The sequence below is a fragment of the Ochlerotatus camptorhynchus genome, unplaced genomic scaffold (assembly GCF_037179485.1).
Source record: "Ochlerotatus camptorhynchus isolate MF236.1 unplaced genomic scaffold, CSIRO-AGI_Acam_v1.1 ptg000467l, whole genome shotgun sequence".
NCBI lineage: Eukaryota > Metazoa > Arthropoda > Insecta > Diptera > Culicidae > Ochlerotatus > Ochlerotatus camptorhynchus.
The window spans coordinates 541543-685721 of NW_027040953.1; the positions used below are offsets into that span (position 1 = coordinate 541543).

The 144179-nt window shown below is 42.1% G+C and overlaps 2 protein-coding genes across 4 annotated transcripts; one reads left to right on the top strand and one right to left on the bottom strand.

The window, feature by feature from the left end:
* The first annotated feature begins 15360 nt into the window (after window positions 1–15360).
* Window positions 15361–15753, top strand: LOC135712241 (uncharacterized). Its single transcript, XM_065235200.1, has one exon. It carries the CDS (start codon window positions 15361–15363, stop codon window positions 15751–15753), a length of 393 nt encoding a protein of 130 aa, XP_065091272.1.
* A 6761-nt stretch (window positions 15754–22514) lies between these two features.
* OtopLc (Otopetrin-like c) lies at window positions 22515–85355 on the bottom strand. 3 transcript variants are annotated; one of them, XM_065235240.1, is made up of 9 exons: window positions 84603–85355; window positions 82768–83348; window positions 38500–39069; window positions 38320–38437; window positions 24939–25044; window positions 24682–24876; window positions 24451–24611; window positions 24207–24372; window positions 22515–24144 (listed from the first exon to the last, which is right to left on the bottom strand). In XM_065235240.1, exons 2-9 carry the CDS (start codon window positions 83181–83183, stop codon window positions 23180–23182), a joined length of 2697 nt encoding a protein of 898 aa, XP_065091312.1. In that variant the 5' UTR covers window positions 83184–83348; window positions 84603–85355; the 3' UTR covers window positions 22515–23179. The 3 variants fall into 3 exon arrangements, with proteins under 3 accessions (XP_065091312.1, XP_065091311.1, XP_065091313.1); XM_065235239.1 differs by having other exon boundaries at window positions 84596–85355; XM_065235241.1 differs by lacking the exon at window positions 84603–85355 and having other exon boundaries at window positions 82768–83400.
* Window positions 85356–144179: the final 58824 nt, after the last annotated feature.

Here is a 144179-nt window from a genome sequence, read left to right on the forward strand (position 1 = left end):
TGTTTATCGATTCATGAGTAGCCAAAAACGGTGGGGAAATTGAAACATTAATCGAAAGGGTATCCATAAGACATTTTTGAAGTTGATTTTTTTTTTCAGAATTTAAGGGACTCAAAAAATTTTAGATATTCAAAAAGATACAAGTTTCACACAAAAATGTTGATGATGATTATTTAAAAAATCGGTATAAATCAGTATAACACCTCAAAAATCGGTATTCTGAGGAACCTTATCTGTATATCGGTATCTAGTTCGGAAATCGGTATAAATACCGATAAATCGGTATATATGGCAACGCTGACTATCCGTACCTACCGGAATGAGACAGACAGAGAGCTAAACATTTGCATAGAAGTAAGTAGGGATACTTTTTTTTTTGAAAAATGTAAATTTTAATAAATGGTGCCGTCCTTGAATAGCTTGGGGGATAGTTTGGGACTTGAAGAAAACCCTAGATTAAATTTCGGGGCCTTCGTGGCTTGCATCGTGGTGCCTTTAGTTCGCATATGTCATTCATACACAAATGTAAATAAACACGGCACGATTAGTTAAAAGAACGTAAAAATGCGAGTAGATATTTTTCATTGCACGTTTAGTGCATATTCTATAAATAAATAATCGTCATTACATAAAATACTAATTATTACACATAAGAGCATCAATGCATTTCAATTCATCAATACGCATGAATGCGTATGCCCAATACGTTTGGATGAAACGAAAATGCATGAGTGGTCTGCTCCTCGGTTTCATCAAGGAGTTGGTAACTCCGCACAGTGTGCAAAAAAAAAGCTTGGGAACACCTGGGCACAGTCTGGCACTGTGTTGGCACCCATGGTTACAATTTTTCTGATCTTTAAAATTACTGGCAACACTGAACTTTTTCTGCGCCTGCGCAATGTGCATGTGTCAAAATTTGTTATTGATGTTGCCACAATATAAAAAAAATTCAAAACACAACCGTGAACCAAGTCTCGCCATGGCTTCTCCTAAATCGAATTGTCAGCGTACATCCTTATGCCTGTCCGAAGAACTAGGTACATCATTTCGCGCCAGTCATTCCGATCAATCGCTTGCACCGAGGTTTCCGGTTACGGCTACACGAATTAGCGAAGCAGATCCAATGCTGCTGCTGCTCTTGCGACTGCTGCCTTTGTTGCTGGTGGTCCGTCTCCTACAACATTCTTTTGACGAATTTTAGAGAAGACGAACTATCAGTAGAAGGAACGGCAGCAGCAGTCACGAAAGCAGCAGTAGCATTGGAAGCAGCATCGTCAATTCGTGTAGCCGTGAATGAGACTGGAAATCTCATTCCGGTCCCAAGCGGTGCTTGAGTTTTAATCGGAAAGTCAACAACCAAACAAAAACTTTACCATTCGACCATTCCACAGTGGTACAGAATGCAGATTTAGGTGGAATGATATGTTTTGAGCCTGAAATTGGAACTTTAGACTAAAAGTCTCTTCTACAAAGTTGTTCCTTATAGTTAGGCCCTCATTTTTATAACAATGAATTTTAGGGTGGTTCCTATTATCATTAAAATCAAAAATCTAACTTTTTTGTTTGAATAAATTAAGGTATACATTTTTGGGCAAAGTTATAGCTGAGCTAATTTCAAGCAACTTTGTTCAAAATTACTTTTTTGTATCTCTTAAATTGGCCGATTTAGAGCTATTTTCTTGAATTGAGTTAGGGTGGCTCTTAAAAAAACAGTTTTTTTGCTCTATTTTTCTTATTTCGAATTTCTCAGCAAAGGTGTCTTGAGATAACTTTTAGATCTTAAGAAGGCGCAAATTTTTGCTTTACAAAGCTTGTCAATATCTTTCGCCAATCAAGAGTTATTGACGTTTGTATACTAAAAATATGCACTTTTCAAATGTTAATATCTCTGGTTGGGGCAAACAAAAAAAAAGTTTTTTTGCAGCATTTGAAAGGGCGTATGTTATTCTCAATAATATGAATAAATTGGAGGTATGTTATTTTTTAAACTCGTATAAAATCAATTTGAATTTATTCATATTATTTACTATATTTGGATATATCTTTTTTATTAGAAGACATACAGGCAACAAATTCAGGTATAAAACATTCGTCTTACAGAGTTTTAAAAGTCTTTTGAAGATAACTTTCATGAGAATTTTCAAATAAAAAAGTTATTGCTAAAAAACTATTTTTTCCAGGAACACCCTAAGTCAACTTCGAAAAATTACTCTAAAATGAGAACGTTAAGAGATAGAAAAAAAATTTCTTAGACAAAGTTGCTTGCAAGTAACTTAACTACAACTTTTTTGAACAACACATGTTTATATTTTGTAAAACAAAAAAGATAGTTTTAAAAATTCCCTAATTTGAGGACCACCCTGACATTTGCAAACACCAAAAGAAGGGAATTTTCAAGAACAAAAACTTCTTCGAAGACACTAAATGTCCAAATATTGAAACAAATGTACTAACACATTTTATATAAATTTGTCATTAGAGTGGTCCTATGAAATCCATATTTTGCCAATAACTTTTTTATTTGAAATTTATCATGAAAGTCATCTTCTAGAGACTTTTAAAACTCTTAGAAGACGAATGTTTATAGCTGGATTTGTTGCCTGTATCTCTTATAATTAAAAAGTTATACTCAAATATAGTAAAAAATATGAATAAAATCAAATTGATTTTATACGAGTTTAAAAATAACATACCTCCAATTTTTTCATATTATTGAGAATAATATACGTTCTTTCAAATGCCGTAAAAAAACTTTTTTTTTGTTTGCCCCAACCAGATATATTATCATTTGAAAAGTGCATATTTTTAGTATACAAACGTCAATAACTCTTGATTGGCGAAAGATATTGACAAGCTTTGCAAAGCAAAAATTTGCGCCTTCTTAAGATCTAAAAGTTATCTCAAGACACCTTTGCTGATAAATTCGAAATAAGAAAAATAGAGCAAAAAAACTGTTTTTTTAAGAGCCACCCTAACTCAATTCAAGAAAATAGCTCTAAATCGGCCAATTTAAGAGATACAAAAAAGTAATTTTATTCAAAGTTTCTTGAAATTAGCTCAGCTATAACTTTGCCGAAGAATGTATACCTTAATTTATTCAAACAAAAAAGTTAGATTTTTGATTTTAATGATAATATGAACCACCCTAGAATTCATTGTTATAAAAATGAGGGCCTAACTATAAGGAACAACTTTGTAGAAAAGACTTTTAGTCTAAAGTTCCAATGTCAGGCTCAAAACATATCATTCCACCTAAATCTGCATTCTGGACCACTGTGCATTCGAACTGCTCAAAGACATCCATGGCGGCGGCTGCTACTACCATAGAGGTAACTCTAACACTAGAAGGAACCGAAATAACGTACTCAACTTTTTGGCTCAGCTCTGGTACTCTCTTCGGTCCCAAGCTAATCGAGTCACCCCTCGAAACATAGGAAAAACCAATAACCCCTCATTTTATCTGTCAAACTTTCATAGAGAATCAAAACAAACATAGTGTAGTACTAGAATTTCGACTGGAATTGGCTCACTACTTGACTAGCCTATTAGTCCCGAGCAAACGATTAACGTATCCCATTCTAGTCGAAATTCTAGTAATACGCAATGTTTGTTTTGATTCGCTATGAAAGTTTGACAGATAAAATAAGGGGTTATTGGTTTTCCCTATTTTCCGAGGGGTGAATCGATTAGCTTGGGACCGAAGATAGTACCAGAGCTGAGCCAAAAAGTTGAGTACGTTATTTCGGTTCCTTCTAGTGTTAGAGTTACCTCTATGCTACTACTGCTGCTGATTGGCAGAATCTACCCGCAAGGTTCGTACGGATATGTTGTTCCTACTTCCGGGTCAGCTCAGGTTTTGAAAAACCAAACATAAACAAGAGAGCTGTTAAAATTCCGGGTTGCCACGCAAGGCATTATTCACAAGCAAACAAACGTCAGATCAATGAATTCTCGGCACTGCCTGCACAGCTGTGGCACACTGAGGCACACTGAGAAAAAAGTTTGCGCAAAATAAGTGTGTAGAGTGACCACCCCTTATGTTTCATGCAAATCCAGGGGAAACGACACTCATTTGAATGTATTTTTTCAGTCTAGTAATTACTTGGGATTTTCGGGGAAAAACATAATTGATGGGATTTTTTTGAGTGTGTCGTGTTGACGAAAATAGAGCAGGGATAGAAAAAATAGATGGGAATAGATCAGGCAATTGATGTGATGTGAGGGATGTTAAAAAAATTCAGAGAGATACGAGTCTGGTCGCGAAGAGGATAGGTGTAAAAAGAAGAAAAATTTGCTGCAATGAAGCGTCCATGAATTACGTAACGCTTATAGGGGGAGAGGGGGTCACCTAAATTATTACGAATTATACATAGGGGAGGAGTAGTAAAGCTTTGCGTTGCGTAAAAAAGAGAACATTTTGTTTTTTTTTCGTTTCTTGATGTAAAGTTTGAAAAAACAGGTCTTTTTTGACGTTTTTGGCAACGACAACGAAGGCTATCATCACTAAATCTTGCTTTACAAAATGGATCTGTTTTAATTTTATAAATTGAGATTTTTGCTATCTTGAACTTTTGAAAAGGAGGTACTCGATGGTACGCTGATCTTGTGTTTTTGTTTTGAAAATTAATAATATAATTAATTACCTAAAAAATAAAAAAAATACAAAACGAAATCAAACATTAATTAAATGAAAAGGCGGGGGAGGGGGGTTTATAGAGCGTTGCGTAATAAATAGAGGGGGGTCATTTTCAGTGTAACGTTTTGTTCCAAAGGGGGGGGGGTCAAACATATTAATTTTTAGCGAAACGGAATTAATGGACACCGCTCGGGACACCGCCCAACTATAATAATCAAAGCTCACAGCTCAAGTGCAGAAAACGGTTGCGCACCGAAAAGGTCGAAACTGCACAGTAGGATGAACGGGTGATGGCGATGGATTACAAGGTTCCAGTTAATATTCCCAGCTGTATTTGGACGGGAATTTGATCCGCAATATTCTCGCACAGAAATACATCAGCCGGTGGGTGTCTTACTTCACCATTAGCGAGTAAAACTTGGGCCGAGTGGAAAAAACGACCTGAATTCCTTTTCCACCTGCTTGTCGTAGGGGGTTTCATTGGTAAGGCTTTTCCCGGGGCTAGAATCAGCAGTTCGAACGAAATCAACAGTTGCTTCGCGCCTGTTCGGTAACTTCCATGCTACAACACACAGAGACGCGGGCACTTATCCGTCGAATTCGATCGGTTTGAGTCCGGGAAATGGATGTGCGTTGCCGTCTCCTCCGTGATGCACTTGATATTTTTTGCCCCCGAGACCGATTATAGACGAATGGTCCGTCATCTTTTTTTAGTTTTCGCACCGATTTTTTACCGGCATGGTCAGCTGACATACGCGATGTTTGTTGTGGAGAGTGTTGTAAACTGACAGTGAGTATGGCAGAGTGCTTCGCGGTCGACCTGAAAACTTCGAGAAACCGCACGGCTTGCTTGACAATTTGTGTGCATGCAGAAGGGATAAGTTGGGAATAGAAAGAATAGATAGGGTGGATTGAAATTTTGTGCACGTTGGAAATTATATGAGAGGTTTGGGTAAAAATGGGATAATCCTGAAGTGTCGTTCCCCCTGAGAAGATAGAGTTTTTCCAATTCGTCATTTGGCGCGAGAGAAGATTTTTCGAAGATTGATTCGCTAGTGTGAGATATTTTGAGCATCTACAAATGAGATTTTGATATGTTGCCGCCTCGGTGGAACTGCTTATTACTTATTACAGCGCTCCTAGTGGATGTTTTCGGAAACTTTTGACAAGCTATTTGTTGACAAAAAAATAACAATAACAGTGTATTTTTCCAGTTCATAAAACGCTCTTGTTTTGGAGACAGTCGCCATGCAAGAGGAGCGTAGAAAAAAACTGGCAACCCATGGAATGGTCGCGAGGTCCGTGAGAAGCAACCCAGGTATGTCCGATCGCGATTTGAGTTAAAAAATATGCCGCCAATAGTACAGTGCAGCGCCAGTAGGCAACCAAATCGATTACTCAAGCAGAGTACCGTAGCTAGAACCCGTGCTCGAAAGCTGTATGACAATTTGCTGACCAAGTCAGGTGGGTGCATACTTATGGATGGTGAAACCTATGTAAAGGCTAACTTCGGACAGCTTACAGGACCAAAATTTGACAAGGCGAAGACTCGAGGAGGTGTCCCTGGCAGATTCAAATTTGATTTTGCGGATAATTTCGCTGGAAAATATATGATCTGGCAGGGAATTTGCAGTTGCGGCTAGAAGAGAAAGGTTTTCGTCACTGAGAAAATGATGAACTTGGAGGTTTACAAACCCGAAAAAAATCGAATTCTGCCCTTCATTCAGTCACATGATGATCCGGTGACATTTTGGCCGAATCTGGTAAGTTGTTACTATGAGATGGATAATAACTAGGTAGGTCATGACTTTTCATACAGATTTCCTGACAGTTGGTGAAAGGTCATTTGGATTCAAGCTGCTGCACGGGTAAGTTGGACATTGATAAGCTGCGTCGTGGGTGATTTGCCCATAATTAATATCGGCAGATTTTCACAGTCACTACAGCCGGTAAGTGGTACAATGAAAACGGAGGCCAGTTTGTTCCGAAAACCGTCAATCCGCCCAATTGTCTCCAGTTCAGGCCCATTGAAAACTTCTGGGCAATTATGAAGAGGAAACTGAAGGTAAAAGGTACAGTCATCAAAACAGCAGCTCAGATGAAATTTTTTTGGGATAAAATCATTAAAACAGTGGACGAGATCGTTGAAACCACGACGAAGAATTCGTTTCGTTAATATCTTTTTAAATACAAGGAATAGTAGGTACTTGAGGTAAAACCGTTTTCAAATCCGTTAATTCAAATCCGAAATAGACCCAAATGAGTGAAGCATGGCCATGCGGTTTTAAAAGGGCTGTAAAACACTGCAGTTGTTCTACTGTGTTACCTGACTTATAACGAATATACGTTGTATACGAGTACCCCGAAAACAACGTATAGTTCGTCTAATTTTACATTGCAAATGCTATGCAAAATTAGACGAGTCATACGTTGTATTCGGGGTACTTGTATGTAACGTATATTCGTTATAAGTCAGGTAACACAGTAGTAGCAGGATTCACCCGGAATTTTCTCAAACTTCTTCAAAATAAATTCACACCTCAGCTCCGATTGTATAAATATGCGTTTATTTACCACTTTTTTTTCCTTCTTGTAATATATTTGCAATAATATCTTAATAAAAATGCAGTTTTACAGTTGTAGTGTTTTTAAAAAATTCAACCCCTATTCCCCCGTCATAATACTTGGTAAAATTTCAATTAAAAACGAACGTGTGGAAAATCAGCGTACTTAATTATCTAAAACCTTACTTTACATACAGCTATTCCCGCACATCTAAACACCTAGGTTTTGGCTTGTCTAGTTTCCTTTACTGCCCGTATTGTTTTTGGTTTTTTTTTTCCTTCAAATTTATTTCGTCCTAACAATCCACTGACAACAATCGGAACTCTCATTCCACGAGATATATGTATGCATACGGAAATTCAATAGCGATAAAGGGAAGGGGGGCAATGACTTAAGCTTAAGCGTTACGCGAAAACGGATGAAAAACTTAATGTGTTTGATTAAAAGGTTTCGTTTGTGTTTTTGCTTGGGCAGATCATGCGAAGGAATCGATCTTATTTACACATTCGTTTGTATGTTTTGGTTTGTTTATGTTTCGGTTAATGCAAAAATGTCGGCGATAAAATTTAACTTGTATCCATTACATTTGATTACATTTTTTCCGTTTAAATAGTTGGAAATAACTTCTTTAGCTTCAATAATCGTTCGGGCGGTTGGCAGTTCCAATGAATGGTTGGCTTTTGTTGATTCGTACAATAAGAAAAAAAAAAACGTTATGTTCCCACAGTTTGTCATCATATTTGATTCGATTGTTATTCTACGTCGGCAGGTTCATCGTTCCACATTACATATACATGTACGCATTTTGATCTCGGTGATGTGGGGGCGGTGATTGGCGGAGCGGCGATTTGCACATGTTTAAATTTTACGATACAACTAAAATCCGTTCCGTGTGATGATTTAACTCGGCAAGAATGTCGGGGTTATTCGGCTAGCTAACAGCTGAGATGAGTTAAGCGTTCGCGGTTCAAACGCTTCGGCCGGCTACGACGAGCGATCACGGAGGCCAATTTGATTAATGACACAGTAGGCGTGTGCTCCTATGCTGAAGCTGCTTTGACACATGTTTATGTTTTCCCCTCTTCCACCGCCGTTCCAAGACGACCGCAATTTCCGGCGCTCTCCTACTGATTGTGTCTGTTTTGGTAGCGGGAAATTCCAAACAAACATCCACTAACTACGGTAAAGTCGATCAGATTCGAATCCGAAAATTGCGTGTGGAGTTAGAACATTTTTCGCTCGACGAGTGAGGAAGTATTAAACTACCGACCCGGCGCCATTGTTGTAAACAAATGTCATTTTTAAAACCGTTGTTGTTGGTCGGAGGAACTGACCTACTATGACTGGCGGCACCGTCGCCGTTGCCGTCGTGCTGCTCATCATCGTTTTAATATTTTGATGGCATCCGGTGGCGGTGTGGGGTACTTTATGGTCATGATCGCTCCGGAGATGGCACACGCGTGTGTGTTTGGCCTTGATTTTGGTAGGTACTTTGATACAGAACGGGAATGAGCGTTCTTTGTGTCGATGGTCGAACAATTTTTCGTGACTTGTGCTTGAGCGATCTCGTGCATTCGTTTGTTTGTTTACAAACATGATGTTGCGGACAATGAGCGATAATGGCCGTTTTGAAAATGTTAACCTTTTTTTTCGATTTGGAAGTCAATTTTGCTCTCGCGATGGGTTGTTTGTTTTTGAACACTTTTGAACACATGCGTTTTGAGACGGTAGGACTGCTGTGTTTTCCGGAACCATTTAGTATTTATGTGATGTGATTCGAAATTTCTACTCTGAATATCTAGTCTATTTTGGTCGATTGATCGGCAAACGGTTCCGTCTGGATACATTAGAGCTCTTCGGTAAAAATTTGAACGTCTGTCAAAATCCGTTTCAATTGAACTGTCAAAATGCACTGCATTGTTCGATTGGAACGGATTTTTAACGAAACATGGCGACAGCCGCTCATACTTTTTATTGAGGGCTTGTAGGTTACAGTGATGAACAAACGTGGATATTCGTATCGATAGAAAGGCAAGCGTTTGGCTCGAAACGCTTGGAAATTATCGAGCATTATTTTACATTAATAAATATGTTTAGTATATGAGACCACCGAAGGGTCCTTAGAAGAACTAATACTGAATTCTTGTCGTTTGTAGTGACGAATACGCCACTATAGCCAATTTTCACTTTTTTACATTTTACTTCAGTCCATTTCCGATGAAATGCCACAATCCCTATTTGTCTTACAGTCAACTTTCGCTCATTGGGCTAAGCCTATTGGCATTGACGGCTACCCTGTAGCTCTTCACTCCTATGGTAACATCCATAAGCAAACGTCAGACTGTGCGTGAAACATAACGGACTTCGTACTATCCTTTCACTCCATCGAAAATTCCCATAAGAAACTGTCAATCTTTGCTAGAAGAAGTGATTTTTCCACGGTGCTGTCAACGCCAATTGGGTTCTTTAATTATGAAAAATATATCAGTTTTTATATATCATCTGAAAGAGCTTCGTTTTTTTAGCACAGCGATATTTTTTTCGAACCCACACACTTTCATCTCGATTTTTAAATCAAGATTTAAAGCAAAATAATAACTTCACTGTGACACTAAACTGACAAACTGACAGCTCCCTCCCATACAAAGTGAGACCGAGGGGCGCTAATAAGGTGATTTTTGCAAATGTAATCGTACTTATTTAAAAAAATTCCAGTGTACCAAACAGTGTTTGCAAAATCAGAAATCAAATGATATTTTTCCGTTCTCATGCGATCGCAATATCACCAACAATCAATACAAAACTAACGATTTTAAATTGGCTCACTACTTGACTAGCCTATTGGTCCCAAGCAAACGATTAACGTACCCCATTCTAGTCGAAATTCTAGTACTACACTATGTTTGTTTTGATTCGCTATGAAAGTTTGACAGATAAAATGAGGGGTTATTGGTTTTTCCTATGTTTCGAGGGGTGAATCGATTAGCTTGGGACCGAAGATAGTACCAGAGCTGAGCCAAAAAGTTGAGCACGTTATTTCGGGACCTTCTAGTCTAAGAGTTACCTCTATGATATCACGCTTGATATTGATTTTACAAGCTCCTTTGATATTGCGATAAAATCAAGCTGAGAGTTGACTCGATACAAACATGATTCCATTGCACATCGTTTTCTTGGAAAGAGAAAGCATAGTTTGCTATCTCTTTTTAATCTTCACCGATGGCAGACGCGAAGGGACTGCTGCAAGCCATTGTGGAAGTTCCGGTTGCATTCGGGTGTAAAGCAAAAAATGATTAAACTCAATCTCACCACAGTTTGGTGAGATTTGTAGATGGTGAGTTTTGTTAGCTTGATATTCCGAGCTGCGATATCACAGCATGCAAAATCAACCGCAGTTGTTTGCTTGTTGATTTTTGTCTACGGCGTTGGTGAGGTTTGATTTTTTGATATTTTCCCAACACTGGTATCAAAATTGTTGAAATTTTGGGTTTGGGTTCCATTTTTAATGCAGATTACGAATATGCATTTACCTCAATACCCTTAAAGAACCCGATTGGAGTAACACTTAGTGATGTTGAAAAGTCAACAGATTTGGCCCCTAGTCGTTCTAAAAGAATTAGAAAAGCTAACATTGACGAAGAATTTGTAATCATTTTTTACGTTCTTATTTGCATTGTATGAAGCCTTGAAAAAGAAGATTATATGAAACTGTTGTAGTAGTGAATTGGATTGTAAATGCTTTCTGAAGAGGGAAGAGCTGATGTGTTCTGATTTAGAGTGCAAACGATAAATGTCGTTAAACGAAAACACCATATGATGTTACGTATGACAGTTGGACCAGGTCGACAAGGTCTGATCGTATGGAAAATAAAAAGGAAGATCATTCCAGTCTGAAACATCAAACGAAGTAGAGGTTCTTTTATTTTGCTCCGTAAAGTCACGGTTTCCACCATTGTATGTAGCATACAAAAAGTGAAAGGCTTTCGTCAGTTGGTCTTAGCTGTCAAAGCTGAACATTGCTTGGAGACACACGGATTGTCTATTATCATCAAATTCGTTTAGGAACTATCCAAATTGTTCTTCCATGCACCCCTCAAATAGGAATCAGCTTTGTCAGAAATGATGTTTGACTTTGATTTAGCTGGGCTATTTTGAAAATAATTTAAAGTGTTCTAAAAATGAATTCTAAAGAAAATTTGACGGAATTATGAGAGGAGAAACTGCAGAATTGAGGAGAATTTCAAAGGAACGACGAGAATTATTGGAACATTTGGTCTGTTATAAAGAATTACTCGACTGAAAGAAAATGTAAACGGAATCTCATAGAGATTCTCAAAATTATTAGAACTCTGTGAACGGTAATGATTTTACAGAAAATTCATGTCAATATTTCAACAAAATCCTGTGAAGAGTACTGTGTAAATGTCCAACTCATACAAATTTTGATGTTTCTGTAACTGTAACTGTAACAGCTTCCACTCACTTGCTATACAAACATGTTTTTCGGACTTATGAAATCACTAGTTTCTATTGGGAACGCACATGATATTGTTTCCCAATTACAAAATTAATGATTTTTATCTGAAATTCACATAACGTTCATATGATCACATGAATTCTATGTGATAAATCACATAAATTTCATTGGACATATGAGGCTCATGTGGTTTTTAGCTGCGATTCCCAATCATGAGATCACATGAAAGTTATGTGAAATTATAATGGATATTTTCCATTGGAAATTTGATTTATTTTTTGAGTGTAGCGAAAGGCATTTATTTGTCTAAAAAGCCACCCCAAGGTTCATGATACATATAGCCAAAACAGGGTTACTGTATTGCCTAGGCAGGAACAATGTAAACACACTTAGATACATAGTATCAATTAAGGCTGGCTAGTTACTGTAGTAGCTGGAGGTCCTATGTTAAAATAAAATGTAATTTATTTTGAAGGTGGAACAAATAGAGAGTTAAAAAAAATAAAATTTCACCATTTAGTTCTAGTGCATCTTAACAACCTTGAAAATGAAAATCAATCTGCTAGTTTAGATGCTTAAGTTACAGCAAGTAATTCGGAGTGAAATGTTACAACTTAAGGCTAACTAAAAGAAAATTGGTACGCCCTTCGCGCACCGCTAGCATGCCTCTAGTGTTGGGAATCGAAAATCTTTGACAGTTGTTTGTTAACACTGCTATAGAGAGCAACTGGTGCAAGTTTGATCAAAGTAGTCGATCGCGTTCAGAAATAACGTCAAATGGAACTCGAAAGAAGAAAAATATATTTTGGTGGGTCCGGTTCCAAGCTGGCAAAAGTGCTGAAGATGCCGAAAACAACAGTTTGTCAAGTGCTCAAAACCTACAAGGAAACCCTGAATGTGAAAAGGAATCAGCGGACTTACGAAAAAACTGGAACCAGGGATCGTCAGCTGCGCAGCAAGGTGTTGAGGTGCGTTAAAGCCAACCCCGGTCTTTCGAACCGAGATGTAGCCAGAAGGTAAAATGCCAACTTTCAAACCGTGCGGAACATCCTTGCCAGGGAAGGATACAAGTCGTACAAAGCCAGTAATCATTCGACCCGGCACATGAAGCACATGTATTCCGTGGCCAACAAGCGTGCATGGCTCTTGTACGACCGTGTTTTGACGAAACACAAGGGCTGCACTTTGATCGATGACGAAACATACGTGAAACTCGATTTTAAGCAGCCTCTTGGTCAAAAGTTTTACATCGCGACTGGACGTGGGGATGTGCCGGGAAGATTCAAGTTCGTGTTTGCCGACAAGTTCGCGAAGATCGCCATGTTTTGGCAAGCGATTTGCAGTTGCGGCCTGAAAACGGAACCATCCATCACATCCTCGACGATGACATCCCAAGTTTATATCGAAAAATGCCTGAAAAAGCGTGTATTGCCGTTCATCCGCAAGCATAGAGGCAAAGTCATCATTTAGCCCGATTTGACCAACTGCCACTACTCCACGGTGGTTCTGGAGTGGTATGCTGCCAACAAGATCGATTTTGTTCCCAAGCTAATGAATCCTCCGAATTTCCCGGAATATCGACCAATCGAAAAATACTGGGCAATTTCAAAGCAGCGACTTCGACGAAGCAGCGGGGCCAGTCAAGGACATCCAGCAAATGTGGGCAAAATGGAAGAAATGCGCTGATTGCGTGTCCGTTTCCACTGTGCGGGCGCTGATGGGTTCCAACAAGAGGAAGGTTCGAGATTTCGTTCGAACTGGAGAAATGTAACCATCTCATGCTGTAACTTTGAAGTTCCAATAAAAGTACTGTTAAGCAACCATTAATGGACTTTTTAAACTTATTGAATCGCGAATTACAGGTCTTTTTATTCGTACCAATTTACTTTTGCTCATATTCTGTGTTTTCAATGAAGGTACACTCGAGAGCGCTATTTTGAATTTTGATAGGGAGATTAATAGCACTAAACTATATTTTTTAAGATGGGTTTACTGAACATTCAATTGGATTTAACGTAAGCATTTTATATTAAAAAGTGATGAAAAAGTCCCAAAAGAACGATCCATCACTGCTCCTAAGAAGTCAATTGGAATCTTTTTAAGAATTTACGTTTAATTCACTCCAGATTTTCCTTTGACTTTCTCATAAGAATTAACTTGCAGATCATCTCACATTTTTAATAGATTTCTCCTCAAAATTCGATTGGACTTTAAGTCAGAACTTTCTTGGAATTCTTATGAATTTATCCTGAAATCCTTTTAATTTGTCGAACCTCTTAACGGAATTCCTTTACCAAGAGCTTTGAGTGGGTTGGTTTATTTCCTTTAAATTCCGTTATAATTGCTTATCTTTTGACAGATACGCGTATTTCGTCTACTACTTGCAGACTTCATCAGTGCCAAGTGAGTGGTGTTGAGTACTTGGCACTGATGAAGTCTGCAAGTAGTAGACGAAATACGCGTATCTGTCGAAAGATAAGCAATTATAACGGAATTTTAAGGAAATAAACCAACCCACTCAAAGCTCTTTATCCTGAAATGATTTGCTGATTGAATTGTTATAATTTTTTGAGCATACTCTCTAAGAATTTTCCGAAATTTACAGTGGAATTACACTCTCCCAGAGACTTCTTGAAATTATCATTATGATTCCCATTGTTTTTGTCTTTGAACTGTATTGTAGTTCTCCTCAGAATTATCGTACAAAAATCTTAGGAAAATTTTCTCAAATATCATAGAAATTATGCTCGGTATATTTTATTATTTTTCGGTAAAGTTTCCTTGGAAACTTATTCATAATTATCATGGAATTCGACTCAGAACTATCTTATTATTTACCTTAGGTTTCATATTGAGTTCCTCACGTCGATTCCGGTATCCCCGGACATGTTCAGGATGGTGCTGCAGAAATGCCTGGACGAGGGTCACTTCCCTGACAGGTGGAAGATACAGAAGCTAGTGTTACTGCCGAATCCAGGAAAACTGCCGGGGGATCCACCATCGTATAGGCCTGTATGCCTGCTGGATACACTGGGAAAACTCTTGGAGATGATCATCCTAAACAGGCTAACGGAATGCACGGAGATTGAGCACGGATTATCGGAGTGGCAGTTCAGATTCCAAACAAGGTGGATGCAGTGGTCGAAAGACCCGAGAAACCGTCTGAACAGAAGCGGAGAGGAGATCGATATTGTGCCGTGGTAACGATCGACATCAAGAATGCGTTCGAAAGCGCTAGCTGGGAGTCGATCGTCGAAGCGCTTGATAGAATGAGGATGCCTTACTACCTGTTCCTGAGGAGTTACTTCCAGAACCGAGTTCTGGTAAACGAGACAGACATGGAACAGAAATTGATTCGGATCACAGCGGGAGTTCCACAAGACTCCATTCCTGGTCCAACGCTCTGGAACGGAATGTACAACGGCGTGCTAACGCTGAAGCTGCCCAAACGAGTTGAGATCGTTGGCTTTGCGGACGACGTCGTCTTGGCGGTAACAGGCGAGACGCTAGAAGAAGTGGAAGTGTTGTCAACCGAGGCGATCGTCATGATTGGTAACTGGATGCAAGAAGCGAAGTTGCAGATAGCCCACCACAAAGCGGAAGTGCTATTGGTCAGTAGCTGTAAAGCGGTGCAGCGACAGAAATCACCGTCGGGGAGCAAGCCATATCCTCGAAGTGCGTGATGAAATACCTGAGAGTGGTGATTGATGACCGGCTAAACTTCAACAGCCCCGTCGATTATGCCTGTGAGAAGGATTCTAAGGCCATCAACGCGATAGCTAGAATCATGCCAAAGAACTCTGGTCCCAGTAGTAGCGAGAGCTGTGTTTTGGCCAGTGTGTCGTGGTCGAGGTATGGAGGTCCAGCCTGGAAACTGAGCAGTACGTTCCGGCTCATGGCCAGAACCATCTCGTTGGAAGCAGTTTGTTATCGCGTTATCGCCGGAATGGTCTCTATTGGCATCACCCTGGCGGAGGACAGCGAGTGCTACATGCGGAGAGAAGCAGGAAGAGTACGGAAAGTTGTGAAAGTGGGATCGTTGGCTATGTGGCAACAGGAATGGAACGCGGTGTAGAACGGTAGATGCACACACAGACTAATACCGATTCTATCGCCGTCAGTGAACAGAAAACACGGAGAAGTCAACTTCCACCTAATGCAGTTCCTGTATGGCTTCTTCATGGAGGACCTGCATCGGTTTGGACACGCAGCGGCACCCCTCTTTCCGGAGTGTGGCAACGTGGACGAAACGCCGTCCTTTACGTGGAGCATGTCGTCGATGAAATGTGTCGAGAGGAGACCACTTGGAATGCCGTCAACAGAGCAGTCACGCAGATTATGTCGGATCTGCAACGTAAATGGAGAGCAGTAGCGATCTAGCAATGCCGGCTAGTGGTGAGAGTATAGTGGATACCAGATCATGCCAACTTCAGTACAGGTCAAGCTTTTGAAGCTTTCTTAAACCTTACTACAAAAAACAAAACAAAAATGGAGTTCATCAGAACTACCTTGCTTGCAGATTCCACTGGATATTTTTCTCACGTTCTTCCCAGAACTCCCTAGGAAAGAGTTTAAAATATTTCATCTTGGGTTTTTTGAGAAAGAGTGTTTTGAAGTTTACAACACCGATTATTAAGGCGTATATGGACTATTTCCGATACCAAACTATTACGAATTGAACAAATGCAGCCAAGCAAGGTTCAAACGTTGATTGAATTAATCCAAATAGCATTGAAGAGTTCTCTTTGACTCGCAAGTACGATCCGTAATGATTATGACGACTTTGTACAAAATCAATTAATAGGGGAAAAGTTGACTTCGGCAATACCTGAACCTATTATCGTCAGGGGGTAAACAACGTCCTTGTTAGTTCAATTTTGGCATGTGGATATATTGTGTTTGCAACTATTGGCCAAATTTGAGTGCTCTAGGACTTTGTTTACCCCCTTGACGATAATAGGTTAAGGTATTGCCGAAGCCAACTTTTCCCCTATGTGTTGCTAGAATAACTTCTTGTTTAATTTCCTTTCCCTCATAAGAGTAAAAGAGAAAGGAACGAGCAGGACCATCCAAGACAGCGTAATCATAGTTGGCATCGAGTGTTTTTTTTTTGTAGATGTATCGTGTAGAAAATGTGGAAAAATTAAAAGAAAAATCTCACAAAGAAAATAGAAAATTCACTTGTTGTGCTTCGGAAAAGCGACTCCGCTTTAGTAGCGACGATCGTCGAAGGATTTTTATCGGAGCTCAATAAAGGAGATAGTATGTATCCGGAATTGTTGTATCCCGTAGCAAAGATAACGTTTGCAATCCTGAGGGGTGGAAAATTTGCTTGAATTTTTAAAAATAAATAGAGATGTTTGACTCAACTGCGAGATCGAAAATAAATTCTGGCAACCATGACAAATTTATTTTAAAATCATTTAACCGATAATGGCCATAATACAGGAATGAAACCCACACGAGGCTAGCTACTCTTGCCCAGTAAGTTTAGATACACACTTAGAAAAATTCATGTAAATTTAGGTGCTCTGAGACTGACATAGGGGAATTTACGTATGCTCGTCAATCTAAGCAGCGTCCGAACTTCTATTAGCGATTTCTCAGCGTCACATACATACATGACAGGTTTGTTTATTGACATTTATCTGTTGCTTGCTGTTTTACCAATTCCAATCGACAGAATTGATCAAAACGGGTTGAACATGTTTTTACAACGCTCCAAACTTCTCAAGTGAGAGTGACTATTGTCGGCAGTCTCTTTTTCTTCGGCACCCTTTCCATTTGAAATGCGTGTTAACCAGCTGTTCTATTATCGGCAACTCGAAATCAGCCGTATTTTGTAGCATGTATATTTCATTTAAAGAAAAATATGGTATAACAGGAATTCACAGTCGTAAAAATGTAATCAGATTGAAACTGAAAAGGTAAGGAATCGGCTTAATACATTCAGCGAAGAGTTTTGATGGGAAAATACAGTGAAATAAACGTTTCAATTTCGGTTGCCGAAAACAGTCAATGGGTGCCGAAGCCAAAATTTACCCTATACGATCGTCAATTTTGACATAAAATTGAGTCAAAATAGGCGCGAAATTCAGCTCAATCAAACGTACTTTTCGTCGAGTAACGAGCTTTTCAGTCTCGGAGCACTTAATGTTACATGACATGTTTGTTTACGTCTCATCCTTTATGTCAAAGGTGGATTCCATCACGTGTAAAATTAGGTATTACTAAGTGTGTAGCCCTCATCTTGAATTACTACAGAATTGCTAGAGCTTCTTGCAGTTCCCTTATTTTGTCTAAGAAAACTTTCAGGAAGATTCAGCGACTTTCTAGGAAATTCCGCGAACTATAGGGAACTGTAGTGTATTTTAGGAAAGTTCTGCAAACTTTAAAGACGTTCCTCCAAAGAATCAGAGCAACTTTTAGATAAGCTAATTGAACTTCAGGGAAGTTCTACAAATTTCAGGAAAATTATTCAAACTTTAGAGATGTGCTTCGATCTTCAGAGAAGTTCTATAAACCTCAAGAAAGTTCTGCCAACTTCAGAGACGTTTTGTGAGCTTCAGGCGAGTTTAATGTCCTCCTGGTAAGTTCTACGAAGATAAGAGTTTTTTTGTAAACTATAACAACATTGAATGAATGTTAATGATGCTCTGCAAAAGGTTCTTTAAACGTTAGATTTTTTTGCAAACTTTAGGATGGTCTGTGAGCCACAGGGAAAATTTACAAACATTAGGAAAGTTTAAAGAATTTCATCGCACTTCAACGAAATCAAGGGTTTAGCAGCGCCGGTGGTGTAGTGGTAAGCGTGATTACCTCTCACCCCAGGAGGCCTGGGTTCAATGCCAGTCGGCGCCGCCGGAATGTTCTGAGGCATAACATCTCTGATCACGCCTTCCTTCGGAAGGGGAGTAAAGCCGTTGGTCCCCGGTTCATGAGTTGATGGGTTGATAGGTAGGGTCCAGATGTGGGAGCTGCCTCCCTGGCGTCGGTAGCATAAGGTGATCCAAGAGACGTTTCTCAGTGAAACTGACAACTAGAAATCAAGAGTGTGTGAGTGATCTGGTGTTAGGGAACATGCATAAATGACGTAGCATTTGAGGGGGGAGGTGGGGGTTTCAGAATTTGTGACCGGCCATGTATTGGATATAGCCAAATACGCTACGAGGGGGGGAGGAGGGGTCTAAAATTGATCAAAAATATGCTACGTCATTTATGGATGCTCCCTTAATGGTTCTGAATGTAAACTTAAACAAAGCAGAAATTCATATGAGAATGAACTGTCAGTTCTACTGTGATCTGTCAAAAGTTCTTTGTAAACAAAAAAGTCAGCTGATCGCAACTGTCTCGTGCACAGCCTTATTGGTACTCAGCACGGAAAACATATCAAAGAGAAATCAAGGAAAAACTTCTGAACAGGGATTTGAATTTGAATGTAACTTCTATAAGCTGTCTCATCGGGTCGTTGGTGGAACAACTTCCACTCCATGTCTTAGAAAACAGGTATGATAGAGAGAATTTGTTGCGATGTATCTTTCTCTTTCACGCTTCCTTTATGAAATGTGATCAACTGCATGAGCAGGGTGGAAGGCGTAAAACAATGAGAGTTCGCCACCTAAACAAATACCGTGATAACGTATCACGCATGTTGCATTGCCGTTTACACCGTGTCCAATATATTCTCATACACCTTTCCATCTTGTCGTAGTGGTGTAGCTACAGTTCATACACTTTATATGGATTGGTGTAATCTTGCATTGTGTTTACACAAACCATTGACGGTTCTGTTTGCTTATTTTCATTCAGTATCCATTTTTTATCAACGATGAAAGAATTTCGTGCTGTGGTAATAAAAAAGTTTTTGGAAGGAGAGTGCCCTGGCGCTATTTTCAAGAGTTTGCAGAATCTGGGAGTAAAGCGGGATTTTGTGTATCGAACGAATTAGAAGGTACCGTGAGACTTCCTTGTTAGATGACCGGAAAAGATCCGGCCGAAGACGTTCAGACGAGTGATTAAGACCGTCAGGGAACGAGTTCGACGAAAATCACAACGCTCTGTACGTAAAATGGCCGCTGATCTCAATGTCTCGAAATCGACCATGCACAATGTACTCAAGCAGGACATGGGATGCCAAGCTTTCAAGAAACGTAAAGTTCACGGAGTTTCGGAACCTTCCAAGAAGAAACGGCTTGAAAGAGCAACTCTCCTACTATCGCGGCACGCTGGACGAGACTTTGTCTTTTCCGATGAAAAGTTATTTGTCCTGCAGCAGTCTCACAATTTCCAAAACGACAGGTTGTGGGCGTGTAGGTCCAGAGACATCCCAGATAGGGACAGAAACATTCCACGGTTCCAATGGGGAGGTATTTGCAAGCGCGGCAAGCTACTGCTTGTTTTTATCGAGAAAGGGGTTAAGATCAACGCTTTATATTATAAAATGGAAGTTTTGCAGAATGTCGTGAAGCCAAGCTTAGAAAGAATGTACGGGAAGGATGATTACGTGTTTCAGCAGGACGCGCCGCCTTCTCATACAGCAAACTTGGTCCAAAACTGGTGTCGAGCAAATTTGACCGACTTTTTGGCCAAGAATGAATGGCCTCCCAGTTCACCAGATCTAAACCCCTTGGATTATTGTGTGTGGTCATACATGCTGTCAAAAATAAACGAACACAAGATGTCCACTTTGGTTCAGTTTAAAGCCGTAATCCTTCGAATTTGGGACGAAATGCCGATGGAAGTCGTGCGTGCCACTTGCGATGGGTTTGAAAAACGTTTGAAGCTGGTCAAAAAGGTTAAAGGCGGTGTTATTCCGAAGCATATGCTGTAATTGGTCCATACTATATTACCTTTCAATAAGCACAATTACTAATAAAATCTGAATAACTGATGTGAAATAATCGAAATTTAAATTTGTATGAGAATATATTGGAGACGGTGTACAATCAGTTTATGAAAATTGAGGTTCACAAATACCCAGAAGAAAGATGGTAAACCAAACATTGAAAGAAGTTCAAACCAATTTGACTGTCGAGTAGTGCGGGTGTGTAGAAATTTGCATATCATGTCTGACGCAGGTTTCTGCTGGGAAACGTCATACATGTAGTGAAAACCGGAAACTTCAGAATCTCTTCGAATTGGATAACGAAATTAAGGATCACTTTGTTACCAAAGACAAGCAGCGTTTCTCAATCTATGGGTCGCAGGCTACCCTCAGGTGGGTCTCAGAAATTCAGATTGTTGATCATAGGTTTTTTAACTTGCATATAGAATACATCTGATTTTAAAATTATGCAGGGGTAATCAATTTAAAAGCCATTTTGGCATAATACAGCCAGTTTGGAAAGTCTACGCCATTTTGACTTATTTTGACCATTTTTTGGTATTTTAGGGCCATTTTAACGTGTCATGATTATTATAGGAGTTGTCATTTTTAGGCTGTTGATAAAATTTGTAGACCAATATAGCGTTTATGATTCAATTCTAGGTCGTTTTAATCTTGTTTAGCGATTGTGAGGCCTTGTTGGTGTTTTGGTGTTTCTTAGCAATTTCAGAGTTTTGAGGCTTTATTTTTTACTTTTTTAAATAATCATTCTGGTGTTAAAAGTAGGTCTTGATTCGGTTTTTTAACATCCTTATGAGCTGGTTTTCCAAATACATTGAACTTTCTACAGCTCGATATTTAAGGGACCATCGAGTTATAGAATATCAATCCCATACTAAATCTCTATTACAGTAGCCATGAAATTAATGTTTACTATGGTTCTATAACTCAAAATCGAGTTAATGGACATCGAATTGTGGAGAGTTGACTGTAGTTTTAATACTAGATTTTTTTGTGCTACTCATGCGCTTAGATAGCTCTTTTAGAGTCTTCAGATAATGTTTGAACGGTTTTATCGATTTACCACAAATTTGTCGATTCTAGCCATTCCATCTTGTTTTGCATTTTTGGGGTGTTTTGGCCTTTCAAGCTGTTAAAATATCATGGATTATTAACATCATTTTGGCCTAATAACATCTCGATCTAATATTGGTGGGTTGCGAGCTTATACAATTCCTAAAAGTGGATCGCAATCGAAAAAAGTCAAGAATGATTCCAATAACGCTTCAAATTGGTTGGCTGCCGCCAATGCGACTCGGTTTGTTTTGGAAAGCCATACACGTGTTGTTTTGGAAGGATGCAATTTCGATCATCAACTAAAGGTTTTGGACAATATGGATGCTATGATGAGACATTGTTTCGGTGATGAACTCATGGATGAGTGCATAGGTCTTTTTTGTGAAAGTTGGTCTACCGAAACCTCCGATAGCCAACAGCACCCATTTCTAAACAACAATAGCAGGCTTCTTAATTATTGTCATGACAACCATATGTAAAATATGTTCATCATTTGGACAACTACAACCAAAGCTAAAGCAAAACAAGTGAAGCTTAATAATTTCCCATAGTAAATCACCAACATCTCCATTTAAACTTCAATCCATTAGCGTGACCTCTCAACCTTCATCAATATCTACAATTTTTTGCAAAGACTCATATTTTGAATTTTAGTTCAAAATGAAGCACTCTGATGCTACAATTTCTTAGGTCAGAATTGATTTAAAGACTTCCGGCTCCGTACAGTTTTTTTGAACAGTGCATTCATACCAAATAAACAAATTGAAAAGATAATCTTCGGTAAGCCAAGTTCAGAAATTGTCCTATTTGCAAGAAAATCAAATTTTTAAGACTATCCACATTTCTTTCAGCTTTTCTGGGAACATTTTTCCGGATATTTTCCGGATATTTTCCGGAATTTTTTTGGCAACCCTGCTCTTGCCACTGAGCGCTCATATCCACCGATTGTTCATCGCCGTCGACCAATGTTCGTCCAATCCATTAAAACGGCGGCTTCTAAAATTCCTAGTCTACTTCTGCTGTGTGGTTTCCGATACTAAAATCCCTATCAAAAGATGTAAAATTCTTCGCCATTCTTGGCCTTCGTCGTGGATGTCCATGTTCTAAAAATCAGAATCAAAAAGTTCGCATCCGGTGGGCTATTGTTGTTGTTCGTTAAAAATTGGACAATCGTTTACACCGCGTTTATCGTGTCGCGATTTTGGCTATCGATTACAAGGTACAATTTTTGTTTTCTTGGAGTAGGTGTCTATATCGCTATATACGTTTGTTTGTCTATTTGTCGACAGATTTGATTTTAGATTTTTTTTTTGATTCAACGTGGTCTACAGTAATTTTTGTGTGATTCATCTAAAGAGTAAACATTGAATTACCATCAGTTTTGAGTTTTGAGGAATACAGTCTAACGTGTAGGTTGGCGGGGGTTACAGAGATACAGGTTCATAGTTGAGCTGTGTGTTGCCTTACGATTAATGGGAAACGAGAGAGAGATAGTGAACGAGAAAGTGAAATGGCAAAGGTATAACGAACGAGGATTTGGGTTTCCTTCTCGGTGCGCAGCACCACAACTAATCACATTCAACGGTACGACCGGATCGGATTACATGTAAGCCGGTTTCATTTTGTACGCTCGTTTCCAAATTTCGCACAGGCACACGGTGCTGTGGAATCGGTAGAAGATGGCCAGGGGCATCGAAACGTGAGTGATGATGGTCCACGCCCAGAGGCCATAGAAGTGCAGCTGGATCGGGTGTGACTCGGCACGGGACTTTTCCAGCGTGTTGATGGCCCACATGGCCAGGTTGCTAACCAGCAGGAAGGTTACGATTTCCCGACCTGGTTTCTTTCGCATGTGCTCCTGAGTTGCGGCGGATCGCCGACTGGCATTCAGAATGAACATGGTCTGGCAGGCGGTTTCCACCAGCGATGCTAGGGCAGTGATCAGCACCAGCACCGTGTCCCTTCGCATCATGAACTGACCTCCGATGATGGTGAAAGTGCTGTAGAGGAATGAACCAGTTTGGCCGCCGACCAGAAGGATATCATCAAGGCTGAAACTCCGGAATGCATCGTACTGCATGTGCCGGATCTGTATCATCCCGATTAACGTAGCAGCGGTCGTTGTCCCATACAATGTCAATTCGCAAATGTTAACCTCAGTGACAGCCAAGTTCACGAATTCGGGTCTTGAAATCAGCACGAAGAACAGAATCAGCGAGATGATGGTCAGCACCAGGATCAGAATGCCAATGAACAGTCCCTTGTGAGCTCCGGCACAGTCTACGGAGTAGTGGTGCGGCGATCGCTTCAACGGGTGTAGACTCTCCTGTCGTTGAGGTGGCTCCGATTGAGGTCGACTGATGCTACGCCACATGACGTACAAGATGGCTGCACAGATGAGCGAGTATTCGATCGTACATGGGAACAGAAATGGAGATGCATCCTGAACCAAGGTTCCGATGATGTTCGACCGTCGACACTCGAAGATATTGTGGGGACCTTTAAGGCCTCTGGCTACCCGCAAATGGGCAACCGTATCCACCGGGTGAGGAATAGTCTTGTGACCTAAAAAATAAATCCAAAATATAGATTCAATCCCTACCATCGATCCATTCAGCATAACCTACCCAGTCGATGCGATATCCGCAGTGTCCGGTTCTCCGGGTTGTAGAACGTCAGTATCTCGTGCTTGGTTTCCTGAATCAGCACCGAGAACCACACCGACAGATTGGTCCCGATCATGTGCATCAGTCCGAAGCGAGCCAAAATCTTGTGCCGATAGACTTTGATTTGCTACACGACGAATCAAACAAACCATTAATCATCACGCCCAATGCCATTAGATCATCGCATCAAACGAAACCGTCTTACCTCATTGTTCAGGAATATGAAATACATTTGGATAAAGATGAATGCCATCCGGGTGGCCGGAGTCAGCGCCAGCAGTACGTTGTGGCATTTGGTGTCCCGTTCCAGCTCAAAGTACTGTCCGAACTCCAGGCCGGAGTAGATCATGCTTCCGATTCCGAATGCTGCAATGAAGATTTACAGATCGTAAGTTCAATCATTTGTACGGTTAAATCAGTTTCGAAATTTACTCACCGACGGCTCCCATTCGGAGGTAGAAACTGCCAAAGTGCTGAATGCGGGAAGTGGCCGCCGAGAGGGACATCCGCCGGCTTGGAATCATGACCTTCGGTCCGGAGCTGACCGTGTCGTCGTCGCTGTCCGAGCGTTCACCACTGTCGGTGGAACAGGTCGTGCTGGTGCGGTGGATGATCTTTTTGTTGGGTGATTCTGGAAATTTGGAGATTTATTAAAATTTATGACCGCGGTAAGTGTGCGATGGCATGACTCACTATTGACGGGTGAAACGGTTGGCGTTTTGGGCCGGCCCCACAGCAGCGTCGTGTACATGAACAAAAGGAATACCATACTGCCTATGTAGAGATACAAGTAGAAGCCCTGGAAAGGAAAGTCGGATTTGGGTTGGATTTTGATTATTAATAAATTGAATGAAATCTGTTCTGTTGTTAAGTTTGAGCTAGTTAGTCGTCGACTAACCGAGATTTTACTCGAGTACAGCACTGATTAAGAATGACTTAATCAAATCCAAAAACTAGGTTCTTAGGAACATGGTTCACAAAAGCGGGATTTTCTCAAGCAACCAACTTACATACATCTCATATATTACTCATATAGGACAAAAGGTCGAAGGACATAAGGTTAAACTTAGGAGGACAAAAGGCTGAATACCAATACGAATTCGTTTGTCTCCCTTCTATTTATTCGAGATTGTGTCCTTTCGATCTTTTATCACCATTACACGTGAAGTCTATTCGACTTTTTGCTCCTCTCTAGGACATATAAACTTTTGTCCCTCTTTGGGCCATTCGACCTTTTGTTCGTTCGACCTTTTGTTCGTTCGACCTTTTTGTTCATTCGACCTTTTGTACATTCAACTTTTTGTCCATTCGACCTTTTTTCCCTTTTCATACCATTCGACCTTTTGTCCCTTTTTGAAACATTTGATCTTTTGTCTCTATTCTCATCATTCGATTTTTTGTCCGTACGACCTATTGACCCTCTTCAACATTTTGTCCATTCAATCTGTTGTACACTTGACCTTTTGTACCTTCGACTGTTTTTTCCTTTCTACCTTTTCTCCTTGCGACCTTTTTTCATTCGACCTTTTGACATTCGACGTATAGAGTTTATAGTTCCGTTATAGTCCGGCAGTGTGAAAATTGTGTACAGAGAGCGAGCAAAGGTCAATTTTGAGGTAGGTACGAATCGGATTGATCATCTCCTGATTGTCGAAATTGTTTTGACTGATTTCTACTGATAGTGCCTTCTTACTACTGCATACTTACTATTACTCATTTTTGAAGTTGTAATTACTCATAAATGGATAAAATTTTATTCATTTAGTGGGTAGTCCCACTTTCCTAGGATGGATGTGTTGGATATCTTGGAGTGAGGACCCCCCTGATCTTGACAATAGCTCTAGTGACCATATTATTTTAGTTAATCTAGTATATAGATTTTCAATATTTCATCACGTCTGCAATTTTAGCTTTTAGCTTAGCTAGGGAATTCTACGAAGTTTCCTGAACTTCTACGAAAGTTTTCGTGCTTCCATAAGGTTACTTGAACTTCAACTTAATTCCAAGAGCTTCCTTTTTTGAGAAGTTGTCTGATTTTTCCATAGTTTATTAAAATTTTCCTAAACTTCTAGGAAGCTCATTGATTTTCTACCAAGTTTGCTGAACTTATACAAAATTTGCTAAAACTCATTTAATACATATTGATATTGCTAAACAGCTGAACGTTCAAACTTTGAAACGGTTCTACAAAATTATCAAAACTTTTATAAATATTTGTTGAACTTTTACATAATTCCCTGCATTTTCAAGAAGCTCACTAAAACTTTAAAAAATTGCTGAACTTTTTCAAAATTCGCTGAACTTCTACAACGTCAGCTGAACTTCTACAATATGTTCTGCACTTTTAGAAAGTGTCTTGAGCTTCATACTAGTTTAGTTAATAGAAGTTCTACTATACTTCATGAATATTCAAAAAGTTCCCTGAAGTACTAAGTAGTTTTCGAGACTTCTACGATATTCTCTGAGCTTCTTAAGCTTCTGAACTACTTCGCAGTTTGTTGAGCTTCAAGCAAGTTTACCAAGCTTTTAGGAAGTGTCTTGAACTTAAATAAAATTTTCTGCAGTTCTATCTAGTTTATCGAATTGCTTCTTAATTCGCTAAAAATCTACAAATGTTGCTGAAGTAAAACGAAGTTCGGTGCAGTTCAACGAAGTTTCCTGTACTTTTATGAGTTGAGTTGATTTTCTACGAAGTTCCTTGATGTTCTACGAGGAAGTGTCCAATTCTCAACAAGAACCAAAACCCATCATGCGACATATCAAACTTCATGATTTTACAAATCTTGGCCGGTAATGATCTTATTGAGAGTCCACGGACATACAAGCCCTGACGGGCATATTCTAGCGCCCTCAGAAATGTTACGGTGCCTCCAAAAAGTGGCCATATCTCGACAAGAACCAAATAACGTCGTACGACATATCAAACTTCAATGGGTTTATTGAGATAACATGGTCACATTGGCCACCCCCGGTACCCACGGGGAAGTGGTCAATTTTCTACAAGAATTAAAACTGGTGTGCGACACAGCACAGTTCATAATTTAAAAAAACTCGGATGGTAATGGCAATATTGACAGTCAACAGTCACACCAGCTCCATCGGCCATGTGTGCCCCAAAGTAGTAGCCAATTTTCGCCCCGAAGAAGCAGCCAAAACCCGTCGTGTGACATATCAAACTTCATGGGTTTTCAGAACTCGGCCAGTAATTGCCTAATTGAGAGTTCACGGTCATATTCGCCATCCTAGGTATGTCCCAGTGCCCCAAAGAAATTATTAATTCTCGAATTGAACCAAAACCCGCCATACATCAAATTTCAAGATTTAACGTAGCTCTGTCAGTTTTGGCTTTATTAAGAGTCCACGATTACATTGGGGCTCTCGCGCATATTCCAGTGCCCCGATTAAGTGGACAATCACATTTAAGATAAGACATAATCAACAATAGTACGCCACAATACTCGGTTTGCGGCTGCCGCTCTTCATCCTCGGTCATTCCCAATGCTCGCTAGATCACGCTCTACCTGGTCCGCCCATCGTGCTCTCTGCGCTCCACGCCTTCTTGTGCCAACCGAATCAGTAGCGAACACCAACTTTGCAGGGTTGTTGTCCGGCATTCTTGCAACATGCCCACAGTGGTCGGAAATGCCAATTTGGTGAACTTAATTGTTTTGTGGTCAAACCGTTGACTTAATCCAACAACTATCTTCAAAAGAATTGTTCACAAAAACGTTGCGCATATTATGAAAATTTTCAATATTTGTCATGGCACACTATGAAAAAGTTAAGAAAAATAACTTTTTTTGCAAAAGAGATAGAAGGGTAATTTCTTGAGCAAAGTTGTAGTACTTACAAAAATATGAAACTTTGTTGAAGACATCAAATTTGTATGACGAATACTTGTGAAGATATGAAGCGTTTTTGATGGAAACCCCCTTAAATTCAGTTTTTCATGTATAACTTTTTTTATAACAGTTTTTTAAGTAAACAATGTTCTAAAAAAATGTAAGCTACATACAAATACATATTTTTGCTAAAGACAGTTTGTCGCTAAAAACATTCCTTTCAATGTTATAGTACATTTTACATTTATTTTTCCTTAATTTCAGCTGCATATAGGGGAGAAGGTGGCAAACCGGGACACAGCACCAAGTACTCTTTTTAAAGCTTAGACTCTTTACTACAAAGTAGTGAAGGTTTGGTTAGCGCCAATTCATAAGTGAGTGAATAGGGTCACGTTGAATGTTCACGTGTTTGGCCTTTTTCTATATAAAAATAACCCTGTCTCCTCATTTATGAACGGTAAGTTACGGATTATAGAAACAGATATTATCAAACTCATCCGTGAACAACAAGGAAATTTTCTGTATGTGTCCATTTAAGTGTGCATGTGAGGAAGAGTATGTAGGTTATTGTGGATTAAAAAAGGTTTTTGAATTTACTTTCACTTTCATTTATCCGCGCGAGTCAAGAAGAACATAATTATCTTGCTGTTAGGTAGTTTTATCTGTAGTTTAACAATAATAATTTTTCTGAGAAGTTAACATGATAACATGATTCACTTTTCATCTGTTTCCTCTTCGCTGTCTGGAAAATATAACAAAAATTGTGCATCTTCGGAAAACTCTCTGTCCTTCTTCTGAGATTTTACACGCAAACCAGCAATAAGTCGATCTGAAGAAACTAATATTCGCCGCATGAGATCACCGTTTATTGTAGCTCGTGATGATTTTCGAGTGTGATCTAGTCTGAACCTTTTCAGTACTTTATTTAGCGACTTTTGTGCCTCTTCAGACACAAAGACGTTTACTACCACTCGAACTTAGAAATAAAACAGAATTGAGTTGGTCCAGTTTTGTGAAATCGCTGTTATAAAGTCACGCCAAAACTGCTTGACAACGTGGTCTGTCCGATAGGGACATTGAAATGGAGAATTATGTCTGAACCGTGCATTAAAATCTTAGGGACCGTGGCGGGCAAGTAAAACCAAGGGTATAGGGTTACTAACAACTGAGCTTTTTCTAGACAATAGTTCTTGAACTTAGATGCATTGATTTCTCGTCCGGAAGACAATACCTGCGAAAAAGTTGAGCAACGTTCTATCACCTGCAGGTCGACACCCAAAATCTCTGCAGGAACTGCTGCATTCACAATTCCCAATTCTTGTTTGAAGCGTTGTCGGATAAGCTGCTTGCGGACTTTAACTTTTTCGGCATCAGGTCCAGTACATCTCCATTTTTTGACTTCTATTTTGTAGCTCAGGTGTAAAAATTATTCGAAAAATCTGTAACAATTTGTCAAATTTTGAATGGATTGAACAACGTTACATTACATTTTTATTATTTGATTTTTGCATGGAGAACTGATAATCCAAACTGTAATACTTCTCCATCGATTGGTCGCAAAAGAACGTTTTGAATATTATTCATTTGAGTGGGTGTATCCTTGCAGATATTACATCGCTGTGCTGATTTGGTGGTCGTAACAGCATTAACAACTTTGCCATCAATCATGGTCATATGTAGCCTATATTCGACTCGGATCCGACGACCATTGATTTCGAATTCTGTTGGCCGAAAATTTTGGAACTTATTATCCACATGCTCTTTTTCTATGAGGGTAGCTTCAGTTGTCTCACTAACCAACTGAATTCGCACGGGTCGGCAGTATCTTGTTGAGGATGGTATAGGGTTTTGCACCACCGCTTTAATTTCACTCTTTTCTAACCAAAATATATATTGACAAGTGGAGTACACTAAGCACACAAAGTGCTTGTCTTAGAAAATGTTTTGTTAATGCATACATACAGAAAATTTCCTTGTTGTTCACGGATGAGTTTGATAATATCTGTTTCTATAATCCGTAGCTTACCGTTCATAAATGAGGAGACAGGGTTATTTTCATATAGAAAAAGGCCAAACACGTGAACATTCAACGTGACCCTATTCACTCACTTATGAATTGGCGCTAACCAAACCTTCACTACTTTGTAGTAAAGAGTCTAAGCTTTAAAAAGAGTACTTGGTGCTGTGTCCCGGTTTGCCACCTTCTCCCCTATATGCAGCTGAAATTAAGGAAAAATAAATGTAAAAAGTACTATAACATTGAAAGGAATGTTTTTAGCGACAAACTGTCTTTAGCAAAAATATGTATTTGTATGTTGCTTACATTTTTTTAGAACATTGTTTACTTAAGAAACTGTTATAAAAAAAGTTATACATGAAAAACTGAATTTAAGGGGGTTTCCATCAAAAACGCTTCATATCTTCACAAGTATTCGTCATACAAATTTGATGCCTTCAACAAAGTTTCATATTTTTGTAAGTACTACAACTTTGCTCAAGAAATTACCCTTCTATCTCTTTTGCAAAAAAAGTTATTTTTCTTAACTTTTTCATAGTGTGCCATGACAAATATTGAAAATTTTCATAATATGCGCAATGTTTTTGTGAACAATTCTTTTGAAGATAGTTGTTGGATTAAGTCAACGGTTTGACCACAAAACAATTAAGTTCACCAAATTGGCATTTCCGACCACTGTGATGCCCTGCCCACCGCATCCTTCCGGCTTTGGCCACCTTCTGGATGCTGGGTTCGCCATAGAGTGCAGCGAGCTCGTGGTTCATTCTTCGCCGCCACTCACCGTTCTCCTGCACACCACCGAAGATCGTCCTTAGCACACGTCGCTCGAAAACTCCGAGTGCTTGCAGGTCCTCCTCGAGCATAGTCCGTGTCTCGTGTCCATAGAGGACCACCGGTCTTATTAGCGTTCTGTACATGGTACATTTGGTGCGGGGGGTGAATCTTTTTTGACCGTAGTTTCTTCTGGAGCCCGTAGTAGGCACGACTTCCACTGATGATGCGCCTTCGTATTTCACGACTCACATTGTTGTCAGCCGTCATTAAGGATCCAAGGTAAACGAATTCCTCCACTACCTCGAAAGTATCCCCGTCTATCGTGACATTACTTCCTAGACGAATCCTGTCATGTTCGGTTCCGCCTACTAGCATGTACTTTGTTTTTGACGCACTCACCACCAGTCCGACCTTTGCTGCTTCGTGTTTCAGGCGGTTGTATAGTTCTGCCACCGTTCCAAATTCTCTTGCGATAATGTCCATGTCGTCCGCAAAGCACACAAATTGACCGGATTTCGTGAAAATCGTACCCCGGCTCGTCGCATTACACCCAGTGCTGCAAAATCTCGACAGTACACGATGATATTGACAATTCTGCTTTGGTCACTCATTTGAGCTAACAGTCATAGTCAAGGCAAACCATGTCAATTGTCAATGACAATGGTGTCAGTGACGAACATGTGCAGATTTGTTTATTAGCTAAATTTGTAACGAAATTAAATGACTTGAGCAAAATAATTACATGGATCCATTTTAATGAACAAGTATCTACGTCCTGAGCTACTTGGATAACAATAATGTGACACAGAATGTACTAAATTACACTTTTTGTTACCAGGTGAATCTTTGTCATTGACGAAAAAATGAATGAGATTTTGACGAAGGTTTTTTTGAGGATCAAGTCTGTCAGTGACTATGTGACGAACAATTTTGTCAATATCGCGCGAAAGTCTGTCAATGACAATGACAAATCTCAGCACTGATTACACCTTCTAGAGCAATGTTGAAGAGTAGGCATGAGAGTTCGTCACCTTGTCGCAGTCCCCGGCGAGATTCGAATAAACTGGATAGTTCATCCGAAACCCTTACGCAGTTTTGCACACCGTCCATCGTTGCTTTGATCAGTCTGATCAGCTTCCCAGGAAAGCCGTTCTCGTCCATGATTTTCCATAGCTCTGTGCGGTCGATACTGTCGTATGCCGCCTTAAAGTCGATGAACAAATGATGCGTTGGGACCTGGTATTCACGGCATTTCTGAAGAACTCGTCCGTTGTCGATCGGCCGTCAATGAAGCCGGCTTGATAACTTCCAACGAACTCGGTCATTTTAGGTGATATACGACGGAAGATGATCTGGGATAGCACTTTGTAGGCGGCATTCAAAATGGTGATCGCTCTGAAGTTCTCACTCTCCAAATGGTCGCCTTTCTTGTGAATGGGGCAGATTACCCCCTCCTTCCACTCCTCCGGTAGCTGTTCTGTTTCCCAGATACTGACTATCATCCGGTGCAGGCAGGTGGCCAACTTTTCTGGGCCCATCTTGATGAAATCGCTCTGCACTCCTTGTCGAACCATTCATTCCGTCGACTTCATTCCACGTATCCGATGGTGCTCTCGGCTACGTCGGTGATGGCTGCTTTTACTGTACTCTCCAGCAGTCCTCTAGAGGGGACACATCGAGCTCGCTCTCCTCTGGCAACGCTGCTTCGAGATTCTGCGCGTATGCTGAGGCGACATCCGGTTGCTTCAGTCGCTCTAGGTTGTACCGTGGCGGGCGTCGGTACCGTATATTGTTGATGAATGAAAGTTTTGGGCGCAGTTTGACCATCACCAGGTCAGAGTCGCTGTTAGCGCCACGATAGGTCCTGACGTCGATAATGTCGAAGAAGTGCCGTCCATCAATCAGAACGTGGTCGACTTGCGATTCCGTCTGCTGTGGTGATCTCCAGGTGTAACGATAAGGGAGGTTGTGTTGGAAAAAGGTGCTAAGTAAGGCCATGTTCTTGGAGGCGGAGGCCGTTCCCGTTCGTCAGCTGGTGGGCGCTGAACTTTCCAATCGTCGGTCTGAATTCCTCCTCCTGGCCTACCTGAGCGTTTAGGTCTCCTGTGATGATCTTCACGTCGAGCTGCGCGGAAAACGCGTCCTTGTCCTCATCAGTGCTTCCGGAGTGAGGGCTGTGCACGTTGATTATGCTAAAGTTGAAGAATCGGCCCTTGATCCTCAACCTGCACATTCTTTCGTCGATCGGCCACCAACCGATCACGCGCTTCTGTATTTCGCCCATCACGATGAAAGCTGTGTCCAGCTCGCGTGTGTTGCTGCAACTCTGGTAGATGATGGTATAATTACCACTAAACGTTCGCACCATGGATCCTTTCCAACACACCTCCTGCAGCGCTACGATGCCGAATCCGCGGTCCTTAAGTAGATTGGCGACTATTCGGGTGCTCCCGATGAAATTGAGAGATCGACAGTTCCACGTGCCGAGTTTCCAATCGCAAATCCTATTTCGTCGCTGGGGTCGTTGCCGTTGGTCTCGGTTCGTATTCCTCTGTTGCTGATTTTCCGTTGCAATGCTTTTTTTTACGGCTGGCTCGCAGGACCTGACACCAACCCCCTAACTTTCCAAAGGACCAGGGTGCACAGTTGTGCTTAGAGTCCTTCACTGGCACTCGGACATAGATCATGTTGTGAGCCGCTCCTCCTGGAGAACAGACGCTCAGGTTTGCCCCCCTTCCCTGTCAGCCTATGACCAAAGTTCCCACCGGGGTTGGTTACCCGATCTTCCCTAAGGTTGCTCACAGTTCCCAGCCGGTACCACGGGGAGGTAGGGATAGGAGTTGCTGGGAAGAGGCTAGTGATCTCAATGAGATCTGTATTGCGCATTACCCAGCATTTACCGATCAGAATCACAACCCGCCGTGTGTCATATAAAATTTTATTATGGTAATGGTCTTATAGAGAGATTACGATCACATTGGCCCTCCCGGGCATGTTCTGGTGTCCCCGGGTTTCAATTCTCGACAAGAACCAAAATCCGTCATGCGACATATCAAACTTCATAATTTTGCACGGCCAGTAATGGTCTTAGACAGTCAACAGTCCCAATATCTTGGCCCTCTCAAGCATGTTCCACTGCCCTCAGGAATTACCAGACCATTACAGGCCGAGATCTGAAAAATTATGAAGCTTGATGTGTCGCACGACAGGTTTTAGTTCTATCTAAGAATTGGTCAAATCCTCGAGGGCACCGCAGCAATACTTGGAAAGTCAATATGACTGTGGGGTTTCAATAAGGTCATTACCGACCGAGTTTTGAAAAATCATGAAGGTTGATATATCGCACGACGGGTTTTGATTCTTGTCGAAAATTGGCTACTTCTTCGGGACACACATGGCCGAGGGAGCTAGTGTGACCGTTGACTGTCAAGAAGGCAATTACCATTACCAAATTCGCTAAACTTATTTAAAGATTGCATTTTTTTTTCAAAGTTTGATAGCGTTTTTAAACTTTGACAACATTCGCTGAACTAGCGGCACCGGTGGTGTAGTGGTAAGCGTGATTACCTCTGACCTCAGTAGTACTCTGTAGTTGAAGAAACGGTCCTTAATCCTCAACTTGCACATCCTCGCGTTGATCGGCTGCCAACCAATCACGCTCTGGTAGAAAGTAGCCGCTCGATGCCCGCTTTTCCATACCTTTTGTCCCGTCCAGCAAAGTTCCTGCAGTGCTACGACTTCGAAGTTGCGTGGCTGAAGTTCGTCATAGATTAACCTATCGCAGCCCCGGAAGCCGAGCGATTTGCAGTTCCATGTTCCGAGTTTCCAATCGTAGTCCTTTTATTTGTCCCGTATGTCTGTGCCGATTGTTCCGATCCGTCTTTCTCTCTTCGGAATTTGCGACTTTATATTTTTTTAGGGCGGCTTGTTGGGCTGTCCCAACCCCCTGTTTCGCCGGGGGGGGGGGGCATCATGTCAGCTGTATTTAGATTCCCACGCTGGCACTAAGACTGTGATCAACCGCTCCTAACAAGGAGAACAGCCGCTCGAGTTTGAGGAAGCATTTCCTCTATCACCGTACTATGGTTACCGCGTTAGTGTTCGCGTCGCACCTCTTCACTTTGCTATTGCCGGACTGGCAACATTATTCAGGCTACACCACCCAGCTGTGTCCATGTTTCAGCTGGTAGTCTTTTGCTATCATATGACTCGGGGAGGCGTGAGGTAGGAACTTGTGAGGACCAGAGCTAGGTATTCCGCTCCTTCCAGGTTGTCAACTCACCATTTTGTAGCATGCAGCAAGCCACAGCAGCCTCTAACTAGGGAAACCTCTTTCTGGGGTTTTCAGAGACGAACTAGCCCACGGCTGAAAGTCTCTTTAATCTCGTCTTTTATAAAGAAATCTAAGCTATAATTTTCCCTTTATTTTCATTTCATTATTATAAAGTCTGGAACGCGCAAAAATTGGTCAACTTCAAATTGATGAATTTCTGTTAAAAATGCATAAAAACCTGAAATGCATCATTTGGAAGTTGAGTGTATATACAATGGTTGCTATGATGAGTTTTCACCGTTTGCTCCCCAGTTTTCAAAATGACGTCCTAGCAAGAGAAGCAGCGTGTCAAAATTTTGCTCACGCAGCAAGAGAATCCGACGTTCTCACACGCCAAGTTGGCAAAATTGCTGGATGTGGCCAAACCGACCGTGACAAAAGTTTTAAAAGTATTCGGAGAGCGTTTGTCGACCGCCAGGAAGCCTGAAAGCGGTGGCAATCGTAATCCGGACGTCGCAGCGACGACGATGAAGGTGGCGGAGAAATATAAGCGGAATCCTAACCTCTCCATCCAGGACGTCGCTGGCAAGCTCAATGTCTCCCATAGTACTGTGCAGCGGGTTAAAAAAAACGAGCCGGGTTGTCGGCGTTTAAGAAGGTGAAGGTGGCGAACCAATATGACAAACAAAACACGTCTGCAGAATTTTGTACATATGTAAATAAACATCATCGTTCATGTTTTAAATAAAAGTTTTTTTCCCGTTCCAAATCTCCCTAGCTTTAATTATTTGAATGTGTTTGACATCACTCCGCGTTCGTGTTAGTTTCGTTGCCCGTCCTCTTGTTGAGTTTGAATGGTTGAAAGTACATTGCACTACCAGATTACGGAGACGTCTAGCGGCAGGTGACGAGACTGACCGATGATGAGAAGTTCTCTCTCGTACAGTTTTAGGGTATGCGTGAGCTCTACCGTTTCTCTGAACGACTTTCTTGAGTGTGAATTCATTTAAAATAGGGAATTCCGGTTTGGTCGTTTCGTTGGAAGCTGTCTGGAACGATCCGTAAATCCTTTCTAGGTATTAATGGACTCGCCCTTAGGAGAGTCTCATCCGGGCAAATTAACCTTGGTCGTGTGGTCTCCCTTGTGGAGTGGCGCTTAAGCCACGCGTATTTAAGCTGGATCTTCCGGGCTAGCTACAACCGTATCGGGTCGTGTTGGCCGTATCTACTACTGCGGGACTCCAGATACAGCAGATTACGTCGACCAAGGAGGTATTCAGGCACATAGACGTTTATATGCGCAAGAATATCAGGAGCATCAACTTCGTTTGTCAGGACCTTATCGACGGAAACTGCTTGCTGGTTAAACCTACGTTTCTCGATACCTAGCAGCAATACAGCTATGTTCTTATGGCGGCAAGTTAGAACGGTCACGCCAAGGTAGATGTCACAGAGTCTATGTTCGATCCGACCATACAGTTGAAAATGGACACCAAACCAATACAACGGACTCCAGAATGGAATCCAGGTTTTCTGCTCGAAAACACATCATTGTACCTGGAAATTGAGTTCAGAGTTCAAAATCACACCGAGGTGTCTGACCTGATTCAATCGTTCTAGAACGTGGCCAGCAAGAAGATACTGAGAGTGGATCGCATGACGCTTTCTTTTGAAGGAAATAGTATTGCACTTCGCTACGCACAGCTCAAGGGAATTTCAACAGCTCCAATCCTCGAATGAATCCAACAGTGTCTGCATGTAGATACAGTCCCGACCACCGGATGGTAGAACGAATACCACATAATTTATGAAAAGCCCAAGGGACCCAAGTTACTTTCTTGAGGTACTCCAGACGTAGCCGTATTTGTAGATGAGTGAGATAAGCCAATCTTAACTCTCATAGATCGATCTGACAGTTACGATTTGAACCAGCTAACCCAGGCGATACTCCGAGTTTTTCAAGTTTTCGAAGCAGATTCACTCGGTTGATACCAGTTTTGAAATCCGTGTATAGCATCTACTTGCAAACCACCGTCCATCGCTTGAATATACAATGAAATGAATTGCGCGAGAATTGTACTCACCGATGTTTTAGGGAAGAATCCATGCTGGGCAGTAGAGATGTAGTTCTTGCTTCACGACAATCTCAAACACTTTCGAGCAAGCACTTAACGAAGTTATTCCGCGAGAGTTGGCTCCTTTTTTGTGAATAACAGAACACTTCCACCCGGAGGGGAAAATCGATCGTTGCAATGAAGTATTAAACAACTTCACAAGCGGTGTCGACAGAGCCATAGAGCATTTCTTCAGTTTGTGTTTACGTATCGCATTTAGTACGTGCTCCTCGGTTATCTCGAAAACTCTGAAGTCGAAACTATTCGGGTGGCAGCTTCAGGATGCAAATGAGAAATCGGTAGATCAGAGAGGGCAGTGATCAGTAAACAAGTCACACTTGTAGCTAGCTGAGCGTGTATCGAGATACACGGACGAAGGTAATCCATTTCCGGACAAATTACCAAAAGCGTTTAAAGGTTGCAATTAAAGGTTATTAAACTTGATCAAGTATAACAGCGAGGACAGTTCACAGTCTACTGGCATACTGATGTCTTGCTACAGTGAGTGGTAGTTCCATATCATTATCATCATCATCATCATCATCATCATCATCATCATCATAAAAATGAGTGAACCCACCAATGTTGGTTCAAATCAAAGAGAGTCGATGCAATTGCTCTGTCACTTGAGATGGAATGACCTATAATTAGTTCAAAACCATTATGGTATGCAACTTCAGCTGCCCGTCTGAACCACGAATAATCGTTCAAATTAGTTTGTTTACGACTGCTCACTGACACTTAGTATGAAACACACAAATCTGGTCAATTTGAACTATTCCTTGAATGCTTTCATCAGTAGTTCCAAAAATACTTCCCTTCAGATGATCATCAGCCCATCAGCATGAAAGCATAAACAAATTGCCCATTCAGCAAACGCCTCCCATACAGCGAACCTTCCCTGCGTCAGGAAGTCTTCAATTGCCCAAGGTCACCACTTATTACCACCACACATTCACATCTCTGCCCATCACTCAAAGCACAAAGCCGTGTAAATCATTCTCACTAACGATGGTCGGGATAGCACTCAACCCCACCCGCACTGTGTTCTTACCTCATAAAACGAAGGCGGAATGTAGGTGGAGATAACCTCGGCCATCGGGAAAGCAATCCCCATCACAACTAGCAGCTTCCCGTAGAGCGCCGACAGGGTCGTCGCCAGTGCTTCACCCCTGCGGGTGAGAAAATAGATTATTGGATTAAATGAAATCGCTTTTTTCGAGTTTGAACTTACGGTTTAACCTCCCGCTGCTGCTGGTGGTGGTAGTAGATTGGTTCGGGGAGTCGCGACGGTCTCCGGGTGGTGTTCAGGATCGGGTGCAGATGATGGTGGTGGGAATGGTAGAGTACGGCCAGGTGCTGGGTGGTGGTCGTGGATCCTGGGGGAGGCTGCCTATGGATGGTGGTTGGCGAGGGTTGGAGTGGGATTGGAGTTGGTAGGGAGGGTGACGACGATCCGGGAAAGATGACCACCGGGTTTGTTTTGACGCTGAGAGTTGGTGTGTGAATCCGCTGGAAGGCAGATGAGGTGGATGATGAACCGAGTTGGGTTTTGCTCTGGGTGTCCAGCGAGGATCCTACGCGTGATTCGTCCCCGTGCAGGGGGTAGTCTTGCTGGGGAAGAAGTGGTGGATGTGATTGAGCTTCCAGCTGCTGCTGTTGGGGCGTTGGAGTTTCGGCCATTGCCAGATGCTGTGAAGACTGTCCCGGTGATGTGTGGTTGCTGAATGATTCCGGTGAGACGATGGCATTCTGCGGCACCGACGGCGATGGCATAAGCTGTTGCAGGGGAAGGTCAATGTCCCTGAAATTGAGGATTGGAAAATTGAAGCAAATGTTAGATTTCAAATTAGACAAACTGACCCATTGCTGTAAGTAACGTGGGGAACGGTTCCGTTTCGACGCACTGCTTTGAGCATGATTTACAGTCGTCGTCTTCAACAGACAAGAGCACGCCACTTACTGACCCGGTCGAATCCGGACAGCGATTCGTTCCATCATCGTCCCGATTACGATCATAAACTAACTGAGACATGAAATAAAAAAAAAACTCAGTTCACTCTCTGTTGCTGTGCTCTTATCACAGTCAGTGCATTGTTATCCAGATTGAACATTTGGTTGGATCCTAAATAGTCCCAAGGAGACGCCCGGTCTTTTTTTTAATATCCATTTACCATATTCCATGAGCAACGCGAGACAAGCCGATTGCCGTTAAATTATGCGACGTATTTCGAGTATCGACGGGTGCTCCAAGAGGATTTAAGTCGAAACATCGGAGATTTTTCATCATGCTTACCGGCTGATGCCTCGCGAATAGGATTGATACAAAACATAAACGACGACGGCGAAGACGACGTTTGATGGGGATGGTTTATTTTTATTGCATTCGTTGTGTCCGGTCGTTGCTGACCAGTCAGTGTGAGTGGGGGCAGAGGAGCTCATTATTATCGAATTTAGACCCCTTCGTCATCATCCCCCCTCGGACGGTCAAGCGAGATGAACGAGCTGATCACGTGGACCATTGCTGCTGGACTGTTGGATTCGCGAGAGACAGAGATTGCCTAGTTCCGGCTGAAGTTAATCGCTATAGTGAAGACTTCAAAATGATCAAAGCGGACTGGTTGAAGTAAGCGAATTTGTCTTTTGAGATTTAACTAGGTCTTCTGATAAAGTGACGTGAGAAATACAAAAAAAAAAAACGCACAGAGACGCGATAGATAAGTGGCAAACGTTTATCGGAGTCGTCGGTATTCTACTTAGATGCTACTCTTCTAGAGATATTACAGGTTAAATCGAAGTATTATGTACTTACTTTGGCTACCTCACGAGCTGTACTGTCATGGTATACTTAGACCTGGTAAGTCACTGATTTTAGATGTGCGCGCACTGCCCAGAAGAACAGGCAATTGACAGCATTAATTTAAGCAAGAATAGAAATCTCATATAGTCAGATAATTAGCTCTGAGGCAAAATCCATAGAGTTGCTGAACTGTTAATATTAATAGTACATCCTCAAAATTCCTGGAAATTTCGTGATTGATCTAGTGGTAAATCATTTGATCTGAACTCTCGGGCGATTTGGAGAACCTGAATCAACTTATATATGTAGAGAAATGAATCGATATTGATGCGCGTGGGCTGTATGAATCTGATTGGACATGTGTCATTGCTAACGACATCGTGCAAGTCCTGGTTGATCCAGTAGAACAAATAATCTGAACTCCACGATAATTTGGAGGACCAAGAATATATTGTGGTCAAGGAAACATATACTTATTTAAGAAACTTAATTAACACGGCAAGGCATGTATCGTTGCTAAGAGTATTGCACATCTCTACAAAAACGCACAAATCACGATTAAATTGATTTGACACTTTCAATCACGGAAAAATTGCGCTAACATGACATGAAGTCACTTAATATAACAGGTTGTCATATTAGAGAAGTTTTAAAAAAGCACAGTAAATCTGGCAACCATTCTGTATAAAAATCAAGCGACTCCATTTATTGACATCACGAGCATGTTTGACTCAATACAAATATATTATCAAGAAATGGAAGCCCCTGAAGGCACTCAAAACACCGAAAATGATTCGATGGCGCATTGATGGTGGAAACGAAGACTTCCAAAGCCATTGCATCGTCTAAAAAGGTGAGCGAGTGTTTTTTTAATGCATAACATTTATTTTTTTTATGTAATCACAAAATGTTTAGGTTAGAGGTAATTAACGCTTCTACGCTGAAATCAAGGATATGCCAGCAGGATTGAGCGAAAAGAAATTCAGATTCCGAGCAGCGATTAACCTGAAGAAGTTTAAAAATCATAAGTCGTACGAAAACTGCGGGACGATCAACGTTGATGGTGATTAGAGTGATGCAAAATTTAAAGTTTTCGCTCCACAATACTTAAACGATTCCAAATCGGATCCTGACTAACCTCTCAAAATTTGAACCCATTTGGTGAGAAACTGAGATGGCAAAAATCATTTGAAATTGGTATGGGAATTACTATGATAAAACCAAAATTTTTGTTCATGTCTATCTAATAATTCACCATTTCGGTCTGCTTCAAAAGCTTCCAACTGTACTTTCCCAGCTACAGCTTTGCTGAAGATCACTTTTTGATTAAATGCAAGGATCGAAAGTTATCAATGGTTCAATGCGCTGATTTCTTATGATCATGCTCAATCAACTGCTCAGCAGGCAACATTGGTGTTTCTGGGGCGTTGAATAGGACACAAAAATCAAAATACAGTGTTGCCTACAGAGCAGCTGCTTGATCATGTCATAAGTTTACCAATCTCTTAAATAATTAATAACTTTTTCCTATCTCGTTTTACACAGAAATGATCTCGAGCAAAGTTGTAGCTGAGAAAATTGTCTATACGGATGGCTATCGAACTGTTTCGCAGTTCAATATGAAAAAAGACTGTAGAGTTTAGCATTAGAGTGTTCAGAAGCTTGGATAGGATTTGAGAGAGCAACCAAGATATAGAGAGAGAAATAGAATGCGGGGTTGTAGGTAGCAGTTTCATCTAGCTAGAGGATTGAGGATTGGACAGTACAAGTGGTTGGTTGTGAAATACAAGTTTGATATTTTTACTCAAACAATAACTGGCGAACTCTTCACTCGAAAACGGAGGCCCATTGTCGCTGCGGATCTTTTCTGGATGCGTATGTTCCACAAATAATCCTTCCAGTGCCTCGATCGTTTTTGCTGCTGTGGTACACTTCATTTCGACGATTTGTATAAATCTACTGTAGTAATCGACGACCACTAAAAACGTTGTGCATTCCTTCGCTGAAAAGAAATCAATAGCGATCTCTTGTCGGGCACGTTCTGGCATGGCTTTCCTGTGCATAGGTTCTGGTGGTGTTTCATTTATAACAGCTGCACAACCAGAACACTCCTGATTTCTATCAACCACGTCCCGATCCATACACGGCCACCATACATTCTCTCGAAGTTTTCTTCGCATGGTTACTACTCCCGGGTGGCCCCTGTGAGCGATCTCCAATGCCCTCGAATGTAATTTATTTGGAAGAACGATTCTTTCATCCCGAATGACTATTCCATTTGTAACTCCTAGCTCTCTTGAAAATGCTTGGTAGCGAAAAAGAACTGCTGGCCAACTTTCCGACGCCAACGCTTCCACTACGCCCTGAAGGGTTTCATCACAGCTTGTTTCAGTTTGAATTTCCTCCAGTGTAATTGCCATAGGACCTTCCCCAACTGCACATAAATAGTGATCAGCATTATCGTCAAATGGTAAATCTTTTGGAGGACCAAGTTGCGAGAGAGTATCCGAAATGTTGGATGGTCCTGCAATATGCTTGATCTCAAAATCGAAAGGTTGTAGTCGAAGAGCCCAACCTTCAGCCCGAGAAAACGCACGTTTCCCTTCCTAGTGTTTGCCCCCGAAGATGTATTCGAGAGTTTTGTGGTCAGTGAAAATAGTGAAGTGCAGACCGAACAAATACAAATAAAATTTTTCGACCGCCCAAACCACCGCCAACGCCTCACGTTGGGTCTGAGGATACACTCGCTCGGTAGCCGTTAATCCTTTTGACGCAAAACTGATAATTCTCGGAGTGTCTTGATCTCCCTGGACGAGGACTGCCCCAAGGCCGACAGGAGACGCATCAACATATAGCTCTGTAGCATGTTTTGGATCAAAATACCCTAATGTCCGCACGTAGTTTCATAATTCCTTCCGGAGATCATCGAAAGCGTCGTTTTGTTCCTGACCGATAACCAAAACATCTCCCCGTAGGAACTGCCGAAGTGGTTCAGTTCTAGTTGATAGATGCGGTATGAAGTGGCCAACAAAATTAACGAGACCCAAGAAACTCCTAGCTTCCTCTTTTGATTCAGGCTTTCTGATATTCCTGATGGCTTTTACCTTTTCATCCGATGGCCTTATTTCCTTCGAGCTAACCTTAAAACCTAGAATCTCTAGTTCCGTGACATCGAATATACATTTTTCGTTGTTGAGTTGAGCGTTGTTCTCATTGAGAACTGCTAGAACCTGCTGCAATCTCTCGTCATGCTCCTCTTGAGTTTTACCATACACGACTATGTCATCAATGTAGACAATTACCCCATCAATTCCTGCCAGCATCTGCGTCATGATTCGTTGGAAGATCTCAGGAGCACAGTTGATCCCAAACATCAACCTTTTGAATCGCATAAGGCCCCGATCCGTCATAAACGTTGTAATACTACGAGAATCCGGGTGAAGCTCTAAGTGATGGAATGCCGAGTTTATATCGAGTTTCGAAAAATGCGTTGCACCTCTAAGCTAGTTCAAAAACGTTTCAATGACCGGTAGCGGGAAATGTTCTCGTTGATTTGTTTTGTTCGGATGTTTCAAATTGATACAGAGCTGAATGTCGTCCTTACCCTTAGGTACAACAACCATCGGCGTGATCCAATCTGCTGGACCATCCGCTAGCTCGATCACATCAGTGCGTAACATCTCCAAAATTTTCTGATCGATTTTATCTTTCATTGGTTCAGGTACCCTCAAATAAGCAAGCTTTCGTGGTACAACAGACTGGTCAATTGACAGTTTGACTTGAACATTAGGAAACTTGGGAAATTGTTCGATTCCAACTTCGATATTGTTAACACCGAGGCCTACTTGAAGAATTTTGAGGTATTCCGCGGTGGTTTTGCTCAATAGGGATTTGTTGGCCCCTTCTATAACAAAAACCTCAGCATAGCACCTTGGTTTAGAATCGTTCACCGAAATCCATGCTTCGAAAACCGTTAGTACTTGCTAAGGGGGTTTGGCTTGCATAAGCTGTGAATGTCCGATCACATTGGAATTTTCTCTTGAAAAGAGTTGCATTACTTTTACCGAGACGGTCCCAGACTTCTTCCGTTATTGTGTTAATTGATGCATCCGAATCAATCAAGAAAGCCACAGGTAGTTTATCAATCGGACATACTATCGTTCCATTATCTTGAGTATCAGCATCAACCTAAAGCAAAAGAAATAATATATGTTTTTTTTCCTTTGATTTGTTTTCCGTCGATCTTGTTTTCCGTGCTGAGCACCAATGCTACCGACGCCAGGGAGGCAGCTCCCACACCTGGTCCCTGCCTATCGACCCATCAACTCATGAACCGGGGACCAACGGCTTTACTTCCCATCCGAAGGAAGGCGTGATCAGAGATGTTATGCCTCAGAACATCCCGGCGGCGCCGACTGGGATTGCACCCAGGCCTGCTGGGGTGAGAGGTAATCACTCTTACCACTATACCACCGGCGCCGCTAATATATGTTTAACAGGCACCGAACAAGTAGATTTACAGACCATATGCGACATTTATTTTCTTTATCGAAAAACGTCACAAACGTAACTATTATAAAAAAAAAACAAGAAATTCCTTGTGGTATTATCGATACGCTACCTTCGCCAACTGTTCCGTATCCGGCTCGTCCTTCCATCTTTCATTTCCTCGTAGCACATTAGTTTCTCCACTTGCACGCTTACGATTGTATCGAGCATCATTTCGCTGTATGTTGCTGATATTCCTGCACCTCCTGGCGTAGTGACCGAGTTTTCCACATCCATTGCGTTCCGTGCGTAGCAGAATGTAGAGTTTAGGATTAGAGTGCTCAGAAGCTTGGATAGGATATGAGAGAGCAAGCAAGATGTAGAGAGAGAAATAGAATGCGGGGTTGTAGGTAGCAGTTTCATCTAGCTAGAGGATTGAGGATTGGACGGTACAAGTGGTTGGTTGTGAAATACAAGTGTTGTGGAAATAAACCAAACATAAAAGGAACTTATTAAAATATCAGAACCCATGTTATAGAGGTAAGATTCTACATTTTGGCGCACTGTCGGTAGGATTATTTATGGAAAAGAGATTTTTTTACCTTACCAGAAAGATAAACGGGAATAAGTTTTTTTGTGTGGGTTTTTCATTTTTTTTAAAAATGAGATAGTGTGTCTGTGAGATCGACGGATTGTATAAAAGGACCTGCTTCAAATTTTTTAGAGGGTTGCGGTGCTTTGATACTTTGTGGAGAGTTGAAATAGGGTTAAATACCCCATTTCCAGCCTATTAAGCACAACCCGCACTTAGTCTTTCTTAATCTAGCGCAGTTAAGCACCAAACGGAATGTTATTATTACTGATGGCTTCCAAATTTATTTACCTTTCCGTGTGTACCGTAAGATTTGATAAAGAGAAACCGATCGTTGAGATATTGTCAAAATTCTAACACTGCTTCTTGACGCCAAACTCGGCCTACGGATTCTAAGCTAGGCCTAACGCATTGAAACGCCATTGAAATGCCAATGAATTCACTTCGGCCTATCGGATGAAGATAAAATATGAGTCGGCCGGAGCGCTTCTTTTGTTTTTGGGAATAATGGGTGCAAAACTTCATATCACGCGTTCTCATTGACTTCGTTCCGTTGCTTATTAACTAAAGTATCGTACCAAACGTATAATTGACTTGTTAACTCTGAAATCATGGATTTATTTGAAGTTTTCTGCTCGATAGGCCCAAAATGGGCGATTAGGCCGAAGTAGTTCTCTACCCTACATCATCGTGTAACGAACGATGATTCCACGTTGGTGAGATGAAACTGCTACCTAGACTAGAAGGCAATGAACAAAAAGTTGAGATTTCCCATAGTAATTTACATGTAAACTTCAGATGGTTTGTGCGAAGTCTGTTTCTAACCAAATGAGTTGTAACTTTGGGAGGCTAATCAGGACCCGATTTGAAACCATTCAAGCACTGTGGAGCGAAAAAGTCAAATTTTGCATCAGTCTAATGGTGATACAACCGAAGAAGTCCCAATGAAGATTTGGGAGTTATGTTCCAAATTCACTTATCGTACCGTTGCTTTCTCAGAACCATCAAATTCACGAGTTGACGCTACGAGGACCGAATCGTTACCAAGTTACGTCGAACGCGATACATTTATTATGTTTCAAGACAAATCCAGTAACAAAAACATTGTTCCCTCCAAAGTGGACAGCAATGTCTTGGTCAGTTGACTGGCAAGGGAAATATTTTAAATCGTCTATAAGTATTCGGATTCGGTTACAAGTCTCGAGAGATGGCGTCAAGTTGAGACCCAGCTTATTCGTCCTTTGGAGACGGACCGTTCTAGTGCGGGATCTGTTGCTTCGATAAATCAGCTGAAAGAGGAGCTTACATACACACATGGAAAGTATCTTTCATGTGACGACGTCAACTGGGCATGCTGGAAGCTCTTAGAGCTCAATAAAAGAGCTCTTAGTATATACACTGGCCTAGTTACTGGGCACTGTATGTTACGTTTGTAAATATTATGTTATTAGAATCATTATTCGATATGCAAAAACACAACAACCAATCAATCTCGCTGCAAACTTTTCGCCACTCGCACTATGCTTCGACCATAAGAGCCGAACCCACTGTGAGAAAACGAGCTACCTCGCGACAACACCGTTTATGCTGTGCACCACACGCAAGCTGCCACGTCATCGCATTGGATTCTTCACACCGCACACAAAAAAACAAGGCACGCACAAAGCAGACCCTCGCCAGCAGCGAACGATGAGAACAAAGAGTGACATCGTTCGACTGACACGCAAACGGCGTGGTTCAGAGTGCCGGAAAAATCTTTTCATTCGGAGTGCGCTTTCTTACTGCCGCGAGAACAGCAGACTTCTTTTCCTGCTTGTCGGTTCGAGAACATCGTCGATCAGTTCGCGGGTTAGACAAAGTATACGGAGAAAAACCCACGCCATCCGGCGGATAGATCCGTGGTGAAGCTATAACAAAAGCGGCGCAAGCGATCCTGATTCCCGCCATTCGCTTGTCAGGTAAATCTCTCGGCATTGTTCGGTTCTACGTGAAACCAACCTTTCACTTTCGGTAGCATGCAGCAGACCCAGCGTACGGAAGAAAAGGCCATCCACTAGACGTTCGTAATTCACACTAGCGCAGTGCAACCGAACCACCTGGTCGTCCGGACTTCCATCGATCTACTGGATTGTGAGCATCTGTAAAACTGCACCGAGGAAGAACACCGGGCACCAATCGGTTCTATTTGAACGAACTGCGGGGAAAGGTGCAGGTAACTAGAGATAGCTTTTTAGGAAAGGATCCAACGTAGCCGGAAGCTAAGCTGGTCAGAGGCCAAACACGAAGCCGTAGTATCGATCGAGCAGGCAGGCTCGAAGCACAAAAGGGATCGAATAAAACCGTAAGTGCAATACGATTCTAAAATCGATCCCAAACTAAAATCGCTTCCCTAACACAGGATCCCTTTTTTTTATTGGAATTTTCTGTTTCGACGTTTTCGTTTGGACTTTTGCTCCGGCTTCGGATTCGTTTCGCCTTGAGCGATTTTGGCGTGGTGATAACTGGGCCTCGAGAAGCCTCGACGAATAACACAGTCGGCAAATGAAGTAGGCGATAGGCAAACTTGCGATCACGGCGTGTCACGAAGATTTGCGGTACGATGCACTGGTTTGGTGGGTCACTGGCAGGCAATGGCTGGTAGCCTGGAACCTTTCCCGCGCCGTCGAAGGACGCGTACGCAGTGGGGTCACGGCAGCAGCGAGCCAATGGCGAGCAGAAAGAGTGAAGAAGAGTGAGTACGTTCCGGAAAACTTTGTGGGCGGACGTCAAATGACGCTGAAGAACAACAATATGAAGGCAGTGGTATGTAGTTATTAGAGAGAGAAGAAGAGTAAGCATAAGAGGAAGAGTTAGGAGTAGATATAGAGGAATGTGGGGTGAAGAAAGGTGTTAAAAAATCCGTTCATAAAGAGAATCAACACCTGTTTCTGTGTTGGTCATGCTCTACCCAGTCGGGAAATCTGTAATATGTACTAGTAGATATCATATGAAGAACATTTGTCGGGTTCAGAGTGATATCTGTCGTTTCTGTAATTTGGATCGCGAAACCTGTAGATCTAAATTTCTTGGAAGTGTTAGCTTACAACCTAGTGAAATTTGACGGCGCCGGTGGTGTAGTGGTAAGCGTGATTACCTCTCACCCCAGCAGGCCTGGGTTCAATCCCAGTCGGCGCCGCCGGGATGTTCTGAGGCATAACATCTCTGATCACGCCTTCCTTCGGATGGGAAGTAAAGCCGTTGGTCCCCGGTTCATGAGTTGATGGGTCGATAGATAGGGTCCAGGTGTGGGAGCTGCCTTCCTGGAACGTCGGTAGCATTGGTGCTCAGCACGGTAGTTGGTTTTATAAACCAACTTAAACCGGACTGGGAAAAGATGTGTCCAGGCAATTAGCCGTGTCGTGTCGTGTGTCGTGAAATAGTGGTCGGTTTGTATGATACAAACAGCAAATAGGAGTAACACAAAAGTTCAAATAATTGACGCAGTGGTTTTACTCCCCTCCCCCTAAAAAAAAAGCTGGATATAGAGTAAACTGTACCAACGGCGTACACATCAGAAGAATATGTTGTCTGGTAGGCCATGATTTGTAGCCATGGTACGAAAGTAACAAACTGAAAATATTTTGTCAGTTTAGTTCCAACCACCGAAGAGACAAGTCAAAATATTATAAGCTCTTAAACCTAAAACTAGTTTCCTTCTCTTCGAGATTTTCCGAAAGTAACATCAAGCTATGTTCCTGTTTTACCGTTGAAGCCGTTTTTTCTCAGTTTACCTCAGTGTGCCGCAGCTGTACCGACAGTGCCAAGAAGTCATTGAACTGACTTTTGATTGCTTGTGAATAATGCCTTGTTTGGCAACCCGGTATTTTACTGTTCTTGTTCTTGTTTTGTTTTTTAATGTTTCCGTTGCTACACGATCCTTCCATCTTCGGCGGAAGGCCGACCCCGCACAACGAACGTCAATCATTAGTCAACCAACTCTTCTGGGAACTGGCGGAGGAAACGCACCGAATTTTTCACCGCCCGAGCATCATCTGTCGGAAAACTGGAAACCAACACCGGCCGGAACACACGTCGGACTGATGAAGGACGCACCGCTGACCCGAAACGGACGAGCCAATTTTCCAAGCAGAACTACTTGTCAGAGTCCACCCCCTGCCGGACAATTCGATCAGCTTCAACGACCACTGTAACAGCGCCTCCAAGAACAATCGCTCCCTTTCCCGAGCAAGATTCTCCACTTCTTCAATACCCCACCCGTATGCCGTCCGAGGATCTGCAGCTGACTGCATTCACCACCAAGGACTGCCACCCGTCGCAAGTGCGAATGTTCCCGCTGAAATCGGAAAGTTCCTCCTCCGGATTGGTCGAGTTCCCGAGCGTAACCCTGGCGGTGAACGCCATCATGAAGTGCAACCACAGCCAAGCACGATCGATCACAAATGCACAAAACTCCCGTTCATTATGAAGCTGTTAGTTGGAAGTGCAAAAAGGCAGGAGTAAAAATAATTTGTTGAACTAGGGTTTTTGATCTAATTTCCGTCCTACTAAGGACATCCCGCACTTTACCACGCTTTTTGTAAAGGGTTTGAACAAAATATGGAATGTTTTCATCAAAGATAACTTCTAAATTTATCCACCTTTCCATAGGTAACAATGATTTTCTTCGTCCTACGGATAAACGGAGAAAAAGGGGATGCGCTAGGAGCGCTTCTTTTGTTTTGAGAACAATGAGCGTAAATATGCATACAATGTGCTCTAATAGGATTTATGTTGTAGCTAATGAACTAACGCATCGGAACAAACGTTTTATTGTTTTGTGCATTGTGAAATCATTGATTTTATTGATGATTTCTGCTCGATAGAATGGAAATGGGCGATTACGACGAAGTAGCGCTCTTCCCTATTTGAGATTTTGCCACGACGGTCCTCCACCATTATATGTTGGACGGTGGAATGATTGGTGTAGCAGCCACCGCCATGGATGTATTCGTGTGGTTGTTGACTTTCCGATTAAAACTCAAGCACCGCTTGTCGTGACCGGCCCAAGATTTCCAGCGTCGGCCACGGCTACACGAATTAGCGATGCAGCTCCCACGGCTGCGGCTGCTGCCAATGCTGCTGTTCCTTCTGCTGGTCCGTTTCCTCTAAAATTCGAAAAAAATACGAACCAGCAACAGTTTTGGAAGCAGCCGCAGCCGTGGGAGCTGTATCGCTAGTTCGTGTAGCCATGGCCGGAAACCTCGGTCAGGTCAAGATACCGCTGTTAGCTGTTCTTCGTCTGGTAGGAAATGTGGATGCGACTGCCGTCACGGGTGTAACGATTTTGAGAATCCATGGCAAGACTTGGTGGAGATTCGCGGTTGTTTTGAAAATAATTTGACTAGGAGTGGCAACATCAATAACATTTTGACACATGCACACTGCGCAGGCGTAGACAAATTTCAGTGTTGCCAGTAGCTTTAAAGATTATAAAAATGGTAGCCATGGGTGCCAAACAACGCCAATGACTGCACCCGAGTGTGCCCAAGTTTGTTTTTGGCACACTGTGTAGAGTGACCAACCCCTTGGTTGAAGCCCTCAAATCACTACGAAATCAAGAATGTCCGACAACGATCTAAGCAAGCAATTCTCCGGCTGACGGAACTGATCGCCAACCAGCAGCAGCAGATTGGAGCCCTTCAACAGGTCAACGCCAATCAAGTTGGAAGCGAGGAGTCACTCTCCACCGGAATTGACGAGTTTCGTTATGATCCAGACGGTGGACTATTTTTCGAATCGTGGTACGCTCGATACGAGGAAGCATTCAAGAAGGACGGGAAGCACCTGGACGATAAAGCTAAGGTCAGGCTGCTTCTGAGGAAAATCGGCACGCAATTCCACGAACGCTACGTGAACAGTGTTTTGCCGAATCATCCACGGGATTTTGTATTCGAAAAAATTGTCAAGAAGCTTAAGAAACTCTTCGGACGCCAAAAGTCCCTCTTCAACTGACGTTATCAGTGTTTGCGGTACATCAAAAACGACGCTGATGATTTTTCATCGTATGCAGCGTCGGTGAACAAGCACTATGAAGCGTTCCAGATCGAAAAGCTCTCCAGCGACCAATTAAAGACGCTCAGGTTCGTATGCGGTCTCCAGTTACCGCGCGATTTGGAAATCCGGATCAGGCTGATTGGAAAGCTGGAAGCAGAAAAAACCGCACCGCCGGCTAATGGTGCAACGCTGAAGCTTGAAAACCTGGTTGAGGAGTGCAACCGCATTATCAACCTCAAGCAGGATACGAAGATGATCGAGAAAGGTCGATAAACCGAAACTTAAAGACTTCGTCAAGTCTAAGGGTATCTCGGTCAAGCGAATCGACCTAACGAAGAACCGGAAGTATGCCAAGATCGAAATCAACGGCTCAACAGCGACATATCAGCTTGATTGTGCTTCCTACATCACCATTATTTCCAAGCAGACTTGGATTCCCATGGGTAAGCCTGTCATCAATTCTACGGAAGTCATCGCCGTGAGTGCATAAGGTGACAAAGGAAGGCCGCATTTTCATCACAACAAACCCGGATCTCAACGTTCCCGGTATCGAAACAATCGATCAGTTCGATCTCTGGTCGGTTCCATTCAACTCGCTAGTGAACACCATACAGCACAACTCAAACGCAACCATGCAATCCTTGCAACTCAAGTTTCCTGAATTGTTCCAGACCTCGCTCGGATGCTGCACAAAAGCACAGGTAACGTTCTACTGGAAGCCAGATTTTCGTCCTGCGTATTGCCCTAAGAGACCGGTTGCCTACGCTGCACTTCCGAAGGTTGATGCTGAGCTCCAAAGGCTTCAAGACAACGGCATCATTTCACCAGTCAAGTTCTCCGATTGGGCTGCTCCCGTAGTTGTGGTTCGCAAGTCCGATGTCTCCGTACGCATTTGTAGTGACTACTTTACAGGTCTAAACGATGCCCTCGAGTCAGATCGCCATCCACTGCCACATCCAGACGACATCTACGCCGATCTAGCCGGATGCCGTTTCTTCTCCAACATCGATTTATCGGATGTCTACCTGCAGGCCGAGGTTGAAGAAGCATCTCGAAAGCTGCTCACTATAAACACTCATAAAGAACTGTTCCAGTACAATCGATTGCCACCAGGAGTTAAATATGCGCCTGGAGCGTTCCAGAGGATGATTGACAGTATGGTTGCTGGCATTCCAGGTGTCAAGCCATACCTGGACGACATCTTGATCACCGCTTCTCTCTTCGGCAGATCAAGTTTCTGGGTCACATAATCGATAAAGATGGTCTCCGCCCAGATCCTGCTAGAGCCTCCAGGTCACCCAAGACTGCGTCATGTTCGCTGACAGAGTTGTAGTTCCAGAACGATTCCGCAAGCGCATCATCCGACAACTCCACCGTGGACACCCCGGAATAGACCGAATGAAGTCACTCGCAAGAAGTTTCGTTTACTGGCCCATCATCGACGACGATGTTGAAACGTTTGGGCGCCAGTGTCGCCCCTGTGCTGTTGCAGCAAAATCACCCCGTAAGACTACCCTTGAATCGTGGCCGATAGCAACGAAACTACGCCTATTCGAAGTGGCCGGAAATCTTCAGGTCCCGCAGTACAACTACTACAGCGACATTGGAAATTCTGCAAGAAACTTTCGCAAGGTACGGCAACCCGCATACCCTCGTTCCCAAGCGTAAATAGCTTGATATGTTGTCTTTGCTATAAACTTATCCTTTCAAATTTATACTGTAAAGTTAACATCTTAAATTACAGCTTTGCCGAAGAAATTAAGGATCTAACTATCACTTTCGATTCTATATAGCCATGCTGGTTTGCATATATATTTGGACTTGGGCGCCTAGAAGGCCTCTCAGCTTAGACTCTCTTTGTCTCTTTTGTCAGCATCCCTGCCATCGTAAAAGCCACCTACTCAAGTTCTAGCTTTACCAAAGTTTTAAAGCTTTCTTTAAGCGTCAACCATGGTAGGACAAGGATATGATTGCATCAAAATCGTTACTTGGTTTCCAACGGCAGCCACAATTCCCAGTAAATTCCAATCGTTAGCAAATTTCTTCCGAACAACCATTGGTCCAAATCCGATTATGTTTACAGATTTCTTCACTCCGCACGACCATCATCATGTGGAGAAGCTTTTCCCAAGTCAGCCGGACACCCGCCTTGGCAGCAACGGGCAAACCAACTCAAATTGGCCTTTTTTTCTGAATTCGGTTTCCTATTTCTCGGAAACGGGAGCTTGTGGATGTAGGGAAAAATCAAACATCATTCTCTTTCCAGACAAATAGATATTGATATGGTTGCGAGCGTGTGTGTGTGTGTGTATCTGTGTTTGTGAATTTCTATGGTTCAATGTTGAGATGCCGGAGGCGGGGCTGGATCGAAGAAACAGAAACGGATCAGATTGGAATCTGATGGTATTTTGTTTGCCAAATCGTATTTCAATCTCACGTAGGAACCTACATTTGATTTGTGATCTGATGCTATGGACGATAGCGAAGAATGTTTGTTGATTGCAAAGAACTATTGCATTACATTAAAGGTCGCAAGCGATTCACTTGAATAAATGTCGATGGGAAAATGATTGTTGATTTAATCAATTTCTTGGAACCAAACCCGAGAGAAAAACGACACTGAGCGTTCATTCGGACCAATGTCGTAAACTTAAACAATGGCCTATTTCGTAAACTTTTCGTATTTCAAAGTCAATCCTGCCATTAATTCTATCTCTCTCTCTACACAGTCATTGTGCTTTGATTGTCGAGCAATTCCCAGAAAAAAGCAATTGTTTACATTGCCGGCTCATCTACCTATGAGGTATGGTCGGCATTATGTCAGAGGGGACTAAGTAGCAAATATTTAAAAAATATATATAATGATAACATTGGATCAAGAATTTCCTCAGCTACATTTGACTTTTGTCAGATTTTTTAAGAAGATGCGTGACTGCTTTCCAACACCCCGATGGGTCTGGGTTCAATCCCAGTCGAGGTCGGTGGGATTTTTCTGAGGCATAAAAATCTCTGGTCACGTCTTCCTTCGGAAGGGAAGTAAAGCCGTTGGTCCCGGCCCATGTGTGTTGAATGGGTGCGATGTCCTACGCAGGTGTGGAAGCTGCCTTCCTGCACATTCGATTGCCGTCAATGGACGGCAATCGATGTCCGTCGGTGACTGGCACTAGATTGCGGAACAGAGACCGACGTTAAATAAAGGAAAGAAGAAGATTTTTTTAAGAAACAATGCTACTAAGTAAACTTCAAATTAGTTTTTCTCGAAACCAAAAAAAATGTCACTTATTTCGTCCTGACCAATACTGACACCGACCATATGGAGTAAGTACTAGTTTTCTTTAGAAACTCCGTTCGCAACTGATACTGGCATTAACGAAAACGACTACGTCGACGACGAAAGGATAAGCTCTCTATTTTCCTTCTACCCATTCCACCCTCGAACACCTTTTCCCCAACTCTGTTAATCGTCGTCAGTCTGCCAGACCGCACAGGAGGAAAGTGAACAGCTTTTTCCCTTGATTGAAAAGGAAATTGCTGACGCCCGTGTTTTGACTCGTCATTCATTTCGCCCGGCAAAGCGGGAAACCGGCAGTGAGCAAATGAATCAACTGGTCCGATGAAAGAGAGCAACCGTCGCAACTGGCGGAAAACTTGGATGGGAGAAGGAAACGGTACTTTCGCTTTCGCACGGAACTGGCGAACATCATCGTTCTGTGGTTGTGTTTTTCCATCATCATCATCATCATCATCATCATCGAGCGCTTTGAAATATTCTTTTTACGTGCTCGGTGCTTGACTGCCATTGAACGTATTCGATGCCCGAAGGGGTGCTTTATGTGGAGGTGTTGCTTTCAAGTGGCTTTTCGAATGCAGACATCGAACAAAGGTGATTAACCAAGTTTATGGAAATGCTTATTAGCACTATTTTAAGTCATACTTAGTCAACTTTAAGTCCCTCAAGATCGGGTCCGCACCGCAGCACACGCTTTCAGTGGGTTGACACTTGCTCCTCTGCTGATAAAGGTTCGGGTTGTTGACCGTGGAGGGCCATCACCAGGATTAATGGTTTTCGCTTGCTTGCTCTATGATCTCTCCAGGGCGGGCGCGTCATAATTTGATGAAGCAGGCGCCAACAGCCTCGCAAAAAATATCGGTAGCCAAACGGTGTGGAAAATTGAATTTGGAGCGGGTACCGGGAATGGTGGCAAAAAAAAATGCAAGCGTGGACACGGACTCGGGGCCATGCGGCAGTCAATTCGGTGCTTTGACACTCTTGGGCTTGGCTTGGATTAAATGAAGATGTGGGTTGTAGAGATGTGCAAAAATTAAGATGAATCTAATTTGATCAGATTCTTGTGCCACAGAGAGTTTTCACGAACCCTTGCAACTCTGATTCCAAATGATGGTTTGTTTCTCCTGGATATCTTTCCCGTCGATCTTGTTTTCCGTACTGAGTACCAATGCTACCGACGCTAAGGAATTAGTTCCCATACGTGGACCCTACACTGAGGCAAATGGACTTAAACAATTTATAAGGCTCGACTTATTAACAACACATGTGATTTTCATAGGCGTGATTTATGAATGACTTTTGGGTAACAGGTAGCTCTTATACGCCTTTAACCATTTCATTTTGCCAAGCGTTGAAAGACGAGTGATCAACCACGGGCCCATTATCTCAACCTCCATGCTCCGATTTATTATTATTTTTTCGACATTATTTTTCACAAGGCAAATCAATGAAATTCATACCGATTTCTTGTGGCTTAAATTGATAAGTGCATCATATGGAATTATTACGTTGTTTTGCCTCAGAGTACCTATCGACCCATCAACTCATGCACCGCGGACTAACGGCGTTACATCCCTCACATCAAATTTGAAGTAGTTGAAATGCTGATTTTTCGCTGCGATATTTCAGTAATCATCTACTGTTGTAGAATGAACAAAGTGGAAATCAAGCCTAGCAGACAGAATCATCATCTTCGTCGAAGTTGCTGCTTTGAAATTGCCCAGTATTTTTTGATCTTGTTGGCAACATACCACTCCAGAACCACCTTGGAGTAATGGCAGCTAGCTAAATCGTTCCAAAAGATGACTTTGCCCCTATGCTTGCGGATGAACGGCAATACATGCTTTTTCAGGCATTCTTCGATGTTAATTTGGGATGTCAAATCACGGCCTTCTTCGCGAACTTGTCGGCAAACACGAACTTCAATCTACCCGGCACATCCCCACGTCCAGTTGCGATGTAAAACTTTTGATCGGGAAGCTGCTTAAAATCGAGTTTGACGTATGTTTCGTCATCGATCAAAGAGTAGCGCTTGTGTTTCGTCAAAACACGGTCGTACAAAAGCCTTGCACGCTTTTTGGCCACTGAATTCTGCTTCATGTGCCGGTTTGGATTTTTACTGGCTTTTTACGACTTGTATCCTTCCCTGGCAAGGATGTTCCGCACCGTTTGAAAGTTTGCGTTGTACCCAGATATGGGAATTGTCGCGTTTGTCATTGACGCACGACAAGATACATCGAAAAATGGTCATCCTGGAAAATTCTCGTCAAACAACAATTTCTTGCCGCACGACAAGATCACCAAGACAAAATCAAAAATCCATCCAGTCGCGACTATCTATTCTAGTCATATGTAACTCATTCTGTTCTCTGAGACAAAGTCTATAGGTCGTTTAAAAAGGAGGATCACGACAAGAAACCATCCCTTCTAAAACGGAGGTCTGCCGGAAATAATGTTAATTTTCTTAAATATTGCTATTTCCTACCGCCATCTTGAAACCCAAGATGGTGGCTTCCGGTTTCAGAAAAAGTGGGAAATACTGCCAAATTCCCTTCAATATGTATATTTTTGGAATAGGGATGACGTCTAAAAACCATAAATCGATTTCCGATGCCATTTTGAAATCCAAGATGGCGGCTTCTGGTTTCCGAAAAAGTGGGCAATACAGCAAATACCCTTCGATATGTATATTTTTGGAATCGGGATGACGTCTAAAGACCAAAAATTGAAGTCCAGCGCCATCTTAAAATAAAAGATGGTGGCTGTCGATTTCAGAAAAAGTGAGAAATACTGCCAATACCCTTCAATATGTATATTTTCGGAACCGGGATGACATCTAGAGACTAAAATATTGTCCAGCGCCATGTTGAAATCAAAGGTGGCGGCTGCTTATTTCAGAAAAAAGTGGGAAACACTGCTAAATACCCTCCGGAATCGGGATGACGTCTTGAGACCGAAAATCGATGTCCGACGCCATTGTTTAATCCAACATGGTGGCTCTCAGATTCTGAAAAACTGTCATATACTCTACAATATGGGTATTCACGAAACGGGTTCGACGAAAATATATGACACTATTCTGTAATCCAATATGACGGCTCTCAGATTCAGAAAAACTATCAAATTTGGGTATTTTCGGAACATTCCCGAAAATCGAGGTCTGACGCCAGTTTTGAATCCAAGATGGTGGCAAGTGACTTCAATAAAACGAGTACACCCCAAAACTTGATGTCTGACGCCATTTTGGAATCCAAGATGGCGGCCGTTGTTTTATGAAAAGCTGTCATATTCTACGAATGGATATTTTCGGTACAGGACGCGTGTATGATGCCGAAAACCGATGTCCGATACTAGTTTTGAAATCCAAGATGGTGGCTCTCAGATTCGGAAAAACTGCCAAATACCCTACATTATGGGTATTTTCGGAACAAAACTACAATTTATGTCCGACGCCATTTTGCAATGCAAGATGGCGGCCATTGACTTTAGAAAAACTGTCAAATACCCAATCATATAGATTTTTGAGATGACATGTAGATGCCGAATAACAATGTCCGACACCATTTTGAAATCCAGGATGGCGGTTTCAAAAAAAGATATAAATACCAGTCATATACCCTTCAATATGAGTATTTTTGGAAAAGGAACGACCTCTAGAGAATTACATCTAGAAATAGTAAATGAGTGACCTAAAATCCAAATTGGATTTCAAGATGGCGCTGGATATCCATTTTTTGTCTTTAGACGTCATACCGATTCCGAAAATATACATATTGGCGGGTATTTGGCAGTATTTCCCACATTTTCTGAAATTGGAAGCTGCTTTCTTGGATTTAAAAAATGCCCATATTAAAGGCCGAAGGGTATTCGGAAGTTTTTTTTTTTCACTTTTTCTGATATCGGAAGCCGCCATCTTTTGTTTCAAGATGACCGAAAATCGATGTCCAGCGCCATCTTGAAATCAAAGATGGTGCTGAACATCGATTTTCGGTCTCACGACCCTCATTCTAGTCTCGATTCAGAAAATATACATATTGAAGTGTATTTGGCAGTATTTCCCACTTTTTCTGAAATTGGAATTGTGAACAGGGGTTGAAACAGTCGACGTTTTTTACTACACTCGCTTCGTTGTCGTGCGCGACAGTCTGTTTGTATTCGAACCCTCATGCTCTACCGTCGTCTCTCTCACACAACACGAGCGGTAAAATAACATTCAAGCTAAAAGAAAATTATCAAAATAGCTATCATATGACATGTGTGATTTCGTTGTAATTCCTCAATTTGGTGTAAATCAAACCATTTCTGATCAGAAATATTATTACTAGGACATCATTGCTGGCTATTTTCAGAATTCACGCAAGCACACCATCAGCAGCTCTTATTATGATAAAAACTAAAATACATACATTCGTGACGGTCTTCGGCGACAGTGTCATATGACAGAGCCTGTCGTATGACATTTGAGTTTGGTACTGTACTATGAAAGCTTGTTATGCAAGTGTCGGAGGCAAAGGCAGTCAATAATCACAGAAAATGTGTCGACTACCGTGACCGCTTACAAGACTGATTGTGAATAACTCAATGGTTCGATCTTGAATTAATGTTTTATTGCAGGAAAACTTACTAGCTAAGTTACATGGTACTTGATATCGATCGAATACATATCGATCCTTGCCTTCCCAACTAACAATTTTCACAATGTAAACGCTTTACTCATTTCATTTATACAGTCTCAAGCTGTATTCAAACGTTATACGATATGAGGAAACCTTTACTCAACCTCTATACAAGCAAATCTGGCGAACTTAGTCAGCTACTTATGGCTGTTGGAACGGTCGGGAGAAGCTCTTATTACATATCCATTAACGCTTCTATACAGCTGTTATCCTGCTGTTTAGTTGTGTGTGAACTTGAAAGGCGCTTATTCAACCTTTTCCCGGTTGTCCAATAATCACTACACAGCTTTCTCTTGAAGCCGGGTTAAATACTGTTTACGCTTTTTTATGAAGGAATTTGTTGAGTTTATTTAGCTGTGAATCAAATTAATCGAAATTAGTTACAAATCATCACCAAATTATTTACCCTGCACCGGAACCTGGAATCGAACTCGAGACGACCTCATTGGCAAACCTTGACACTACCAACTGTGCTACGCCAACACTTTGAACTTATGTAAACAAATCAACATTCCCTTCTACAACAAAATCGCTGAGTAGAGGCTTTATAATAGTGCACATGAATCACTTTTCTCGACTAGTTATAAAAGAGCAGAGTAAAAGCTGTAAAACTGCACACGACTAAAAATAAACCTAGTTGACTGTGAAAATGCTTCCGAAGTAGCTCTAACATAGTTTATAAGCTGAGTACAGGTTGTTTAGTTGTTGACAAAGCACTTTTGATGTGTATGTTATTCAGCAAGAGTTGTTGGTTGTGTAGAAGCCATCAAATGAGTAATATATTCACTTTGTTAGCTTTGTTTTGCAGCTACAAGTTGAAAGTTGGATAGTGTGTGTATAGAAGTGACATTAGCGTTTATTGGCTGATGTTATTCAGTGCGACTGACAAATTGAATAATGGTTGTGAGAAAGTTGAGTAAACGCTCTCGAAAACTATTTTGCTAGCTTTTGCTTGTAGCTGTATCTGCAGCTTCTTTTCAGCTACTTTACAGCACAACGCTGGAAAAGTTGGCTTACAAAGCTGAAAATGTTAGTTGGGTTGCCGTTCGTTCGCATTTGTGTTCTCACGCCACATGTTGGGTTATGAGTATGGTTCGGGTCTGTCCCCTCGAGTGGGTTCAGATTTCAGTAAATGTTTTTGAGTTGCAGTTTTAGGAAATGTTGGAAAACAAAGGTGGTCCGTTTTAGGTAATGATGTAGGCACAGCATAGAAGTCGCCATCTTGGATTTAAAAATGACGCTGGATAACAATTTTTAGTCTTTAGAGGTCATCCCGATTCCTAAAATATACATATTGAAGTGTATTTGGCAGTATTTCCCACTTTTTCTGAAATTGGAAGCCGCCATCTTGGATTTAAAAATGGCGTTGGAAATCGATTTTCGGGTTTAAGACGTCATCCCGATTCTGAAAATACCCATATTGAAGGGTATTTGGCAGTATTTCCCACTTTTTCTGAAATCGGCAGCCGCCATCTTTGATTTCCAGATGGCGCTGGACATCGATTTTCGGACTCGAGACGTCATCCCGATTCCGGAAGTACCCATGTTGAAGGGTATTTGGTAGTATTTCTCACTTTTTCTGAAATCGGTAGCCGGCATCTTGGATTTCGCGCTGGGCATCATTTTCGGTCTTTAGACGTCATCCCGATTCTGAAAATATACATATTGAAGGGTATTTGGCAGTATTTCCCACTTTTTCTAAAACCGGACGCCGCCATCTTGGATTCCAAACATCGATTTTCGGCAGCTTTCAGTTGTGTCCGTTCCAAAATTACCCATCACTGCAAACACGAAGTTCAGCGCCAAGATTCAAGCTACTTCGAGTCAGAGGTGAAATCACGTCAAAACAACACAATTCCAGTAATTTCTATCTTTTTATGTCTTGCATCCAAAGCGACATCCATTTATTAGAAAACGACCAGCGGCAGTTTTGTTGCGACAGAATGAAAGAATGACATGACAGACTTTTTTCGTCAATAACCATGTCGACAGTTTCCGTCAATCTTGTCGTCCAACGAACGTGAAACAACTAAGTCATTCTGGAAAACGTCACGCAACAGATGTTTCGTGACCAAATGAGAGAAAGACAAGAATAGAAAATGTTTCGTCGAGAGACAGCCCAGTAAATCAGTCTTTCAAGCAGAAGTTTGTTGCATCGTGCTTGTCAGATGAGCGTTGACTTTTTTGTTGTTGTCGTTGTTACATAGTTCATCGTCATGAGGTTGACAATTCCCAAGCCTGGTTGTACCTTCTGGTAACATCTCGGATCGAAAGACCGGGGTTGGCTTTAACGCACCTCAACACCTTGCTGCGCAGCTGACGATCCCTGGTTTCAGTTTTTTCGTAGGTCCGCTGATTCCGTTCCATACTCAGGGTTTCCCTGTAGCTTTTGTTTTCGGCATTTTCAGCACTTTAGACAGCTTAGAACCGGACCACTCCGGATTTTCCAGGTGTTTGTGCACAATATTTTTTTTTTTCGTCTTACGAGTTGCGTTTGACGTTATTTCGGAACGCGATCGACTACTTTGATCAAACTTGCACCAATTGTTCTCTATAGAAGTGTAAACAACAACTGTCAAAGATTTTTATTCTCAACACTAGAGGCGTGCTAGCGGCGCGCAAGGGCCGTACCAATTTACTTTTATTCAACCTTTAAATGCTCGCGCACCAGCAAACCACTTATTGGTGGTACTAAAGCAGTAACGGATTGTAGTGATCAAGACAGACCAACAATAACAAACCAAGTTAATTTTGACAATTGAATAGTCAGAATTCGAAGGTCCGAGTCAGCTGTCAAAAATACATAGAATATGGATGTGAGCCGACATTAATAAGAAACATTACAACGTCACAATGGAGATTTAGGTACATACACGGTTGATATGATCTATGTAAGTTTCTCGAAAACTGGGTATGAATATTCGCTACAGTACTCGCATGTATATTTATATACCGATAGAAAATAAATACTATTACAATGTTGAGATTTGATTGGATTATCATTAGATTTAATCGTGTGATGGTTTCTACCTATTATGTGTATGCTATTTATTTATATACGAAAAAAACATCATATTCAACGAGAATAAAATAGTAACGGCGCCGGTGGTGTAGTGGTAAGCGTGATTACCTCTCACCCCAGCAGGCCTGGGTTCAATCCCAGTCGGCGCCGCCGGGATGTTCTGAGGCATAACATCTCTGATCACGCCTTCCTTCGGATGGGAAGTAAAGCCGTTGGTCCCCGGTTCATGAGTTGATGGGTCGATAGGTAGGGTCTAGGTGTGGGAGCTGCCTTCCTAGCACGTCGGTAGCATTGGTGCTCAGCACGGAAAACAAGATCGACGGAAAAAACAAACCAAAGGAAAAAAAAAAAAAAAAAGAGAATAAAATAGCAATAATAATTAATATTTCATTCAAGTAAGATCGATCTATAATAATAATAACAATAATAAAAAAAAAACATTAATAATATTAATAATGCAAATATGACATTTCTTTAAAATATAATCAGTGTATATTTTATCTGAGTGTAGCTCCATGGTTTCGAACGCAAACTGAAACGAGCGATGAAAAAGAAACGCAAAGTACTACCCGGAAGTGAAGGGGATCTTGAATGTGTGTTTGGAGGAGAAAAACTGGAGGGAGCTCAGGCGTCATTCTGTGAACTAGTCTTGTGGAAGCAAGTCGAGTTTTTAATGTGGAAAAAAAATCTAGGATACGACACGGATGACAATGTCTTTACCGAGGTTCTTACTGTCCCTGAACCCACCGAGCTTTTTTAGCTGTGCCTTTCTCATAGCGTGAAATCGAAATCATCTTCTTCTTCTTCTTATTCGCATTTCAAGCTTATTGCGTAGTGCATACTAGCTTATTGCGTGCTCTTAACTTACACACTTAGAAACTATTATTTTTACACGAGACGTAATTCAGCTTTGACGTAAATCAAGGAACGTAAACAAACATGGCCCCTGGCAAAGTTGGATGAACCTGTCGAGTATTGGGACACCCCCCTCGTAAACATCCTGTCCTACAAGCTCGATCCAGCTACTCTGCGTGCGTTGGAAGAAAAGACCAGCCAGCAAGACGACGTCAAGTATAACGACCTTGTTGAATTCCTGTACCAGCGTGTACGAATCCTGAAATCCGTAGCATCCGATCTGCTGCAACGCTCCCAGCCGGTTCAAGCAAAGGTGGCTGGCAACTTTTCTCCTCCAAAGAAGTAAATTCAACCCAAGGTCGCTGCCAACGCTGCTGCATCTGATAGCAGGCCAAACTTGCCTTCTTGTTTCGCTTGTTCCGAACGACACTTCCTCTTTCAGTGTCAAGCTTTCGCCAAATTGCCCGTCAGCCAGCGGAGAGAGCTGGTATCCCAACGAAAGCTGTGTTGGAATTGCTTCAGAACTGGTCATCAAGCCAGAAACTGCTCCTCGAAGTTCTCCTGCCGAACCTGTCGAGAACGGCACCATACGTTGCTGCATGATTCATCCCAGTCTGGTAAGAGTTCGTCCACCCCCGCCGTGATGTCAAATTCCCATGAAACGGCACAAGTTCCACCCATGTTGGCTACCCCAGGACCGTCTGCCTCATCCCAACTAATAAGCATGTCGGTTCAGTCCCACGCCAGCACGGTTCTCCTTGAAACAGTCGCTCTCCAAATCGTCGACGATGCAAGCCCGAGCTCTACTGGATTCCGCTTCGATGTCGCATTTCATGTCTAAGGATCTTGCAAATCTGCTCTCCAGCTCCCAATCCAAGGTTGATGTGTCCGTAGCTGGAATCGGACAATCCCACCGGAAGATCAAGCGTGCAGTAGCCACCACAATCCAGTCAAGAGAAGGATCGTTTTCTACGAAACTCCAATTCCTCGTGATCGAGCATCCCACTGCTGATCTACCCACCATGTACGTGCAGATTACTTCATAGAACCTTCCGAACGTGCAGTTAGCTGATCCTGAGTTCCACATTCCCAACAAGATCGACTTAGTCATCGGTGGTGAAGCGTATTGGGACCTACATACCGGTAAGAAGCTCGATCTAGGTCCAGGCCTTCCCCACATCATCGAGACATACTTTGGTTGGACATTCTGTGGTTCAACTTCTCAAGATTCCTCTAATATGATGGTATGCCAAATGTCTAGCACTGATGCACTTCTGGATGCCACTCTCCGAAGGTTTTGGGAGATTGAGACGATTCCGAACCAATCCGTTCATTCCGCTACCGAAAAGGCCTGTGAAGAACTCTACATGACAACCACAACCCGAGATCCTACCGGGCGATACGTAGTTCGCCTACCAAAAACGGACAATCCGGCAGTCGTTTTGGGAAATTCGGAATCCATTGCCGAATGCCGATTCCTCAACTTGGAACGCCGACTCGAGCGTGATCCTAGCACCAAATCCTCCTACCACCAATTCATCGAGGAATACGAGCGTCTCGGACACATGGTACGGCTCGACGAACCTGTGGACAACACGATGCCGCACTGCTACCTTCCGCATCATCCCGTGTTCAAGCTCTCGAGTACCACCACGAAGACGAGAGTAGTGTTTGATGCATCGTGTAAGACAGCATCGGGCTATTCGTTGAACGATCTACTTCTTGTCGGACCAGTCGTTCAAGACGATTTACTGTCGCTCGTCATGCGGTTTTGCTTCTACCCCATTGCCCTCAACGGTGACGTCGAGAAGATGTACCGTCAGATGCTTCTCCACAAGGTAGACCGACCGTATCAAATGGCGCAAGGATGCATCCGAATCGATAGCTACCTACGAGTTGCAGACCGTGACCTACGGCACTGCTTCTGCCCCGTATCTTGCCACCAATACTCTCCAAAAATTGGCGAGTGATGCAGGTCATTCATTCCCTGCCGCTGCGGAACCAGTGGCCAAGAACTTTTATGTCGATGACTTTCTGTCAGGTGCCGATAATGTCGAGTCAGCCATCCAAATTCGACGTGAAGTATCAGCAATGCTCGGTTCTGCTGGAATCCCAATGAAGAAGTGGGCTGCGAACTCCGTCGAAGTCCTTGAAGATATTCCACCAGAAGATCGATCCATCCAGCCATGGCACGACCTACAAGATCCACAATCCGTCAGCACTCTCGATCTAATATGGGAACCCGGGACTGACATCTTTCGGTTCAAGGTACAGTTACCTCTTCCGGCTGCTGTTCTCACCAAGCGTAGGATCATGTCCTACGTGGCTCAAATCTTCGATCCGTTGGGACTTGTGGGTCCCGCTGTTACGAAAGCGAAGCTCTTCATGCAGTGTCTCTGGGCGCTGAAATCCTCTGACAACGAACGCTATGATTGGGACCAACCTTTGCCTCCAAGACTACAGCAAGAGTGGAAAGAGTTCCACACTACCTGCTTCGTGAAGTTCGAGTTCCTCGATTTGCTTCCATCATTGGTGCAGTCAGCATCGAGCTTCATTTCTTCGCTGATGCATCAGACAATGCCTACGGAACGTGTTACTATGTTCGTGCCCAATCTATCCAAGAAGTATCCGTGAAACTGCTGGTCTCCAAGTCCAAGGTTTCGCCCCTAGCAGCACGCCATACGATAGCCCGACTGGAGTTATGCGCAGCTCATCTTTCCACGCAGCTGTACAAGAAAGTCGCTTCGTCCTTGCAAACGGTTCCACCTGCTTTCTTCTGGTCGGGCTCGACCACCGTGATACAGTGGCTCCGATCATCACCTGGACGTTGGAAAACCTTTGTAGCCAACCGTGTGAGCCAAATCCAAGCTGCTACTCCAGTCGATAAGTGGACTCACGTAGCTGGTTCCGACAATCCCGCTGACGACATCTCCAGAGGATTGGATCCAACCGAACTTCTCCACAAGGCAAGGTGGTGGAATGGTCCATCCTGGTTAAAGGTTCCACCTGAGCTTTGGCCTGCAGGAGCGCTCCCTACGAAAGAAGCAGCAGAAGTGTCCCAAGAATGCCGCAAGATTCCCATCGTAGCGATGACGGCCATCCAAAGCACATTCCACGAAGATTTGTTCTCCAAATACTCCAGCTTTTCCAAGCTTCGCCGTACGGTCGCATGGTGGTTGCGATTTCTGCAAGCTCTTCGTGACCATGCAATTCTTCGTCGTTCGAATGCAATCAATCCAGGTGTGCTCAAAAGGTCAACTGAGTCATGCCAGCCACTCAACTCCGATGAACTTCACTCGGCTGACCGAGTCCTTTGTCGACTAGCGCAGCTGGATAACTTCCAAGAAGAGCGGAACGATCTTGTCGCTCGTACAAACGTAACGAAATCGAGTTCGTTGAAGTGGTTGAAGCCCTACGTTGATGAATTCGGATTGATCCGCGTCGGAAGACGCCTCGACAATACCGAACTACCTGAGTCTACCAAGCACCCTATCATCCTAAGCGCCAAACATCCGTTAGCCAGCATGCTCGCTGTGCACTGTCACAAAACCTTGCTTCACGCTGGCCCGCAATTGATGTTGGCTACCCTCCGCCAGAAATTTTGGATTCTGGGCGGACGAAACCTCGTCAGACGCACGTACCATCAATGCATCGCTTGCTTCCGTAGCAAGCCGAAATTGATTCAGCAAACTGTAGCAGATCTACCAGCATCCCGTGTCACTCCGACGCGTCCTTTCTCCGTCTGTGGCGTAGACTACTGTGGGCCGTTCTATGTCAAGTCGGCAGTCCGGAAGCGAGGTCCAACGAAGGTGTATGTGGCAATTTTCATCTGCTTTTCCACACGATCCGTCCACATTGAGCTTGTGAGCGATCTTACGTCTGCCGCATTCGTCGCCGCACTGCGTCGCTTAATAGCTCGAAGGGGGAAGATTACCGAGCTGAATTCCGATAACGCCACGACCTTCAAAGGAGCTTCACATGCCTTGCATCGAGTGTACCAAATGCTGAAGCAGGACGCCAATGACCGAAATCATATCTTTTCCTGGTGCGCAAACCACGAGATCCGGAGGAAGTTCCTTTCGCCACGTGCACCTCATTTTGGAGGCCTCTGGGAGGCAGCGGTGAAGTCCGCGAAGACCCACCTCCTCAAGGAAATTGGCAATACGAATCTTGCCTACGAGGACATGCTCACTTTACTAGCGCAGGTTGAGATGTGCCTCAATTCGCGACCATTAACGCCCCTGTCCTCAGAACCATCAGACCTGGAAGCCCTGACACCCAGTCACTTCCTGGTAGGTTCCAACCTCCAATCCGTTCCCGAAGCAACATTGGTTAACATTCCCGAAAACCGGCTCAACCATTGGGAACAAACTCAGCGCCACCTCCAACGAATCTGGGCACTAGACTGATGCAAAATTTGACTTTTTCGCTCCACAGTGCTTAAATGGTTTCAAATCGGGTCCTGATTAGCCTCCCAAAGTTACAACTCATTTGGTTGGAAACAAACTTCGCACAAGCCATTTAAAGTTTACATGTAAATTACTATGGGAAATCTCAACTTTTTGTTCATTGCCTTCTAGTCTTTTTCCATATTAAGCTGCGAAACAGTTCAATACCCATTCTTATAGAAAATTTTTTCAGCTACAACTTTGCTGAAGATCGTTTCTATGTCAAACGAGACAGGAGAAAGTTATTATTTATTTAAGAGATTTGTAAACTTATGATATGATCAAGCAGCTGCTCTGTAGGCAACACTGTATTTTGCAGTGTGACATAGTAGCCATGATTTTTGTGTCCTATTCAACGCTCGAGAAACACCAATGTTGCCTGCTGAGCAGTTGATTGAGCATGATCACACAGCAAAAAAATAATTTTGATATCACATCAAAGTGGATGCACTACAATCATGTCGAAAATTTCATGTAATTTTTATGACCACATAAATAAACAAATGCAGTGAAAGCAGCGTAATGTCAGTTCATGCATTGTATTAATGATAATTTTGTCCTTTTTAGCAAGTAATATTACACCATATTTTCGACATGATTGTAGTGCATCCACTTTGACGTGATATTAAAATTATTTTTTTGCTGTGCATAAGACATCAGCGCATTGAACCATTTATAACTTTCGATCCTTGCATTTAATCAAACAGTGGTCTTCGGCAAAGTTGTAGCTGAGAAAATTTTCTACAAGTGTAGTTGAAAGCTTTTGAAGCAGACCGATATGGTGAATTATTAGATAGACATGAACAAAAATCTTGGTTTTACCATAGTAATTCCCATACAAACTTCAAATGGTTTGTGCCATCTCAGTTTCTCACCAAATGGGTTCAAATTTTGAGAGGTTAGTCAGGATCCAATTTGGAATCGTTTAAGTATTGTGGAGCGAAAATTTCAAATTTTGCATCACTCTACTGGGCACGTTGGTACCCGGAATACTCCAGCAGCTGCAATCCAGGGCTGTTCAAGGCTGCAAATAACCTAGCAAAATCGTGATCGGACGGCTTGCCGTGATCAAGGACGATTGCCTACCACCCGTTCAATGGCAAAATTGTGAAGGTCCATCCTGGGAAAGACGGGATCGTCAGAGTGGTCACGCTGAAGACTGCCTCCTCGGACAACGTCGTGCGACCCGTCGCGCGGATTGCCTTGCTACCAATACCCAACAATCAGTCCGATGCAACAGTCGGAGACCATTAGAGCAGTACCAAACTGGCTCGAGGCTCATGTCAGTAGAAACCAGGTAATTACCATTCCAATAAACCTAATAATTGGCAACCGTTTCTACTATATCGTAGAAATCTAAAATCCGTAAATCTACTGGTGGAGGTGTCCTTGTGGCTGTCCGTGGTGGGTAGGAGGCAAAGGCCATCGAGAACGATTCATGCAACTAGGTGGAGCAGGTTTGGACAGGCATCAATCTGGGTGATCGCACACTATTTCTATGCGCTCTGTACATTTCACCTGATCGAGTCCGGGACAATAAACTCATCGATACTCACTGTCGGTCAGTTCTCGACAACTATAGCGCAGCAACGCTTTCTCAAATAAACCATGTAGTTAACGAAAGTGATCGTAGTTTGGACCTCTGCTTCGTGAGCACACAGGACAGGGCTCCATTAATTTCCTTGAGCACTAACTAAGCTAGTTTCACATCACCCTCCTCTAATTGTCACTTTTGAGGACAAACTCGTGCGTGACTTCGACGATTATCCTGCTCCGGTTTCTTATGACTTCCGTAAAGCTGACCACCGCAGCATTATAGATGTATTGTATAGCATGATTTGGGAGAACATCCTTGATCCAGATGACGTTGAGACTGCAGCGCAAACCTTTTCACATGTCTTGGTCTAAAACATTTCAAAAACTGTCCACGCGGTACTTTCAACAATATGAACTGTAAATAAACATTTTTGTAATACTGCATGCTTGAAGTTCCCGATTTACATAGTTGGAAATGATTATCGTCAAATATCAGATTTTTTAAATTTATTTATTTGATAAGGCTCAATCGAATTAACTTTACAGAGCCGATAATTCTTATTTACTATACAAAACATCGTAAAATTATAGTCAAAAGGTACAACACAATACATACTTTACATCCGCTGTCCAATAAGCCTCCTCCATCAGAACGGGATCCGCTTCAGGTGGTTTCATTGTATGGCAGTATCGCCAAAGAGGGGCAGAGCCCTTCAATTGACAATGCTATGGACACAAAACGTGGTCAGCACTCACACATTCATCACGAAACAGTTGCTTTCCAAAGTCGACGTGAAAAGACGTGTCTAAATATAAAATCCCAAAACCTAACAGTTCTGAGTCATATTTCGCTGGCTTTTAACAACACAGATTTCCCGATTCCGTGATAAACATTACGTTCATAATAATTTCTCAGTATTGCAGACCATCCCCAGCTTATCTACCAAAGCGACAGAGAGTCGATACGTAAATTTATGAGAACACTCCCTAGCCCCCTCCCCTTCCCACGCAAACCATTCCGTTTTCCACGGTAGGACCTCATCGATGTCAACGTTGACTACAACGACGACGACAATCAACCGACAGGCAAGCGATGTTCAGCGCTTCAGTTATGTTTATGATTTATTCCAAGCCGGCATCGAGACGAACGAGTGAGAGCGTGCATCCCAACCAACCAGCCAGCCAGCCCTCCCCCCAATCGGTTCGGCCGAGCAAATCGTATAGCATCAAGCAGCCAGCGTGAGCAAAATTATTTAAATCACTTGACATAATTTATTCCGAGCACGCTATCACTTAAACGAAACGATACAGCAGTAGCACTAGCAGCATATCTGGCTGAAGAGCAGTCAAGTTGATTTTAATGAGATGATGGCTCATCGCTGTTGCTGATTTGTCGTCGATGTTGTGTTGTTTGCTCTATGCGCTTTTAAACGTCCTCGCCAGGACTTTAAGATTGATGCGAGGTTATCGCTTTTCCATCCGGAAATACGTTATTTGGTCGTGGGATAAGAACCGAACAAAAGAAGGATCCATGACACAGGTAGACACGACCCGAATGCGGGATTAATTAGTCTCGTGTCTACCGGCTATCGGATGTCAACGAAAGAAGTAGGTATCCCAAAAGTTTTTCCATTAACAGATCACGCTGTGGAAACAGCAAGCAGCTTTTCTCGCCAGCTAAGAATACACATGAGCTGATGGATGGCTTCGCTCGACGACGTGTAGGTGCGGTGTTGTAGTCTCAGCGACGTAATCGAGTTTGTTTTTTCTTCTACCGGAACGGCGACGACCAGAAGCAAACGAATCTAATTTGTGCAAAAGTCGAGGGGATAATCAATTTAGGCTAGGTTCGTGATGAGGTTTATGTCCTTTTGTTGCGTGGTGCCTATAAACGATATTAGGAGGAACCTTCAAAGTCTCAGGGTCATACACCACATTGATCCCAAGCATTTAATAATTAAAAGTGATTTGCTACACAACAAGGCAATAAGTTATAATAGAATGTGACTTGCGAATTAAACGCACGATCTGCAACTACAAAGTGCATCCTTCCAAGGTGTTGCAAGTTTTATTTAGGTTTTAAAGCATTCTTGAAGACCAAATAATGGTCTACAATATTCGATTTTTTTGACATCCATCCTAGATAGATTTCCTATTTGTACTTACAGGAAATTTTCCCAGCTACAACTTTGCAGAAGATCACTTTTCAAAGCATGACCCACATAGTAATGGATCAAAATCATTTGGGTCTATTTCGGATTTGAATTAACGGATTTGAAAACGGTTTTCGCTCAAGTGCATACTATTTAGTATATTTTAAGAAAAAATACGAAACGAATTATTGGTCACGGTTTTGAAGGAATTCTCGAACTTTTTACTTAATACAACCCATCAATCGGCGTACAACGGTCTCGTCCACTGTTTTGGCGATTCTATCCCACCATATTTTATCTGAGCTGCCGTTTTGATGATTGTACCTTTCACATTCAGCTTCCTCTTTATAATTGCCCAGTAGTTTTCAATGGACCTGAACTGGACGAATTGACGATTTTCGGAACAAACCGGCCTCCGTTGTCATTGTACCATTGTTTTACTTCCCGGCTGTAGTGAAAACTCGCAAGATCCGGGCAGTGACGAAAACCTTTGTCTTCCGGCCGCTGCTGCAAATTCTCCGTCAGATCATATATTCACGTGAGAATTTATCAGCAAAAAAAAATTTGAATCTGCCAGGGACACCTCCTCGAGCCTTCGCTTTTTTCAAATTTTGGTCCTGGAAGCTGTCCGAAGTCGGGTTTTAAATAGGTTTCATCATCCATAAGTATGCACCCACCGGACTTGGTCAGCAGGTTGTCATACAGCTTTCGAGCACGGATAGCTACGGTATTCTGCTTGAGTGCTCGATATGGTTGCCTACTGGTGCGATATGCCCGTAAGCCTTCGTGGTAGCAAATTCACTGCACTGACAGACGGCATCATATTTTTTACTCAAATCGATCAAAGTAGTCGATCGCGTTCAGAAATAACGTCAAATGAAACTTGAAACAAGAAATAAATATTGTGCACAAACACCTGGAAAATCCGGAGTGGTCCGGTTCCAAGCTGGCTAAAGTGCTGAAGTTGACGAAAACAACAGTTTGTCGAGTGCTCAAAACCTACAAGGAAACCCTGAGTGTGGAAAGGAATCAGCAGACCTATGAAAAAACTGAAACCAGGGATCGTCAACTGCGCATTGAGGTGTTGAGGTGCGTTAAAGCCAACTTTCAAACGATGCGGAACATCCTTGCCAGGTAAGGATACAAGTCATACAAAGCCAGTAAACATCCGAACCGGCACATGAAGCCGAATTCCATGACCAAAAAGCGTGCAAGGCTCTTGTTAGACCGTGTTTTGACGAAACACAAGGGCTGCACTTTGATCGATGACGAAACATACGTCAAACTCAATTTTAAGTAGCTTCCCGATTTTGTCCCCAAGCTTTTGAATCCTCCGAATTGCCAGGAATTTCGACCTTTCGAAAATACTGGGCAATTTCAAAGCTGCGAGTTCGACGAAGCGGCGGTCAAGGACATCCAGCAAATGCGGACAAAATGGAAGAAATGTGCTGATTCCGTGTCCGTTTCCATTTTGCGGGCGCTGATGGGCTCCATCAATAGGAAGGTTAGAGATTTCGTTCGAACTGGATAAATGTAACCATCTTATGCTGTAACAGTAAAGTTTTAATAAAATTACTGTAAATAAACCATTAATGGACTTTTTAAACTTATTAAATAACAGGTCTTCTTGTCCAATTTACATAGATTTATCGATACCGGGCCATTTGAAAAAAAATTGTGTGGGTATTTGTTAGTGAATCTTTGCCTGCTCTGTAAAATCTCCATTTGTTTACATTTTGCTAGTTTCGTCCTTATCACACCAGCCTGAAAATAATGGGCTGGGATTTTTTTTTTTTTACGTAGGACTACGTCTTTGATTTCTATATGGGGGTACACTTTGTGAAAACCGAAATTGGAACATGTAACAAATTAAGAAAGATTTTGAACGTTAATAACTCAGCTGCCCCTGGTCCAATTTCAATAATGTTATCACCAATCGATCAGATATATGGCTACGCATCGATAACAATGCTTCCGAATGTTGATTTTCTACAAGAAACTATTGAAAAATTGGTTAATGTCCAGCATTGTCCAAAAGCGTCGAATTAACTAACAAATCCACCAATTACCTACATGTATGTATATGCTGCTTCCCCAGCACAGTCGTCAGAGAGTAGTAAGTAGACGAAACAAGTCGAAGTGGCATTCGCCTCCGATCCTTGGGCGCGTGCGAGTAGGGAGGATGGAATTGCGTAATATTTTGCACACTCATCGCCATACTCAGAACCACACGCTCCCAACGCAGCAGCAGTAGCAGCAGTAGTAGCAGCAGTAGCAGTGCTTTTGGCGTATGGCGTTGAAAAGTGTTCTCCAGTAACAACGAAAGGCTGCCTGCAAGCAGCGAGCTGCAGAGCCCACATAAGCAACCATCAAAGGAGGAAGAAGCTGCACCGCTATGCTATGGATCGGAATCAGTAGCTCTTCGTGAGTCGCTGCGGGTCGGTCATCTATGCCAAGCGTGTCACCCTCGCTCCAAACGACATACAGCTCGACAGCCTCATCCGTGTTGAACACCCAGCTTAGAATTACTCAACCATTACTACAAAACGGTCCTTTTCAGGGCCACCAAACATTTGTTAAAGAGTATTATTTGGACATTGGTCAAGGTCATCAGTTCCCACAAGCAGCTAGCTATCAAGGTTCAACCTGTCTATAGAAGATGTGGAATTGTAGGCCTGAATATATTGGTGCAATTAGTTTTTCCTCGGCTTTCATTCTGCACGATTCGTTTCTTTCGTTTAATCAATCACCCTTGTAGTGACGTCAAAAAGATTGTTTCAATCGGTGCTTACATATGAAATTTAATGAGGATTACAGATTTTTTTTGTATGTTACCAAAATTTACGAATGGTTTCTTCTTCTTTTCCTTTATTTAACGTCGGTCTCTGTTCCGCAATCTAGTGCCAATCACCGACGGACATCGATTGCCATCCATTGACGGCAATCAAATGTGCAGGAAGGCAGCTTCCACACCTGCGTAGGATATCGCACCCATTCATCAACACACATGGGCCGGGACCAACGGCTTTACTTCCCTTCCGAAGGAAGACGTGGCCAGAGATTTTTATGCCTCAGAAAAATCCCACCGACCTCGACTGGGATTGACCCATTGGGGCGAGAAAGCAGTCACGCTTACCACTACACCACCGGCGCCGCCTTTATGAATGGTTTGTCACTAAATGTTGAGATAATTTATTGATTATTGCATTACTATACTGTATACCATGAAAAAGCAGCCTGTTTGTGAGGTTTTGCCTGTTTTCAAGTAAGGAGTTATCATAAAAAACAAATCGCCAGCTGGTATTTCCGGGTGACTTAACAAATAAATAAAATCAAACAAAATCATCATGCAGAACTAGCTAGGATTTGTTTTACTTCATATTTCACAAAATTGCTTTCGAGTGTTAAGACATCATCTCCCGCAAAGTTTACATTTTTCCCTCTACCAACATCAGGGCTAGATAGATCTCCACAGGATCTATATCCACGCAATTTCAAAAAACCAAAATGCACAGCATTACGAAAAGAGGTCAGGTTTCGATCAATAGCAGATAAATTTTAATTCTAAACAAGCAAAACGATTGGAAATTTATCTACCAATCTGCTAAAATGAACACTTAGGTGTTTTTAAACAGGTTACTATTGAAAAATACCAAATGTCCAACTGTTGCAATGGTGATCAAAATTATCACCGAATGTCTGAAAACAGCGCATTCCCTAACACAGACTTAAAAATCGAATTCGATGCGGTCCCATTGAACGGTGCTCATTCAATCACCGTAAGTGGTGGTGTCCAGTCCAGCAGCAGCAGCAGGAGTGCTTTCAACAACAACAACAACGAAAGGCTGCCTGCAAGCAGCGACCTGCAGAGCTCATATGAGCAACCATAGAGAATGAGGAAGAAGTCCCACCGCTAGGCTAGGATCGGAATCAGTAGCTAGTCGTGCTCAGCTCAGCATTACTCAACCATCACTACAAAACGGTCCTTTTAAGGACCACCATAAATATGTTAAGAGCATTATTTGGACATTTGTCAAGGTCATCAGTTCCCGCAAGCAGCTAGCTAACAAGGTTCAACCTGGTCTCTATAGAAGGTGTGGAATTGTAGGCCCGCATGTATTGGTGAGATTAATCATCGTCCAACCATTTTCCAGAATATGCTGATAGGAAGTGTTATAGAATTTGAGAGAAGTGGGAATAATTCGCTTTGGGTGTATATTCAGTCCCCGGAAAGCCAATAAAATCAAATTTGTGATACCAAATGCACATAACTTAAAAATTCATAAATAACAAAAAAAATCACAACGGCGCCGGTGGTGTGGTGGTAAGCGTGATTACCTCTCACCCCAGCAGGCCTGGGTTCAATCCCAGTCGGCGCCGCCGGGATGTTCTGAGGCATAACATCTCTGATCACGCCTTCCTTCGGATGGGAAGTAAAGCCATTGATCCCCGGTTCATGAGTTGATGGGTCGATAGGTAGGGTTCAGGTGTTGGAGCTGCTTTCCTGGCACGTCGGTAGCATTGGTGCTCAGCACGGAAAACAAGATCGACGGAAAAAACAAACCAAAGGAAAAAAAAAAATTCAAAATACACCTTTTAAAGTCGGGTAGATGAATCGAAAACACTCAAGTTGACAGTCCCTTGGATTCTCTTCATCAACTTTCTCTTTGAAATAAATACTACAAATTTGATACGCTTACAAATAAAAAAACGGAAAGAGTTAAGATAATTGATGATCGATCAATTAAAAGAACTAAATGTTCACATTTGTTCCGTCCACTAGCGGTCCTACGTCAAGCTTCCGTTCGTGCCCCTAGGCACAGACCCTTCTACTTTTTTCCAAAAACAAGGTGACTCCTAAAAAACAGGGCTGGTAGCGAGTCACTTTTTAGTGACTTGGTCACTTTTTTCAAGCCAGTCACTAAAAAGTCTCTTTTTTAAGGCCAAGTCACTAAAGTCACTTTTTCTTGTAAATAGTCACTATTTTCAACTCTTTTAGTGTGAATTTATTTTAATATTTATTGATCATTATTTGCTTTGTGACGTTTCATCGTCTTTCTCTATCTACAGGGTGTCTACTCATCTTTCTAAATAAAAATACCTGAGTTTTCCAGAACTTTAACGGATAAATTCCAGGCTTATATAATAATTCGTTAAAAATATGTTTTTTTGTAGATCAAAACAATAGCAATTTACCCAAACGTTTTTAAGACATTGTTATCAGTTTTACAGAAACAGCTTTACAATCAAATCCATTGAATGTTGAAGTTTAACACTTAATTAATTTCTCACTTTATAAAGTTAAAAAAAAAACTTAATTAATTTGAGTAAGTCCAAGATCTAAAATTATTCAATTTCTTCAAGTTTCGCATTCCATGTACAAGTTCAAGATATTGAAAATTTTCAAAGTGCCAGAATCATGGAAAAAATAAATTATATATTTCAAGTTCGTAATTAAATTTATGAAAGATTAGAGATCTTCAATGCAGTCCCATTAACTTACTTCACAACAATGGTAAGAACTTAGGAGAAGTTCTGAGCAATGAAAAGAAATGCTGAGAATTTCAGTGAAGCTCCATAAACAAACTGCGGGAACATAAGGGAAGTTAATACGCTGAAAATATGGGGAACTTACTGGAAACTTTAAGAACCTCAAAGCGGTTCTTTTAGGATCCGAAAATGTCCAGGAACTTTTATGAAGTGCCTAGAATTTCAGAGAACTTCACAGCTGTCAATTAATTAATTAATTTATCTTTATTAGGGAGGCTTTCAACCTTGGGCTGGTTCGCCTCCACACAGCTGTCAAGTGAACTTGAGGAATACAGAAAACATGAGGGGTATTGTGCAAATTTTTATGAAGGTCTAAGTACTCAGGGTTGTACAGAGGCTTTCAGAGAAATTATGAAAACTTTAGAAATCCAGAGAACTTCTAATACATTTAGATATTTTTAGATGGTTTCATGATATTCAGCGAAGTTCCGAATACTTTGAGGACGATCAGATAGCTTCAGAATAATCCCATTAACTTAAGCAAATTTGAAGCGATTTACGGAGTTTCGTGGAGGTATGGGGTATTCTAAGAATTATATGATTGATCCGAAAACGTCAGAAGCGTCAGGGAATTATGAATATATATCAGTAAATTTGAAGGAATATCAAACAAATTTAGAGATCTTCAGGTAAGCATAGATAAGTTCAGGAAAAATTGTAATACTTAAGGAAAATTGTCGAAACTTCAATGCAAATAATTTAATTTCAGTAAAGTTGAGGGTTCTTACAAAATACTGATATATTCGGGGCAGTCTAGAGAACTTTGAGGAAATTCAATAATCTTCTAGACATGTTGAATGCCACCAGGAAAGTTTAGACTATTGAAAAAGTTTTAAATTAATGCCAATAATTTACGGGAAGTTTCGAGAACTTCAGAAAACAATGGTTACTTCAGAGAAAATCATAGAACTATATTAATTATGTCGTTCTAAGTCCATGGAAATTGTGGGAGCACAAAACTTCCAGAAATTAAAAGAAAAACTTTTATAGCTTCACAGAAGGACAGTGATCTTCAGAAACATTTCGAGAACTTCATAGAAATCTATGGAGCTTAAGGGGAGATCCATGAAATTTAGGAATTTTAATGCACATTAGCAAATCGCGGGAAAGATGTTTGTAAGCTCCGAAAATTGGAGGAAGTTCAGGGGGAGGTCAGTTCCCTTAAAACTAAAATTTGTGAAAATTTAAGCCAGTTCCCAGATTTTCAGATAACTTTAGATACGTTAAAAATTTAATTGAGCTCTTCCCATGAGGTTAGAAGTTCAGTGAAGCTTAAAATTTTTTAGGATGGTTCAATTAAATTCAGCGCAGTACAACAAGCTTCATGAACTGCAAAAGCCTCAGAGAAGTTTTGAGAATTTCAGAAAAGAACAGAGAACCTTAGAGCATTCCGTTCCGTTAACATTCGAGAAGTGACATAAATTTTAAAGAAGTTTAGATAACTTCAGCGAATTGTTAAACCTTAACAAGGGAGTTTCATTAACTTCAGGACAAATGTTGGAACTTTCAAGTAGTAGACCTCAGAATAGTCCATTCTGATTTCCATTGAAATATACCGCAACATTTCGATGAAGCTTCGAATTCAATTTTCTTCTAGTTTTCCTCGGAAATATCTTGAAATTCACCACAATAAGAAACCCTTCGGAATTTCAGATCCCTTTTTGAATCTCACTCCTTCCCTTGGAATTCTACTCACATTGAAATTCTCCTAAGAATTAATTGGCATTCCTTCTCACAATTTCTTAAGATTTCTTCTCATAATTTGTTTGGCAAACTTTCCTGAATTTATTTTCCGAGTTCCTTTGATTTATTTGTAATCCTCCTTTTAGTATTTTCAAAAATATTCCAAGGACTTATGTCCCGGATTCGTTTTCTCCCACAAACTCTATGAAATTATCCTCAAATGACCCTTGGAATTTTCTGAAGGAGTTGCTCCTCAGAAATTACTAAGAGTTTTCATTAAAATTTGCTTTCAATTTACTTGAAAATCTACTCAAAACTATCAGGCTTCGAAAAAATCTTAAATTCCTCAGAACTACCTTGAGAGCAGATTGCGTTTGATGTTTTCTGAAAGATTTTTTTTTTCCTAGAACTTCCTCGAAATGAGGTCCTAAGAAATTATAATAAAATTCCACAAGCTTTTAAAAATTTGCATGGAATTTGACTCCAGATTCTTGAAAATTTCTTCTGTTTTATCACTTTTAAGTCCAGAACTAGTTCAAATTTAAAATTTCTAGGAAATATGCATGTTCGGAAGCAACAAAAAACATTTCAAGCCTCTTTATTTTAATTTATTTGTTACTGTTCAAAGTGTGAATGAAATAAACGAGAAAAGTTAAACACTTGAATTTTAAAATTAATTACTTTTTTTTAAATATCCTTAGTAGTAAAATTATTAAATTCTTTGAGCCTTCCAGGTATTTTAAGGAAAAATCAAATTTCCTGAGGATTCCTGGTTTTCCAGGTTTTTTTTTAATTGTTAGACACCCTGACTAATACCGTGGGTTTGGTCATAAACTTTCTATTAAATCTTTTGCTTTAAAGGTTCATATCGTACGTAAGTGTTTATGAGATATTTATTGAATAAGTGAAACATTTATTTGGTGTGCCATCAAAACAACTACTTTTCTTCTCTTAGGTCACTTTTAGTCACTATTTTTACAACTATAAGTCACTATTTGGTCACTTATTTCTTCAACATGGTCACTTAAATCACTATTTTTGACAGCAGTGATCGCTACCAGCCCTGTAAAAAACCTCAAAATCTCAATTAGAGCCGTATTTACCGAGATAAATCGAGTTAAAGATTTTTGTACTGGCCAGCCTGAAAATAATTGATTGAGGCATTTTTTTTTGAAAAAAAAACAGGTGACTCCTAAAAACCCTGCAAATCTCGGTTAGAGCCGTATTTACCGAGATAAATCGATTTAAAGATTTTTGTACTGGCCAGCCTGAAAATAATGGGTTGGGACATTTTATTTAAAAAAAAAGGTGACTCCTAAAAACCCTCCAAATCTTTTTTTTTTTTTTTTCCTTTGGTTTGGTTTTTTCCGTCGATCTTGTTTTCCGTGCTGAGCACCAATGCTACCGACGTGCCAGGAAGGCAGCTCCCACACCTGGACCCTACCTATCGACCCATCAACTCATGAACCGGGGACCAATGGCTTTACTTCCCATCCGAAGGAAGGCGTGATCAGAGATGTTATGCCTCAGAACATCCCGGCGGCACCGATTAGGATTGAACCCAGGCCTGCTGGGGTGAGAGGTAATCACGCTTACCACTACACCACCGGCACCGTTGCTCCAAATATTGATTAGAGCCGTATTTACCGAGATAAATCGATTTAAAGATTTTTGTACTCGCCAGCCTGAAAATAATGGGTTGGGACATTTTACTTTTTAAAAAAAATTGATTAGAGCCGTATTTACGGAGATAAATCGATTTTAAGATTTTTGTACTCGCCAGCCTGAAAATAATGGATTGGGATATTTTTTTTCGAAAATAAAGGTGACTCCTAAAAACCCTCCAAATCTCGATTAGAGCCATACTTACCGAGATAAATCGATTTAAAGATTTTTGTACTCGCCAACCTGGAAATAATGGGTCGGGGTCGATTGAAAGATTGTTATTAACCCTAAGCTTGAAAAGAATGGGTTGGGGCATTTTTCTTTCGAAAAAAATTTGTGACGCCTAAAAACCCTCCAAATCTCGCTTAGAGCCGTATTACCTTTGTTACTTTAGATGTCCATGGAATTATTCTCCGGATTCATTTTCTCCCTGAAACTTTTTGAAATCATTTTCAGAATTCTTTGGGAATAAACTTCAGAAAATGTCTACGCAGAGGAGGGGGGGGGGGGATGTGGGTCAAGAATCCAAAAAGCTGTCTACGTGGTTAATGAACAGCCCCGAAATAGTTTCTTGAACATTTCTTCAAGAAAAATTACTTCTTAAGACAGAATTAAAAAAAAAACAGTTTCATATTTTAATTTTATGAAAAATATCCATATTCCAGAACCTAAAAAAAAAGCAATTCAAACCTCTAAATCTTGAAAAAAAAAATTGGTACTAACGATAAATCCACTCAGAATCTTGTTCAATGAGTGAAAGAAAATAACGAGGAAATTGAATGTTTGGATAGCAAAATATATTATATTCTGGAAGAGATGAACCAGCCTATGGCTGAAAGTCTCGCCAATAAAGATAACCTAACCTTACCTGTATTATATTATTACTTAGAGAATTTGAATATTTCTTGAGTAATGATTGATTTCCCTTAGAATTCCAGGTTTTTCCAAGAAAAAATAAATTCTCTGAGGATACCCGGTTTTCTAGGTATTAGACACCCTTAGTATATAGAATTATTATTATTGTTATTTTTTTCTGCCTCTTCCTAACATGAGACGGAATAATTATTGGCGATTTGAGTTCAATATGGAATAGGCCTATTTATCCTTCTATTATTTGCTTGTTATTCTCTTTTTCAAACCATTAAATTTTCTCGCAAGCGTTACGAAATTTTTCGGAATTTGACCTAAAGACTATTCGGCCTACTAACGGTTCGGCTGGATGGCCATTGGGCCAGTCGGCCTAATAACCCAGCATTCACCCTGAGCATTCAATATAACCTGTTTGATGTATCTCCTGGTATAAATTAAAGGTACGGACCATTTCCCCGAAACACCAGGAACATCTTCTGATGTTGACAATGGGCCCAGGGTACTCAAAATGATCACCAGTTATCATGTTTTTAATGTTCCTGTTATCTTAACATCAACATCGCAGAATTCAAAAGCTCTTTGATAGATCGAGTTATAGAATCAAAATAACACTACATGAACGAACATCGACCCAATGAGCCATCGACTTGTAGAAATATCGACTTATGGAGAGTACGATACAATGGAAAATGAATCCATCGAGCTATAGAAAATATCGAGTTATAGAATATTGAGTTGTTGAGAGTTGACTGCATTTAATCATCATGCTTTGAAAGATCTCGTCACCTTCCCAAGTGAATGCAGATTTGACCTTCCTACAAGCAGAAACGTCTTCCCCGTGAAGCTGGGTTTAGACAGGGCAAGTCAACTGATCAAGTCAGTTGAATTCAACTGACTTGAACGCGAATTGAACGTGTAAACCATGCCATTCAACTGACTTGATCAACTCACTTGAATTGAAAAAAGTTGAATCAGGCTCAACTTTTCAAGTCAATTGAATTCAACTGAGTTGATCATTTGTCTTGCCTCGTCTAAACCAAGCTTAAGGATATTGAGTTCAACATCCGTCGTCATTAGCCACGACTGTCAAGCTGAATTTCGCTGAATTCAACTGACTTGATCAATTGACTTGCCCTGTCTAAACCCAGCTTTACCCTCGCACTCACTTATTTGTTGTATTTTGCAGCAGCCATAAGGGACTATTCATTAACTACGTAGACGGTTTTTTAGGATTCTTGCCCCCTCCCCCCTCCTAAGTAGACAATTGTCCATACACAGTTTTTAAAATTTGTATAAGCCGTAGATAATTGCCAACCCCTCCCCCCTAAACTCTCTACGTAGTTAATGAACAGCCCCTAACGGGCAACAACCATATTTCTAAATTTCAGAAGCTTATTGCTTTTCCACCCAGGCACACCTCACTTCCCAAAACAATATTTCATTTACCTTCCCATAATGGCTCTCCCTTTCAAACACATTCATCCCTTTTTGCCCAGCTTCCAATAAGGATTGCGAATCAATAAAATGTTGACGAACTAACTTCCACCATTGCACTTTTCGTAGGAGGAAACAAGCAGAATTCCAGCAGAAAAAAAATTTGACCCCATTTCACTTTCTTATCATTTAATAAGATCATTCAAATCGCACTCACATCCAAACTAACGTGGCAAAAAAATATGGGTCACATTCTGCACTGGCTGTGAAAATCCCCTCGCAATGAAAAAAAAATTACCCAGTTTGAGGAGACCAATTGGGACAATTGTTTTATCGCGTCGCCCCGTCGTCGTTACGTTCATCTCGTCGTCGAAACGGAAATAGCAATGTACCATGAACTGCACTAACCTGTCGTCAATCTCCAAAGTTGGCAACGGGGGCAACGGCAGATCCATCCCAGCTGCAATCGACGGGATCGGGTGGTCGCCGAGCTCTGGCATCGGCGGTGGAACCGGCCCCATTTCCTCCATGTCATCGTCCAGATCTTCCGGATCTTCGGGGATGATGGCCGTTCCGGAGTGGCTGGTACCGCAGGCCGACAGGACCGTCACGTCCGGTAGGCTGGCCGTGGTGCTACTGGCAGTGATGGGAGCCAGGGTGCTCGGAGTGGTAACAGTTTGGGGGTGGGACGCACCCCCGGAGGCTTGCGTGACTACATCTTCGATGTCCGAATCGATGCCCTGGGCAAAGTCCATGTAGAACGAGTCGCGGGAATCGCTCGATCCACGACGGAGCTTCAACGATAGATCCGGGGAACTGTCCATTTTCAAATCGTGGATTTCACTGCACAGAAGGGGAAAAGCACTTTCACTCCAGTCGACTCCAGTTCGTGATGGTGGGTGTAGTGACGGTACGTTTCCGGATTCGGTGAATGAATCGAGTCACACTCGGACAGTAAGGACCAACACTGTGCTGCTGCTAGAAGGAAACTGTGCACGCATGGCGGTGCGGTTGAAGTGGGATCTTGTGGGACTTTTTTTTCTGATGGTAGGTGGGGTTGAATCTTATCAATGGTGACAGGAACTTTGAAGGAAATCGTTTCAAGGTCTCTTAAGACATGCTGGAAATTCCTAAGAGGATTTTGATCGCATTTTTTAAGGAATTTCCTGATGGAAATTCTCTAAAGAAATTCTTCCACACATTTCCAGAAGAAAATTCTCGCACAATTTTTGAAGGAAATAACTGAAAATTTCTTAAGGGAGATTCCTTTTTTATTTTTTTAATGCAAATTCCTTAGAAATTTCTAAAGGGAATACCATCAAAAATTCTTAAGGAAATCCATACTGAAGTTCTAAGGGGATTCCTTAAAAAAATGACAGCATTCCCTTAAGATGCCATTTACTATGCTACGATGTCGGAAAATGCTAGCCCAGTTTATTTCAACGCACTTTTGTTTTTTTACATAAAATGACGCGAGCTTTTTGCAATTTTAAACCATGCATCGAAAAAACTGAGCTTGCATTTTTCGAAAATGTATCAAAGTAATTTGCACCTTGGTGAAAGTGACCTAGGGAGGTATTGAAAAATTTCAAACATTGTTTTCTCTGAGATATCACTTAAGATTGGAAAAAAGTCTCGTCGTTGTGTGCGAAATAATAAATAGAAAACCTCGACGAGAGCTTTTTGCAATCTGAAGAGATTATTATTATTGTTATTATTATTCTTAATTGTCCCACAGAAAACCATGTTTGACATTTTTATTTACTTACTAGGTCACTTTCACCTAAAGGAATGTAGTAAATTCCTCCGGAATTGTGAAGGAATTTTCTTAAAGGATTCACTTCAGAAATAAGACTTCTGAAAAAATTCTCTTCAGAAATCGTGAGACAACTCCTCTCAGGTAATTGGATGGAGTTCCCTTCATGGTTTATAAAGGAATTTTCACCAGGCAGTAATTGTTAAGGAATTGTCAAAAAATCCACATCAAGAATTCATCCCAGGAATTCACACCAGGAATTTGATGAAATTTCACTGAGAAATACTGCTGAATGCTGATAATCATAGGAATTCTCACTTAAGTAATGCCTTCAAAATTGCCACCAGAAACTCCAAAGGAACACATTTCAGGAATTCTGACGGAATTCTCTTCCGGTTTAATGAAGAAATTTTGACGTAATTTTTCCCCAAGCTAAATTCCTTCCTACGCAAAACAAAAAAAAATCCCACAACATCTTACTTCGTACATGGCGTGCAAAATCCGAGTCCTTCCTCCTGTGGGAAAACGCTTGTGTGAGTCTTCACACTTTTCCTGTTATCACTGACGTCACAAATACATCGCTCTCGCGCTCCTTTCACTTCCTATAGTGTGCGCTGCTGTACTACTACGTACTGTTATCCTATTCCTTGGAGTTCAGAGCGCATTCATATCGTCATCGAACGCCGATACTACTCCGGGGACGGCGAGATCACTTTACTACGCTACCACCCTTTCTGGGGGCCACCGCCCTCTCTGCCACTTTCTCCCTCACTCTCTCACTCTCGCTTCCACTGCTCTCTTCACTTTCACTTAGGAAGCACTTTGGCGGGTTACAAGAGTTGCACTTAGTGTATTCCAACAGGACCTAAATTTTCCACTGCCCTGCGCCTAGCCAGCCTCCTCCAGCCAGCAGAATTCAATTTCCGGACTCGGAACAACTCACATACGCTTCGACGACACACATTCCGTCATACACAATTTTTTCTTCCACCCATCCGAGTGTCGGAGAAAAACTCAATTATGCAGCCGACAATTGCATTTTCCACCGAACAACATCCTGCAATCCAGTGCTCGGAGGCTTTTCAGCACAAACACAGCAGCTTCCCTCCAAACCAAACGACAGTAATCAGTCTCTTCCGCTCGTTCGCTCGCTGCTTCTAACTAGGATCTCCACTAACAGTAAATCAAAAATTACTGAGTCGAGGGGGGAAAACGAACGACACACTGCTTCTGCCCTGATATGCTCACACACTTGCTACTCGGAGCAGAACCACGGCGATACTGAGGCGGCGACGATTGACCCGTTTTCCAGCCTCTGATCAACAAACCGAATTCTCTCGTCACCTCAGGCTGCCAATATGTGGGGATCTCTCTCACATTCTCATTTTCGATTTCTCCGTTGGGAAGGATTTTTCCCCAAAAGCAAGGTGCCAAGAATTTTCACTACTCTGCGAAATTTTTTCGCAAAGTTGATGTCCTTTTTGGCGTGAGAGAGCGAGTGGGAGAGGGAGAGCTCGCACGCTCACTCGCAAAACATTGAGCACTGGACCAATAAATGGAGAGAAACTCTAAATATGTTACACCAGGAAGAAAGTGTATATGGGGATGGGGAATGGTGTTTATGTTGGTGCTATGTAGTGGTTCAATGCTCGATGATGACGATGACAGTTTTGTGTGAATGAACGAGGGTTGGCGGCAAGCAGAAAGAGAGCAAAAGAGCTGGAGAATGCGTAATTTTTATTACGCCTAAGGTGTGACTCATGTGAAAGGAGATGACAAAGATGGGACAATATTTGGACCAGGTAGAATGACTCATATTGGCTGAAGGACCTAGAGAATGATTGTTTCGCGTACTTGTCTTCAAAATAATCCTCATGCTATGCACGGAAAAGCACGTGATGCTTCTCGGTTGGTTTTGGCAGCAATTGTAATTCCAGAAACAGTCCCAAGTAACTAGAAAGCCCGACAATTCGCCTTTTTGCAGTACAGGATTCCTCCGACTAGCGTGATGGGTGGTACCGTCTATCCACCGCAATTTCTCGGCTGTCTTCCAACCAATTGAACTAATTTTCTGTAGGCGACAAGCTTATGGTTGATCCATACCATTAACAAGAACCTGCTGAATTGAATGGAGAACAGGCGACCCAACGAACATTGAAAGCTGAATAAGAGCTTATGCATGCAACAATATGATCCTTAAGCTACCTACCTGAGTACCTGATGGGCGACGACTCGTTGAATTCAAATCTGCGCCGAACGGTCTCGGTCCTGAGCCAACCGCTTCCAGTCACCCTGGACGTTCAAGGACCTAATGTCCTCCTCAACTGCACAAAGCCAACGCGTGCGTGGCCTTCCCCGAAGCTGACGTCCTCTTCCGGGTTCCCTGCTGAATATTGACTTCGCTTGACGCTCTTTCGACATTCATGTCACATGCCCAGCCCACTGTAGCCTGCCTTGTTTCATAAGCTTCACAATATCCATGCCGTTATATACTTGGTACAATTCGTGATTCATGCGACGCCGCCAGATGCAATTTTCCAGTTTACCGCCGAGTATTGTTCGCAGCACTTTACGCTCGAAGACACCGAAAGCTCTCCGATCGGCCTCTTTCAATGCCCACGATTTGTGGCCATAAAGGGCTACCGGCAGAATCAACGTCTTGTACAGCGCGAATTTCGTTTTCGTACGCAAGCTGCGGGACTTCAGCTGGCTACGCAACCCGTAGAAAGCCCTGTTCGCGGCTGCAATACGCCTTTTCATCTCGCGGGTAACATCATTATCGCACGTCACTAAAGTACCAAGATAAACAAATTCGTCCACAACTTCAAATTTTTCGCCATCTAGCACCACTTCACTACCAACATCACTATTGCTCCCACGCTTTCTACCGGCGACCATGTACTTCGTTTTGGTAGAATTTATCGTGAGACCAATCCTCGCTGTCTCCCTCTTAAAAGGCGCGAACGCCTCTTCCACTGCTCTACGGTCGATTCCGATGATGTCGATGTCGTCCGCAAAACCAAGGAGCATGTGCGACTTTGTGATGATGGTACCGTTCCTCTGCACGCCAGCTCTCCTAATCGCTCCTTCGAGGGCGATGTTGAATAGCAAGTTCGAAAGAGCATCTCCCTGCTTCAACCCGTCTAAGGTCACGAACGAGGCCGAAATCTCGTCTGCAACCCGTACACATGATTTCGAACCATCCAGCGTTGCACGAATCAGCACCGTTTTCTTGCATTATCTGCCATAGCTCGTTTCTCTTTACTGAATCGTACGCTGCCTTGAAATCTATGAACAGTGATGAGTCTGCAAGTTGTGTTCCCGGAACTTCTCAAGGGTTTGACGCAGGGTAAACATTTGATCCGTCGTTGATCGACCCTCACGAAAACCAGCCTGGTATTCGCCGACGAAGGATTCCTCAAGCGGTCTCAATCTGTTGAACAGAACACGTGATAATATTTTGTACGCCGAATTCAGAAGCGTGATTCCTCTGTAATTGGCGCACTCCAGTCTGTGTCCCTTTTTGTAGAGGGGACAAACGAAACCATCCAACCAACTAGCGGGCAATTCTTCCTCCTTCCATATCTTGAGCAGTATACGGTGGATCATCTGGTGCAGCTGCTCACTTCCGTGTTTGAGAAGTTCTGCCGGGAGCTCGTCCTTCCCCGCAGCCTTACTGTTTTTCAGCTCTCGTATCGCCTTTTTCACCTCTTCTAGCGTTGGTGGTTCCACAGCTTGACCATCGTCGTCGATGTGTGTTCTGTTTGTAGATGCTCTCTCGTTCTCTCCGTTCAGCAACGTCTCGAAGTACTCCTTCCACCTGGCAGCCACCATCGTTTTATCTGTCAGCAAATTACCTTCACGGTCATAGCACATGGCGGGAGACGGCGCTGTCTTACTCCTCACGCCATTGACAGTTGCGTAAAACCTTCGCATATCATTCTGCTCCATACTTTCTTGCGCCTCAGCAATAACGCGTTCCTCGTACTGCCTTTTTTCCTGCGATGGGTTCGTTTCTCGGCTGACCTTGTTACCCTGTACCGCTCTCTGTTCTGACGGGTACCAGACACCAACATCCGGCTTCTGGCGACGTTCTTCCCTCTGTCACTCGCTGGCACTCCTCGTAAAACCACCCGTTCCGGGGGCGCCTCTGAGCTGTACCTATCACCTCTCGTGCTGTTGTGCTCACCGCTCCGTGGACAGCTTCCCACAGATTGTTGAGATTCTCGTTCACGTTGATTTCCGCTATCCGCTCATTCAGCTTCTGGTGGTACTCTACAGCAACACCATCTACTGTCAAACGCTGGATGTTGAAACGCATCGATCTCCGGTTTCTCGAACTCGTAACGGTCGATAGACGCGCTCGAATTTTCGCGACAACGATGTAGTGATCCGAGTCGATATTAGGACCCCTGAAGGTCCTGACATCTACGACATCCGAGAAATGCCGACCATCGACCAACACGTGGTCGATCGTGGAGCAAGTTTCGCCATTAGGGTGTCTCCAGGTGTGCTTTCGGATATCCTTGCGTGCAAAGTGGGTGCTACTGATGGCCATATCACGAGCAGCAGCGAAGTTTATCAGCTTCAGGCCATTATCATTCGTTGCAGAGTGAAGGCTCTCTGTTCCAATGATTGGGCGAACGAATTCCTCTCTTCCGACCTGCGCGTTTGCATCTCCGATGACAATCTTCACGTCGTGTTTAGGGCACTCATCATAGGTTTTATCCAGGCTTTCATAAAACGCGTCCTTCACGTCATCGGATTTATCGTTAGTCGGTGCGTAGATGTTGATCAGGCTGTAATTGAAGAATTTGCCACGAATCCTCAAAACGCAGATGCGCTCGCTAACCGGTTTCCACGTTCTCCAGATCTAAGCCACCGTACTTCTTGAATAGCAGCCACACTCACATTCACCTTTTGCAGTTCACGGACCAGAAGGCCCACTCGTCCAGGTTCATTTAACGTTCTGACATTTCAAGAACCGAGTTTCCATTCATTGTCCTTATTTCGTTCCCCTGTGGTCCTCACCATTTTGGGGTGCTCCTTAAGCTAACAATTGGCTTGTTCAGCTCTTAATCAGTTCAAGGTGTTTGTTGGGGAGAAATTGCGGTGGATGAACGGCACCACCCACCTTGCTATTCGGGAGTTTCCTGCGTAAGGTTGTTAACAGCGCGAACTATCGACATATTCACATTCAACCGCTGGAAGCCTGTCAAGCATCAATCGAATCGCAACTCCATGAGATTGAGGGTAACTAGTTATGAAAAATGAACTTTTTTTTTTTATTTCTAAGAAGTGCAAAACGGTTAACTTTTAAATTCTTGAAAGATCCACGCTTTGTGTAGATTAGGGTACCAATGCACAATGGTTCAGAAATGAAATCCAGCGGAACAAAATTAATAACTCCGAAATTAGTCATTTTAGTGACAGGGTGGCCAGAAGACTGATGCAAAATTTGCATGATTAGCCTCCAAAAGTGAAAACTCATTTGATAAGAAACTGACTTGGCACAAACCATTTGAAGTTTATATGGAAATTACTATGGGAAAACAAAACTTTTTGTTCATTGTCTTCTAGCCTTTTTACATACTGTACTGATAACAAATTCTGTTGCTATTATGGGAACTTTTATCAGCTACAACTTTGCAGGAGATCATTTTTCAGCCAAACGTCAAATTAAATAGTTATTAATTGTTTAAAGGATTGATAATCTTATGGCAAGATTAAGCAACTGTATTATGGGAAACACTGTATTGTGCAGTGTGACATAGTAGCTATGATTTTTATCCTCTATTCTACGCGCCTAAACACCAATGTTGCCTGCTGAACATTTGGTTGAGCATAATCATAAGACATCAGTGATTTGAATCATTAATAACTTTTGTTCCTTACATATGATCGAAAAGTGGTCTTGAACAAAATTGTAGCTGAGAAAATTTTCAACAAGATCAGCTATCATTTTCTTCAGTAGAGTGAACTGGTGAGTTTTGAGATATATATGAATCGAAATTATGGTTTCTCCATAGTAATTCCCATATAAACTTCAAATGGTTTGTGCCAAGTCAGTTTCCAACTAAATGAGTTCAAATTTTGGTAGGCTAATCAGGGCCCAATTTGGAACCATTTGAGAACTGTGAAGCGAAAATTTCAATTTTTGCATCAGTCTAGTGGCCAGCAAGCCGGGAAAACCTGGGAAATTTGAAAAGTAACCGGGAAAAATTACTTAACCATACCCAGTGTTGGCAAAATCTGAAATCAATTGATATTTTTCCGCTCTCATGGGCTCGCAATATCACGCGTGATATTGGAACAAAATATCATGCTTGATATTGATTTTACAAGCTCCTTTGATATTGCGAGACTATTCACAATGTTCAAACATCAAGCTAAGAGTTGACTCGACACAAAAATGATTCCATTGCACATCGTTTTCTTAGAAAGAGAAAGCATAGTTTGCTATCGATGGCACCGATGGCAGACGCGAAGGGACTGCTGCAAGCCGTTTTGGAAGTTTTTGTTGCATTCGGGTGCAAAGCAAAAATCATTAAACTCAATCTCACCACAGTTTGGTGAGATTTGCAGTTGGTGAGTTTTGTTAGCTTGATATTCCGAGCTGTGATATAACAGCTAGCAAAATCAACTGCAGTTGCTTGCTTGTTGATTGTTGTCTACGAAAATCAAGCGTGATCTTGGGTGTTGGTGAGATTTGATTTTTTTGATATTTTCCCAACACTGACCTACCATAGGAACACATTTTTAAACCAGAATTTCAAAAATAAACCATTGAAACAGAGTGATCCTTTACTAAATGAATGCATTGCTTTAGTTGCTGCATAATTTTCTTCAGTTTCCCGTCTGATTGTTTATTGAATTTAATCACTCAGCAGCATTTCAAATCCAGAGCAAATTTTTGATATGAAAAAGGTAACTTTCGCACCGATCCGAGAAAAATAAAATTTTGTTTTGATGACCGAAAAGTTATTCCTATTTCCAATTAAACACATATAATCTCATAGTGATAGCAATGGGGAGTTCGCTTTGAGATTTGGTCAAGAACAGTTATGTGTTTTTGCTCCGCAGCGTGCTTTTATTTTACCTGGTACATGTTGTGCTCTCGCTTCCCTTTGTTTGTAACCGTCGGTCGTCGAACGTCCTCTATCAGAACTCCTGCAAACACAGTGGCTTATGCGCCACTCTCGATAACGAGAGACCACTGGTCGTGTTGAATAAGGTTGCCCGACTTAACTGCTAGAAGCATAAGCGAAATTCTCCGGGGATTCTCAACGGGTTTTCTATGAAGCTAACACATCTAGATGGCCACAAACTTCCTAATAAAGGTTACCGAGGTGGATGTAAAATAAAGAAAAGTAAACGCAAAGTGAATGTGTTCGAAATGAAAATATTGCAAAGCGAACGGTAATGTAAGAATTACCGTATGGACTGATTCACCACAGGGCTATTGGTTCAGGAATGAATTACAAAAGGTAAGTTATGTTAAATTCATTTTTATGTATATTATTTTTTTTTCTTTTCAGCATAGCGGTGTATGTGTAAGTGTGAGTGTTGATTTGTGTGTCATGGCCATGAGTGAACATACCTGCGCAGGGTTTATGTTAGCTGTCAGTTGATGATCGTCAGCCGGGGGGCGCACGGATGGCGTGCGATGAGTTCACCGTCGCACGATGAGATGGTCGAATTCGTCTTCGGACCAAAACGATCTCGACACTTCGAGTCATTAGCGTCACCGGGGGATGCTTCGTTGAACAGCGGCCGAAGCGGGGGAGGATGTCGACAAACCGGTACTCTACCCGATCATTCGTTTCCGAACGCAGGCAGGCCAGTCGATTCCTCTCGACCCCGTTTTACTGCCAAGAATCTGTACTTTACAATTACACACCTCAAGATAAATTAAAAAAAAAGAAAGATACAATTAAAATCACTGAGCTCACTACTGCTCACAAGCCGACTTGAAAATGAAATGTCCTATACGATCATCAAAATCAGCTATCAAGCTTCAAATTTAATAGTCATCGTTTTTTCCTTGGACTTTACAAATACTCATACAATTAAGTTACACGAATTACCACAGTATACTGTAATTCTAAAATATGTAGGCCATCTACGATTAATCCTAACACTAACAATCTGTACACAATATACGCAAGAGCTTTTATCTAAAATTGAATAAGCTTTTTATAGCAAGAGAGCCAGGCACCTGAATCTGCAGTTCATTAAATTTAATTACTCCTGTAGAATTTAAGCATATGATTAAAAATGTAAATATTTTTGAATAATGATAATATTTTTTTTAATCCACTGTTGAAGTAAACTTAAACAATCCATCAACATTTTTACAACCAGCAGGAGACCGTTACATAACACCACGTAGTTCTATAAAAATTTGATCAAATTGAGATTGATCAAATTTTCATAACCCTTGAAGATCTTTTAAACTTTAGCAACAAGGTAAAAGAAAATATTGTGATGGTAAATCATATCAAATTGTGTCGAATTGTTACTTAATTGAAAAGCGATAGTCTTCTACGTTCTCAAAAAAAAAAAAAAATGATAAACACCTTTTGTTAATGTTACCGAATTATCTACTACATTGAACTTTTTTCAACTATTGCATATACGGAACAAAAAAAAACACTGAACGCATTCTGAACGTAAATCCAGCATTGCGAATGTATTACAACATCGAAAATATTCGACCACCGGTAAAATCATACGTTAGCTTCAGATATTGCATGAAATCAACTACATCAATCTTGAAATTGACTAATCCCATTGAATTTCTAGCACTTGCAGGTAAACAAACTGATGAATCATAAAATTCTACCACATCAACACAGTGTTTACAAGTTGCAGTTCTTCTATGAATTGATATATGTTCCCTCTCAATGACCATACATAAATGAATGAAAAGTGAAAGTGATATATACTAATCTAGTCTAAGCAGAGTTTTTTTTTCTATACAGTAGGCTTTATTTACAAAATGCGTATGTCAACTAACTTTAATTTGCTGTTTTAGTGGAACCAGCATCAATTTTTTTTTGTGTTTCATTTACTAGAACTTTTTTAGAAAAGTGGCATGGAAAATACCTATACGTTTCCCTGTGTTGTCGTTCAATTCATAGCTATCCCCAATCAGTCCGCATCGTGCTCTCTTGCCGTGCGGATCTATTTGCTTTTTGCTTAAGGAAGTGTTACTACTACCTAAAGCTACAACAAATTTAAACAGCACTTTTCAGTGCTCAACCTGTAAAAATTTTCTACCTTGTTCAACTCCTCTTATTCCTCTTCGATCCTTGTTTGGACCCTACCCGAGGTAATCCTTCTTGGATATCGATTTGGAAAATTCCTCTTCGATCCTTCAGATTCTTATAGTAATCTGCTTGGAAGTCGATTTGGATAAAAAATTTACTGCCGCCATGGCGCCTAAACGCAAAAGAAAGGGGCAAACTCTTGACCCCCCTTCTGAAGAAATTAATTTGAGTAATCAATTTGATTTGCTTACGGATGATGAGAATGATCCCTCATCCAAGAAAAATTCTAGTAAACTTTCCCGGCTTAATGCCAAGAAGGAAAAAATTCCCCCTATTGTGATAACCACTACCGATTTCCATGCTCTTCGCATGGAACTTTTGAATTTCGTGAAAGTTAAGTTTTCACTACAAATTGGACGTCGGGGTGAATGCCGTGTATTGGCTGAAACCTTGGATGGATTTAAATGTCTTCTCAAGTATCTTACTGAGAAGAAGCACAATTTTTTTACTTACGACACCAAAACTGAACGTGTGTTCAAGGTTGTCATGAAAGGACTGCCCAGTGGTGAATCCCTGGATCAGATCAAAGATGAACTGGCAAAATTACTTGGAGTTGTGCCACTCCAAGTAATCAAAATGAAAATGAAATCCCGTCCTGGCGATTCGCGCAACGGGATTTCTAATGATTTTTATTTAGTTCACTTCAAGTCTAGTGAACTAAACAATCTTAAGGCCTTAGAAAAAGCTAGCCTTATGCTCCATGTCCGAGTGAAGTGGGAACACTTCAGGAAGACTGGAGGAAATTTCCAAAACCTCACCCAGTGCCGTAAGTGCCAGGGATGGGGTCACGGAACTAAAAATTGCTACATGCCAGCTAAATGCATGAATTGTGGTGATTCCTCTCACGCAAAGGACGACTGTCCTGTGAAGGAAGATCCTAAGAAATTTAAATGTTTAAATTGTGGTGAAAACCACAAATCCAATTTTTGGGAATGTAAGACTCGCAAAGCGATCCTACAATCTCGTTCTAACCGTCAGGTAGGAAACGCTCCACGTTTCCGACCAGGTACAAATTCCTCTGCTGTTAACAACGGTCAGCGAGGAACAAATTCTACATTCGTACCCGTAGGTACAAATATCACCCCTGCTTCAAATGTTTCATCTGTACCTACTCCCCTCGCTGCTAACAATGTTCAGCGAGTTAATGGAGCTACCTATGCTGCTATTGCAGCGGGTAGAAATCAAAATACTAACCAACGTTCTAACGGAAATTTTGACAATTTTGACTTAGGAAGCATTACTGCCCCTAAAATGGAATTTTTACAGAATTCATTAATTGACATGATTTCTGATATGCTTAAATCTAGCTCCATGTTTGATGCTATTCAAACTGGAGTAAAATTTGCTAATAATATTGTCATGACTTTAAAATTCAGTAATGGATTTTAAAGCATTAAACATTTTAAATTGGAATGCTCGATCTCTTAAAGATAATGAAGACGAGCTATTTAATTTTTTGAGAGTTCATAACGTGCATATTGCCGTTATAACTGAAACGTTCCTTAAACCTGCCCATAAGGTTAAGAAGGACGCAAATTACTTGATTTATAGAAATGATCGTCTTGATGGACCCTGTGGTGGCGTTGCCATCATTATTCATAGACGAATCAAACATAAAATTCTTTCTTCATTTGAAACCAAAGTTTTTGAAACTTTGGGAGTTTCTGTTGAAACAAAATTTGGACAACTTACGTTTATAGCTGCCTATTTGCCATTCCAATGCGTAGGCCAGCAAAAGAATTTTCTAAAGGGTGACCTCCAGAAACTTACCCGTCATAGGTCTAAATTCTTCATTATTGGTGATTTTAATGCAAAACACCGCTCATGGAATAATGCTCAAAGCAATTCCAATGGTAATATTCTGTTTGATGATTGTTCTGCAGGTTATTACACTATTCAATATCCAAACAGCCCAACATGCTTTTCTTCTGCAAGAAATCCCTCTACTATTGATTTGGTCTTAACTGATTCATGTCAACTTTGTAGCCAACTGGTTACCCATGCTGACTTCGGTTCTGATCACCTTCCAGTAACTTTTGAAATATCCCAAGAAATAATTTCTAATCCCAACAGCTCTACTTTCAATTACCATAGAGCTGATTGGGAGCAGTATCGAACATTTATGGAATATAACTTCGATCCAAACATTCCTTTGCAAACCAAAGAAGAAATTAATTATGCTCTTGAATCTCTGACTACTTCTATAGTTGAAGCAAGAGCTGCCTCAGTACCAAAATGCGAGGTTAAATTCGATTCAATTATAATAGACGATGATCTTCAGCTCTTGATCCGTCTTAAAAATGTCCGTAGGAGACAATTTCAAAGAACACGCGATCCTGCCATGAAAGTTATCTGGCGGGATTTGCAAAAACAAATTAAAAAGCGATTCTCTGCCCTGAGGAACAAAACTTTTGAAAATAATGTTTCTAAATTAGACCCGAGTTCCAAACCCTTTTGGAAACTCACAAAAATTTTGAAAAAACCTCAAAAGCCAATTCCAGCGCTTAAAGAAGGTGGTAAAATTTTGATCACAAATTTGGAAAAAGCTCAGAAACTTGCTAAGCAATTCGAGAGTTCCCATAATTTCAGTTTGGGTCTTACTAGTCCTATTGAGAATCAGGTTGGTCGGGATTTTCTGAATATTTTCTCTCGGGAAAATATTTTTGATGATTCCTGGGGGACTGATTTGGACGAAGTAAGGTCTATAACTAAAAAATTTCAAAATATGAAAGCTCCAGGTGATGATGGAATTTTCTATATCCTCATCAAAAAACTCCCAGAGAGTACCTTGTCTTTCCTGGTAAAATTATTTAACAGATGTTTCCATTTGGCATACTTTCCTGATAAATGGAAAAATGCAAAAGTTGTTCCAATTTTGAAGCCGGATAAAAATCCAGCTGAAGCTTCTAGCTACCGTCCAATAAGTTTGCTTTCTTCAATAAGTAAACTTTTTGAAAAAATAATTTTGAATAGAATGATGCTTCACATCAATACGAACTCAATTTTTGCAGATGAGCAGTTTGGATTTCGCCATGGGCATTCAACTACTCATCAACTCTTGAGAGTTACCAATTTAATTCGTTCAAACAAATCTGAAGGCCACTCAACTGGAGTTGCTCTTCTAGACATAGAAAAAGCATTCGACAGTGTTTGGCATGAAGGTTTGATTGCTAAATTGAAAAAGTTTAATTTTCCACTTTACATTATGAAATTAGTTCAAAATTATTTAACTGACAGAACTCTGCAGGTAAATTATCAAAATTCCAAATCTAATCGACTACCTGTTAGAGCAGGAGTTCCTCAGGGTAGCATTCTTGGGCCTATATTGTATAACATTTTCACTTCGGACCTCCCTGATTTGCCTCAGGGTTGCCACAAATCTTTGTTCGCTGATGACACAGGCATTTCCGCTAAAGGAAGAAGTCTTCGTGTTATTTGCAGCAGACTTCAGAAAAGTTTAGATATTTTCTCTTCTTATTTACAAAAATGGAAGATTTCTCCCAACGCTTCCAAAACTCAACTTATAATATTTCCACATAAGCCCAGGGCTTCCTTTTTGAAACCTAGTAGTAGTCACATAGTCACTATGAACGGAGTTCCAATTTCCTGGTCAAACCAAGTGAAATATCTTGGATTAATACTTGACCATAAATTAACTTTTAAAGATCACATTGAGGGCATTCAAGCCAAATGTTACAAATATATAAAATGTTTGTATCCTCTTATTAACAGGAAATCCAAACTTTGCCTGACGAATAAACTTCTAATATTTAAACAAGTTTTTAGACCGGCCATGCTTTACGCTGTGCCAATATGGTCTAGTTGTTGCACTACCAGGTGTTCGCGTACGAATATACTAGCGCCGCCTAGTTGTCGAAAATGATCATCATCCTTAATAAAGATCCCTCGTTCGTCGATTTTCTACGAGTGGTCGTCCCAACAAGATGTCATCCCCGCTGTCGTCCCAACAGAGCAGAGTAACTCATGCAGCATAGTGTTGTCGTTTGTTTACTTCCTTTTTCCGCCGCCGATGAATAGCCCCGTTGTATAAAAGGACCATCCCGCATGGGAAAAACTCTCTTTTTCTCGACTACGACAACGAGGACGAAACCGATTGTGAAGAACCAAAGTGAACCAAGTCCATGGTTTGTGAAATTATTGAAATTAAGTAAAATTAAGCAAAAATAAAAGTAGATTATCTTAGTTTAACCTAAAAGTAAAATGAATTGAACTGCAAATAAAGTGAATGAAGTGAAACGAAGTAAAATTTAATAAATGAGCTGAACTAAACTGAAGATTGAGTGATCTGTGAAGAAAGTGCCCGAAGTAAATTGAAACCTCTACTGCTCTCTACTTTGATATCGACATCTGGTCCTTCGAACCGGATCGGCCGACGAACTCCGGTCATCTGGAATCTCTTACGCCCGTGAAACCACCATCTTTGGAGCTACTGCCTGGCCACGCCTGGAAGTGCCGAGAACCTTCGAGTTGCTGCTGAAACAATTAATACAAGGCACATAGACTGCCTCGAGGAGGTAATTATATTTCCACTTCTCTACACCCTGTCCCGTTTGTGCTCCGCGGTGCTTTCGATTCCACAGATCAAACCCCGTACTATTCCCCGTCGCCATGTCCACGGATCGCCGCTTGAAAACGCTCAAACTTCGCATGAAGAGCCTGCAGACGTCTTTCATGCTTACTAAAACGTTTGTAGATAAATATGTCGACGAACAACATTCCTTAGAAGTCCCAGTACGCTTGGAGAGCCTTACGAAGCTATGGACTGATTTCTGCGCCGTCCAGTCTGAGCTGGAAACTATCGACGAGGCCGGCATCGAACAACTTATGAAGGATCGAGCCAGCTACGAATCGTCGTACTATAAGGTTAAGGGTTTCCTCCTGTCCGTCAATAAACTGACACCTCCTTCCCCGACACCCACCGCTTCGACTTCTCATTCGAACTTCCAAGGTCCTACGTCATCCCATGTGCGTCTACCGGATATCAAACTGCCTGTCTTCAGTGGAAATTTGGATTATTGGATGAACTTTCACGACCTGTACATGTCCTTGGTTCACTCTTCAGCGGAACTCTCGAACATTCAAAAAATTTATTACCTGCGGTCTTCCCTCTCTGGCGACGCCCTCAAACTTGTACAGACGATCCCTATTACTGCAGCGAACTACTCCGTAGCCTGGAATTTGCTTGAGGAGCATTTCCAGAACAAACCCCGATTGAAGCAGTCGTATCTCAACGCTTTGTTCGAGTTTTCCACCCTCAAACGTGAGTCAGCGGCAGACTTACATGCGCTCGTAGAGAGATTCGAGTCCAACGTGAAGGTGCTTCAGCAGTTAGGAGAGAAAACGGAATTCTGGGATCTTATTCTCATTCGTATGCTCAGCGTTCGTCTCGATGCCACAACTCGTCGCGATTGGGAGGAATTTTCATCAGCAAAGGACGATGTCTCATTCAAGGACCTCACCAGCTTCATTCAGAGGAGAGTATCCGTCCTCCAAACGCTTCACGGAAAAGGCGTAGAAACTCCGCCGTCGTCATCGTCTTACAGTCAGCCGAAGAAGTTCACCCAACGCCCGGCGGCATGTCACACCGTCAGCCACGTCAACACCGATCGAAAATGCTCTATTTGCTCCGAACATCACCCACTCTACATGTGTCCCACGTTCTCGAATTTGGCCATCGAGGACAAGGAAAAAGAAATCCGTCGACTGCAGCTCTGTAGAAACTGTCTACGCAAAGGTCACTTGGTACGAGAATGCCCGTCGTCCAGTTCCTGTCGAAAATGCAGAAACCGTCATCACACTCAACTTTGCCATGGAGAAACGTCAACAGGCGCGAACCATCATCTTACAACATCGAAACCAACAACAACTCACAATACGGAGGAACAGCCACGAACATCAGCCTCTGTGACCGTCACCGAGCTACCTAACTACGCCGCAACCGATTGTAAACAAACCACTGTCCTCCTCGCTACCGCTGTCGTCCTCTTCGTCGATGATAATGGAAAGGAGCATGCAGTGAGAGCTCTTCTAGACTCGGGAAGCGAATGTTGTTTTGTTTCAGAGCGATTCCTCCAAACCGTCACAGTCCAACGAAAAAGGGTTTCCGTTCCGATCTCTGGTATCGGCGAATCGACGGTCAACGCTAAGTTCACAGTTCTCTCCCACATCCGATCAAGAGTCTGTAACTACTCCACCACCGTTGAATGCTTGGTTCTTCCACGTTTGACTATGGACTTACCATCCACCTCCGTCGATGCTTCTACTTGGAGCATTCCACCCGGAATCCAGCTTGCTGACCCATCTTTCCACAGCCGCAAATCAATCGATCTAGTACTAGGCGCAGAGGTCTTCTACGACATCTTCCATGTCTCGGGTCGAATTCGAATTGGCGATGCACTTCCACCTCTCATCAATTCCACGCTCGGTTGGGTGGTTTCTGGAAAAGCCTCCAGTCCACAACCGAAAAGATCACTCGTCGCAAACGTTGCCTCCATCGCCGATCTGTCTCAGATAATGGAACGTTTTTGGACAATCGAAGAAGAAACTTCGTCACCATCCTGTTCCGTCGAGGAAGCCGCATGTGAAGCACACTTCCAGCAAACCGTTTCTCGAAATCAGCAAGGTCGATACATCGTTCGCCTACCGGTGAAACCTGACGTCTTAACTTCACTAGGCGACAACCGTCGCACTGCCGTACGAAGATTTCGCATGATACAACAGCGAATGGGAACCGATCCACAACTTCGTATACAGTACGTCGACTTCATGAATGAATACCACGCCTTGGGACACATGCAAAAGGTCGACGACTACGAAACACCTCCCAAACCTTGCTACCATCTTCCGCACCACGCCGTTGTCCGAGAGGAAAGTACGACCACCAAAGTACGCGTCGTTTTTGATGCGTCGTGTAAAACTAGCCAAGGACGTTCGCTAAACGATGCACTCATGGTGGGACCCATCGTCCAGGAGGAAATGAGGTCCATCATTATGCGATCGAGAACCCGCCGCATCATGTTGGTTGCTGATGCAAAGCAGATGTTTCGTCAGATTCTGGTTGATGAACGCGACACCCCGTTGCTGCGCATTGTATGGCAAATTTCTCCCGACTTACCCTTGGACACGTACGAATTGAAAACGGTAACCTATGGGACAGCATGCGCACCTTTTCTGGCCACAAGAGTTCTACAACAGTTGGCCGACGACGAGCAAGACAACTTTCCCCGAGCTGCTGAAGTACTGCGAAAGGATTTCTATGTAGACGACCTTTTCTCCGGAGCAGACAGCGAAGAAGAAGCCATCGAACTTCGAGAACAGCTCGACACTCTGCTTTCCAAGGGAGGATTTACCCTACGCAAATGGGCCTCCAACATTCCTGCAGTTCTCCATGATGTCGCTTCCGATAATCGAGCACTACAACCATCTGTAGATTTCGATCGTGACCAATGCATAAAGACGCTGGGACTGCATTGGGAACCCTCTACCGATTGTCTCCGCTATCGTATTTGTCTCTCCCCCGACCCTGTAGAAGCTACCATCACCAAACGAACAGTTCTCTCTAAAATTGCACGACTTTTCGATCCGATTGGATTAGTCGGACCTATGGTAACATCGGCAAAACTCTTTATGCAAGAGCTGTGGACGCTGAAAAACAACAACGGTGAAGCCTGGGGCTGGGACGAGGAATTACCAGCAGCGATCAAGGAGCGTTGGCTGGCCTACTGTGAACAACTACCTCGGCTTAATGACCTGCGAATCGAGCGATGGGTCATCTGTTCTACACCGACGTCGATCCAACTGCATTTCTTTTCAGACGCTTCAAAGAATGCATATGGTGCATGCTGTTATATTCGTTCAGCAAACTCTTCCGGCACCATAAAGGTCGCACTACTAACAGCACGATCTAGAGTTGCACCTCTTAAGCAGCAAAGCATCCCCCGCTTGGAGTTGTGCGGAGCCCTCCTCGCAACAGAACTGTTCCAGAAGGTCAGAGCATCACTGAACCAAACCGGCGAAGTCTACTTTTGGGTGGACTCAACAATCGTACTCAGCTGGCTGAAAGCACCACCTACAACTTGGGTTACATTCGTCGCCAACCGCGTCTCAAAAATACAACAAGCTACTCAGCACTGTGCTTGGAATCATGTCGTTGGTCAACTCAACCCAGCGGACTGCATTTCCCGAGGAACAGAGGCGGAAACCATCCTGCACAACGACCTGTGGTGGAGCGGACCACCATGGCTGTATCTCGAACCCTCTTCATGGCCCAACCAGCTGACGAGCAACATTACAAACGAAATTGCGCTTCCCGAAGCACGCAAACTACCACTGGCAGCGACTGCAATAACCACCGAGCCTTCGTTCGTCGATGTACTAGTGAGCAAGTTTTCGAACTACTTCCGTCTTCTACGCGTCGTCGCATATTGTCGCCGGTTTATACGGAACTGCAAGCCGTCTGCACAAACAACACATCCCTTCCTCAGCTCAGAAGAACTTGGAGAAGCCGAAACTACCGTCATCCGATTGGTCCAGCAACAGTCCTACAACGAAGAATGGAAAACTCTACAAAAATTACAACCAGTTTCGCTCAAATCCAAACTCCGTTGGTTTCAACCCTTTATCGCCAGCGATCAACTAATGAGAATCGGCGGCCGCCTAAATCAAGCCCCTCAACCTTTCGATAGTAAGCACCAAATTATCCTGCCAGCAAAGCACGGTTTGTCCACTCTTCTACTTCGTTCGCTGCATGAAAAGCATCTGCACGCCGCCCCTCAGCTTCTGGTCAATATCCTCCGCCTGCGATACTGGATCACAGGGGCCAGAAACCTGGCAAAAACTATCGTCCACAATTGCGTCACCTGTGTAAGAGCCCGTCCAAAACTGCTGCAGCAGTTTATGTCAGAGCTACCTGCCTCACGAGTTACAGCAAGCAGACCATTTTCCATCACCGGCATCGATTACTGGGGTCCAATTTCACTCCAACCCCCACACCGTCGCGCCGCTCCCAGAAAGGCTTACGTCGCGGTGTTTGTTTGTTTCTCGACTCGGGCGGTACATTTGGAACTGGTTGCCGATTTGACTACCGCCAAGTTCTTGCAGGCTCTCAGACGTTTCGTAGCACGACGAGGACTTTGCAACGAAATCTACTCCGACAACGGGCGGAATTTTATCGGTGCAGCTAACGAGCTACGCAAAATGATCCAAAGCAAGGAACACCATAGAGCTATCGCAGACGAATGTGCATCCCACGGCATCCGATGGCGCTTCAACCCTCCCAAGGCATCACACTTTGGTGGTCTGTGGGAGGCAGCAATCCAATCCGCGCAGAAGCATTTTGTGCGGGTTCTTGGCACTAGCACACTCGCTCACGACGACATGGAGACGCTGTTGTCGCAGATAGAATGCTGCTTAAACTCACGCCCGATTATCCCTCTGAGCGACGATCCGACAGATTACGACGTGCTTACTCCTGGACACTTTTTGATCGGGTCTGCGCTCAAATCTGTTCCAGACGTTGATGTCTCCGAAATCCCAAGCAACCGATTAGCCAAGTGGCAGCAAATCCAGAAGAACTTCCAAATCATCTGGAAGAGGTGGCACTTGGAGTACTTAGCCACCTTGCAACCGAGAACGAAGTGGTGCAATCCGCCAATCGTATTGGAGAAGGGTCAACTAGTCCTCCTTATGGACGAAAAAACTCCACCTATGGCCTGGCCAACAGCGAGAATCGTAGAAATACATCCTGGAGCAGACGGAAACACACGGGTGGTCACTCTCCGCACCGCCCACGGCACCTACACTCGCCCCGTTAGCAAGATTTGCTTACTACCGATTCCATCATCCAACGAGAAATCAACAAAACAAACCATTCGTCCAGAAGCAGAATCAAAACACCAACAATAAGTCATCGTTTCAACCAATTCCGTCACCGATGTTGCACTGGTTTCCATCCGGAGTCACCTGAAATTATAAAAATACAAGGCCCTAATTAATTAGGGACAAGGTAAGCCCCTGTCCAACAAATTATATCCGTAAAACCCCTCTACCGGGTCTTCTATTTTCCATAATATCAATTCGCTGCCGGACTGGATCATCTTCTATCGCCCGACGAGAGTAAACATCGAGGAAGAGTAAACGTCATCCGCCAACGTCAATCATCACCAGCACGGGAGCAACAACAACAACATGCCATCAGAAATAGTGATTTCTGAAGGGGCCAGGATGTTCGCGTACGAATATACTAGCGCCGCCTAGTTGTCGAAAATGATCATCATCCTTAATAAAGATCCCTCGTTCGTCGATTTTCTACGAGTGGTCGTCCCAACAAGATGTCATCCCCGCTGTCGTCCCAACAGAGCAGAGTAACTCATGCAGCATAGTGTTGTCGTTTGTTTACTTCCTTTTTCCGCCGCCGATGAATAGCCCCGTTGTATAAAAGGACCATCCCGCATGGGAAAAACTCTCTTTTTCTCGACTACGACAACGAGGACGAAACCGATTGTGAAGAACCAAAGTGAACCAAGTCCATGGTTTGTGAAATTATTGAAATTAAGTAAAATTAAGCAAAAATAAAAGTAGATTATCTTAGTTTAACCTAAAAGTAAAATGAATTGAACTGCAAATAAAGTGAATGAAGTGAAACGAAGTAAAATTTAATAAATGAGCTGAACTAAACTGAAGATTGAGTGATCTGTGAAGAAAGTGCCCGAAGTAAATTGAAACCTCTACTGCTCTCTACTTTGATATCGACATCTGGTCCTTCGAACCGGATCGGCCGACGAACTCCGGTCATCTGGAATCTCTTACGCCCGTGAAACCACCATCTTTGGAGCTACTGCCTGGCCACGCCTGGAAGTGCCGAGAACCTTCGAGTTGCTGCTGAAACAATTAATACAAGGCACATAGACTGCCTCGAGGAGGTAATTATATTTCCACTTCTCTACACCCTGTCCCGTTTGTGCTCCGCGGTGCTTTCGATTCCACAGATCAAACCCCGTACTATTCCCCGTCGCCATGTCCACGGATCGCCGCTTGAAAACGCTCAAACTTCGCATGAAGAGCCTGCAGACGTCTTTCATGCTTACTAAAACGTTTGTAGATAAATATGTCGACGAACAACATTCCTTAGAAGTCCCAGTACGCTTGGAGAGCCTTACGAAGCTATGGACTGATTTCTGCGCCGTCCAGTCTGAGCTGGAAACTATCGACGAGGCCGGCATCGAACAACTTATGAAGGATCGAGCCAGCTACGAATCGTCGTACTATAAGGTTAAGGGTTTCCTCCTGTCCGTCAATAAACTGACACCTCCTTCCCCGACACCCACCGCTTCGACTTCTCATTCGAACTTCCAAGGTCCTACGTCATCCCATGTGCGTCTACCGGATATCAAACTGCCTGTCTTCAGTGGAAATTTGGATTATTGGATGAACTTTCACGACCTGTACATGTCCTTGGTTCACTCTTCAGCGGAACTCTCGAACATTCAAAAAATTTATTACCTGCGGTCTTCCCTCTCTGGCGACGCCCTCAAACTTGTACAGACGATCCCTATTACTGCAGCGAACTACTCCGTAGCCTGGAATTTGCTTGAGGAGCATTTCCAGAACAAACCCCGATTGAAGCAGTCGTATCTCAACGCTTTGTTCGAGTTTTCCACCCTCAAACGTGAGTCAGCGGCAGACTTACATGCGCTCGTAGAGAGATTCGAGTCCAACGTGAAGGTGCTTCAGCAGTTAGGAGAGAAAACGGAATTCTGGGATCTTATTCTCATTCGTATGCTCAGCGTTCGTCTCGATGCCACAACTCGTCGCGATTGGGAGGAATTTTCATCAGCAAAGGACGATGTCTCATTCAAGGACCTCACCAGCTTCATTCAGAGGAGAGTATCCGTCCTCCAAACGCTTCACGGAAAAGGCGTAGAAACTCCGCCGTCGTCATCGTCTTACAGTCAGCCGAAGAAGTTCACCCAACGCCCGGCGGCATGTCACACCGTCAGCCACGTCAACACCGATCGAAAATGCTCTATTTGCTCCGAACATCACCCACTCTACATGTGTCCCACGTTCTCGAATTTGGCCATCGAGGACAAGGAAAAAGAAATCCGTCGACTGCAGCTCTGTAGAAACTGTCTACGCAAAGGTCACTTGGTACGAGAATGCCCGTCGTCCAGTTCCTGTCGAAAATGCAGAAACCGTCATCACACTCAACTTTGCCATGGAGAAACGTCAACAGGCGCGAACCATCATCTTACAACATCGAAACCAACAACAACTCACAATACGGAGGAACAGCCACGAACATCAGCCTCTGTGACCGTCACCGAGCTACCTAACTACGCCGCAACCGATTGTAAACAAACCACTGTCCTCCTCGCTACCGCTGTCGTCCTCTTCGTCGATGATAATGGAAAGGAGCATGCAGTGAGAGCTCTTCTAGACTCGGGAAGCGAATGTTGTTTTGTTTCAGAGCGATTCCTCCAAACCGTCACAGTCCAACGAAAAAGGGTTTCCGTTCCGATCTCTGGTATCGGCGAATCGACGGTCAACGCTAAGTTCACAGTTCTCTCCCACATCCGATCAAGAGTCTGTAACTACTCCACCACCGTTGAATGCTTGGTTCTTCCACGTTTGACTATGGACTTACCATCCACCTCCGTCGATGCTTCTACTTGGAGCATTCCACCCGGAATCCAGCTTGCTGACCCATCTTTCCACAGCCGCAAATCAATCGATCTAGTACTAGGCGCAGAGGTCTTCTACGACATCTTCCATGTCTCGGGTCGAATTCGAATTGGCGATGCACTTCCACCTCTCATCAATTCCACGCTCGGTTGGGTGGTTTCTGGAAAAGCCTCCAGTCCACAACCGAAAAGATCACTCGTCGCAAACGTTGCCTCCATCGCCGATCTGTCTCAGATAATGGAACGTTTTTGGACAATCGAAGAAGAAACTTCGTCACCATCCTGTTCCGTCGAGGAAGCCGCATGTGAAGCACACTTCCAGCAAACCGTTTCTCGAAATCAGCAAGGTCGATACATCGTTCGCCTACCGGTGAAACCTGACGTCTTAACTTCACTAGGCGACAACCGTCGCACTGCCGTACGAAGATTTCGCATGATACAACAGCGAATGGGAACCGATCCACAACTTCGTATACAGTACGTCGACTTCATGAATGAATACCACGCCTTGGGACACATGCAAAAGGTCGACGACTACGAAACACCTCCCAAACCTTGCTACCATCTTCCGCACCACGCCGTTGTCCGAGAGGAAAGTACGACCACCAAAGTACGCGTCGTTTTTGATGCGTCGTGTAAAACTAGCCAAGGACGTTCGCTAAACGATGCACTCATGGTGGGACCCATCGTCCAGGAGGAAATGAGGTCCATCATTATGCGATCGAGAACCCGCCGCATCATGTTGGTTGCTGATGCAAAGCAGATGTTTCGTCAGATTCTGGTTGATGAACGCGACACCCCGTTGCTGCGCATTGTATGGCAAATTTCTCCCGACTTACCCTTGGACACGTACGAATTGAAAACGGTAACCTATGGGACAGCATGCGCACCTTTTCTGGCCACAAGAGTTCTACAACAGTTGGCCGACGACGAGCAAGACAACTTTCCCCGAGCTGCTGAAGTACTGCGAAAGGATTTCTATGTAGACGACCTTTTCTCCGGAGCAGACAGCGAAGAAGAAGCCATCGAACTTCGAGAACAGCTCGACACTCTGCTTTCCAAGGGAGGATTTACCCTACGCAAATGGGCCTCCAACATTCCTGCAGTTCTCCATGATGTCGCTTCCGATAATCGAGCACTACAACCATCTGTAGATTTCGATCGTGACCAATGCATAAAGACGCTGGGACTGCATTGGGAACCCTCTACCGATTGTCTCCGCTATCGTATTTGTCTCTCCCCCGACCCTGTAGAAGCTACCATCACCAAACGAACAGTTCTCTCTAAAATTGCACGACTTTTCGATCCGATTGGATTAGTCGGACCTATGGTAACATCGGCAAAACTCTTTATGCAAGAGCTGTGGACGCTGAAAAACAACAACGGTGAAGCCTGGGGCTGGGACGAGGAATTACCAGCAGCGATCAAGGAGCGTTGGCTGGCCTACTGTGAACAACTACCTCGGCTTAATGACCTGCGAATCGAGCGATGGGTCATCTGTTCTACACCGACGTCGATCCAACTGCATTTCTTTTCAGACGCTTCAAAGAATGCATATGGTGCATGCTGTTATATTCGTTCAGCAAACTCTTCCGGCACCATAAAGGTCGCACTACTAACAGCACGATCTAGAGTTGCACCTCTTAAGCAGCAAAGCATCCCCCGCTTGGAGTTGTGCGGAGCCCTCCTCGCAACAGAACTGTTCCAGAAGGTCAGAGCATCACTGAACCAAACCGGCGAAGTCTACTTTTGGGTGGACTCAACAATCGTACTCAGCTGGCTGAAAGCACCACCTACAACTTGGGTTACATTCGTCGCCAACCGCGTCTCAAAAATACAACAAGCTACTCAGCACTGTGCTTGGAATCATGTCGTTGGTCAACTCAACCCAGCGGACTGCATTTCCCGAGGAACAGAGGCGGAAACCATCCTGCACAACGACCTGTGGTGGAGCGGACCACCATGGCTGTATCTCGAACCCTCTTCATGGCCCAACCAGCTGACGAGCAACATTACAAACGAAATTGCGCTTCCCGAAGCACGCAAACTACCACTGGCAGCGACTGCAATAACCACCGAGCCTTCGTTCGTCGATGTACTAGTGAGCAAGTTTTCGAACTACTTCCGTCTTCTACGCGTCGTCGCATATTGTCGCCGGTTTATACGGAACTGCAAGCCGTCTGCACAAACAACACATCCCTTCCTCAGCTCAGAAGAACTTGGAGAAGCCGAAACTACCGTCATCCGATTGGTCCAGCAACAGTCCTACAACGAAGAATGGAAAACTCTACAAAAATTACAACCAGTTTCGCTCAAATCCAAACTCCGTTGGTTTCAACCCTTTATCGCCAGCGATCAACTAATGAGAATCGGCGGCCGCCTAAATCAAGCCCCTCAACCTTTCGATAGTAAGCACCAAATTATCCTGCCAGCAAAGCACGGTTTGTCCACTCTTCTACTTCGTTCGCTGCATGAAAAGCATCTGCACGCCGCCCCTCAGCTTCTGGTCAATATCCTCCGCCTGCGATACTGGATCACAGGGGCCAGAAACCTGGCAAAAACTATCGTCCACAATTGCGTCACCTGTGTAAGAGCCCGTCCAAAACTGCTGCAGCAGTTTATGTCAGAGCTACCTGCCTCACGAGTTACAGCAAGCAGACCATTTTCCATCACCGGCATCGATTACTGGGGTCCAATTTCACTCCAACCCCCACACCGTCGCGCCGCTCCCAGAAAGGCTTACGTCGCGGTGTTTGTTTGTTTCTCGACTCGGGCGGTACATTTGGAACTGGTTGCCGATTTGACTACCGCCAAGTTCTTGCAGGCTCTCAGACGTTTCGTAGCACGACGAGGACTTTGCAACGAAATCTACTCCGACAACGGGCGGAATTTTATCGGTGCAGCTAACGAGCTACGCAAAATGATCCAAAGCAAGGAACACCATAGAGCTATCGCAGACGAATGTGCATCCCACGGCATCCGATGGCGCTTCAACCCTCCCAAGGCATCACACTTTGGTGGTCTGTGGGAGGCAGCAATCCAATCCGCGCAGAAGCATTTTGTGCGGGTTCTTGGCACTAGCACACTCGCTCACGACGACATGGAGACGCTGTTGTCGCAGATAGAATGCTGCTTAAACTCACGCCCGATTATCCCTCTGAGCGACGATCCGACAGATTACGACGTGCTTACTCCTGGACACTTTTTGATCGGGTCTGCGCTCAAATCTGTTCCAGACGTTGATGTCTCCGAAATCCCAAGCAACCGATTAGCCAAGTGGCAGCAAATCCAGAAGAACTTCCAAATCATCTGGAAGAGGTGGCACTTGGAGTACTTAGCCACCTTGCAACCGAGAACGAAGTGGTGCAATCCGCCAATCGTATTGGAGAAGGGTCAACTAGTCCTCCTTATGGACGAAAAAACTCCACCTATGGCCTGGCCAACAGCGAGAATCGTAGAAATACATCCTGGAGCAGACGGAAACACACGGGTGGTCACTCTCCGCACCGCCCACGGCACCTACACTCGCCCCGTTAGCAAGATTTGCTTACTACCGATTCCATCATCCAACGAGAAATCAACAAAACAAACCATTCGTCCAGAAGCAGAATCAAAACACCAACAATAAGTCATCGTTTCAACCAATTCCGTCACCGATGTTGCACTGGTTTCCATCCGGAGTCACCTGAAATTATAAAAATACAAGGCCCTAATTAATTAGGGACAAGGTAAGCCCCTGTCCAACAAATTATATCCGTAAAACCCCTCTACCGGGTCTTCTATTTTCCATAATATCAATTCGCTGCCGGACTGGATCATCTTCTATCGCCCGACGAGAGTAAACATCGAGGAAGAGTAAACGTCATCCGCCAACGTCAATCATCACCAGCACGGGAGCAACAACAACAACATGCCATCAGAAATAGTGATTTCTGAAGGGGCCAGGATGTTCGCGTACGAATATACTAGCGCCGCCTAGTTGTCGAAAATGATCATCATCCTTAATAAAGATCCCTCGTTCGTCGATTTTCTACGAGTGGTCGTCCCAACAAGATGTCATCCCCGCTGTCGTCCCAACAGAGCAGAGTAACTCATGCAGCATAGTGTTGTCGTTTGTTTACTTCCTTTTTCCGCCGCCGATGAATAGCCCCGTTGTATAAAAGGACCATCCCGCATGGGAAAAACTCTCTTTTTCTCGACTACGACAACGAGGACGAAACCGATTGTGAAGAACCAAAGTGAACCAAGTCCATGGTTTGTGAAATTATTGAAATTAAGTAAAATTAAGCAAAAATAAAAGTAGATTATCTTAGTTTAACCTAAAAGTAAAATGAATTGAACTGCAAATAAAGTGAATGAAGTGAAACGAAGTAAAATTTAATAAATGAGCTGAACTAAACTGAAGATTGAGTGATCTGTGAAGAAAGTGCCCGAAGTAAATTGAAACCTCTACTGCTCTCTACTTTGATATCGACACCAGGAAAAAAGCACTTCAAAGGATTCAGAACAAAATTCTGAAGATGATTTTGAAGTTGCCTCCCTGGTACAGTACTACCGAAGTACATAGAATTTCGAATGTTGAGACTTTAGCACAAATGTCCAACAAAATAATTAATAATTTCCGGCAAAAATCGTTACAATCCTCAATTGCAACGATTAATTCCCTTTATACTTAGATAAGATTTAGTTTTAGTTATTTAGTTTTAAGCTATCAATTGTTATACTGACATGCAGGTTTGAAAAACCTGTTTAAAATACTGAATTGCCAAGACAGGAACAATGTAAAAACACTTAGATATATATCATAACAATTAAGGCTGGTAAGTTACTGTAGTAACTGGAGCACCTAGGTTAAAAATGAAATGTAATTTATTTTGAATTTGGAACAAATAAAGAGTTAAAAAAAAAAAAAAAAAAAAAAAAATAGCTATCCCCAAGGACTTTGGTTACCGTTGCTTCGATGTATTTGGGAGCCAACTTGGCACAAAAATGTTTCTCCATATCAGAGAGGAATGTGCTTTTCTTTAGTTAATACGTCTGTAACAACGAGAAGACAAGTACTTCGTGCTTTTCCGGACGGTGGGAATGGACTCAGGTAGTCCAATGTTAAAAATTGCCATGGTTGTTCGAAAAGTTGTTTTTGGGCCCCCATGGGTGGGGTGGCGTTACTATTAGTGCTGTTAGAGGTTTTACATGGTAAGCAAGATTTAAAATATTGTTTAGTCTCGAGTGCCATTCTGGGCCAAAAGTATTTCTCCTTCAGTTTTGCAATGGTTTTATCGTAACCCAAATGAGCTGGTTCGTGGGCTGCTCGTATATTATCTCTGATCTAGCATGGTTAGGACGGTAATACTTCCACTGAAATCGTTTGTCCTCAATTTTGGAGTTGTTTTGAACAAATTTGAATATTTCATCTCCCACAGTTTTAAATTCTTTAAACATATCAGGGTTATTTGTAATCTTTCCTCGTAATTCTGTATATTCATCGTCTATTACCTGAATCGTCTCAATCCTAGGCAAGCAATCAGCCAGAATGTTTTTTTACCCTTTCTGTACTGGATTGTGAAATCAAAAGATTGTAGTTTCAGGGCCCAACGGAGAAGTCTGGAATTCCCGTTAGCTGCCGTAATTGCGAATAGCCATGTGATGCTCTTTGCATCTGTAATGGCTTTAAAAGTTATGCCTTCAATATAGTGGCAAAAGTTTTCAATTGCAAGCAAAACTGCAAGGCATTCTTTTTCAGTTGCTGCATATTTTCGTTGGGTACCGGTAAGTTTTTTGCTTCAATAGGCAATTATTCTTTTGCCTTCAGAATGATCCTGCAACAGAGCTGCACCAACCGTCTACTGTAGAAGTAAACTTAAATAATCCATCAATATTTTTACAACCAGCCGGAGACCGTTACATGTTGCCGGTGTGACTCGACCGCGCTGATCTATTGCTAGGTTTTTGCGATGTGCATTGCTTTTGTGCTCAGAGTGATTTGAAAAAGAAAAGTTATAGGGGAAATGGCGACTTCGGCAATACCTTGACCTTTTGTCGTTAGGGGGTGAACAGAGTCCTGGACAGTGATGGAAAAGTTCGCAAAAAATAACTATGACTCGCGAACTTTTCCAACACTGGTCCTGGAGCACTCAAGTTTGGCCAATAGATGCTCTGAAGCACAACCCAACAAACAATTGAGAGCTCTTATAAAACACCTGAGTTGATCAAACGTTGAATAATAGCTTCCAGAGTTGTACAAGAATGTAGTTGTATTGCCATTTGATTAAAAGTTTTAAAAGCTGTTGGAGCACTCTTAAATGATTGTTTACGTTCGGTTAAACTATTTGACAGGAGCCATATAGGATGTGGAATAAACGCATCAAAACAAACCATTGGAAGCTTTTATAAAACACCTGAGTTGATCAAACGTTGAATAATAGCTTCCAGAGTTGAACAAGAATGTAGTTGTATTGCCAATTGGTTAAAAGCTTCAAAAGCTGCTTGGAGCACTCTTAAATGATTGTTTACGTTCGACCAACCACCAACCACAATTTTGTTGCTAAAAATAGCACAAGTGATAGGCACGTTTATATGACCATAAGGCAATGATTATTCGACTGCAAGAGAAGTCACTCAAGATGAGCTTCATATACTTCTCTCATATGATCAAAATATGTATTCAAGAATAGAGCAGATGGAAACAGAAGCGGCTGGCAATCCGGGATCATGAGTTCGAATCTTGCTTCGAGAAACCCTCGGTGGAGTAGAGGTTAATTATATATAGGTGTTATTAATAAATGCAAACATTAATTTAAGCCATATATCATATAATCAACGATAACATTTCTAGATAAATTCTCTCAATTAATGATTAGAGAGATTAATTGAAAGAAAATCAATCGAAGATTAAACAGATGCTTGTTACTACTTCCTCCATGATCACAGAATGTGAATTATGGCATAATTACATATATTTTCAATGTGCACAAATAAATTAAATTAATAAAAACTGTACAAGCAATTATTTTGGCGTACCACGACAATTGTTAAACTAATTTTAATCTGTGAATATTGTGAGTACTTATACAACGGTTATTAAGGAGTCATTAAAAAGTGCTATAAACGCTTTTCACCGCTTGCTGTACAATGATTATTTAGGAGTCATAAAAGAGTGCAACAAACGCCTCTCAGGTTTACTTTCTACTAAATTTCAAAGCAGCTGTCAAGAAGTGTCTACAAACGTTGTATACGAGCTTTCACCAAAATAATAAAGCTTGAGTTTAAATATGTATCTATAAACGTTGTATAAAAGTTGCTTCTACTCCTATACCGCGTATACATATAATGCTGTAGTTGAACAGGTTCTCCAAACCAGTGTAAACAAGAGTTTTACAGAAGCTGTAATAAACAAATTGTACAGTTATTATTCAGCATGCAGCTGAACAAAATCAAAACGAAAGCGTTTCTTCAACTGGAAATTGTTACTTGGGAATGTATTCACATGCCAAAATTGAGCTATCAAGGATGTTGTTTACACCCCTGACGATAGTAGAATGAGGTATGCGCTCCCGGATATATTGATATGGTGAGTACGTTCCAGTTGAAGATTGTTCTTATACATTATTAGACCAGCAATTGGAGTGGGCGGAGCGGTCAAGTGTGGGCAATGGCTTTAGGTTCCTCTGGAGTCAAAGCACAAGAAATCTAACATCCTCATCTGAAATATCAAACTTCCTTCATCGAATGGCACGGTTAGTTTGTGTGGAAGTTTTTTTGATTCTCGAGAATCTTGTGTTTGGAGCCATTGTTTGTGTTTGGTTGTTGTGCCTATTTAAATTGTTGGTCTAGATTTCTCGATTGCATTTTCGATGGGGCGTGTCTTGCTTTTGTGAATGGCGCGCTTGATAGTCGGTTTGGTGTGGCTGGTCACTCGTCCGTGCGTGCTGGCGCCCCTATTAGGTAGGGGATGCGTCCCTTCGGAGAGTTATTTATTAATTTTCATCGTTTACCATTTGCCAGAGCGATGACCTCGATCGCGTGAGTCATGTTCCTCGGTTTTTACGGTTAGGTGTCTACGAATATTTCATTATGATTTTTTTTGTGTCACGATCATGAGGGCAGTGGTTGAAGACTAACGATAGTCACGGCGGGTCGTGTTTGATTGTGTGGTTTGATGGTTTTGAGACGGTAGTTTGAAGCATAATCGGGGCGGTCCGGTTAAATATGAAGGAGAAAACAGTCGTCTTAAAATGCAATAGAGTTCAGTCCAGTTAGCTTAAAATATGTGCAATATTTGTACGCTGGTAAAATCATCGTGTCAGTCGTAGTTTACTTTGTACGGTAGCCCAAAAAACAAAATATGAAAGTTTAATAGATTTTGTTCCCGTGTTACGTAAGGACCAAATAGAAAAAAAGGTAGAATTAAATGAAGGCATAAGCGCTATTTCGTGGCTAATTCTTGTGTACAGGGAATATCAACAAATACAAAAAATACAAAAAATCATATTTTGAGAAAAATTACTTTTTATTTTTTATTTAAGAAAAGTTTCTTTTATAGCGCTATTTTTTTAAATAGTTCTAGATGTTCCCTACAACATTGCTGAAGGTACCAAATCGATTGGCAAACATTTTTCGAGTAACAGTTTTCTGTAGATAAACTTAACATTTTTCTATAGGCCCTTTTATAAATTAAGGCTCGACTTAAAATGGTGATCTGAAGATGCAAATGACATTTTTGGTCATGAGGAACGTGTCGTGGGCTACAAAATGGTGAGTTGACAACCTGGAAGGAGCGGAATACCTAGCTCTGGACCTCACAAGTTCCTACCTCACGCCTTCTCGACTCATATGATAACAAAAGACTACCAGCTGAAACATGGACAAAACTGGGTGGCGTAGCCTGGGCAATGCTGCCAACCGGCAATAGCAAAGTGAAGAGGTGCGACGCGAACACTGGCGTGGTAACCATAGTACGGTGATAGAGGAAATGCTTCACCAAACCCGAGCGTCTGTTCACCAAGGAGGTGCGGCTCAAAACGGCGACTGTTCTCCATGTTAGGAGCTACTGATCACCGTCATAGTGCCAGCGTGGGACTCTAAACAGAGCTGTGCATGATGATCCTCCGGCGAGACAGGGGGTTGGGGCAGGCCCAACAAATCGATCACGTTCTAATCGACGGGAAATTCTTCTCCGACATTATCAACGTCCGCACGTACCGCAGTGCGAACATAGATTCGGACCACTACCTAGTTGCAGTATGCATGCGCTCAAAACTCTCGACGGTTCATAACACCCGTCGAAGTCGAACGCCGCGACCCAACATTGAGCAACTACGGGACGCCGGAGTTGCCCAGGACTACGCGCAGCAGCTGGAAGTTGCACTACCCACGGAAGAGCAGCTTGGCGCAGCTTCTCTTAAAGATGACTGGAGGGACATCCGTTCCGCCATAGGTAGTACTGCTGCAGCAGACTGGTTTGACGGCGAATGCAAACTGTTAGTAGAGGAGAAGAATGCAACACGGGCGAGAATACCGCAACACCGCACGAGATTGAATGTGAAGCGATACAGACAAGCGCGGAACAGACAAAACTCGTATGCCCAATCTACAAGTTAGATTGCTGCAACTACCGCGCGATCACACTGCTGAGCGCCGCCTACAAGGTACTCTCCCAAATTCCATGCCGCTGCCTGTCACCATTTGCAAGAGAGTTTGTGGGGCAATGCCAGGCAGGATTCTTGAGTTCCCGCGCTACCACGGACCAAATTTTCGCGATTCAGCAGGTTCTGCAGAAATGCAGCGAATACAACGTGCACACACATCATTTGTTCATCGATTTCAAATCCGTATACGACACAATCGATCGAGATCAGCTATGGCAAATTATGCACGAGTACGGATTTCCGGATAAATTGACGCGATTGATCAAAACGACGATGGATCGAGTGATGTGCGTTGTTCGAGTATTGGGGACACTCTCGAGTCCCTTTGAATCTCGAAGGGGTTACGGCAAGGTGATGGACTTTCGTATCTGCTATTCAACATCGCGTTAGATGGTGTGATCAGAAGAGCTGGGATAGACACGAGTGGCACGATATTCAGGAAGTCCATCCAGCTTCTTGGCTTCGCGATGACATTGACATCATGGCACGGAACTTTGAGACGAAGGCGGAAACGTACATCAGACTGAAGGCTGAAGCTAGGCGGATTGAACTTGCCATCAACGCATCAAAGACAAAATACATGAAAGGAAGAGGTTCTTGGGAAGACAATGTCAGCCTCCCACCCCGAGTTCAGATTGACGGTGCCGAAATCAAGGTGGTCGATGAGTTCAAGTATTTGGGCTCACTGGTGACCGCCGAAAATGATACCAGCAGAGACATTCAAAGACGCATTATGGCAGGGAATCGTGCCTACTTTGGACACCGGAGGACGGAGCGAATAAAATTCGCCGTCGCACGAAGTTGACGTTGATTAGACCGGTGGTCCTCTACGGTCACGAGATCTGGACTATGCTAGTGGAGAACCAACGCGCCCCTGGTGTTTTCAAATGGAAGTCGTCCACATCGCAAAAAAGGGCGACTACAATGGGCTGGGCACGTCGTAAGAATGCCGCACGACGACCCAGTGAAAATGGTTCTCGAAAGTGACCCAATAAGAACAAGAAGAAGAGGCACACAGCGGGCGCGGTGGTTAGACCAAGTAGAAGGCGACCTGCGGACCCTTCGCAGACTACGAGGCTGGCGAAGTGTGGTCATGGATCGAGTAGAGTGAAGAAGACTTCTTTGGACAGCAGAGGACAACAAGGCCTTAGCCTGATAGGTAAGGTAAGTAACGTGTCTGAAAAATTTCAGCCAAATTAAAAAAAAAATAAAAATTTTAGGATTTGCGAATTCGGCTGGAATCACTCAGATCTCAATCCTCGCTCCGCTGGTCAGCGGTAGACCTGTGGTCGGCTAGCTCAAATCGAACCTTTTTTTAAACTGCGTTGTATGTAGGATCTTGAAAAAAAATCAATTTTCCAGATTTCACGCTGAAAATTTGAAACTGGAAAGATCTTCAGCTATTTAACAATTAATTTTTTTTTTATAGAATTCTGCATGAAAAATCAATGGAAAATTTGAGTGAATTACAATGGAATTAAAGTGCCAATATAAAGGAGTTAAAGTATTAATTCAAAAACAATGCAGAGGAGGATTCCTAATTCCTGGGAAAAATGTCAAGTTAGCTATGAACACATTTCCAAGTTTTGAGATTTAGTTTTAAGTAATTCTTCGATGATTTCCAATGTATTTTTGGATAACAGAATGGAAGCTCTCAATTATATTTCTAAGCGATTCTGAAGCGACTTGAATGTTAATCGGAAACCAGGTAACAGTACCGGAGGATACCAGTTTTTGAAAGAGAATCATGTAATTAATTTAAAGGGTGTTCTTGCTATACATATTCAAACCAAGGACAGAAAAGAACTTTTAGAGATTGTAGAAAAAAATAAAAAAAGATCATATTCTGAGGATAGTCAAATAAAAATATTCCAGGATAACAATGTAACTCTAAGGATAATTCATAGAGGATTAAAAAAAAAAAAACTACAAGGGACAACCCTAATGGGGTTGTATGCATTGGCGACGTAGGACAACGTGTTCTTATATAATAAATCTTATTTATTAACTGCAGCAGGATCTTGTGTTTTGTGTAGGAATAGGAATTTGAGCGGGGTTCTGTCTGTTTTTACTCTTTAATATGACACGCTTGGCATAGATGGCCCACAACGACTCACGAAGAGCTACTTATTCCGATCATTAGCGGTGTGGCTTCTTCATCCTTCTATGGATACTCATGTGGGCTGCAGCTTGCTGCTTGCAGACAGCTTTTCGTTGTGTACTGGAGAAAAATGTCACTTTCTTTTCCCTACGACAGCCTTGAGATTGAGCTATAAGCGACAGCCCACAGTGAGGCTGTTATACGACATGCAACGTTGCCGTCTTGTGCAGTACACGACAGCTCGTTCTTAGTCATGTATTTTGTTCGTTCGGCTATGACAGTCATTAGGATGGTCATTCGTAACGTTCCTCGTACATACAACAAGCAGTCCGTCGAACTGCCGATTCGTTGCTGCTGTCTTTGAAATTGTGTTTGTATGTCGTAAAGCAAACCTCACACGTATCAATATATTGACGCGAAGGGGAATTATTGACATTAATATTGATGATGTGAATACAGAAATATTGTCAATACCAATGTATTGACGTCAATATTGAATGTATTGACAATACGATTATTGTCAATAAAAGCAATCGTGTAGGGTCCACATAAGACTGCTACTACACTACCAGTGTGGCGCCGGAGCTCGTTCGGATGCTATCACGTTCGTGCTGCCCATTGCAAAATTTTCATCCGGTTTTTTTTTAAAACGCGTGGTCTCCGGCGAAAAATATAAGCCTACCCGACACCAACCTGACTTCTACCAAACCCCAACCCGATTTTGACCCGACATTGACCCGACATAAACACAAAATTGACCCGACATCGACCCGACATTTGGCCGACGTCGACCATAAATTGACCTTACATTGATCCGACATCGGGCCAACATATCTGTTCGGGATCATTTTTCTGGGTTTCTTCCATACTCCACTGCCGTATATCAATTGTGTATAATGTCTCGTGACAGCCTTTTCGTGACAGCCACTTGGGTAAGCTGAAGGATTTCGTCGGTTTGTGAAGGCTGTTATGACGACAGAAACATTCAGAACCTGGTCATAAAGAAATGTATAAATACAGCCCATTTGGTTCACTACGTTCCAAGCACGATGATTTTAGCAAAGCGGGTATAGATGCGACTGTTCTAATACAGCTTTCATTCGTTCGTGCGTGCGCTGTTGCCAATACACTTCGAATTCAGATCTGAACGTACGGTAGCAAGCGGCAGTAAAGCACACAAAGCAACAGTCAAATCAGGTATAAACCAACTGTCGCGAGGAGGCTGTACTATTTGGAAGCCTGGACCGGACATCACCACACACGATAAATGAAACTGAATCCGATCAGCGGTTGAGGTCAGCCTTGATCGCTAGCTGCTTGCGGGGAGCCTTTCGTTGTGTACCGGAGAACACCACCACTCACCACGCGATGATTGAATAAACACCGTTTGGTGAGACCGGATGTAATTCAACTTTGAAATCTGTGTTAGGGAAATCGCTTTTCGCAGGCAATTGATGATAATCTTAATTATCATAGCAACAGTTGCACATTCGTGCATTTTTCAATCCTGAAATTTTGAAAAATGATAAAATCTTGGATCAACAGATGCGTAGGAATATTTCTGATCGATTGGTGATAAAATTATTGAAATTGGTCCAGGGGTAGCTGACTTATTAACGTTCAAAATCTTTCATAATTTTGTTACATGTTCTATTTTCGGTTTTCACAAAGTGTACCCCCATATAGAAATCAAATACGTAGTCCTACGTCAACGTAGTCCTACGTTAATATCATTTAAAAAAAAACATTGGTAGAATTGTAAATTTGCGTTGATTCTTTTTGATAGATTTTAGCGTTCAAATCAAAAATCAGCCAAGTGTTAATTCGAAACAGTTACTCACAACACAAACATAAATATATTCCATTAGCTCAAAAATATGTTACACGAGGGATCGCTGGTAAGTGGGAAACAAGTACAAAAAACTACTCATCCGTTGAGTATATGTACTGTTTGGAGATATGGGTATGCCTCTATATAAAATCAAAAATTGGGTGCCTCGTTTTTGGCGTATAAAGAGTTTATTGAAATGAATTGCCCTTTTAAAAAATAAGGCTTGGTTCAAAAGTGCCATTTGAAGATGGAAAATGACACTTTTGGACAAAAGGAACGTTTCTGCAAATTTTCATCCAAATAAAAAATCGGCTGGTATTGTAGTAACAGTATCGGCTGGTATTGTAGTGCTGCCAAACAGTATTATGCGTAAAACTCAATCGTGACTCTTCGATTGTTTGTTTAGGTTCGTAAATTCGTGAATGATTAGGGAGAAGTGAACAAATTATTGATGAAATCAAGTAAGGGAAATGGCTCTAATGATGGCCTATGGATCTAAGATTGGACCCATCGCTAAAAATCTGCTTTTTATCAATTTTATCTAGATGAACGCGTCATTGGGATGGTACCAATGGATATTTGTGGTCGCTATTTAAAATTTTTCATCGATTGCTGAATTTATGTATGGGCCCAAATTAGGGGCATTTAGGCCGACATTACATCCATTTCCCTTACTTGGGAAAATGTTCATTACATTCTCACTAGATCTCACTATTAATAGAATGATTCGAGATTACCTTGAACATTTTTATCATCGATTACATATATTCGTTTCGTCACACCAGTAGAGTAAAAAACTTGGTTAGCATCACCAGCCAAAAAATATACAGGAACTCTGAATTTCGAAACCAAATTTTCCAAGGATTAAATGGGAATCCGTTTTCAGTACTTTAAAAAATCCGTTTTCGACATTGTAAAACCGCATTTTTTTTTCGCTCATCAGCACATCTGCACCCGCATAGAAATAGTTTTCTCATTCATTATCCTCCGTTGTTGCATTGTTAAAATGAACCAAATCCACGGATCGTGAAATGTCGCCTCCGTCTCTATAGTTTGTGTTTTTGCGTTTACCTGAAAAGCATTGTGCCTCGTAAGAAACGCGCTTTCATCATTAATTTTCCAGTTCTTGCATTATAGCACAAAACACACTGCAGTAGTGATGGCTGCACCCATTTATCACCGAGGGAACCTGGGTCGCGTCGTGTCGTCAACTCCACTATGCTACTGATAGCAGAGGCAGGCAGCTAAACCAACACACATGTGCGATGAGTGGGGAGAATGGGCGAGGTGCCAAGGGAAGGAGAACATCCTTTGTTTTGACCGATGACTACGTGTGTCGTGCCGACTAGGACGACTCAGGTGCTTCCAGGCGTCATAACAAAAACAGTGGCAGCATTATCGTTAGTTACTGCTACTGTTCTCGGTTCGCTTATCCTTTCGCCATCACCGAGGCGAAGCTGTAATCAAGGTTGGTTTTGTTGTGGCTGGATGGTGGGTGGGACACAGGGTTGAACTGTTGATTTTGAAGAGCTTCTTCCGCAGCGGTACCGTTCGGGGAAGTCAACCCTGCCACTGCACACGTCGTCCATTCCCGTTCCTGTCGATTGCTCGAGCTCACCTACTGCGGGCACAAGTTCACTCATTCGAACCGAAATTGCAGCCCATCCGTGCAGGTGAATGCGTTTTTCCACCGTCTCTCCCGATCTCATCCGCATGAATAGCAAAGAAACAACCGAATCTTCAAAAGATCTCCCGAAAGAAGGGGAAGCATCCCACTTGGTTTCGATTTCATCCCTCTTCATATGAAGAACCTACTGCTGGTGAAAAGTTCAAGTGGCGCGTGACTAAGTGAGCTCAGACTGCAGCAGGATGACGACATGATGTGATAAACAACTTCTCGGCGGGCGGCGGCAGAGGACGATGAATGTGCGAGGAAACACACCCAATTTGAGGAAAAAAAAACACTGAAGAGAGCGAAGAGAGTACGCGCGGAAAAGTGTAAACAAAACGTAAAAATACTTTTCCACTGATTCGCCGTCGTCGTCGTCGTCGTCGCCGTTGGTTGTGGTGAAGGAAATTCCATCATTCGAAGATGGGTCTTTTGTTCGGTTCGTTCTCTTTTTCCAAAACTGCACGAGAGATTCTCTCGCAGTGAGGGTCCCCCCGTATGGAATTTGCGTCCCTGCGAGAAGAGCAGGTTCGACTCGTTGTGTTATGGCAGTGGCTCATCATGGAGTGAAGATCTCCCGGGAAATCGAGATGGCAGTACGGTGCGAGGCGAGTGTTGTTCAGTTCAAGGCGTAGTAATGCGTACCGAGTGATGGGATGTAATAATTGTTCATGTGGCGGGCTAGGTTTGAACAGATGATGGATGATATGCATGAAACATAGCGTAATTGTTTGTTACGGGCAATCATTCACATTTTTGCTAAAATTCGGCCATTTTGGATCTAGTAAATTTTTAAAAACGGCTTCTTTAAAATTTTTCAATAAATTGTAGCACGGGAACGGCACTTCTGATCGAAATGCAGGGCTGATAGCGGGTCACTTATTAGTACTCTGTCACTTTTGTTTAAGGTGGTCACTAAAAAGTCCCTATTTTCGACAAAAAGTCACTAAAGTCACTTTTTTCGCCATTCTCGCTTGAATTGCAATGTAAAATTCGTTAAAAAAAATAAATAAAAATTGTAACAGTGCTACAGTATGCTTAGTTCTTAGTTGGAAGTTCATTAAACTAACGAACGAAAAAGTACGCAGAAGAAACCAAGACGATCATCACGAAAGCATACTTTTATATACGATTTCGCACCTTTGAGCAGTTCTGTTTCAACTGCAAAATTAAACAATCAGGGAAATCGGGATAACCGGAAAATACCGGAAATTCGTTGTCACCGGGATAAACTCGTGAGCTTCGATGCCAAATTGAAAACAAAATGTGCTTCTTCCTCTCTTTAAAAAATCTCAAGACCCTTGGAATGGACTTCATGGACTTTGAAGAACTATTAAAAGAACTTTTTTCCAAAGCAGTTTTGAACAGATTTTAGAATAGATTCTAGAGATATGTAATACCAAGGTACTTCGGACAAAAAGTTCAAGGGAGTTTTGGGATGAACTTTACGAGGGTTATGATTAGAGCTCAATTTGTGAGATCAGTGTTTTTTTTAAGCAGCCCTGTGAACGATTTCTTGCGTACAACTTGGACTAGGAACTAGTTGGAAATTAAGAAGAACTACATGTGAACTTTCAGTAGAACTTAGAGAAGAACTCCAAGACAATTCATATATAAAATTTATGAGAACTCAGAGGTGAATAGCATGGGAATTTCTAAGGAGGTGAATTCTTAAAAAAAAAAAGTTTATAATACAATCGGAATCTAATGCAGAATTTTATGATTTTTTTAGTGTTCTGTCTGCAGATAATTTCTGCACTGTTATAAAGAAAATTTTCGGCATTCCCAGAGATTAACTCGAATTTATTTTAGAAGAATTTTGTAAAGAACTCTATAGAGGAAATTCTTTTGAAAGAAATAATTGAACTTAAATATAATCCTGTTAAGTTCTGTTAAGCTTCTCTGCAACTTTAAAGACGACAAGTTGGAATTTAAATTGTTACCCACAACTGAACAGTCTCAAATTCTCATGTCAAATATTTATTTCGTTGCAATAAATATAAGAACCTTATTGTAACTAAAATCAAACACTTCATCGATAAGTAGCTTTTGGTTTTATATATAGTTAATCTACTGATTGGTTTAAGTTTAATTTGAATCCAGATCTCTAAAAGTTCACCAAGCTTATGTACCTGATGAGTTTAAATTTTTATAAAGAGCTTTGAGTGGGTTGGTTTATTTCCTTTAAATTCCGTTATAATTGCTTATCTTTTGCCAGTTACGCGTATTTTGTCTACTACTTGCAGACTTCATCAGTGCCAGTTCAGGTTGACGTATGCTGGCGGTCGGACGTACGTTGGTGTCTCTGCTTGAGTGTCGTGTATTTAACCGTAGTGCTTCATTATTTTGAAATTATTTTAGTCAGCGTATGTTCCTGGCAAGCATGAAAACCGTGAAAAGTGATTTAAATCCAAAATCCGCGATTGTTGATAGCATTACAGTTTATTTAGTTCCGATTTTGAGTGCTTATCGGCGTGGCTCGAACATGGAAGCTTTCCGCCTGATGATAGTGTTAGTGTGTTTATTTAAAAGTTGTGCTACGATACAATCGGTTTTCTCCTCCTTGTTGTGTGCGTTTGTGTTGGAAAACAAAGCAACGGTCTTCGATGTGATTGTGTTCGTATAAGAAGAATATTAGTGAGTGTGTAGTGCTGTCGTACAAATCTGGAAGAACGGGCGATAGTTAGCTGGCGAGACCGGCGAGACGGCGATGTTATAATCTCAGGCGTGCTGTGACATATGCTGACAGCAACGTTCAACTTCATGTGCGAAAAAAAAAAGCATCACGATGGCGATAATTGGCATGCTGTGTTTATCATGGTGGAGAACTTGGTGAGAATGTTCCATTACAACTATGTTCTTTGATTTGCTGTTTTTTTTTAATATTAGGTATCGACGTTTCCCTTCTGGTTGCCCGATTTTTTGTTCAACCTCTTGTTTGTTCGCTTTACATACCATGTAACTTTATTGTTCCCAGCATCCATTAATTACGTCACAATTTGCTTATTATAAATAAACTTTCCCTTCTCATTTTCACTACGCTTTTCCTATAACATGGGCTGTTTGTAACAGATTTCTAAAACCCCCATCGACTCTTCTTAAAGCGTGACGTACTGAATGGATGGCGCCTTTTGATGCTGCTCGGCCTAGAAATTTTTCCTGTTTGTGTATGTTTTTTTCCCCATGACGATGTAAATGTAGTTGTCTCGTGTTGCTTTTGACTCATGACTAGTAGAGGAGAACGAGCGGTGTGAAACTGGTCGTCCCTTTCTTTTGCTCGAGTTTGTATGGTACAACGTGGTGGACGTGGTGTTAGCAGAATGACCGACAGTGCTTATAAGAGCTAGATGAATGATTTTCCATTTCCGTAATAATTATTTAAATCACTTTTGACCAGATATTATTTATTTATTATTTATAGGTTGTGGACCAGGTTTTTGTTTTGGTACTTCACATTGTAATTAAATGGAATACATGATTGTTTAACATCAATATTTCTCATTTTGTTTCAGTCAAACTAGAAATCCGTTAGCCCACGATGCCAAATGATTTAATTAATATTATACAACATACTGAACAATATTACACAAAAAGCATTATTTTCTATTGGTCTAGCTTGGCTGTAAATATGTTGATTTCTTGAATACAATTTTTCAGTTCAACATACCTGCATACATTATTCCTTACTCCTTCTTTTCATATGAAATTGTGTTATATAATATTAATTTGTATTTCATCCGCTTATGGTTTATTGCATCATGGCATTAGTTTTCAAATTATGTGATATTAGCTTTTTATATTCAATTCATGGTAAAGTATTTTAAATCATCCAGGGCATCTGTAGGAGGGATTCCGTTTTCTAGCTATCGGATTCCAATAACTAAAATTTTGATATTCAATGACAGCTGAATGATTTTATTTTTTTTTAATTTCAGAATTAACATAACTGCAATATATAGATAGGGGAATTTACGTATTCTCGTCAATCTAAGCAGCGTCTGCACTTCTACTAGCATTTTCTCAGCGTCACGCACATATATGATGTGTCTATTTGTTTACATTCATCTGCTGCTTGCTTCTCTATCCATTCCAATCGACAGAATTTTTCAAAACGTTTTGAAAGCGTTTTTACAACGCTCCAAACTTCTCAGGTGAGTGTGACTATTGTCGGCAGTCTCTTTTTCTTCGGCAACCTTCCCATTAGAACTGCGTGTAAACCAGCTGTTCTATTATCGGCAACTCGAAATCAACCTCATTTTGTAGTGCGTATGCTTTATTTGAAGAAAAATGTAGCATTACTGGATTGCTCGATCGTTCAAATATAATCAGATTGAAGCTGAAAGGCTAAACAATCGTTTGGACACATTCAGGGAAGTGCGTTGATGGGAAAACATAGTGAAATTAACGTTTAAATTTTGGTTGCCGAAAACAGTCAATGGGTGCCGAAGCCAACATTTACCCTATATACATTTGTTTGATATTATTGCTCATATACTGTCTGCGGCTGTGGAATTGTTCTAGCGACGTTTCATAACTACCCGCAGCCCCGCATTGCCAAAAGCATTTTCAGTGGATGGTGTGTTATAATGCAATTCTTCTTTACCCAACTATTGTATTGCTCCTCTCAAACGTCAATTGATTGCATGTTTATACAATTATGTGTTAGTTTTCCATCCGCTGATGCAAAAAATAAAAAGCAATGATTTTTGAACCAGAAAACTCATCGGGGTGATTGAGTTTTGCGAGCCAAGAGCACGAGATTTGAGGTTTCGAGTTTTTCCAAACACTGATCTTGATATGTGTTTTTCAGCCTTTTTTCAGCTTTTTTCAACTTTTTTCAGCTCTTCAAAGGAGAAACATCTTTAGATTTGTATTGTAATAATTTATTTTTTCAGCATTCGTTCAGATTAATTCAAGAATAGTCTAATGCATCGCACTTTGAAGCGAAGCGCTGTGGATTATGAGATGCTCGATCGTTTTAGCTTACTGAGCAGAAAATCATGGGTTCAATCCCAAGCTCTCCGTCATGACTCTTAAAATTCATGATCACTATACAAAATAAATATGTCGGCTATCGAGAGCATAAAAAAAAACAACAAATAAACAATACATACTTTTGGTTGCATCGCCAACTTGAGGCGAATCCTGCACATGAACATACATATTCATGAGTCGCCTTATATGTGGATCCTGAATATTACTACATACTTGTTATATTGTTTTACAACCTGTATTGTTTCTGGAGCGCGCTAGGCGTTGATTTATCTAAATGTTGCTTGATAACAATGCATTTAAAATATGAGAGAAGGAAGGCACCATTTTATTGTTCACTTTATTGTATTTTATTACTCATCGAAATTAAAACTAAGTAGATAAGGCAGAGAAAGCAAGCAACAACAATGCTTAACACTATATGCTTATAATTATTATACAGGTACCAACGACCAATGATTTATAAATACCAAAACTTGTTTATTTTTTTATATTTTATATTTCACTACATATATTATATAAATTATACATTGCATGATATACTATTACTATCAGCTTAATATTTCAGTTCACCCAAGCAAGTCATCGAAATTAATATGAAGCTGATGAAGTAGAGAAAATAACAACATTAAATAATATTATATGTATATAATTATTAAGCAGATTATCTCTCGTCATGTTAGTTATGTATCACAATTTTTAGCATTATTGTTAGTATCATTTTAGCAAAATATATTTAATTGTTTAATATATCCTATACATTTCAGTGTTGCATCCACTTGCCAGTGTGAGCTGAGGAGGTATAGAGCTGCATCTTATTATATGTAAAATACCTCTTCATTGCAGTAGCAACTATATTATCCATATAAATGTATTTTATTATGTAATATTTTAATGTTCTTATATATTTCATTTCTCCATTGCATATTTTCATTATATAAATAAATACTGGGTTGGGAGGGAGCATCAGGGTATCATTCAAACTGAAACTGGACGATGGTATGATTGACAGCCGGAGTCTAGGAGGGAATAAACACTATCATTTTCTTTATCCTACCGATTCGATTGTGGTGGTGCGAATTCTACTCCAACAGTTTCAGGGCGATTGACGCGCCCTTCTTAACAAACCATCCAGTAGGAAGCTTAATAAGTATTGCGAATTGTGTTATTCGATTTGTTGGAGCGTATCGTTGGAAGGAGATTCTTAAATTCCCGTGGATTTCGCGTAAGTGTCTCTGCTTACGGGTCCGCCCTTCCGTTTTTGGCCCTTCATACAGCGATATTGTGAATTCAGATCGGTAGCTCAAATTGATCTTGCTATTAAGTGGAGCTGCATACAAGATAAGTCTTGAAGGGATGGTGGCTACCTTACATACATACATACATACATACTTGCAGACTTCATCAGTGCCGAGTACTCAACACCACTGAAGAATCTATCTTTTGTCTACGTGTTAAAAACGTCAAAATCAAATCAAATCGGTCAAAAGATAAACATTTATAACGGAATTTATATACCAACCCACTCAAAGCTCTTCATAAATGGTTTCCGTTAAGAGGTTCGACAAATTTAAATGGTTTAAATTTTTATTCTTGTCAATGTCCACAAAACTTAACCCTTGAATCATTTTCGTCAATGTCCTATAGCTCTAGTTTTGCAGGTAATTCTGAGTAGTATTCCAAGGCAACCTTGAATAGGATTCAATACAAATTTTAATGAAAATTCATAGCAGCTTTTGACGTTAATTCTTAAAATTTGAACGAGAAGGAGGATTACACCATGATCATTCTGAGGAGAACTTCAAGATAATACAAAAAAGAAATCTAAGGACACTCTGAGGATAATTTAAAGAAGATTCTGTGAAAAAAAATCCGGAGCGTATTTCCATGTGAGTTTTCGGAGAATTCAAAGAGGGTATATTATGGAGGATTACAATTAAATATGAGTATAATTCCTATCGAACCTCGAATGAATTCGGTTAAAAATTCCAAGAGGGTTCTGACAAATTTTATGGAGAAATCTATGAAGAACTGCATGTCATTTTTTAGGTGAGAATTTCAGAGAGTTGAATTCCAAGGAAAGGGGCAATATTCAACGGTTATTCCAAAATATATTCAATGAGAATAATTCCAACGGATTTCTTAGAAATATTCATAGAAAATTCTGAGCTTAACTTCAAGTGGATTTCGAGGAGTAATCTAAGGATATTCCGGTGTTTTTTTGCAGATAATTCAAAGGCAAATCCCAGCAGCATTTCGAAAATTTTTTGGGATTTCCTAGCAGAGCTAAAAAAATATTCGTAAGATAATTCCATAATTCCAATTTCAGGATAATATTATGTAAATTCTGAGGTAAACTCCAAGAGAAATTTCAGGAAAATTCTTCAGGCAATTCCTAGCAAGAATTAGTAATAATGTAATAAGCATTGCAGAGTGAATTAAAACAGTTTTCTAAAGATGTTGTACTATTTTGTACGTTTAAGCCCACAGTAACACCAGGGATCTATAGGTTTTTGGTCCGTCTTACGATTAGCATTGCAGCTTAAATTAGTCAACATTGATTTAAGTTTCTATTGTGCTCAATATTCCCCTATGTATATTTATCTCACAAGTTTCTAGAAGGTTTATAAAAAAAAATCACGTCGGAACTTATAAATTGAGCTTGATAACTTCAAAGGTGTCTTAGCCCTATGATTTGTAAATTTCCCGCATCTTGCAGGTCTTTATGTGGAATCATTTTTCTAATATCTCGTTGTTAAAGTTATCGCAAATTAATCGAAGACCATACCCCAATCTATTATTTTACAATGCAATTGACAACAGAATTTAAAGATTAAAAAGACAAATAATCTGGAATTTATTCAAACTAAATCCAAAATATATCATATTTCCACAAAGTGAAAAAGTTTGAAAATAATCGAAGAATATTTACAAATCTCCAAAGACAAGACTAAGAGATCTTAAAACAAATGGTTCATTCAGGTACTTGTTTTCCTTTCTTTAGTCTGGGAAGTTGAAATGTATTGAAAACTTTCTTATTTCCAAAATTTAAAGATTATTTGTACGTCTGTCAAATGTCGAATGATCCAAAATCTAGTCAGTGATCTTGTGAATTGAAGTTCAAGGATTTAATGAATTCCTTTTACCTTGCATACACAATTTGGATTACTTATGTCTTATTATATTTTTTTACCAGTTTAAAGCGCAGTTTATAAGCTTAAAGGTTGAACACGAAAAAAATGCGGACACATTAAAAATGTTGCCATAACATTCATTTTTTGAGATTTTATTTTTCAAAATCTCTTGATCAAGCTATGAGTGAATAGAATCACAGTAGGCATTGGTTGTCAGGATAAGTTCATTTGTTTACATCCTGCGTGCCCAAAACGAAAATCCCGGTCTATCCGCTCCTGGCAGTTTCCGGTCAAATTCCTGGGCAGAAATTTCATACCTCGGTTGACCGGAAGAGTGTCTCGGAAGAATATAAAATCAAAAAAAAAAAATTAAATTCCCCAAAAAGTTCCATATCTGGCAAGCAATCTGCAGTTGTGGGAATAAAAGTGTAACTGGAACCATGAACCAGCAAATCTACCAGGGGGCGTGCCTACGGAAAATAAAACTGCCTTTTCTGGAGCAGCATAAGGTGGATTGCCTATTCTGGCCGGACCTGGCAAGCTGCTACTATTAAAATTTCACCAAACAGGGGTACAGCGAAAATGGCGTCACAGCAGTTCCCAAGGAGATGAATCCGGCCAATACTCCGGAACTAAGGCCAACTGAGGAATACTAGTGTCAAATACCCTACGACATGGGTATTTTCGAAACGGAGACGACACGTAGATGCTGAAAATCAATATTCAACACCATTTTGGAGTCCAAGATGCTGACCAGCGGGTTTAAGAAAAAGTGTCAATATTGGTGAGTATCTTACAGTTTTTCCCACTTTTTCTGATATCGGAAGCCACGATCTTGGAATTCAAAATGGTGTTGAATATCGATTTTCAATCTCTAGACGTCACTCTGATTCCAAAAATACTCATATTGATGGGTCTGCATCAGTATTTCTCACTTTTTCTGGAAACGGAAGTCGTTATATTGGATTTCAAAATGGCGTCGAATATCGATTTTTATTCTGTAGCTGTCATCAAGATTCCAAAAATACCTTATTGGTGGGTATTCGACAGTATTTCCCACTTATTTTTTTTTTAACCGGAAGCCAACATCTTGAATTTCAAAATGGCGTTGGTTATCTGTTTTCATTCTCTAAACATCAATCTGATTCCAAAAATACCTACATTGATGGATATTTGACAGTATATCCCACATCACTCCCACTGGAAACCACCATAATCAATTTCAAAATAGCGTCGCATATCAATTTTCGCTCTCTAGACGTGACCCTGATTCCAAAAATACCCTTATTGATGGGTCGGCATCAGTATTTCCTACTTTTTCGGAAATTGGAAGCCGTCATTTTGGATTTTAAAATGTCGTCGGATACCGATTTTCAGCCTCTAGACGCAGTGCTGCACAATTTCGACAATACACGGTGATACTCAAAATTCTGCTTTGGTCACTCGTTTGAGCTAACAGTCATCGTCAAGCCAAACCATGTCAATTGTCAGTGGCATTTTTGTCAGTGACGAACATGTCCTGATTTGTTTCTTAGCTAAATTTAAAATGAAATTAAATGTCTTGAGGAAAACATTCACATGGAGCCATTAAAGTGAACAAGCCTCTACGTCCTGCACAGCTTGGATAACAATAATGTGACTCAGAATGCAAGAAATTACCCTTTCTGTTACCAGGTGAATCTTTGTCATTGACGAAAAAATGAATGAGATTTTGACAAAGATTTTTTTGAGGATCAAGTCTATCATTGACTATGTGACAAACAATTTTGTCAATATCGCGCAAAAGTCTGTCAATGACAATGACAAATCTCAGCACTGTCTAGACGTCACCTCGATTCAAAAAATACCTATATTGATGAGTATTTGCCAGTATTTCCCACTTTTTTCTAAAATCGAAAGTCACCATCTTGAATATCAAAATGGCGTCGCATATCAATTTTCGCTCTCTAGACGTCACCCCAATTCCAAAAATACCCATAATGATGGATAAACAAATCGCCCGATTATGTTAAATTTGACGTAACGTAACGGAACGTACCTAAGTTCATTTGACAATAAACGACCAAATGAACACGAGTCAAGCCAAAACAAACAGCATGAAAACTGATCGAAAGCGATTCTGTTGATGTTGAAGGGGATCTGTTCGAAGAGAAGACAGAATGACTTTCAATTGAAAGTCACAAGCTTCGTCGTCGCTTATGTCAGACTCATCCATACCAATTTAAGGTATCGAGATATTCGTTCTTGCTCGGATTGGGAAGCAAGTCCCTATCTTCAATATTTCTTAAGATATTCAAGGTTTTGATCCAAAATTAGCCATGTTTCCAACGCCAACAGTTTGAAGTTGGGCAAAATTGGGCAAACCAGGCTAATTACATTTGAAAGTTTACTTAAAATGCTGCCCAATGCATACCAAACCATTAGTCTTTCTTTAGTATTTTCTGCCGATCTGCTTATTACCAAACTGATAGGACGTCTATGCGTGGCTTCGAAAAAAAAACCCAGGAGCTCTACGATCAGTTTCGTGAATTTACCACTTTAACGGATGATCCGGATCTTCCGGTAGACTATGAAGTGGTCCCTATGGTTCATATTCAGGTCACAACTCTATGAGTGGTTTCGAAAAAAAAACCGCGGTGCTCTGGGATCAGTTTCATTAACTGATTAACTTTTACGGATATTCCGGTTATTCCGGTGGACCATTACGTGGTCCCTAGAGTACGAATTACCGTAATTTATGATCTATGAGATCTACCGTAAGACATCTATTAGCGGACAGCTTCATGCATTTACCACTTTTACGGATGTTCCGGATCTTCCAGTTAACCATTAAGTGGTCCCCAGGGTAACAAGTCTGGATTCATTCTGATTAGATGTCTATGAGTGGTTTCGAAAAAAACCGCGGATCTCTAGGATTCATTGACTGATTAACTTTTACGAATATTCCGGTTATTCCGGTTGAGCATTACGTGGTCCCCAGAGTACAAATTCCCGTAATTTATGATTAGACGTCTATGAGCGGATTTATAAAACAGGGAGTTCTACGATCAGTTTCGTGAATTTACCACTTTAACGGATGATCTGGATCTTCCAGTTAACCATTATGTGGTCCCCAGGGTCACAACTCTGGATTCATTCTGATAAGACGTCTATCAGTGGTTTCGAAAAACCTCGGGGTTCTACGATAAGTTTCATGAGTTGATCACTATTACGGATGTTCCAGATCTTCCTGTGGACCATGTAGTGGTTTCCTTGGTCCATATTCCAGTCACAACGTAGAATTCATTCCAATAGGACGTCTATGAGAGACTAAAAAAAAAAACGTGGAGCTCTAGGATCAGTTTCATGAATTGACCACTTTTGTGGATATTCCAGATCTTCCATCAAACCAGATTTGTGACCTATTGGAAGCTGAATGTTACCGAAAGGTGACCAAGTAGCTGCTTAATAACTTTTCCAAATACTTCAGGAAGTAATCTCTTCAAATTTTCGTTCAATCAGTGTTTGGTCCAAATTAGCTCAAATCCCACATGGTACGTGTATTCGTTAATCCCGGATCGACCGTATCATACGAGTCCAGTGACACGCGTACTATAGGAATCCGGCAAGAACGGATCCGTACTATAGGAATCTTGACTGTATAACCCATCGAAATATGGAGATTTGTCTGTAGTCATTTTAACCAATTGTGTAGTCGCTTGCGTTTTGTACAGGTATGAGATTCAAACCTAAGAATTCCAGCGTGAGATGTTATTGATGCACTGTTGCTTTGATGTCAATTTTGATGTCTAACAAATCGGTATGGATGAGCCTGACATAAGAGGTAAGAAACCAAATATAATTCCAAAAAAATGTTCCCACAATACCATTCCAATACTCAATTATGCAAATGCAATACCAAAACAATACCACATAGGTATTCCTGCGCGGGGTTTCTGCCGAAATTCAGCCAGTTTGACTCACTCCTAATTTTTAAACATGGCATATTCGATATTGTTCAATTAATCATAGCACGAAAACGGCTAGCCTAATCTAAAGGGTGTCCCACATCAAATTACATCACGAAAATTACCCATTGGGTATTTTCTCTTAAAAATTTGGGTAGAAGTAGTTTAGTAGTTGAAAAAAAATGGCGTCACTCGAAAAGTAACGTCGCGAATTGATTTTGCGTAAGCACCTGGAAAATCCTCCATCGGGACATCGGAAAACAACTCGAAATCGTGCAGTCAACGGTGAGTCGTGTGGTTAAACGTTACTGCGAAACTCTGAGCATCGAACGGAAGGAGAAATGCGGTCAGAATGGATTAGTGATCAGGATCACAAGCGTGTCGTGAAAGCGTTTAAGCGGAATCCCAACGCTTCAGTGAGGGATGAGGCCAAACAATTTAATCTGTCCAAGTCTTTCACTCAGAGAGTCAAGGACCGGGAGGAACTGCATACGTACAATGGTGGGAAAGCCACGGGCTCGGAAACTGTACACCCAGATGCTGACGAAGCCTCATTGTCTCATCATGAAGGATGAGACTTACGTCAAGGTGGACTTCCGGCAGCTTCTGGGGCTACTGCTCTTCACCGCCCAGCACAAGTTTGATGCTCCGGAGGCAGAAGCGATCTGCTTATGTAGCAAACGGAGTGTACCGTTTGTGACTACCGGGACTGTAAATAGGGAGATCTACCTCAAGGAGTGTCTACAGAAGCGTTTGTTTCCTCCGTTGTTTATTGTTTATCAGTCAACAGGTAAAATGTTTACCCCAATGACACCTGTTCTACAACTAAATACAAAACTAACGAATAACATAAATTAACATAAAACTTGTTTAAAACTACGCTAGTTTGTTTCTCGTGACACGTTGAAATCGTACACATAATAACACCGGTTGAATACACGGGACATGCTTCGCAAAGGTTCGTGAAAGCCATAATTAGTTCTTGCCGGAGGGATGGTGATAAACGAGTGCGACCGAAGATTGCGACGACGTGTGTTGATGTCCAAGAAACTAAGAAGCGTAGGACTGTCAATGTTGCCTTGCAGAAGATCCCCAACAAAGCACGCTTTTTTCAATTATGCAATTATGACACCATTCAGCGAAGGCTTCCAGTTGTTGTTGCAGAAAAAACGCGTCTTGTGGTTGCTTAATCATGTAGTAAAGCTTCAGGTCATCGGCATACGAGAGTTTTAGGCATTTCAAGATGAAATTGACATCGTTCATATACAGGCAAGAATAGAAACGGCCCCAAGTGACTTCCTTGGGGAACACCGGACCAAACCGGAAAGGAGGGCGAAACGTGGTCTCCAATTTTGACGGACATACTTCGACCGGTTAGGTAGGATCGAAGCCAGGAAAGCAAGTTACTGTTCATTCCCAGCTTGTCGAATTTAGCTACTGCGATTTGATGATTCATTTTATCAAACGCCGCGGATAAGTCTGTGTAAATAGCATCTACTTGTTGACCATTTTCTATTTGGCGGATCACGAACGAAGTGAAACAAGTCAAATTAGTTGTCGTCGAACGGTTAGGCATAAATCCGTGTTGATCAATCGAAATGTAGTGTGCGTAGTTCTGAACCAGCTTATGCAGAACGATCACCTCAAACAGCTTAGAAGTGGCGCTCAACGCAGCTATGCCCCGATAGTTCGAAACAATCCGCTTGCAGCCTTTCTTGAAAACTGGGAAAACATACGACTGCTTCCAGCAGTTTGGGAATACACCAGTAGCCAAAGATAGGTTGAATACTCTTGCTAGTGGTGTTGCAAGTGTATCCGCGCAGCATTTGAGGACAAGCGATGGAATCCCATCCGGACCACATTCCGTGGAGGATTTTAAATCCTTTCCGGCTGATATAACCATATCGTTCGTGATCACGAACTGTAGCCCAGAGGCCGAAAGTTGAGGAACATTTCTAGTGGCGACAGCTACATCCTGCGGGTCGATGTGTTCATTAGTGAAAACATTGCTGAATTGAGAACGGAACAGGTCGGCGATGTCAGTGGTGGAATCAACTTCGAACAATCCGTTGGTCATCGTAGAGGGCAGTCCGGATTCCATCCGTTGGTCATGGACGTAACGCCAAAAACTTCTGGGATTTGTCTTGAAGCGCCTTTGCAAATGGTCCTGATATGCGTTGTACAAACGATTATTAAGTTGGTTGTATTCAGTGCTCGCCGCCATATATCTCATTCTCGTGGAGTCCGTGTGATACTTGCTATGTCGTCTGAGAGCTGCCCGATTCACAGTCCTAAGATGCTTGAGGTCAGCATTTGACCAGGCTGGCTTAGCCGGTTCGTGTCTAGACTTCACGGGAACGAACTGATCGATGGCATACCACAGGATACCAGATATGGTTGACGCAGCGAGGTTGGCATCACAATTTTGAAGCACCTCGTCCCAATCGACATGTGCGAGGAACTCGTTCATGCTGTTGAAGTCAGCCTTTCTGAAATCATAGGCGATGCTTTCAGAGGTATCTTGGAAGCGTTGCTGTGGACTTATCTTGAATTCCATCAGTACAGGAGGATGATGCCTGCAGATTTTAACGAGCGGTGATGGAGCTTGCATAACTGTGCTGTGCTCGCAAAGTTCCTCACTGACGAAGCATAGATCAAGCGTACGATTGTTTTCATTTGCAATTCCACTCATTTGTCTGAGTCCAGCGGTGCTATACGCATCAAGCAGCTTCCGTGATGCCAAGCTAATCAAGGATCGTGATGTAATCGGGTACAGGGAACCATGTGGACTACGCTGCCAAGAGATCGAGCTCAAGTTGAAATCGCCTAGGATGATAACGTTGTCTCTTGGTCCTAACTGCGAAACCACCCAGTTAAGCGAATCGATATGCTTTTCGATCAAAGATTCATCGTTTACTCGATCAGGGGGAATATTACACAACGCATAGGTAGAGTGTTGCATCGACAGTGGCAATTGCGATCCATATTTGCTCAACCGCCGAGCCATCAGGAGGGTCGAGCGTACGGGATTTAAAACTCGAGCGAACAGCCAGCAAAACACCACCTCCAGTGGTTTTGTTGCTATTCGAAGGCGACCGGTCTTGTCGATAAACGGAATATGATTCGCCAAACAACTGATTCGTTGAGGTATGTCCATTGAACCAAGTTTCGGAAAGTGCGTAAACATCATAGGAACCGTCGCTGAAGGCCAATTGGTACTCGGCGAGAGAGCTGTTGATCCCACCAACATTTTGGTAGTACATCAGGACATTCGAAGAAGCAGGTGCAGCATTACTTGCTAGAGGCGCAGTCCTAGGGATTGAATATTCGTCAGAGCGGGGATTGCCGTTACTAATAGGATACTTGCCATGATAGGCAGCTTGGAAGACCCCATCGCCAGCGCTAGACTCAGGGCCGGGACGACTTGGATGGCAGGAACGAGAGAACTGCGACAGGTTTTCGATGATGGCTGGAGGCGCGACTGAGCTAGGCGGGTCAGGGGCTTCCGTACTGCTTTGTGTCAGGCGTCCCGGGTTCGATGGCGGTGATCTTGGTTGCGTTGGAGAATGGTGTGAAGAGGAAGCGTAGAAAAGTCGTGGAGGACTAAGTGTCGGTTGTAGCCGATAGTGTCCTCGACGAGACACACGCTGGAAACGGAATGTCGATCAGGTAGTGAAAGCATATGATATTGAACGTACTTGCCTGGAAGAGCAGGCTGGAGGACCTCAACTGCAGACTCGACAACAGGACCGCGACGACTAAGATGATCGCTGGCAGCAAGAGACGGGACTGTGTCGGGCTGAGAAGAGGCCTCCAAAATGCTATCTAACATGCGTCGCGGGGTCCTTAGTCCATCATGGATTACTCCGTTAGTCAATCGTCGTGTTTCAGTCGAACCAGCCGGTTGTTGCTCTTGAGGCGGTGAGGCGCTGGAAGCAACGAACGAATCAGGAGCGGAACTGGTGATGACATGAACATACTTGCCTTGAGTTGCGTGTTGGAAGACCCCTTCTCCAAGCCCACACACAGGTCCAGGACGACTGCAGGACGATGACTGGATTAACTCTACTGTGGCGGGAGAAGAAGGGGCTTCCGCAGTGCTAACTTCAATGCGTCCCAGAGTGTTCAGGTGACAGGCGGGCGATGCATAGTTGATGGTTGGTAAAGCGCTAGAACCAATGGACGAATCAGGAGCGGAACTGGTGATGACACGAACATACTTGCCTTGAGTTGCGTGTTGGAAGACCCCTTCTCCAAGCCCACACACAGGTCCAGGACGATGACTGGATTAACTCGACTGTGGCGGGAGAAGAAGGGGCTTCCGTAGAAGCAATGCGAGGGCCCTACGATCTTCTTGCCAGATCTAGCTTCGTGCCACTATTCAAATGTTGTCCTGGAGTGGTACGAAGTCAACGGGGTTACTTTTGTACCCAAGGTGGTATAGTGGTAAGCGTGATTGCCTCTCACCCCAGCAGGTCTGGGTTCAATCCCAGTCGGTGCCGAACGAAATTCATAGAAGTTCTTTAGAGAAGCTACGAGCGAACTCTAGAGAAGTTCCGAGGGAACATTGAGAACGTTACAAGTGAGCTTCAAGGATGTTTTGAGGAAACAGAACACCCGACAAGTTCAGAATATTCTGAAAACTTCACGGAACTTCGGACAAGTATACAGAATTTCCAAAAAGTTCTCGGAACTTCCAAAAAGTTCACTTACCTTCTAAGAAGTTTACGAAACTTCCTAGAAATTTATGCAACTTGTAAGAAGCTTATGGTACTTCTACGAACTTAACGAAACATCCTAGAAGTTTACGAAACATCCAAGTTTAAGAAGTGTACAGAAGTCACGGAGCTTCTGACAAGTTCATGGAACTTCTGAGAAGTTTAAGAAAGTTCTGAGAAGTTCGTCGAAATTTCTAGTGAACTTTAGAGATGATCCAATTGTTCAGGGAAGATCCTAGAAAATTTAAGAGAAGTATCTTAATAGAGAACTTTATGGACGTGCTGAGTAAACTTCAGGGAAGTTCCAAATGAAATTTATAAAAGTTTCGAGTGAACTCTAGATTAGTTCCACGGAAACGTTGAGGACATTACAATTCATATTCAAGGATGTTTTTATAAAACTTTAGTATTCACAGAACGTCTGACAAGTTCAAAATATGCTGACAAGCTCACAGAATTTCCAAAAAGTTTACGGAACCATGACATTTCCAAGAAGTGTACGGAACTTACAAGAAGCTCACATAATTTCCAACAAGTGCACAAAGCTCACGGAGGTTCTGAGAATTTCACGAAAGTTCTGAGAAGTTCCACGGCAACATGAAGGATATTCCGAGGGAACTTCATGGACGTTCCAAGTGAAATTCCTGTAAGTTCCAATATATAGAAATTCTCTACGGAAGTTTCGACTGAACTCAAGAGAAGTTCCGAAGGAGCATCGAGGACATTACAAGGGATGTTAAAGGATTTTCGAATAAACTTTAGGGTAATTCCGAACAAAAACTTCAATGATGCTCGGAGTAAACTTCATAGAAGTTCCTGGAGCTCACGCAGAGTTCTCTTTTCTTTCTTCTTTAAGTTTCCCCAGAACTTTACCGAAGCTTGCTCGCAACTTCCCTGAGGTAGGTTCGAAGGTTTCGTGATGTTTGCTCTGAGGTTCACTTGGAACTTATCTGAAGCTCGATTGAATTTTCCCTGAAGTTCGCTTAGAGCTTCTCTGATATTCGTTCAAAACTTCCTTGAAGAGCGCTTAAACTTTTCTGAGGTTCACTCAGAATTTCCTAGAAGTTCACTCGCATCTTTCATCAAGTTCGCTGACGGTGACGGTAGCTGTTCGTGATATTTGCGCCACTCCTCACCCACCGTTTCAGGCAGTTGATCGTCCCAGCCTAATCTTTGATTACGTTTGTTTACCAGAGTCCATAAACGTTGCATAAACACCTTTGCAGTCGTGATAGTTGCACCCAGCAGTCCTAGAGGGTAGAACGATCTTGCTACGATACTGAGTACCTTCCTACTTGTAAAATGCTGGCCTTCTACGAGTGGTGGAATGCTGAATTGGAATTTAAAGCGGTCTAAATTAGGAAGCCAGATAAGTCCCAAGGTTTTGATTTCTGCATCCTGGTCCCAATCTATTCCATGCGTAGTGGGTAGTGTCAAATCCTGCTTGGGAATGTCCTCTAACACCTTTGGAGAGTTTGACGCCCATTTTCTCAACCTGAAGCCTCCGCTAAGTAGCATAGCATCCAATTGACATCGTAATTCAATAGCAGACTCCATACCATCCACTCCGGAGATCACATCGTTCATGTAAACGTCTTCGTCAACGGCTTTAGCAGCTAATGGGTAGTTCGCTCGCTCATCCTCTGCCAATTGTTTTAACGTACGAGTAGCTAAGAACGGTGCTGATTTCGTACCGTAAGTCACCGTAATTAGTTCATATGTGGCAATTTGGTTATCTGGGCCAAACCATAGAATGCACTGTAGAGGGGTGTCGAGACGGTTGACCCAAATCTGCCGGGACATCTTTTCCGCATCTGCGACTACCATAAATTGACGGAGCCGGCTACGGAGAATGATTGGCCGTAGACTTTGCTGTACTATCTGTCCTGCAAACAGCGCATCGTTTAGTGAGATGCCTGTCGATGTTTTGCAGGACGCATCAAACACCACCCTGACCTTAGTTGTGGTGCTTGACTCCTTAATCACAGGATGATGGGGCAAGAAGACTCGTTTGACGACTTCCTCATTCGTATCTTCTACCTTGCGCATGTGGCCAAGATCCAAATACTCCGTCATAAAGGCACAATACTGTTTTTGAAGATCCGGGTTCCTTGACAATCTACGTTCCACGCATCGAAATCGTTTTAGGGCAATTTCCTTTGATTCTCCTAGTTGGACCAAGATCCGTTCGTCCTTAGGAAGAGCTACGGTGTAGCGACCATCTACTTCCCTTTGTACTGTTCGTCTGAACTGTTCCTCACAGCGCATTTCTTCTGGAGAGTAGTTGTTGACGGCTCCTAAATCTTCGCAAGGCCAAAACCGAGACAATAGTTCCTCCAGGTTATCCGAGATTGCAATGCTGCACGAAAATCTTGTAGTTTCCGCCGGCGTGTAGATCTCACCAGTTAAGATCCATCCTACACTTACGGAGTCGGTTTTTGACTCCGTAAGTGTAGGAAGGTCATCACCCATAGACACTTCCTTTCCAGACTGGAAGAAACTGAAGAACGCCTGGATTCCCAAAATAATGTCTACCTTCCTAGAGCGGAAGAATTCCGGGTCCGCTAGATGGTTGTTAATCTGCACTGTAGCAGTAGGCAAACAGGCGGTAACATTCGGCAGAACTAAAAACTCCATAGCTCTTGAATAGTGTGTCATCCTTGACTTGATTGTAGCTGCAATCTTGCGTGTAACTCTCGTCGTTGTTTGTCCAACACCTTGGTTCGAGATGTCGACTCTCTGACTTGAATCCTTCAACAACTTACTCAGCCCTTCCGAGATAATGTTGCATTCAGAACCAGAATCTAGTAAGGGACGAGCAGGATATTGTAACCCTTGGTTGTCTTCAATAATAACAACTGCAGTCGCCAAAAGTACCTGGGATGACGTAACCTTTGCCATGTGAGATGATACTGTAGTCGTGGAAGTTGAAGTCGACGCTTGTGGATCTGAAATCTTAGCGCCTTCTGTGTTTGCTCCAGGTTCGGATGAACTATGGTTAAAACCCGGGACGGGACTTGACAATCCAGCTTCTCACTCTTCTTAATGTTTTTGATGAATGCCCGACGAAAATTAGTGCATGGTGTTTGACGGAGTTGACCAATGATGCCAGGATTGAAAAATGATTTTTCTATTTTAATTTTAATTTGATTCGGAGTTTCTACCGCAGCTTAACACCTTGTACATCATTTTTGTTTAACACAATAAAAACAACCATAAACAAACAAGAATATCCATCTCTTAAAGCACGCCCTGGACCCTATTTTCCAACTTTCCTTTCGCAAATATAAACAATTAACAACGCCATTGACGTCAACAATGATTCCGGCATCACTGCCAGACAGATTGATATGATCCCTATGTTCTTTTTATTCCACGATTGCTACTGTCAAATCGACCAATCAGCAACTGGCTCGGATTTGACAGCAAATTGGCTCGAAATCGCTACCCGATTGTCAAGTCCCGTCCCAGGTTAAAACTGAAGCACATAACAGTGTGGTGTCTACCCTTGCATTTCCGGCAATTGAATTTTGAAGAGCATTCCCTAGCGATGTGGCCACGTTTCAGACAATTGCGGCAATGACTCTCTGGAAGACATCGACATCTTCAAGAAGACAGGACAGATGTGTAATCCGTGGAAACACATTTTGCACCATTGGATTGAACAGCATTGTGACTTGCTCTTTGAACGACTGATTTTCGTTTTTCCTGCAGCGTAAATTCCTCCCAACCACGCCGAGTTGTAGGATCTAAACGGGAACTGAGCAGCTCAACTAACACCAAGTCCTTGTATTCCGCAGGATCTACTACTTGATCGAGGTTCTGAATAGCCCTATCGAATCCCTCTACCAGTCGTTGTAGATCATTAACGGATTTTTTGACAAGAGATGGTAGTTTTAACATCGCCTGAATAGTTGGCAGCAGTAATCTTCAGAGGATCAACGAGTGCCTTTGCCTCTCCTCCTAGGCATCCTTTGAGGTAGTGAAATTTCTCAACAGGTGGCAATTCAGTTTTGTGGTGAATCAGAGAAGTGTATATGTCCCTGAAGCTCAACCACTCATCTATATTCCCATCGAAATGCTGTAGTTGGATTTGTGGCAGGCGAACATGTTCCACAACACCGTGTAACGAAGCATCACCTCCTCGAACAGATTGATTTGAAATATCTTGCAACTTGTTCAGCTTGTCCAACAGGAAGGATTTGACATCGAAGAAACGGGATTCGAATTCAGCCTGATCCTTCTGAATGGTTTCACTCTCTTCGAAATCTTCATGACTTTCTATCTCCCAAACAGTCTCATTGATAGACTCCCACAGTTCTTCGAGACGTGTAATACGAACATTGATTTGATTAGCTGTCGTACCCTCCTTGAAATCGCTTGAGAATTTTGTAATATTGTTGAATGTAGTACGAAGTCCTCTGAGTTTTGCCGAAAGAGCCTTTAGTGGTTTCGGACCCTTGGTCGCCATGGTCGAATCTCGTTGATGCCGTTAAAATGCGGAAAGGGGAAGACACGTGGATGTAGTTTCGAGAAATTTGTCTTCTTCGGCTGAACATATACTGCTCACCTCACCTATGCGAGAGAGCAGCTGTACTCCAGAAGCCGATCAGATCCAAAAACGGAACACCATAGAGTAACTCCACGTGTATGAGTGATTCAGTGACGTCAGACTCCAAATAAATCCAGCGAGTAACGAAGGGGCGGAAAAGGCAGATGTAGTACGAAAAAACCTCAACTTCGGCTGTACATATACCGTAAAGCTCACCTAGAGAAATACAGTTTACACCAACAGCCTGATTCGTCAGGTCACATTCGCAATCGTTGTACAACAGCAAGTAGTAAATCGTCTAGAAATAAGTTATCCAGCGCAAGAGAGGAGAAAACACAGCAATGTAGTGTTGAATGAAGCCTGCTTCGGCAGGACATATACTCTTAGTCTCACTTGGAGAACTGAAGATGAAGCAGCAACTGCATAACGATGCTCCAAAACTCCAGTTGTCTCCAAATGTGCGATAGCGAGGCGATCCAGACCAGTCGTGATGGCGGTTTATTTATTTATTTATTTATTTATTTATTTGTCTGCATCAACAGGCTGTGTAAAGCCCCAATGATGATTTAAGTAACTTATATAGGTAAATCAAAAAATAAAAACTAAGAATAAAATACATAAATAAAACACACAATCATTCACGGTTAACTGTGCCAGAAAAGAACGATGAGAAGTATCTTCGTAGCAGCTGTCGAGGCATATGGAAGTCGAAGATGCCCGAGACTCGATTGAACACTCGTTGCAGCCCACCTATTGCACCGTTCATGCCATAGTTTGTGCGCTGAAGTGGCAATCTCAGCAAAACGTTGTTACGTAGCGCACGGGGTTGGACGTTAATGTTGACTTGCCCCAAGATTGCACTGCAATCAATTCTACCTTGTAAAGTGTCCGCAATGAACAGGGCCCTAGAGGTGTCTCTTCTAGTTCGGAGAGGCTCCAGATCAATCAGCTGGCAACGACTTTCATAGCTGGGCAGATGAAATGGGTCTCTCCAAGGCAGCTTCAGCAGAGCGAATCGAAGAAAACGGCGTTGAATGGACTCAACTCTCTCAGCACCATTGTTGTAGTTTGGACTCCAGACCACAGAACAATATTCCAGAATGGATCGCACCAAGGAACAGTACAGTGACTTCAAACAGTAGATATCGGAGAAATTCTTTGCTATCCTGAAGCTAAATCCCAATATCCTAGACGCCTTGTCGACAACGTACGAGATGTGCTGCTTGTGCGTAAGTTGAGAATCTAGAATAACACCCAGATCTTTCACATGGTTCACACGGTCGATTACAGTGCCGATAAGTTTGTATTCAAATGTGATTGGTTCTTTCTTCCGAGTAAAAGTGATCACTGAACAGTTAGTGGGGTTAACCACCATTCGGTTCAAATTACACCAGCTGGCAAAGGCTTCGAACTGACGTTGAAGGAAGTGACAGTCATCAA

What these genes read in the sequence shown, in the direction of transcription:
- LOC135712241 (XM_065235200.1), top strand. Translation starts at nt 15,361, where the DNA reads ATGAAATACCTGAGAGTGGTGATTGATGACCGGCTAAACTTCAACAGC.
- OtopLc (XM_065235240.1), bottom strand. Translation starts at nt 83,183, where the DNA reads ATGGACAGTTCCCCGGATCTATCGTTGAAGCTCCGTCGTGGATCGAGC. An exon ending in CAGCAGCGGGAGGTTAAACC is followed by an intron (nt 38,438 to 38,499) that starts GTAAGTTCAAAC and finishes TCTCACCCGCAG; the next exon opens with GGGTGAAGCACTGGCGACGA. An exon ending in CCTCCGAATGGGAGCCGTCG is followed by an intron (nt 24,612 to 24,681) that starts GTGAGTAAATTT and finishes TCTTCATTGCAG; the next exon opens with CATTCGGAATCGGAAGCATG.